The sequence below is a fragment of the Leopardus geoffroyi genome, chromosome C2, assembly GCF_018350155.1.
Source record: "Leopardus geoffroyi isolate Oge1 chromosome C2, O.geoffroyi_Oge1_pat1.0, whole genome shotgun sequence".
Taxonomy (NCBI): domain Eukaryota; kingdom Metazoa; phylum Chordata; class Mammalia; order Carnivora; family Felidae; genus Leopardus; species Leopardus geoffroyi.
The window spans coordinates 76966271-77089940 of NC_059333.1; the positions used below are offsets into that span (position 1 = coordinate 76966271).

Here is a 123670-nt window from a genome sequence, read left to right on the forward strand (position 1 = left end):
CGGGTAATTCTAATGCATGCTGAAATTCCAGAACCTCAGAGCTAATGGCAGAATTAAATTTAAGGCCAAATTTGACCTTGTAAACAGATTCAGCTGTCCACTGTGTAGACACAGTATTTTCCAACAAATTCCTAAGTGTATTTTCCAACAAAATGAAACTATTGCCTCCTTGCTGTGAAATAATCATAAGTCAGTGCTCTCATGCTGAAAAATCAGCCTTGACAAACCCTAATAAGAGAATAGAACCAAACAACCATTCCACAAGGAAGTTACTACTAAAATAAAATTCCATGGACACCTGCTTCACCTTGAGCAATGCTTGGATCATTAAAATTTTAAAAACCACAGAGGTTGCCACAGACTCCACATGGAGAAGACCATTCTGTAAGAATGCTGAGCATGGTTTATGCATTGAGGCAGAACTCAGTCCTCATCCATATTGCATTACCCCTTGGAAAGGTGAATGTACCATATTTCAGGCCATAAATAATTTACCTAAATACCCACAGATCTTCCAAGTATTAGGGTTGTCCTCTTAAACGGGCCAAACCCTGTGATAATTTGCCAAAGAAAAACAGCCATGCCCAGCAGCAAAAGCTGTTCTCTAGTGAGAACCAGTAATGGAATGGCAGACATTCCAGGACTAATCTCATCCCTGGAAATGGGAGATTTTCTTATTCTCTTCCCACTGCATCTGGAGGACCTTGGAACTTCACCATGGGTCTTCCGAATTGCTTCCAGAACAGATCTAATCTAGACAGTGTCTAGCTTTACAAATCTAACTTTTCAGAACCTCATGATACAAGTTCAACTGGTCACCCTGATCCTACAGGGTTGGGATTACGTTTTTTTTTTTTTTTCTTATCACAGTGGGGATAGGGAACACAGATACTTTTTCTAGACTAGGGACCTCCTGGCTTGATGCCTCCCAAGAGAAGGGATCTTGTCCTCTTCTAAGAAGATTCCAGTGAGTTTCTCAATTATAAACACTCTTTCATTGAGAGATTTCTAAACTTAAGACTGCCCTCTCTAACCCTTAAAGGACTTGGGGCTACAGAACCTAGCTGTAGTATTCCCAAAACCTCCAGAATCTGGATATCTACTTGGTAGCTTCTCAGACCATCTCTGAAAAGCTCCAAAGTATGGAATTCCAGATAATGTGTAACCCTGAGAGAAACAAGAACTGTTTTTGTAGCTCACAGGAGGTGTACGAACACCCAATGATTACCCTAGACACTTCTGTGGAAGCCAGGTTAGCCAAGAACCCTAGGAATTCCCTCCATGATTCCACAATATTGTATGTTCCTCTGTACGTGGATCTTAGCACATAAAGACTTCCAGGTTCAGTGGAGATGCCCAGGCTGCCCCTTGAGCTATGTCCCGGTAACCCCCAGAAATGTTTTCCTGACCTTCTCATGAAGCAAACTCCCAGTAAGTACATGGCCCTAAAGGCCACTGGGAGTTTTGGAATCCAAGATAAAGAGCTCAAAGACTCTCCTAGATTTTCTAGAGCATGCTGGGGATGTCACTTATCCTCTCAGAGCAAAAGCCAGCACTCATTAGTGAGTATTCCCATAGAAGTTCTAGATGCAGCCTGTCGAAAACCCACCAGAGCTGACTGTGAAGGTCTCAAAGTGAGCATCAGGAACCACCAGTCAACTCTGATGAGACTGATGTCATCAAGAACTGGGATTAAATCTACCATTAGAGATCAGCTGTGGCTACAGCCGAAGGACCTCAATTCTGAGATCCCTGAAACTTATCCTAAGTTTGGACAGGTGAACTTGACCAGATCCTTGGGGAATGTCAACTTGGTGTTGAAGAGACACGCTATGACTGTATTTATTCAGAAGTTTTTACTACTAAAAAAAAATCTCAGGCTAATCCAAGTGTTTAGGGGTTTTAGTTGCTGGGGAAGTATGACAGTTACTGGGAAATCTCATTCTCCTGGAAGTGGGACACCCATTGAAGAAATAATTCTGCAAGGCACAGAAAACTCATAATAGTACCAATGGCTTCATTAAGTGAGACCCAAATGTCCTCTAATAACTTGGGACTCTGCTGAGCCATCCTGTGGTCAGTTTCACAGATCATTACCTTTGGGTCAGATTTAGCATTAACTGATACTGTTATTTCTTTAACAAAGTTCCTGAAACCAACTACTTTTTAAAATAAAACTCAAAAGTAATACATGTTTGCTATAACAATATAAAGGAAATTACAAGAGCTTATAAAGCAAAATTAAGTTTTTTCCCCTTCCAGTTTTTCCAGAACCATCTGGTATATATATATATATATATATATATAGAGAGAGAGAGAGAGAGAGAGAGAGTAGCTATATAAATATATATATAGTAGCTATATATATATATATATATATATATATATATATATAGTTAAATCCTTCTTGTGAAACTAACAACTTGAATTATAGTTATAACAGATCCAAGATAAATAATAAGTAGCCAGAGGACTTTGTACTGGGCCATGCACCTGACATTATCATCAAGTTGATTTTCCAAGTATTAAGTAAATGATATTGATGAGATGCTGCTGTACCAGAGGTACAAATAGCAAGGTATGTGGAACTGTGGAGAATCCAAGGCTGATGCTTCCAATAGCTCAGCTTTGTTCATTGTTACCACGTGTCTTGAGTATGTAATGACTTGGGGACTTCACAAGGTGTGCCTAATTGTCAAAAGACTCTACTATATTGGTGTTATGCAAGATTTGTGCTTGTCTTTAATTTAAACTGTCATTAAGTGAAATGAACATGGTGCTGAGTAAAGCCTATTCTTTCCCTCATGAGTTTACCAAGCCAAACCTAAGATTCATGCCACTGGTCAAGCAAAGTGGACACTGCAGTATTAATCTGCATTTTCCTGATCACCATTAGGTTCCCCATCTGCATATTTAAACATTGTTCAATGTTTAAATTTTTTACCCTTTTTCTATGGGTTGTGTTTTCTTTATTACTTTTTTGGAAGACTTTATATATTAACTTTATATCTAATTTATACAAAAACAAGTTTAATTTCTTCTCACAATTATATTTTACATTTATTACAAATGTATTTGTTTTTATTTTTCATTTAGACTGCAATGTACCATTGTATCCTGTATACCTATCTTGATTTCTTTCAAAGCAAAGTCAGTTACCCCATTACCATTTAATATATAATCCATGCTTTGCCTTTTCTCCCTGAACTAAAATGTCTATTCAGATACTAAGAAATTATACATTTACATTCACATTTAATTCTATTCCCACTCTTTAGGCTGATCTACTGATATATTTGTTCCCGTTGTTTCTTTTTAAAATAATAATAGCATTATAGTAACTTTTACTATCTGGTATGCAGGTTTTCCTCCATTTTTGTCAAACCCGTCTTCAGTCTATTTTGGATAACACAGGGTTTACAAGAATATTATTTTGAGCACATCATTTTCCCTCTCTGGAACTCAGAAAATCAGACGCGTAGTTCTCCACGTTCTATGGCAGTTCATGTCCTTACATTCTCGTTTCCAGTTCTCTCCTTAGTGTTCCTGGAGATTTCCTGCTCCATAATTGGTGTCATCTAGAAACCTCAGCTGTGCTTTCTATACAGTATCTATTATATGGCATCCAGTATTCCAGGTAGCTGTGCGCATGCATGTGTGAGCGTGCATGCGTGAATGCGTGCCAGCGCATGCGGGTGAGTGCGTGCTTGCGTGCGTGCTGTGGGCGGAGGTTTCTGGTCATGCTGGTAAGTGGAACAGAAGGTCCCATACCACTAAGTTTCTAATAAGTACAGAAGTTGAGCCAGATTTTGCTTTTTAGTGTGCTCCCTCGAGCAGCATCAGGGGCATCCCTTGGGAGAGTATTGTAAGCGCAGAACCTAGGTCCTCACCGGAGACCTGCATTTTTTACCAGACCTTTATGTGATTCATTTGCACATAGGAGTTTGAAAAGCACTGAACTAGGTGTTGTCTTATATCCCCGCAACTCGAGCATTACAGAAGTCAATGATTAAGTGGTAATCCTGGTTTTCCTGATTCTTCCTATGTATCTGACTGAATTAAATCTGGGAGCATTCTCCAAGGTTTAAGACCTTTCTAAAGAAATTAGTAAGAGGGAAGGAGAAAAACAGTGAACAGTTTGTCTTATAATTTTCCTAGTCCATGATAAATATAGATAGCCTGCCTCAGTTGCATGATTATATATCTTCTTCCTGGTCTTCCTGCTTCCAGTCCTTTTCCTTTCTACTATTTCTGCAAATTTCTACTCCCCCATTCAGAAATCTTTAGCTGCTTCTTGTCATACTGCTCCCACAGCCTTGCTGGAACCTGTATACCCACACTGTATCTATTTTATATAGCCTTTGCTTCTAAGACTTTATTTGAAGATGGGTTCCCTGTTTAAAAAAGAAAAAGAACGGGGCACCTGGGTGGCTCAGTAGGTTAAGCATCTGACTCTGGATTTTGGCTCAGATCATGATCTTACAGTAGAGGGATGTAGAACCGTAAGGAACCCAACTTGGGGCTCCATGCTGGGTATGGAGCCTGCTTAAGAGTCTCTCTCTCCCTCCGCCCCTCCCCCGATTTCAGGAAAGCACGCGCGCGCTCGCTCTCTCTCTCTCTCTCTCTCTCTAAAACAACAACAATAACAAAGAAAACAAGAGCTCATTCATCTGTGGCATTTTCCTATTTTAGTATTAGTTAGAAAATGTAAGTTGGTTTACAGCATAAACATAAATAAGCATAGGAAAAAGGGTTACTGTTTCTAGTAAGGAATTGTGACTTAGAACTGATAGTATTTTTCAGCTATCAAGTTAACAAGATTCAAAATAATGTCCAGAGTTATGCAGGATAAAGGTGTCTCTAAAGTGGGAGTGTACAGCATTGTCCCATTCAGAAGGAAGAAATATTTATCAAAATTGTTTTTAAAATGCACAGTAATTATATTTCCTGGAGTTTGTCCTAAGAAAATATTTAATAATGTACACAGAGATTTAGCTACAGGGATAGTCATCAAAGTGTTGTTTCTGATTAGGAGAGAGGGAAAAACAAAAAAAAAAACCCTTGAAATGACATAAATATGAACTAGCTTAAATTGTTTATGGCAAAATCATATAAAGGGAACATTTACATGGAGAGATATTCACAAAATTTAATTTTAAAGGATGTGTTAGAAAATAATATCACATTTTAGTGAAATAAATATGTGCATTTAGGTGTGTATTTGGTTTGAGAAGAATGTAGATGACTTTTCATGTTTTACTCTGGAATTACAAGACATTTTCCCCCTCTTTTGTTTTCTTTCCTGTATTTCTAATTTATATTTTTGTGGCTTTTAACTAGAAGAATTAAAAAGTGGTATCTTTCAAAAAGACAGGGTCTTTCTCCTAAGGTGGATGATGGAAGAGATAGAGGTAAAGCCTAAAGAAAAAGTCACCTTGCCTCTTTCAGTTCTATATTTTCTGTTGTTTTTAGATGAAAACTCCAAGTTAGCAAATTGCCATTTCATGCATAATGACTGCCCTGTTGTGGGCAAGCTCAGTTATTTGGGAACTGATTATTCATTAAACAAATATGTAACTACTCATGTCCCTTATATAAAGACAGAATATAGGGCCTTTGTTTCCTTAGAGTTTCCCTGTGCCTCACTTGTTCTTTCTGGCACTTTATAGACCCTTCATCAATGGGTTTAAGGCAACTGTATATATAATTTATCCATACCACTCAGTTTGTCCATTTTTAACAACTACAGTTAAAATTCAAGTGTTAAAGTAGTTAAGAACTATTGGCCACAGTTTGAAAAAAGAACAGGTTTTTTTTTTCCCCTTTTTTCCCCCATGTCAACAACTAAGGAAAACCAAGTATAAGGAAAACCACTTGAATTTGCAAGTATAATAATCTTTGTTTTCTCATTTTAATAAATAATACATTTGAACAAATTAAGAAAAAATAGACCAGCAAAAGGAAAATATATTAAAATTACCTATAATCCCATTGCTAGGGAATAACTATCCTTAACATTCATAAGCTTATTGTTCCAGGCTATTTTTATTCTAAAATATGCATGTATACATAGCTTATATAACTTGAATCACAGTGTGCCTGTTTTTTGATGAGCCTTCATCTCGTTCAAAAGTGAGTCACAAAGACCTTTCATGGATTACTATCGTATAGCATAAATATAATGGCAGCAGGATGATCAATGTGCCAAGCTGACAAAATTTATTGTTTTTATTTTTTATTTTGAAAATTTAGACTCACAGAATGGTTGCAGTAATAGTACAAAGAAAGCCTAAAATCCTTTCACCTAAATTCTGTAAATGTTAACTTTTTACTGCGCATGTCTCTCTGTTTGTGTATGTTTCTCTTTTAGCCATTCTCTGTTTATGTGTGTGTATTATACTTTTATTTTTTAAACCATTTAAAAGTAGGCTGCAGACAATACAGTGCCCCCTTTACCTCTAAATTGACTGCAACTTTCTAAAACAAAGGACGTTTTTACATAAAGACAGTACAATTACTAAAATCATGAAATTAACATTGATGGGCTATGTCTCCTGATACAGACTGTATACTTTCTCAAATTTTTCTAATTATACCATTAATTTTCTTTATAGGAATATTCTTTTTCTATCCAGGACCCAATCAAGGATCACACATTGCATTGGTGAATTGGGGAAGAGTCAGATCACAGTGGACATTCAAATGTAGGTTTATTCTCCCTCCAGAAATTTTAAAGTCCTTTTCTATTCATTTTTAAGGGCAGTGAGGAGGTCTGGTAAACTGCATTTCAGAAATGCTGTCATAATGGGTTTTAACACCTTTTACTGTTCTTACTGGTGCTATTTTGTAGAATAAGGAACAATATTGACAGGGCTTATGGGAGGTATTTTCATACACTTTTTTAAAAAAATCTCAGACTTCCATTTTTATATTCTAACGTTTTCATAATTTTTTCTTTTTTTTTTTTTTTTTGTAACTGGAGCCGTGTAATATGTATAAGGGAAATGTTTGCTTTGTTTCAAGAGTTTTGCTAATTTTTAGGCAGAAAGATAACAGTTGCCTAGAGTTTACCTTATGTTGAACTAAAATCAGTATTTCTTGGGGCACCTGGGTGGCTTAGTTGGCTGGACATCCAACTCTTGATTTCGGCTCAAGTCATGATCCCAGGGTTGTGGGATCAAGCCCCGTATAAGGTTCTGTGCTGAGCATGAAGCCTGCTTAAGATTCTTTCTCTTTCTTCCTCTGCCCCACTCACGCTTTCTCTCTCTCTAAAATAAGTAAATAAATATCAGTATTTCTCTTTAAAAAAAAAGGGTGTCAGTCAATTAATAATTTCTTACCTAATCCTTAAAAAAAAAAGACATTGGGGGTTTTAAGCAGGAGGTAAGATTCTCAGATTTTGTTTTGTTTGTTTTAAAAGTCATTTCCCTGGCATTACGGAAAATGGTTTTGAAGAAGCTGTTTTAATAAATTCTTAGAATAGTGGAAGATGAGAGGACAAGGCAGAGACTGGTGATGGGGAGGAGAGAAAATAACATAGATCAAAGCCCAGTATGCAAAGTCGCCCCTGCTCCAATACTCCACTGTAGGAATAGAATGGTTTAAATTTGTGATGCCAGACCTCTTACCACTAATATGAAAATTCACATATAAGAAAGAGGACACGAAACGTTCCCCATCTTCAACTTATGTTTGCGAAGAATGTTTTAATTGAGTCTTATTTCTTAGTGAAAGATGATAGCTCAGTCTCATGTCTTCCGCTTTCATTTCTAAAAGTCTTTTTATACCGCCACAGTCCCCTAGTGCTATACATCAAATTAAGGCAGGCCTTGAGTGTCAGCCCAAAAGGCTTTACTTTAATATTTAGTGTAATGTTAGAGATCATTCCTAGTCTTGTACATGATTCAAATAACTATTTCTTTAGTCACCTACAGTGCTAAACTTTTGTCATCTAACAAGATAAATTAAAGAATAAGCAACAGCCTATTGAGTTGAAAAAAAAACATATGCACAATGTATTATTTTACAATCCCATGAAGGCTAAAGCGCTTACCCTAACAAAATATATCCATCAATTAAATTTTAAAGTCTTGCCTGAAAACTTACTATGCTACACATTTCAATTTGCACCTGAATCTTCTGGAACTAATTTAAAATGCAGATTCTGATTCCATGGGTTTGGGATAATGTCTAAGATTCTTATCTTTAACATTCTGCCCAGGGTATCCATTCTGCTCATTCTTAGACCACATTCTAAAGAAGAATATAGAAATCATCTATTACTTCTTACTGTATTGTAGGTTTTTACTTGAAAACAGAGGTTGGAACTGTAAGTTAGAAAGAACACACACAGGGCTGGAGTCAAGACAAGGAGTCTAAGACCTGTTTGCCATCAACAAACCAGGTGACTCAGGGTAGATCCTGTGATCGTTGTAGGCCTCAGTTTCCACAATGTGGGCATCTGCAACAGAAAAGAGAGCTGTTTTTCTATGACATAAGGTATGTTTTTAATAAAAATTTAACAAAAATCCAACCTTCAGAATGAACAAGCTTGAGTTGGTTTAATTGCAGTAAACATATTTATTTAAAAATGTTAAATGTTTTCCTTCTGAGAGTGCAATGCCAAATAGCTACCATATGATTATAAAGAAAATGAAAAACAAAATTACCTTCCTGAGAAAGTGACCCTTTCTCTTTATGAAGTCACAGGCCGAATGAGACACTAAACAGAGAATGTGGCCAAAGAGTCATGATTCAGGAGATTAAAATATCCCTTCTCAGAAATGGATACACTACTTTTCTGCCTCAGGCACAACTTTCAGAAAAATATATTCTTTGAATTTGGAATGAAGCAATTTTTCATTTCATTTCAACATCTGGCTCTGAAATGAGGGGAGGCAAAGAAACATTGCACCATCTCTTGCTTGAAGAATCATTCAGATTCATAGTGGCAGAGTTCCCCAAGAAATAAATGGGATCCAACTGGAACGTCCCAAATCCAATATATATAGACACTGTACAGAAGATTATATCTTAAAAATCTGTAAGTGGTAAGCTGAAAAAGATGAATGTTTAAAAATGAGAGAGAGAGAGAGAGAGAGAGAGAGGTGACAGGGCATTTAACTCTCCAGAGCCTCATCCGTTCACTCTCAGTCTTTGGGGTCAGCTGTGCTTTTGGAGAAGCCGCGTTTCCAGGGGTCCTTTTGCAAGCTGCCTGAGTCCTGTTGCTTTTGATCACTCTCTCTGACGGATGTGATGTGATTCCTTTTGCTAGCTCGTTCCTCTGAGTCTGCTAACTCGGCACACGCTGCTCTCACCTCAGTAGCAGGACTGCCTCTCTCTCAGCAAGAGCTCTTAGTCCTGCCAAAGGCCAACACCCCTTGGTGGCCCCCGCACCTCCTGACAGCCCAGCTCCCTGGCAGATGAAGCTCTCCCTCTGGTCCCCGTGTCAGATTCAAAGTCCTGACCAGCTTCCATCAGCAGAAGCTGCCTCTTAATTGCTGTAGATCAAAAAGCATTGAACATGTCAATTAAAATAGAGTGGAAGAGGGCAGACAAAGATAGGGAAGATCTGGCATTTACCAAAATAACCCATTTCCTGCTGGGCTGATGGCTTTCTTTATGCCTCATGGTTCTACTTGATTAATGGGCAGGTCGTTTCTCCAGCAACACCACAAACACAGCAATCGATTTCAGGGTCTGTCTGATTTACCTGACTCTCTGGCTTTTTTCTTTCCTATAATCCATTCCATTCTATAGCAAAAGGGTTTGTCCCTAGAACTACACATATTTCCATTAGAAGAGAACCCCCTCAAGCCACATGCAGATGTGAAGGAAGTAGCCTCATTGCTTTTGACTCACCTCTTATCAGTCCCTTGTACTTTCCTATTATATTCCATCAACATGGCTAAAATATAATTTTCAGAGCTAGAACAGGGCTTCACTACATAGTCTAACAGATGAGTAAAGTGAGGCTCAGAGAGGTGAACTGACTTGCCCAAGGCTACACAGAAACTGTACTTACTAACTCACTTTCTAGTCGGTGCCTGCTTCCATTTCACAGCTATGTTGCTACCCTAGCCATATTTCAAGAACCCGATCTAAGACCTAGAGAAGCAATCGCCAGGAAACGTGCTGGTTAGAAGCCAAGCCTACTACGCCACATTGCCCCTGCCAATTACTGGCTTCCTCCTCTGCAGAGTGGGTAGTTCATAGTCATCATGGAATTGCTGCAAACATTAAGATTGTTAGTGTTGGCAAATCTCTCTTGTCCTCACAATAGCAAGTCTAGTTTATGGACTGCTTCTTAAGTGTTCAAAGAAAGTTGATGGGTTCAGGAAACACTACCCCCAAATATGGCACCTTGGCACATTGAATGTCTTAAGCTGCAGGAGTTTGAGAAAATGGCAGGATTGGGAAGTTCTCTCTGACCTCCCTCTTGCCTTTCTTCCCTGAGACAGGGACCTCTGAAAGGTACTGTCCCTACGTCAGGAGGAACGGGGAGTCTCTTATGCATGATGGGAGTTTGGGATCAAGAAATCTTTACCAACAAACCTTGTTAAACTAACCCTTATGTTCCTAGTTACCTCTTGCCATTTATTATTCCTAACCCAGCCTCCTCTGCTTCATCAGTTCTTCACAGATCTATTCTTTCTTTGTCTAAAAGGTATAAAGGCCCCTGCTCTGGTCATTTCTTAAGGTCTTTATACTTTTGTGGGGGCTCCCAGGTACATGTAAAAATTCAGTAAAATTTGTATGCTTTTCTCCCGCTAAATCTATCATTTCAGACCCAGCAAGGGATCCTAAGAAGGTCAAAGATAACTTTTCCTTCCTTAAAAAGTAAAATATGTATTGTTCATTAGATTTATGTAATGTAGCTATAGAAGTTACAGAACAATGGTCCCTAATTTGGTAGATCAGCAGATTGCCAAGTTTTATTTTCCAAGTAAGCAAATAAAAAAAAAATCCACTTACTAGCACATCTATCTTGTAAACTAGAGAACACTAAAATTCACAGTAGAAAAGATATAATTTGAAAAGTAAAAATCCTCCTCAAAAAGTAATCATACTTTTGCTTCTTATGAAAAAAGTGTTGTCATGGGCCAGTGTCAGTACAAACACTGCAGTTTAGTTTGCAAGCCCACTGTCTCCCACTCATCTTCAAGGAGGAAGCACGCTGCCAGAGGCTGTGTGGCCCCTTCCCTCCAGCCTTCCCACGTGAGCCGGGAGATGTAAGGCCTCCGGGGCCTTAACTGTGAACATAATTTCCAAGTTCCTAAATGAAGCAGCTGCCAGTCACCCAAGCCTTAGCCAGTGTTCTTCAAATCTGCACATAAATCCAATTTTCCAGAGTCAGGATCTCCCCAAATCATCAAAGGTAGACCATGGACAAATATACAAAATGAATGTAACCTGGAAAAAGAGCAAGCCCTGACCTTTGTTGCAAAATTCATCCACATTTCTGGGGAAGTTCATAAGAGTGGTGCACGAGAAAGCAGATGGAAGGCTTAACAGAAGGTCTGTGGGTTCTAATTGCATGAAGTAAACGCCCGAAACTTGTATGGCGATGGCCCTACTCAGTTTTGTGGAATTCAGACCATGCCTGGAGGTGAGGTACCAGTAGTGACAGAGACAGATGAAAATAGGCAAAGAGGCAATAAGAAGTGCAAAGGCCCTGGGGCATGTTGTAAAAGGACACTGTCAGACTAGGGGTGTCTTAGAGGAGTGGGACATCAGGGGAGACAGTCACTGTCTTTAAATGTGTGAAGAGCTGTCAGGTAGAAGAGAAAATAGAATTGCCAGAGGGCATAAGAAAGTCAAATGATTGGAAACAAAGAAAAACAGACTTATGCTACATAAAGGAAAACCTTTTAACTCTTAAAGGTGCCAAAAGGAAAAAAAAAAAAAAAAACAGGAAAAAAAAAGAGGAAAGGGAAGAAAAGAGCAGTTCTTTTTTGTTTTGATTTTTTGTTTTTCGTGGGTTTTTTTACTTTTTTTTTTAACGTTTATTTATTTTTGAGACAGAGAGAGAGCATGAACAGGGGAGGGTCAGAGAAAGAGGGAGACACAGAATCTGAAACAGGCTCCAGGCTCTGAGCTGTCAGCACAGAGCCCGATGCAGGGCTCGAACCCACGGACCTCAAGATCGTGACCTGAGCTGAAGTCGGCCGCTTAACCGACTGAGCCACGGAGGCGCCCCTGTTTTTTTGTTTGTTTGTTTGTTTGTTTTGTTTTTCATGAACAGTGGTGATTTCCGCATACTGAGAAATATTCAAGAGAAACCAGGTAAAGGGTCTTCAGTAAGTGAGAAGGACTTAGGCGAGATATCTGACAAAAGGAAAGGAGATGATACTATAGATTCTGGCTAGGAATTGAAGATCCTGATAACCCTACCAAGTGATCTTGACCATCCCCTGGTTTCTTTCTCTGTTTCTTTGCCCACAATTGAAGCTTGATACATGGTATGTATTATAAATTCGGAGCATCCTTCTAGTTTGAGTACATTCTGGGTTCTATCAAAAAAACCTGGTTTTTCTTAGGTTTGATTATGGTAACTGTCATTTATTGAATATTTTCTATGAAAAAGGCACTATAAAATTTTGAAGTAGATTATATCATTATCCCCATTTTATAAATAGGGAAATTAAGTTTCAGAGCTGGTATGTACTTTGACCAAGCCACACATCTAGGAAGAGTCAAAAACCTATTTCTAACCACCATCATCTGCTGCTGTTAAGCCCCACAGTGCATGGCCTGAAAACGTCCAAATTTACTCTCTCAAAAGTATTTGCATTTTGCTCCAGCAGCCTCTGCTTCATCGCCAAGTCCCATGCCTAGAAACTGACACAAATTCCTGGTTACCCAAGGATTACCTTGGAGATCAGCATCATGAGATTGTTGTCCTTCTCAACTCTATTTTTTTGTTTTGTTTTTTGTTTTGTTTGTTTTGCTATTAAAGTAAGCCTCCATGACAGCTCCTACTTTCACATTCTGGGACTCAGTACCTATGTAAATAACACTTTAGACAACCTAGGCTCCCGTGTCCTTGACCCCAAACTACAGTCCTCTTTCTCTGTAGCCCACTTCAATCAATTACCCCTTGGGCTTACGTCCTTTACTATATCTAAGGTATCCTCCGTTTTTAAAATTTATTTTTAAGAGACAGAGAAGGGGAAGGGGCAGAGAGAGAGGGAAAGAGAGAGAATCTCAAGCAGGCTACCCACTGTCAGTGTGGAGCCCGTCAGGGGCTCAAACCCAGACTGCGAGATCATGACCTGAGCAGAAATCAAGAGTCACTTGCTTAACCATCTGAGCCACCCAGGTGCCCCTAAGCTATCCTCCTTCTGACCAAAACAGTTCATCCTTTACACTCCTTCATTTTCTGACCCCAACTCTATGATCCTCATAGTCTCTTGGAGCACTCTTCCCTCTTCTCACAGACTCACTTCCCTACTCCAGGCTCATCCCAAGATCTCAGGCTGCCCTCACCTCAAGCCCTTTCTTTCCTTCCAGTCCTTTGACACTGCTGCACATGAGCACCTACACCTCCAACCAGCCCCGTCTTCTGCTTCCACATGTGGGCCACTGATGCAGCCGCCACAAACCAAGAGGCCATGAAGACTGACACCATCATGAGCGTGTAGAACTCAGTCACAGCTGCTGCTCAGTCTACACTGCTCAGTGATTCCTAGTCAGTCCCTCCATACTGTCTCAGGCATTTTTCCAGACCCTCACATTTTCCATAAGCTTCTAAATCCCACTCTCTGGTGTAGACTAGATCTTACATCTTATTTCACATGCTCAAGCTTCCAACCTTGCTTCCTCATTCTCAGCACAGAGAATCAGTTCCCTTCTACTACACGGAAGGTAGAGATTACAGAAACCCTATCCACTTCACACCTCTAGATCTAGGTTATCTGTCCACACTTTCCTCCTGCCATCGTGTCATACGTGGCCACGTATGAATAGGTCATGTAGAATAGGCTATCCTATGATGTGATCTATAAGGCCAACTCCTTCTCTAGGTACGCCTGTTACACAAATAGCACATGTGTGACCATGTCTCTGGTTCCTGTCTTCCTCAGGAACTTTATCAGTAGTCAATTTCTCTCCATGTTCTTCAAGCTCTTCTCTATAATTTATCATTCCCATCAGCTTTTAAACATGCTCAAAGATCCCTGAATCCTTTCATATGACTGCAATTACATGGAATTAAATCCTATGTACAGTGAAGGGCTTGGAACAGAATATGGTGGAAAGGGTTTGTAATTGGGTTTCAGTGGGTCTACGGGTGATGCATTAACTGATTTAGATTGTACATATCAATTTTTAAAAGTTTCTATAATTATAATCTAATACCTTTATAGGTAAAGTGTTATTTTGTAAAAGTACGATTTTTCCTAACTGAAACAATGTGTTGGTTTTTATATCCAGCCAGTCTAGTTGAAAGAGTGCCAAGTCTGTGAGTACAGCGAAGTCTAGGCTGTCTTGCCAGCTCTGAGCGCCCTCTGCTGGCGAAAGTGGGTACAACAGTCAAAGAAACCATTCAGTTTGGTGACCGTTAAAAAACACTTCGTATTTATCACAATGCAGTTTATGTTTTCTTTCATTTCCAATATTGTGTAAGGGCTAGTTAACATGTTACAAGTAGGACTCTTGCTGACTCCATTTGAGCTCTGTATAATAATTCTGTGATGCCTAAAACAGCAGCCATTAGCCACAGGTGACTCCTGGGCACTTTAAATATATGTCGTTTGAAATGACAGGCCTTGTAAGTGTAAAATACATACCATAGTTCAAGAGTTATTACAGGAAAAATTATTTAAAACATCTAATTAAAAATTATATTGATTACATGTTGAAACGATAATATTTTGGATATAATGGGTTAAAATATCTTACAAAAACTGATTTCACCTCTTCATTTTTCACCTTTTTATATATGGTTACTAGAAATTTTAAAATTATGTATTTGGTTTGCATTGCATTTCTACTTTACAACATGCCATAGATGCTTCATTCCAAAGTTAAAATACCATGCATAAACATCAAAGTAGGTCCCTAAAACATGGTTCGTGACTCATGAAATCCTCACACATATATATTGAGGGCATAAAAAGACTTGGAAAATAAAGATGGGAAAACGGGTTGCTGAGTTTTCTATCAATTTTGGAGAGAGCTATTGGTGTGTTAAGTACTGAGGACCGCCAGCCAGCTCTCCTCCTTCAGACAGGGGAGACAGTGGGACGTACTGATGTCCCATTTCAAGCCTATTGAGAGGTGTCCATGGCACCACTGAGAGCTTACCTAGATGCTGGCCACGGGCTGGCACGGGAAGCAGAGTAAGAAGTCTGTGATTAGGAAAGCAGCCACACTTCCAGACTTGGTCAGAGTTAAAAATGCCTCTTTCCCCAGGTCAGGTGTGGATGAGTGTGTCACAGCCAGAGTGTGTGATTTAAACCTCTCCAAGAGGGCCTCAGGGCAGTGAGAGAGTTGGAGGTGGGCTTCTGAATAGGAATTCAGTTTGAGTGGAGGGCAGTGATGGGGTGAAGGAAGAGGGGAGCACACATGCTGTGTGACCCTCACTCCCCTTCAGAGAGGGCCCGACTCGCTGCCTTAGCAAAAACTGCAAAAAGATCTGAGGCTTCTTTCACACATGTCTGAACCTGAGCTGTGTGGCACTGATTTGAAGTATTAATTTCTGCAAACATAATCTATAAACAACTGGTAAGTCAAAAACACACCACCTGTTTCCAGGTGGCCTCTCTGATCCTTAATGCTAGAACCTTCCTAACATTAGCTCATTCATTAGATCTTGAGTAAAACACTTGCTGAAATAACTTTCTAGACCCCAAATGGAGCTGCTCCTGCCTGGGGTGCCACATCAGCAAACCAAGATGTAGAGGACTTTCACATCCCTGTACATGCTCCACTTGACCAGAAACACAGTATATCCACTCAGCCAATCCCCAAACGCCGAGCCAACTATGCACACACGCTATACTCATTTACTTGTTCTTTCTCACCACAAATAATGTTGACTATGTGGCCCCAGCCAGTCAGGTATTTCCTATTTTTCGTTTCCTCATTCTTTATTCTTAATCCTATAAAGCTCCCTGCCTTCCTCCCCATTTTGTACTTTTCCAAAAGAAGGCTCTCTGCTTCACGAAGTGTTCAGGTTTGTTTGTACTACCTGAACTGTCTTCATTAATCGTTTTTTAAACACTTTGCATAGTAGATGGGGATCCAAGATGTCAAGGTTAGAGAAGGCTTTAGGAGCCCTCTTTTCTTGCCATCCATTAATTTATTCAATGTAAAAATGTCTACATTCGGGGCACCTGGGTGGCTCAGTTGAGGATCCGACTATGGCTCAGGTCATGATCTCACACTCCGTGGGTTCGAGCCCTGCGTCAGGCTCTGTGCTGACAGCTCAGAGCCTGGAGCCTGCTTCCGATTCTGTGTCTCCCTCTCTCTCTGCCCCTCTCCAACTCGTGCGCTGCCTCTCTCTGTCTCAAAAATAAAAAAAAAATTTTTTTTAATTAAAAAAAAAGTCTATACTCAACTCCTATTATGTGTCAGGCACTATGCTAGTCAGTAACAATATGATACAGTCTTAGCCAAGGCTGAATTCGGTGGGAAATCACCATTTCCCAGTGCAGCCAACTCCACTTTGAGAAAATTCTCGTATTAGAAAGATTTTGTGTCTATGCATAGAATTATAGAAGAGCCTAATATTTGGAGAAGGTGGGTTTCGAGTTGTTGGCGCCCCGTGTGGTGGATAACTTGCTAACACTCCCTGAGGTAGTCCAGCCTAGATAGCTTCGGCTGGTAGAAAACTTCATTTGTCTACTTTGTGTAAATCATCCTGGTGACATCAAGTGTTGACATTTACAAAGCGCTTCTCCTTTTTCTCTGGCAATGTTTTTTATTACAGTTTGCCTTTCCTGATTTTTATCACTTTTTTTCTTTATTTTTTCTTTATTTTTATTCTGTTGGTCACTATTTCCATGGAACATTTTTCTCATCCTTCTACTTTCAATCTTTCTGTATCATAGGTTTTAAGTATTTCTCTTTAAAAGCGTATCGTTGAGGGGGCACCTGGGTTTGTTGATCATCCGACTTCAGCTCAGGTCATTTCACAGTTCATGAGTTCAAGCCCCACATCTGGCTCTGTGTTGACAGCTCAGAGCCTGGAGCCTGCTTCAAATTCTGTCTCCCTCTCTCTCTGCCCCTCCCCCGCTCACTTTCACTGTGTCTCTCTCAAAAATAAACATTTAAAAAAAAATTTTTTTTAAAAAAGGGTGTCATTGGGATTCATCAGTCTGACAGTCTATTGATGACAAAAGGTGTCATTTAATTGGAACATTTAACCTACAAACATTTAATATAACGACTGAAATATTTAGGTTTGAATTTACCATCTATGTACTGGCGTGTACATGCTCTACCTTGTCTGTGCTCCTTTCACATTGATTATATTTTATTATTCTGTTTCCCTCATATTATCTTGGCAGTTTCACATTTTACTACTCTTTTTTGTTCTTATAATGAAGATTACATCAAGCATATTCGACATATCAAGGTCTAATAAAAGTCTTTTTACCTCTTCCAAGATACTGGAGAAACTTAACTTTGCTTCTTAATGGGTTCTAGACCAGCAGCATAAAAATCACCTAGGTGATTGTTAAACATGACAAATCTCCAGCACCATGCCAGACCTTTTGATCAAAATCTACAATTTAACGAGATGATTCATATGTTAAAAGTTTAAGGAATACTGCTGTACAACATTGTTAGTTCCACTTAAATTTTTATAATTTATATACCATTTTGTGCATTTACATCTTAAACCCCTATCATGTTTTGCACAATGCTCATTTATTCGTTTATATTTACCAACAAATATATATTTTTTTAATTTTCTAAAAATGTTTATTTTTGAGAGAAAGATACAGACTGCAAGTGGGGGAGGGGTAGAGAGAGAGAGACACAGAATCCGAAGCAGGCTCCAGGCTCTGAGATGTCAGCACAGAGCCCAACGTGGGGCTTGAACCCATGAACAGTGAGATCATGACCTGAGCCAAAGTTGGACACTTAACTGACCAAGCCACCCAAGTACCCCCATACTTTTCATTTATATTCATTCTTTTTTGTATTTCTGACCTTTCATCCAAGATCATTTTTCTTTGGCCTAAAGCACACATACATATTTACTTTAGACTGTGACTATCCATACTTTTAGTTTGAAGGTTTATTTCCCAATCATTTAAAAAACCTTTATTATGGACATTTTCAAACATATGTGAGTAGAGAGAACAGTGTAATAAACCTGATTTACCCATTGCCAATTATTGATATATGGCTAATCTTTCCTTTCTTATACCTTATTCACTTTCTACTCCCTGACATCAGATCATTTCATCAGTGTTTATCTCTGAAGCATAGGGACTCTTTTTGTTTACAACCTGATCCCAGCATCATCAGGTGATGATCAACACCAAATACTCAATATCATCACATGTCTAGCCAGTCTTCATATCTCCCCATCACCTTATGAATTGTATTTTCAGTCTATTTGCAACCAGTTAAAATGTCACTTGCGTCTTATATCCCTCCCTCTGTCCAGTTTCCTCACAAATATATTTCATTTTGAAGAATTTTTTTTTGTTTTATAAAGTTTCTCACAGTCTGCTTTTGTAGATTTCAGCCTTATTTGATATTTAAAATGTTCCTTAATGCCCTATGCTTCCTACAGATTAGTAGATAAATCCAGAAACTTGGTAATTTTGTTGTATTGTTTCTTCCATTTAAAGGCATATATCAAATTCTTCCTCCTTTTATGGTACCAAATGTTGGTGATCATTACCTCGATCTGTTAATTCTTTGAGGGTTGCAAAATGATCAAAATCTCATTCTATCATTTTTTTTATTTGACTACCAGTTAAAATGTTCTGTAAAGGGAAATGTATTCTCATCCACTATTCATTTATTCACCAATAAGGTATAGATCTTATTAAAATAACAGGCAGGGGCGCCTGGGTGGCGCAGTCGGTTAAGCGTCCGACTTCAGCCAGGTCACGATCTCGCGGTCCGTGAGTTTGAGCCCCGCGTCAGGCTCTGGGCTGATGGCTCAGAGCCTGGAGCCTGTTTCCGATTCTGTGTCTCCCTCTCTCTCTGCCCCTCCCCCGTTCATGCTCTGTCTCTCTCTGTCCCAAAAATAAATAAACGTTGAAAAAAAAAAATTAAAAAAAAAAAAAAAATAACAGGCAGGATAAATGCTCAATTATTCCCCTTATTCACCAGTTTTCAAAGACCATGGGTTGGTCCATAGCATCTGCCATAGGTAAGCAGTAAGGGTTACTTTAAGAGGATAAAGATGCTTATAAAGATGTGGATTTAAACATATTTGATGTGTTTCTATTTATTTCCATTACTATTTTTATTGATGCACAGCCTCCTATCTCTGGTTGGTTGGAAGCAGTTGACATAACTCCGGTAGTCTTTGATAGCTTCTTTGCTATCTAGTAATATAAAGACGTTCCAGGTTTATATTGTAAATTTAAACCATACCTAAAAATAACCATATCTCTATGCAAGTCTGTTTTCTTTGGGTAGGAAATATTATTTCAAAGACCACAATTTGAGTATGAAAAATGTTGCTTCTTGCCCATAGTTTCTAGGTCTTTTCAGTCAACAAAAATGGTAGAAAATACTTCTAAAAATATGTAGGTGTTGGGGTGCCTGGGTGGCGCAGTCGGTTAAGCGTCCGACTTCAGCCAGGTCACGATCTCGCGGTCGGTGAGTTCAAGCCCTGCGTCAGGCTCTGGGCTGATGGCTCAGAGCCTGGAGCCTGTTTCCGATTCTGTGTCTCCCTCTCTCTCTGCCCCTCCCCCGTTCATGCTCTGTCTCTCTCTGTCCCAAAAATAAATAAACGTTGAAAAAAAAATTTTTTTAAATATGGGGCACCTGGGTGGCTCAGTTAATTAAGCATCTGACTCCTGCTCAGCCAATGATCTCACAGTTCATGGGTTCAAGCCCCACCTCGGGCTCTGTGCTGACTGCTCAGAACCTGGAGCCTGCTTGGATTCTGTGTCTTTCTCTTTCTGTCCCTCCCCTGCTTGTGCTGTTTCTGTCTCTCAAAAATAAATAAATGTTGAAAAAAATTATAAAATGAATGATCTTGGAGAAGTATATTCATGATGTAGAAAAATATTCATAGTATATTCATGACGTAGAAATATGTTCATGAGATTTTGCTGAGTTCTTAAAAGGCAAATAAAAAAATGCACTGTATTTAATTTTTTTTTTAAATAAATAAAAATATATCCTGGAGGGTGCCTGGGTGGTTCAGTCGGTTAAGTGTCCAACTTCAGTTCAGGTCATGATCTTGCAGTTCGTGGGTTTGAGCCCTGGAGCCTGCTTCAGATTCTGTATCTCCCTTTCTCTCTGTCCCTCTGTTGCTTGTGCTTTGTCTCTCTCTCAAAGATAAATAAACACTATATCTGTATTATATATAGATAGATAGATCTATCTATATTATAGATATATATATGGCTGAGATTTCCCTTATTCCTTTTGACAGCTAACTAGTACTGCATAGTTCACTAGTCCCTAGTACTTAGGAAAAGTAAAATGAGATAAACTTTTCGAACATTAATCAATAAAATGACTCAGTTTGTTTTTTAAGAAATTTGCCAAGAGTGACATCAGCAAGGTAACCAAGTAGACAGCTCCAACCTCCCATACCCCCACAGAAATCTCACAAACAAGCAGAAACTTTCAGAAGCAACATTGCCAGAACTCTGGAAATTAGTCACAGGTTTATAGTAACCAAGTGAACATAGATTCAAGAAAATTTAACTTACAAACAGGAGAAAAGTGTTCTACTCTGGCATCCTTGAAGGCAACAGTCTTGAAGACAGCAGCCTGCATTCCCAGATGGGAGACTCTATTCCAAATTATTGGGTATGTCTGTTCTAATCTGACTGGGCTAGCTGAAGGAGTGGTGCAAAGTGCTCATCTCTGTTTTCCCTAACAATTCACTGAGGCCAGAAAGGCAGGGAGTATTATTTGAAAATATCACAAAAGTAGATGGACTGTTTGCAGACACCCGAGGTAAGAGTTTACAGTTGAGACATACAACAGACAGCTTAAGCCTTAGGAGGAAACGCTGGAGAAAGTTTCTTTGTGAAATGGGAGCAGTCACCCTTATTTATGGGGGAATTTAGAAAGCCATACTCATGTCCACAGCAAAATGAATGCTCAGAAAAGACCTCAGAAGACCTGAAGTTTTGAACTCAGAGGGAACTTAGGCTCAGTGAAAATCCAGCTAAGTGTGAAAGGAAAGCTTCAGGACAGAGCCAATCTGTAAACACTTTTAAAAGAGATTTTTCTTTTTTTCTTACCTCTAGAGTTCAAGAAAATCTACATCAAATATAAGATAAACAAAAGCTAAGAAACAGACACTGTAGAGATCACAAATGAAAGGAATACAATCTCTGCAAAAAAAACAATTTGGAAAAGTCACTAGACAAATTAACTACTGCAACCTTCACCAATCAAAATGAAGAATAAAAACAAAAACACTGGGGAAAAGGAAGAACTTGATACCCAGGGCTATCATGTTATAAAATTCAAATGTCCAGTTTTCATAAGACAAACAAAGAAACTATATGCTATCTACAGGAAACTCTATGCAAATATAATGGCATAAATAGGTAAAAGTGAAAGTATGGGGAAAAGTGAGCTGAGTGGCTACACTAATACCAGAAAAAAAATACTTTAAGTCAAAACTGTTACAAGAGACAAAAAGGACATTATATAAGAGGGTCAATTTCATCAAGAAAACATTACAGTTATAAACACGTGCACCAAACAGTGCCTCAGAATAAATACAGAAACATTAAGAGAATTGAAAGAGAAACAGTTGTACAATTGTAGTTGGGAAACTTAAATTCACCACTTTTAATGATGAATACAACACCTAGATGGGAGATCAATAAGGAAATAGTACACTTGCACAATGCTGTAAACCAATCAGACCTAACAAACATATAGAGTACTCAATCCAACAACAACCAAATACATGTTCTCAAGTATATATGGAATGTTGTCCAAGAGACTATATGTTAGACCATCACAGTCAAAATAAATTTTAAAAGATTGAAATCATACAAAGTATTTCTCTGATCACAATGTAATAAAGCTGAAAATCAAGAGAAGTGAAAATGTTTACAAATATGTGAAAACTAAACACATTTTTAGATAACCAATAATCAATAGGTCAAAAAACAAAAATCAAAAAAGAAATTAGAATATACTTAGAAAAGAAAAAAACAGCAAAAACACAACATATCAAAACTTATGATATGCAACAAAGGTGATACTCAGAGGGAAATTTCTAACTGTACTTGCACTATTAAAAAGATCTCAAATCAATAACCTAACTTTACATCTTATGGAGCTAGAAAAAAAAGAAGACACTACACTGAAAATTATTAGAAAGAAGAAAATAAAATAATAAAGATTAGAATGATGATAAATGAACCAGAGAATAGAAAGACAATAGAATCAACAAAACCAAAATTGGTTTTTGGAAAAGATCAACAAAATTGACAAAAGACTGGCAAAGAAATAAAGAAAAGAAGCAAATAACTAAAATCAGAAATAAAAGTGTGGAGGGGTGCCTAGGTGGCTCAGTCGGTTGAGCATCTGACTTCAGCCCAGGTCATGATCTTGAGGTTCACCAGTTCAAGCCCCACATCAAGCTTTGTGCTGACAGCTCAGAACCTGAAGCCTGTTTTGGATTCTGTGTCTCCCTCTCTCTCTGTCCCTCCCTTGCTCACACTCTGTCTCTCTCTCTCAAAAATAAATAAAAACATTAAAATGAGTGTGAACATTACTACCAACCTTATAGAAATAAAAAGGAGCATTATAGAATACCATGAACTACATGAAAAAATTAGGTAGCCTAAATGAAAAGAACAAATTCTTGGAAACACACAAATTACCTAATCAAGAAGAAATTGATCATCTCAACAGACCTATAAGTAAAGACTGAATCAGTAAATAGACTCCCAAAAAAGAAAAGCCCAGGACCAGATGGCATCACTATTAAATTCTACCAAATATTTAAAGAATGAACACTAATTGTTCTCAACTTTTCCAAAAAACAAAAGAGGAGGTAACAATTTCTAACTCCTTATATGAAGCCAGTTTACTCTGATACCAAAGCTAGATAAAGATATCACAAGAAAATAAAATTACAGACCAATATTCCTTATGAATCAAAGTCATCAATCAACAAAATACTAGAAAAAAGAACCCCCCCCAAAAAAAAAGAAAAAAAGAAAAAAGAACCCAGCAGCATGTTATAAGGATTGTACCATAACCAAATGGAACTTATCCCAGGAATGTAAGGATAGTTCAACTTAAGAAAATCAATCAGTGTTATATGCCACATTAATAAAGGAAACACACATAAGCAGATACCCAACTATACCCGCACACAATCATCTCAACTGACAAAGAAAAGGTATCTGACAAAGTCCAATACCCTTTTATGATAAACACTAAAAACTGTAGGAATATAAAAGAATTTCCATGACAGGATAAAAGGTATTTATAAAAACCCAATAGCAAACATATACTCAATGGTAAAAGACTGAATGCTTTTCACCTAAGATAAAAATAAAACAAGAATTCCCACTTTCACTGCTGTCATTCAACATTGTGCTATTAGTTCTAGCCAGAGCAATTAGACATGAAAACAAATAAAAAGAACCTAAGTTGGAACAAAGTAAAACTATCTTTGTTTTCTTATGACATGATCCTATGTATCAAAAATCCCAGAGAATCCACAAGACAACTACTAGAGTTTAAAAATGAAGTCAGAAAAATTGCAGATCAACACATGAAAATCAACTGTGTTTCTATACACCAGCAAAAAAAAAAAAAAAAAAAAAATCTGCCCCCCCCACCACCAAGCCTCTGTCTTAATTGACCTAAATACACCAATTAGAAGATAAATATGGCAGAATGAATTTAAAAATATCCAACTATATACTTTCTACAGGAGATTCACTTCAAATGTAATGGAATAGGTAGGTTGAAATTTAAAAATCCTAAAAAGGACATATTGTGTAAACATTTATCAAAGAGGCACAAGTGGCTACATCAACATCAGAGAAAGTATATTTCAAAGCAAAGAAAATTACCAGAGACAGAGAGGGGCATTATATAATGATAAAATGGTCACTCCATGAAGAAGACACAGCAATCCTAAATGTGTATGCATCAAACAAGACCGCAAAACACATGAAGCAACAATATTAATAGAACTGAAATGAAAAACAGACAAATTACAATTACAGTTGGAGACATTACACCCCTCTTTTGACAAATGGTAAAACAACTAGACAGAAAATCAGTCTAGATGTAGAACTTAACACCATTAACCAACAGGATCTAATCAACATTTATAGAAGTCTCCACTCAAAATCAAAATACACATTCTTTTCATGGAACATATACTCAGAAAATATCCAGGGACCTAAAACAAACCTCAACAAATTTAACAGAAATGAAATCACGCACTGTGTGTCCTCTAACCACAAGAGAACCAAACTAGAAATGAAACAAATATACAAGGAAAATCTCCAAAAACATGGACAAAAATCAGACATAACATTTCTAAATAATGCATGCATCAAGGAACAAGTCTCCAGGGAGATTTTTTTAAAATACATTGAACAAAACAAGTGAAAACACAACATATAATAATTTGTGGCAGAGCTAAAACAACGCAATTTAACAAAATAGAATTTATATCACTAAATGTTTTACTTAGGAATACTTTTTTTTAGGAATGAAATAGAGCTACAAACCCAGCAGTCATCAATGAGACAAGGGAATACAACAAAAATTCTACACACATGAATTTCAGTATCTTGAATGAAATGGCCAATTCCTTAAAAAACACTAACTCAATAGGAAATGCATAATTTGAATAGGCCTGTAACTATTAATGGAACTGAATTTTTAATTTAAAATTGCCTCTCAAAAAGGATACATCCAGGCACACATGGTTTTTTCAACTGGAGAATTTTTTATAAAACTTTTATTAAAAAGAGTAGCAATTCTATACAATCTTATTGAGAAAACAGAAAAGACAAAAACCTGTATGTTTAGCAATGCACTAATATAAAATCCGATCAAAGACAGTATAGTTACAGATCAATATTCCTCACAATGCAAAACTCCTTTAAAAATATTAGCAATTCATCAATATATGAAAAGGATTATACAAATCAATGTATTTCCATATACTAGCAAGGAATATGTAGAAACAAAAATATCAATAATTGCACAAAAATAAATACTTTGGAGTAAATCTAACAAAACATACACACAGCACATATGGTGAAATTCTGGTTAAAGAAATCAAATATTTAAATAACTGGAGAGACATACTTGTAGTCTTTTTTTGAAAGACTCAACACAGTAAAGATGTCATTTTTCCCCAGAAGTTTCATGCAATTCCTTTCAAAATCCCAGCAATATTTCTCATAGATATAAACAAGACTATTCTAAAATTTATATGCTAAGGCAAAAGAACTAGAATAGCTAAAAGAATTTGGAAAAATAGGGTGCAAAAAATCAGTCTACCCAATTTCAAGGCTTACTGTGTAGCTATAGTTATCAACACTTGGAATACTAGCAAAGGGAGGGGCACAGATCAATGCACAGAATAGAGAACTCCAAAATAGACATACACAAAATATACTCAACTGATTATTGAAAAAATTGTAAAAGCAACTCAATGGAGGATAGATGGCCTCCAGCAAACGGTGCTGGAGCATTTGGATATCTACACAAAAATAAGTAATAAACCTTGACCTAAACTTCACACTTTATGTAAAAAGTAACTAAAGGGTCACCTGGGTGGCTCAAGTTGGTTGAGCATCCGAATCTAGCACTGGTCATGATCTGGCTCGTGAGTTCGAGCCCCACATCAGGCTCGCTGCTGTCAGCCTGTCAACACAGAACCCTCTTTGGATCCTCTGCCCCCCTCTCTCTCTGCCCTTTCCCCACTTGTGCACTGCCTCTCAAAATATAAATAAAACATTTAAAAAAACTAACTCAAAAATGAGTAAAGGACTCTACTGTAAAACTTAAAACTATGAAACAGAAATATACATACATATGCATACACACACACACACACACACACACACACACACACACACACACATCAGAAAATCTTGAGGATGAGACAGAGTTGTAAAGACATGACCCCAAAGCATGATCCATAAAAGGAAAAATTTATATACACCACTTGGTACTCACCTCTCCAGACCAGAGAAGTTCATTGTCATTTATACATATGCTGTTTAGAGCTACTGTCAGCTATACCTGCAGACACACATACTCACATACAAACACATGCCTCTAGTTCTGTGTGAGAGCCCGAAGCCGGGTGAAGGGTATGAGGGCAGAGGTTGGCAGGTGAGTTGAAGAGGCTTCCCGAGGTCAGGCAGGCAGTGACTGCACTGCTCATGAGGGCCCAGATTAGGTCAGTAATGACACCAGACAATTAAGTGTGGCAGGTGTAATTAAGGGTATGTCATGATTAACATGACCAAAACCAAATCTGTGTAGTTAAGTTCAGGAATTGGTAACAAAAGTGTGTTTTGAGAGTATGAAATGCAAGTTATGACAATGGGATGTACAAAAGCTCACAAGAACATCCAAAGACTATTTGGTAAAGGAGGCTCATGAAGCTTGGGAGTAATAAAAATAGAGATAGACAGATTTTGGTTAGCAGTAGGAGAGTACAACCAAGAACACATGATCAGCAAAAGGGCATAAACTTTCAGTTGCAAGTTTTGGGGATCTAATATACAGCATGATGACTATGATTAATAATAATATACTGTATATTTGCAATTTGCTGAGCGTTCTCAAGCATTATCTCTCTCTCTCTCTCTCTCTCTCTCTCTCTCTCTCTCTCACACACACACACACACACACACACATACACACACATACAAAAGCTAACTGTGGGAGATGACAGCTGTGTTAGTTTCATTGTGGTAATCATTTCACAAGGTATACATATCAAAACATCACATTGTTCACAATACAAATTTTGTCAAAAATAAAAAAATTTAAAAAGAACACATGATCAGGAATAAGGCCTTTCAGCTGAGTGTCTGGAAGTCTTTGTGACTTTCCAGGCCCCCAGTACTATGAGGCTACTCGTTTCCTAGGGCATCTTAAAGGAACCTAGCAGCCACTGACAGCAGGAATTCCAGAATGCTAGACCCAAAGGAGCAATTAGAGATCACCAACTCTCATTGTAATGTGCTTATTAGTGTATGTAAAAGAACTGAGTTACAGAGACTACGTGGTGACCCAAGGTCCTGAAGCAAGTTCAAAGCCAGGACTAGCACTCAGGTCTCTTTTTCCTGTTGATTTATTGTACACTATGTTGGAGGTTTTGTTTAAGCACGTAACGCAAATATAATGGGGAGCTAATAAAGTTTTCAAACCCCTGCCCCTGCCCTGTGACTTGTAGTAATCCAAAGCTTTCTTAAAGGTTTCACCCAATTTCCAAGGTGTAGGAGGTGAACGTTCTCCTGGCTGTCTTTAAAGGGCTTTGTAGTGTGCTGCACCCTACCACACTACATGGCCACAGCTTAACACTCACTCAGCCACAGTACACAAAATCCACCCAATCATACCAGGTACCTCCTACCACAAATTAAAGGGGGCTACTTTAATCACATATTTAATTTTTTTTAATTGGCCTCTAGATATGTCAACTTTTTTCACTGTCAACTTTGATTAATTCTTCAGAAAAGGACGATTGAAATCAACCAACTTTCTTTAACAACACCTGCACATCACTGGTGTTCCTTATGCATATGGTCGTGATATGCAGCCCAGATATATTACAGAGAGCATGTAGATTTCCTGTATTTGCCAAAGAAGAAACTAAGGCCTAGGGAATGCATTTCAGGGAAGCTAGATACCTCTTTACAAATCCTTTAGTAGTCATGAAAAATAGTATCTTATTTTTAAGTTACCTCCTAATTTCTGCAGCACCGGTTTCCATGGCATGTATATTCCATGGCGTGGTTTACTCTATCACACCAAAGAAGAAACAAACCTTATAAAATGTTAAATCGTAGTTGTTACTATATCTGTTTTCTCAAAATCCATGGAATACCAGGTATAGTGCAGACAGAGCTGTTGCATTCATGGAGTCTTGCAGCATTCAGATTATTATGTGAACACCCACTTACCTGTTTTTCTCCCAGAGACATCAAACTAAGCCACCAACCACCACACACAGAACAAAGCCACTTCTCTAACCAAATTTAGATGTGGGAGTATTTGTTGAGGCCTTCAATGTACTAGGTATCAGTATGAGATTTGGGAGCATTTGTTGACAGTTTTGATGTACTGGATATCATCATCAGTGCTATTCACAGCTATAGTGGATGGAACTGGAATAATGGAAGACCCTGTTCTTAAACAAAGATATATTAGGGTTACTTCGTAAAGAAAAAAAAATAATACTCCTTACCCCAAAACTTCCCAAGTCCTTGATTGCAGTAAAGAAAACATGAGACCATTGACTTAACAAATGGATGATTTTATTAAGAGAGGAGGACAAGATTGGTGTTTGCCTCAAACATCCAGGAAAACAAGCACACAGACATATACATACTTTGGTTTAAAAATTATTCATAATATTAATGTTAAACCTGATATTTAAAGAATCAAATGGGACAGAAGTATAGAAAATAAACCATAAAAACACAAGCTTGCATAGATGAATTAATGTAGATGTACAACTGGCATTTAAGGGAGGCCTGAGCACTGGAGAGTGCTGAATGACATTACCACCTCAACCTCCCAAGACACTTCAAAGTCACCAGCACCATGTTTCTCATTGTCCTCAATGAGGTCATGAGCAGGAGCAACTTGTGCTGTACGAAGGTGAACTGAAATAGACTGTTTCCATCAGCCTAGTCCAGATGGGTATGTACATACCCACCCAGTACTCAACACCAGTCACCTTTAAGGCATCCACAGAGTGTCCCTCACAGTTTCATTTAATCTCTAAATAGGCATGTGGTTTGAGGTGGCCTCTTTGCTTTCTGTCCTCAGACAGACAACTATTTTCCATTAAGGTTCTGCTCATTTCCATGAAGTAGCTATTTCAAAACTGCCTTTCCTTCTGGGCGTGGCTACAAATTGGTAAGCCCTTGGGTTAAGATCTCACTCAGTTTTTAAACATATCTACATTCCAGATGCCAAAGGGCTTACTAAAAACTCTGAGACTGTCTGGGCATTGTGCAGTATCTCCCTCGGGAAAGCACTTTTCCAAATTATATGACAAATGACAGCACCACCTGTAATTTCCTGAGCAACTTGATTTATATGAGCATACTCTTGTACTTTATAATTCAGCACCTTTTCAAAATATAATATTGTGCTGGGATGGATTCTTTTTAAGGGAAACCCCATTACAGAGAATTCTCATTGTGGAACACCATTTTTATATGCTATCTTCCCACTCTATCTCCTCATTATTTATAACACTTCATGAAATAAATAGTGGGCTGCCTTTAAGAGGCAGGTGAAAAATATAGTTATTTCTGAAAAAAGGGCATTTGGCTTTCGGTTTATAGCAAGAGCTCAAGTTATAGCCTACGGTGATTTTAAGGGCTAATTCAATCAGAAATTTAAAAAAAAAATTCTGACATCAAAAACCCTCTCACTATATTTAATAGCTAGAAACTATTTTACCAATTATGATCTGAAATTTAGTGCAACAAAAACATACCCTAAGTATGCAATGTGTAATAGTATATTTCTTAACTGTCTTTTTACTGCTCTTAATCCTTGCTTTTTGGTAAAGGACATGTCACTCAAAAACCCTGTCTTTCAATTCTATTCTTTGTATGTGAACCTCAACAATGAACAATGGAGCACTAACTAAGATGCACAATTAATTCCGTCCTCATCTGAAATGTGGAAACCAGCACAGTGCTGGCTCACTAGGCTATGAAGTTATTCAAAAAGAAAAAAAATATTTTCTAGCTTGCTGAGAACACACCACAGCATATTAAATGTATTAGGAATATGTTCCTAGGCAGTATTCACAAATATGTAAGGGAAGATGGTTTTCAGGACTAGATATTTCCACAAATCAACATGATTGCTTAGATGATTCTGTTAGTCTATGGCATCAAATACAACTTTATAAAAACACTCTGGTGTCTTCCTTACCATAGTAAAAGTTTTCCTGGTTAATTTTCTCCTAAAAGTAATAAAATAGAAACACTCTTCACATCAACAGTTCTCTCATTTCAACTAAATGTCTCTGTTTTGTTTGGTTTTCTCCCTTTTTTTGTCAATGGTATTAAAAACATAAGAGTGTTGGGTTTAATTTTTACAAAACAATAATAAGTGACTTGACTACATAATACAACCTTTGGAAATATCTTCTACGTAGTCACTATAGAAAAAAGACAGTCAACTCTCAGTTACTCAGGAAGTGATAACCTGAAGAATCTGGCCAAGAAATTCTCACTCTCCTTCCACCAGCCTTTTTGGTCATGCCACTGCTCATTCACAGATTGAGAGGCAACTCAATGAAGTGATAGATCTACCAGTGTATATACATCAGCCATAGCTCAGTGGGAGGAAGTCCAAAGTTTCTGACAGCAAGGATGTTTTGGGATCATCTGTGAATTTTATATCTCAGTGGAGAGTTGATAGTCATTCACATATAGGAAATACAGTACACTGACCTCAGTCAGAATCAAACTAATTTAAGGCAATACAGCTCCCCAAGACATTGCTGGCAAAAAGTGCAAGTCTCATCAGCAAAGTGACTCTGTAAGACCTGAAATCTGCCAGTTTGCCCCTTCCTTTTTGACTTCTCTGGAATTAAATTTCAGCATTTCTAACCACAATTAAAGGGCAGGAGCAACAACAGCCTGAACTCTTCCCTTTCATAATCCTAAGTGTCATCAGGGACAAAGGAAATTCTCTGAGGAGGAATTTGGATGACATCTTGTCCCATACAGCACTATCAGGACAGTCTCCAGTTTGTTCCTTGCTGATCATATTACCTGTTATAAGCTAAGGAGAAAAACAGGATTCTATCAAAGGTAAGATAAGCAGCTATGGCTTTAAGAGGCACCGGCACCACCAGATAGGAGGAGAAAATGGGAGGGACCACTTTATCTAGTCTCTTCTCGGACTATGGGCAGTAAGTAAAGGACAACGTACTTTGAAAATCTGTTTTTTCCTCTTGGCTGAAAAAACAGGTTTTGGTTATTTTATGATTGTTTCTAAAAAGCCAGTGTTCTAAGAATATAGCACAATATATCGAGTGAAATCTAACTGAACCGTGTTCCCTTTCACATTAACATTCCCTACACAAATACTGTTTTCCCAAGAGGGAAAAAAAGTCTTTCAGTGCAAGTTCTATTCTGTTCTCAGTCCCTCAGAAAGCTGATCACACAAGGGTCTCATTCCTTTATTTACAGGGAAGATCTTACAGCCAGTCATCATAATTATCTTTCAAGAAAATCATCACTGAATAAATGAATAATCTTGATATTCCCCAAAGTGATTTTTATACAAGGCAACACTCGTTAAAAATCAAGGCCCTAAAACGTTAACCACTGATGTGGTAAACTGAATGCACCATATTATATAGCAGGTGTTCCCAAAGAACAATTTGGCACAAGACAAAAACTAGAGAATATTTGACAGTATTGAAGAAAAATAATTCTCCGTTAAAAGTTAATTATTTTTATACCGAAAAGTCCTGACATGGATGGAAAAGTGTGGACAAGGTTAGCAATGAATTTATTCATCATCCAGTTCAGCTGCAGACCACAGAAGAGAAGAAAAGGGGAAAATTAGTCCGGTTCACAATTTTCTAGAGTTCAGTGGACCACAAGGCCCAAGGTCACACACCTTGGCATATGCTGATCTACATCCAAGTGGCCATTGAAAATCTGAAAAGGTTTTCCTCCTGGGAAACATCTATCCATATCATTCTTTTCTAATTTAGATGTTTCTCTATGATCAAAACCTGTAAGTCTTTTTGGTCGTCCATTAGTCTGTTGCTGCTTGTTGTAAAGTCACTTGAGAAAAAGTAGCACAAAGTTATGCAAAGTCTCTTTCTAAAAATCTCGATGTTCTTTTAAAGCATATGTAGCAACTGTCCAGTCCCCCATAAAGTAATCATGTCTAACAATGGTTTCACACTACAAACTTTTTCAGCTCTGAACATTTAATCTGACCCTTACCTGACCTTGCTTCCAGGCAATGAGTTACAAAAAGCTAGTTGGGGGGCAGAAGGTATACACATTCAGTAGCCTTATGATAAGGCTCCATACTGTGCTCATTCAGCAGTACTAGTGTTAATGGTGCCTCCAGAGAAAGGTATAGAAACAAAGATTTTCCAAGGCCAGAGCATTAGTTTACATCATAACATTAGAGCATAATACATTGTGGGCCTAAAAATTCAATTGTCTGTCTTCCAGCAGTAGAAAGAGGAACAAAAGAAATGTTTCCACATTTTTATAAAAATAACAACGTGAAAAGCAGAGAACACAGTGAGGAATGTTTGGCAGTTCCTTTAAACAGAGTTGTTAGTTAACTTCTATAGTCTTAAAAATAATTATCATCTTTGAATGACAGTAAGAGAATTAAAACAATAAAGGGAACGGAATTACTCTGATACTCTTTAAAAAGTGTTTGCTTTACAAAAAAAATAAAATTAAAATATTTTAAAATTCTTAATTTTTAAAAACCTAGAAAAAAAAGGAACACATTTTCAATACAGATGTTGAATTGGGTGTCACAGGGATCTATGACCTCTGGCCACTCACTAAGACAGCTAAAACACTAATATCCAGGGGTTAAATGGCCTGACATTTTTTGAATGAAAATATCTCCAGACAGCATTTTACAATAATAAATATGACTGGATAAAGTACATGAGAGGTAAGATAAATGCAGAATTTTTAAAGTAAAACTGGTCATTGTATGAGATAGAAAAATAAACATTTATGAAATAAAAATAATTTGTTTAACTATCAAATAAAAATACATTGTGTTTTTTTTTCTTTAAAGTTACCAGAGAAAACTTTTTAAAACATGAAGCAAAATCACAGGGCAGACAAAGAAAAATACAGCATTACTTTAAGCCAACAAGGCCTCAGCTTTGGATACTGAAACCGCCCTCTAGAATTTGGCTAAGGCTCAGTCCTCCATTTTGTCTGCCCTTGCCTATTTCAATGAAGATTCTGCCTCATTAATTTCATCATGGTCATTCAAAGTCCTGTTTTTTTCTCTTTCCCCATTTCTCGAAAATGACTACATCTCTTAGGGTTTGTTTCTTCCTAGATCATCATTTTCCTAAAAGTTGGCTCTTTTACCCAAGTTTCTACAATCAAAAACTTTATGAACTAATAAAGATCTTTCTCAAAACAGAAGGACCCAAATCCACTCTGAGAAACTATCCTAAACAGCTTCCTAAATTCTGCCTGACTTGAAAGACTATCTGGAAAGATAAGGCAAAAAAGGCAGTTCCAAGTGGGAAAAGAATGGATTAACAGCCTTTCCTCTAGTCACCTAGGTATCTCTTTCCTAAGCAAACACCATACTTGAATGTCAAAACGTCAGATTCATACAATGAAAAATAACACAAAGTCAAGCTGAAAGGAAATTATTTATATATGTCACATGATTGCCATTTATGTGAACTAGAATGGGAAAGTAAGTATTTCCACAAGGTTAGAAGCTAGACAGAGACTAAATTTCTCAAAGAGGGCTTTAAAGGTCCTGTACAATGGAATCTGATGCCATGTATCACTGACAAATGTGTCGAACCAAATACCTGAATAAAGAACCATTTTATCTACTTCAACTTCATGTCGAATTAATCTGATTATTGACAGATACACAAAATATTTTTTGAGTGGCTGCCAACAAAACCTGCTGTTTTTTAAGCAGGAGGAAACTTCAATCTGTGTCCAGAAAGAAAGATGGCATCATCGCTCATATGAATGAACATCTTCCCAACTCCAGCCACTGCCCTTGGCTCTCTACGTACAATGTAAAACAAGAGAAGGGATACAAAAGTTTTTCACTTTTTCATGTTCAATGGACTTTGCATAGCCCTGAGTTAAAATTTCATAGAATTAAACTTTTGCCAATAAATACTAATAAATAGCCCAATACCACGAGGCCTCAGAAAGCCTTGCTATAGAAAGCAACAGCATAGAGAGTGTCTGGGAATGCCATCTGAGCCAATTCTCCCAAGAGGGCTTAGAAGGATATGGAAAACTGCTAGAGTCCTGGTGGCCAAAATAACATGTTTCAACTGTTCCAGATTTGTTTGTTATTTTTTAACACTTTATGGTTCTGATTTTTAATATTTCCCTGGAGAATACAAAAACCAAAAGATTCTTTTTTCAATATACCATACACTAATGCACGAAAAAAGCTATTTGTTATATTCTTTTATTCTGCATTGCACCCAAACATTGTGTTTTACTCTGATCATTATCTCCACAAAATTCTAACTGCTAGCTAAATAAAGCCTAGTCTCTAGATACCAGTACTCCATACGTAACAAAAATGGCATTTTACAGAGCTTTTAGATACTATATCCCACGAAGCATTTGCAGCATAGAGGTGGCCAACATTCAGAAGCTAGATTTTCTTATACTGCCCAAGTGATCAGGAATAACCAAAACATTCTGAATGAATTAAGATTATTTATGGTCTGAAAAACACTTGAAGGTAAATCCCAGGAATACAAACAGAGGAAGGAAGAAAAAAATGAGCGTGGAATGCATTCTGTATCATCCAGTAATATTTGCTACACTGAGTCCGTTTTCAAGGCAGATTCCTAGGTTTTTACTGCTTATAATGGAAACCTTGGAAAGAAGAAAAAGAGAAGAAACACCATTAAGAAAAAACCTTTAAAACTCTGTTTTCTCCCTGCTCGGGCAAAATAATTTATCTTTATCTCTATGCATTTCAAATGGTTCATGTTTTCTTTGTTCCTGATTATAAAATATATACAGAATCAATGTGTTATTTTCAATTATGTATCAAATGTATGTCAAAGACAGGAAGGCATCCCCTAAGAAGTAATGCATGTATATAAACTGAGAAAAAAAATCATGAGCTACTTTCAGTTAATCCAGTGATGATAAAAAAGCCAACAACTGATAGAAATTGTAGTGTACAGGGTTGTTTTGATAACGTCCAAACAATTCCATCTTTTTAAAAAAAGTGTTTATTTATTTATCTTGAGAGAGAAAGTACAAGCAAGGAGGGGCAGAGAGAGAGGAAGAGGGAGAGAATCCCAAGCAGGCTCCCCGCTGTCAGTGCAAAGCCTGACACTGAGCTTGATCTCACAAACCGTGAAATCGTGACCTGACCTGAAACCAAGAGTCAGATGCTTAAATGACTGAGCCACCCAGGTGCCCCCAATTCCATCTTTTAAATAATGTCTTTTGTGTTACTATCAACTCTGGATGCCAGAGTGGAAAGGGATGGGGTAAGGAGAGCTGTTTAAAAAATACAAAACTTTTTTAAAAACTAAAGATTTGGTCCAAAAAAAATAAATAAAATAAAGATTTGGTCTAACTTAGACCTTATATTCTTTCTTCATTTCCTTTGTCTCCATTTTCTTTTGTGTGACAGAAGTTTTCTGTGATGTATATGTGTGTACTTTATTTTTTAAATTTTATTTCTCTTTTTTAAGTTTTTATTTTAATTCCAGTTAGTTAACATACAGTGTAATATTAGCTTCAGGTATACAATACAGTGATTCAACATTTCCCTATATCTCCAGGGTTCATCACAAGTGCACTCCTTAATCGCCATCATCTATTTAACCCACCCCCGTCATCTCCCTTCTGGTAACCATCAGTGCGTTCTCTATAGTTACCAGTCTGTTTTCTTGGCTTGTCTGTCTGTTTCTCGCTCTCTTTTCTTTTGCCCTTGCTCATTTGTTTTGTTTACAGGCACCCTTTAACAACATGATGAAAGCTATAAATTCTCTCTGGAGGAAAATGCACATACATTGACAATCTTGTACTCACTTTAAGGTGTTATGTTTTCTGTTTTACCTTTTTGGTTTTTTAACAAATGAAGAATACTATAATGAGCTTCGAAAAAGGAAGGATAATTTATTTTACCACTCCAGTGACATATAAGACACAATTTGATTTTTCCACCATGGCATGAGCATTATAAAAAAAAAAAAAAAATCCTAACCTTGACCACATCTATTTTTCGTACCTTTATGAGAGGATTCTGATTTTGAGAAATGACGTGTGGAATTATGCTGGTTTGTAACATGAGTGTAATCCAAATCCTCAGGTTCTGTCATGGTAGGCGGTGGTGGCCTGAAGGGAAGTCAGAATTTAAAGAGACAGTCTAAGTCGTGGTGACTACAGAGCCACCTCCCAATGGACTGCAAGATAAAAACTTTTTTTTTTTTTTTGGTAGAAATGCAAAGCCACAGGGTAGCAGAATTCTCATCTTAGTTCCTGGCCTGTTGCATAACCTTGGGAGTAAATTATTTTAGCTTACTGTAACCTTTGCTTTGATGCACATAACTCAATAAAAACAAATATTTACTGAACACCTAATATGTGTGGGGCACTGTGCTAAGGGCTAGGGAAGCAAAGATTATCGAGATGTGTGACTGCTGCTGTTAATGAGAAATTTACTTTGTTTTGGCAAGCTTTATGAAGAAAAAGAGGACGAAAGGAAAGAACAGAAGGGAAGTAATAAAGAAAGTTAAGGAAAGAAAAAAAAAAGGGAGGACAGGTGTCACGTAAGGAGGGAGGAGAGGGAAGTAGGAGTGGGCAGGGAGAGGACAAGGGTCAGCATATAAAATTTAGAGCAAAGTTCCTAATTCCACTAGGTGGCAAAGCAGAGCTTACAGAAGGAAAAGACAGTCACACATTGGCAATTTTTCATGTCAAAAGAAGACAAAATATAAAAAAACAAACATTGGGAAATTTTTCCTACTCTAAAATTTTTATTATTCTAAAACTATGTTACATAGATTTTTTGCAAAAACTTGACATTGATGAAGATGAAGAACAAAATCTCTCCTTTTTTTTTTTTGTTGTTGCTTCTCAAAGGTACACTTAAATGTTATGTTAAAGCATGGAACCAGATAGGTAACATAATGTGTCAAATATCTAACCATGTTGTAAGATGCTTTTTGTAGCTGGAAGGCATAAGTATACTGCAATTCAGAAAGTTATGGTAACCTTGGTACAAAGTCTCTTTCATAGAAGAATATAGACACGTGATTTCAAATTTCTCACTCTGTCCCTAAGCAATAAGTCTCTCCTTGGGTATTCAGTGTCTGCAACAGGTCACCACAGGATACAAACTTGTGTATATACTGAGGACTGTGGTATGGGTTCTACTCAGATGATGTCAATCAACTTTCAGGACAAGCTGCATGGTAACTGTCATACACATATTTTAGAGTTAAATTAGGTGAGATGAAGTAAATTATCTGTCCAAGCACACACCGTTGTTAAGTGGCAGGGCTGGGACTCAAACTCACCTGGACTTCAAAATTTGTGCTATTTACTATGCTATGGTCTGCTACATAGATGTGTATTTTTATCAGCAGTAGTATCTGCATCCAAGACTATACACACATATGCATATGTGTGTACATGTGTGTGTGGATATATATATATATATATCCATATATATACACACATATATGTATATATGTATATATATGTGTGTATATATATATGCACTTATATTTGTGTATATATACATTTATGTGCATATATACACATATACATATACACAGATGCACATATATGTACACATATACACACATACATATGTATATATATACATATATATATAGTCTGTATATTATACTTTTAAATGGTATTTGGCTTATATTTTAATACTTTCATGCATTTGTTATACACATATAATTAATGTAAGCATAACAAATGATATGGTATTTTTCATTTTTCTTATTTTTCACTTTGAACTATGTGTTTAACAAATATTAAATATTAAATATTAAATAGTGTTTTTCTTTTGTTATCGACTGACATAACATTTACCTTAAAAAGCAGTGTTATGAGTTGGCAGGAAGAGTTGAGACAAACAATCTGAACTAGAATTAAGAAACTCAACTTCAAAAAACAGGTGGTTAAAGAAGTAACTTAGACCCAAGAAAAAGGGATTGGGAATCAGGGAGCAGAGCCTCATCTCTACATTTTTGCAAACTCTTATATCAAATGATCAAAACCCAGAAAAACAAAAGCCAAATGGGACTCCTAAAAATAAACAAACAAACAATATTACTACCTCACGATCAATTCCTCATCAAGGAAAAGGATGTCAGCATGTGCAACACTGCACAGAACTCCCACACATCCACTAGGGTAAAACAAGTCAATCTAGAATGCGCTCAGTTCTCTTTGCATGCTGTTCTCCTTAGTTTCTGATTATACAGAGGACAAATCTTGGCTTATGGCGTTCAGTGATCCCTAGCAAACAGATTCACTGTACTGGAGATAGTTGTTTTAAAGTGAAGGGTATTCACATCCAAAATTAGAAAAATCCTGTTAACCAACAGTTTGTTTTATAGTTTTGGATGTATTGGGAATACCTGTTTCCTGTTGTTCTCATGAAATGACTTACATGTTTCAGTTAGCAATACAGGCAAAATACCTTTCAGAATTTACTCAGAAGTCACTGAAGAGGCCCTCCTAGATACCCAGACTAGGCTGTCTCCTTTTCTTATAATACCATGCACTTTTCATCCAAAGCATTCAACATAATGGTTATTTGTATAATTGCTTAGATGATAAATTTCATGAGAACAGGAAGCAGTTCTTTCTTGGTAACTGCTGCTTACTCTAAGATAAAGTTTTCTCTTTTCTAAGAGAAAAATGTAAATAAAACACCAGGTAGTAGTATCAGTATAAAATACTATACTTAAAAGATTTTGGAACTTGGTTGAAACTTTTTCCAGTTACAAAGAGTTGAAGTTAATTCAGATTGCCAGCTGATACTCCATTTCCTTAGATAGAGTAATGGACAAAGAAACTGATTCTTGACCATGAATGTTATAAGCTCCTCCCAATAACTTGTCTTCCCTCTACTACTATTATCACTACACTGAAGTAAACTTCTAGACCTAGGAAGCTCCATGTTTTTCAATCCCTGAAACCATCTCTTTCTGTACAAATAGCTAACTAAATCTAATATAATTAAATGTGAGGGAGAAAAAAAAAGGGGGGGAAATGTTAAAGAGGAAACCATAGACTCTCATCAGAAAGCATATATTCCAGTATTAGTTGTATAAGGCAACTATAATACTAGGCTTAATTTCTAACTATGAAAATAGAGATTTTGTAAAATTCTAATTTTTTTTTGTTACCTGTATCTATATCTGTATCTACACAAAAAATCTTTCTGTAACCGATACTTAAAGACAAATGTTTCTCTCCAGTCAGTTCTACCAGTCATAGGTGACTTTCATTCATTTATAATAGCCATTTTTAATACAGGATCATTTGATTATTCATTCTTTCAATATGCCAAATATTTTTAAAAGTACGTATTATATTTCAAAAACTTATTTTCAACTTTAATACATCTTTTTAAATAGCCATTACAGATTGTTCTATCATATCTGATATGAAAATTATTAGTGTTCTAAAGAGCCCACAAGTTTTGAAGATTGCAGAGTAAGCCTAAAGATTTTAATTCAGCTGACTAAAGAAAGCATAATAAACCACACCTATTAACCTACTGAGAACAGATGAGTTACTCCTTTTTTAACTTGGATATTGCAGGGATGAAAATAAAAGTACATAATTATAAAGTATGCCATAAAGAAACCTCTGGCATGTGCTTAACTAAAAGATACAAGAAGAACCAAGTTTATACAATTGACAGAATATACTAGTGTTGCCCTAAGAGCTTTACAAACCTGATGTAGTTTTCCGAAGGATATTTACTTTCTGAAAGCCCGTGAGTTTAAAAATAGACTATGGCTTTTTAAAGACACTAAATATATTCACTTTAAGAAAACAAGTCTAGCAGCTTAAGTGTGGGCAATGAGTGGCAACAACATTATATGTTTTTCAGTGTGATAAGATTTATGTTTTAGAATTAAAACAGATATTAATAATTAGGATGAAAATTCAAGGTTTTAACAGAGTTTTCAAAGTGTTAGACTCAGTGTTACTTTTGTCTTTTTGTATATAATATTCTCTCTTTCTAGTCCAATTATGTTGTTTTGTTTTGAAAAGCAACAAAAATCAATAAAGGACCAAAAAAAAAAAAAAAAAAAAAAAAAGGTTGCTTTCTGCTTCCCCAGAGACTTAAATGTTGTCTACACTTAGGTAGAAAGATAGCAACTGGTCCATTAACTGAAACCCAAGGCTGTTTGAGAGAAGTCAGAAAGTACATACACCACAGCCACAGCTACTTGATCTAGTGGAATTTAGAATAGACTGCCATGACTCAAACTAAGTGTCCCAAGGCTTTGAGACTCATGCAGAAATGAATTTAAGCACGTGTAAATATCATGCACATACCAATGTGACCATAAAACTTAGTAAAACTTAAAACCTGGGATTTTACTGGGAAAAACATCAATCTCATCCCTTCTTAGCCAAGGGCATCAGTTCAGTGAATCCAAAGACAGGAACTGGTCCTACCAAAAAACATATCATTCTTTATAAACCCTAGTTTCCAGTAAAATGATCATTTTCCTGATTTGACTTGTTCAACCCAATTTAAGAACAAACTGAGGGTTACTGGAGGGGTTGTGGGGGGGATGGGCTAAATGGGTAAGGGGCACTAAGGAATCTACTCCTGAAATCATTGTTGCACTATATACTAACTAATTTGGATGTAAATTTTAACAAATAAAAAATAAAATTGAAAAGAAAAAAAAAGAATGCAAACAAAATTTGAGAATACTCCCACAAGACTTGATACCATCTCACAGCTGCCGATTTCTGGATCTCCTCTCCAGAGAATACTCTTCTCAGACAATCCACAACTCCTTACTCACCCCAAAGTCAAGTTCCTCACTCCCCTCTTCAAGTGTCATCTTACCTTGCTGGCCTGTCATTCTTAGAACGGTGAGGGTCATCACTTTCTTTTGACTTTGAGTGTGCCGATTTAGTTGTTTTTGGCTATGGACAGAAAAAGAAGGAAAAAAAAATGAAAGAAAAGAAAAGCACACATATAGAAAACAAAAGTAAGATTATTAGGTTTAGAAAATATCTAAATCATGCCAAACTCTAGTAATTTCAAGTTACTTACATTCAGTCGAACAACATGAAATATTTTTACATATGGCCACTCAGAGATTTAAAAAAAATTACAGTCACAAAAGTATGCTGGAAGCTGTCAATGCAGCCAGATGAATGGGCGACATACACATGAACATGCTCCCCCACAGGAATACACCTGGACACCCATTATTAACATAATAGCTGCACAGCAGCTGACCAGAACTTCCAGTCTGTGGAATGTTGGTCTGTGCCCTTAAACCTATTTCTGAAAATCTGACTTGGGGATGGTGATTTTCAAGCTAGGAAACTAAGGAACATTCAGTCCAACCTTTCTAAGAGAAGAACTCTACCAGCACCAATTATAGAATCTAGAAATCAGACTCTAATTTGCTAGAACACTTGCTAGACATGCGACCTTTCCCCTTTTACCTGCCTGATGTGCAATCCTCAGAAATACCTACTCCTTCATAGCTGGGTTAACAAAGAATCTGAGTAACTTCTGGGCAATTATTTGTAGCTTAAATTTGTATAAGCAGAAGCATTTGGGAGCCCTTCTTCTAAAATAAAATACATCAGGAAAAATCCTGAATTACTAGGAGGGTGAAAGAAGGAGATACCTATAAATAATTAACATGGAAAAAATACTTTCATTTGTTTTTCGACCGACAACTGAATAACTGAGCAATAGGAAATAGCAGAGCAATACGATTATCATGGTTTCTATGTCTTCTTTTTCCTCCTAATCAATGCTGAGACTCAGACCGAACCAGAGATCCAAGGCAGGAATTTGTTTGAGAGAGAAGAGAAAGAGAGAACAGCGCTAAACATCAACTATGCGTGGGTACACACCCTAGCTGCGACCTCCCAGGCCTAGTACAAACTCCCTCTGAAAAGCCTCTACTATAGGAATTCTTGGCCCCAGCAACTCCTCTGTTCTTCTACTATGCTTTCTTCAGCCAATTCAACCCTGTATTTGTTACCTGTCTAGTTTGTCTTCCTCCTACGTTACATATTATTATGAGGAAAATATATCTTTTTCTTTCCCTGCAAGTCCACAGTGGTGCAGTGCACACAGTAACTAATGAGTGCAGTCTGTTAAACTGAACTTGCACCCACCTCGTACAAAAATTAGACTATAGAAGAATAAACTGTGGTCAGTAACCATTTTGTCTAGTGTTCCTGATTAATGAGTGGAAGACAACAGTCCCAGCTCATGCTAGGCAGTTCCTATACTCTGACAGGAGATGGCTGCTGGTGGTATGTGTCAGCCTGCCATGGATCTAGCTATGTCAGAGGAAAGAGAAACAGTGGGTACATGATCACGGATGGACAGAGAGAAAGTAGAGAAAGAGAGAAAAGGCCACTGGGGAAACATGAAAGCATGTGAAAATACTACATTCTCCTGTAAGGTAATAATATTTACCTATTTTACTAATATGTAAAACTTAGATTACTCATGACCAGTGGCATGTGCAACTTAATTGGTATTAAAATGAATGGAATGAGTTTTTCAATCTTAGCGGTTACTTTCTCATGGTTACTTTGAAGAATTATGATTTTTTGTAATGAAATAACATTTACGAGTCAGATTTGCATATGCAATACAAGTAATTTGTGTATGCCAAATACACTGGTAGAACTTACCCTAAAAGCAGAGTCCCCTTTATAATTAATTAATAAATAAAATAAGATAAGATAAAAACAATAAACAGAACTTACCTTCCAATCAGGGTCATGCTTTCTTTTGTCCAAAGATGATTTCTCCCTCTCCTTGGCTTTCTTGTAAGCTTTCTTTTCTTCAGCCATGAGGAGTCTAGCAATTTCCTAAACAAAATCCAGTCAGTACCACTGATTGCAGAGTTATGGGCAGAAAATTACTGGGTTACTTCTGACGAGTATTAGTTCAAAAACTTATTAACTAATAAGAACTCACCTCATCCTGGGCTACTTGAGCTGCTCTCATGTCTACCTGGGTAGCCTATGGTACAAAAAAATACAAAAAAAAAAAAAAAAAAAAAAGGTAATTTAATTAGAATCTGTGTTGTCCATTTTTAAAAATCTTACATAGAAATACACGAGTATTTCAAACCAGCTGTAAGTAACATCCTTGAAGTTTAACTGGTATACTTTCACCAGCCACCAGCCAGAGCAGGACTGTTTTATCATGTTCCACAGCAGATAGGGATATGGAATTATGATGGTAATGCTTACTCAGTAAGTAAAACTGGACACTCTATTCCCGTTATCTTGCTTTTCCACCCATACTCAACTCATAGAGGATCACAATGCCTATCACATAATCTCAAATTTTATTCAAGAAAACTTAGTGATTATCACCTAAACTTTTGCATGAAAATTTGCTCACCAAAATTTCTTCTTCTTGCAGTTTTCTGGCAATTTCAGCATCATACCACTCCTGATCCCTGTGAGCCACTCGTGACGGGGTAGACACAGCCTCTTTCATTCCTCTTGGCTTCATTCCTAGAAAACTCAATATAATAAGGCAACTGCATTTGCTTTCTGAAAAGTTGCAAAGTTTAAGAAGTTATTTTTTGTATCTAATATTGACAATATTGGCACCACTACAGAATTCAGAGTAGAGTGCACCAGAAATAATTTTTTCCCAGAGGCACAGAAGTCGTAGTGCAAATTATCCACACATTTAAACAGTTACCCACCCAAAAGTGCCCAGGAAAAACTCCCCTTTCACATACTTTCTTCAACAGCAGGAAATCATACAGTGAACTGTAAGTGAGGCTTTTGCGAAATATCAAGTGAAAAAAAAAGAAAAGGTTAAGATACTAAAATAAAAAAAAAAAATCAAGAAAGTTACAGAGTCAGAGTTATAAAGAGGCTGTCAAGACTGGAAGAAGTAAGAGTCTTCCTTATATTTAACTCAGCCTTGTGTACTTTACTTCAGAAACAGCATCACCTCAGAGTTACATGACAGTCCCTGTTAGCCAACCAGTGGCCCTACTGTGGCTTCTGCTCTGATGGTGAACAAACCCACCTGCTCTGGATCTTTCCTGTAGTTTCCATCAGCTCAATGCTGTTGCTAAATTTTAGGGAAGATGTAACATAAGGGAAATACCAGAGAACATAATGACCTTAGATGTCTACTCCTCTGAGAAAAAAGGAACATGGGGTATGGGTGGGGAATTTTTCCCCTACTTTGAAGTTTTATAAGCAGCATATATTCTTTTTATAACTTTTAGTCAAGTGGTAATTGCTGATGTTTATTTCAACACTGCAGATATTCCCCTCTGTGTATCCTTTATAAATTATAATTATTGGGGCACCTGGGTGGCTCAGTCAGTTAAGCATCCGACTTCAGCTCAGGTCATGATCTCAAGGCTCGTGAGTTCAAGCCCCGTGTTGGGCTCTGTGCTGACAGCTCAGAGACTGGAGCCTGCTTAGGATTCTGTGTCTCTGTCTCTCTCTGCCCCTCCTCTGCTCATGCTCTGTCTGTCTCTCTCTCAAAAATAAATAAACATTAAAAATAAATAAATAAATTATAATTACTCAACAATGTGAATGTATTATATTGAGAAGTAATATTTTTAATGCCACAAACAAGAGTGACCATCTGGAATAGTGACTTTCAGTAAATGGATTATTGAAGGTAAAAAGAAAATTTACTCCTAATTACCTATTTCTTTGCATCAGTGATTCTCAGCCTTACTTATATATTAAAACCACTTGAGGTGCTTTACATAAACATACAAATCTTTGACTCAAACCTGAAGGACTAATTTAAATAACCTGAATGAGATCTGGCCTTTGATAGTTCGGGTTGATTGTTTTAAATCTTAACAGTTGATTCTTACTTGAAAATGGCATTAAAGCTATTAGTTTACTGTATTATGTCCATCAAAATAACCATACATTAAAATAATTTTTATCAAAATACTTCAATACACTTGATTCACTTGCTTTAAACAAAAAAGAAAAAGAATACAACTAAATTATGGGCACATGAAGAAATTTAAATTATCTGGTGAAGCCTTTGTAGAGCTTTGAACTTAGCTCTGTGGTAAATCCAAAAGCCATGGACTCATCTCTCTTTCCCACATAGACTATTAAACCTGGCTCTCTTAGCTTCAGGCCTTTAGCGTCTGTGTACCTAGAATCCAAATCCACTTCAACTTCCCATCATCTCTAGAACTACTGAATCTTATATTGCTGGGCTGGGCAGGGCTAGCTTTAGTCAGATTTCTGAGTGGTTTGTGACAGTCAGGAAACAGAGGGATACTCATAAGAGTGGATCATATTTAAATGAAATATAAACCTCCCTAAGTTATGATTAGTTTGTTCATAACTAGAAAACAGTATTTCAGGGAAAAGACATGAAATTAGGGAAGCTGACATTGGACAAAGTTGGTGGAAAAGAGGTTGTAATACTATACTCCTACCTACAGGAAAAGGACACTTCAACAAATGCTCAACGCCTTGTTGAGTCTGACAGGGAAGATCACACTTATGCCTTACTCCTTCCATTTTGCCACCAGTGAAAGAAACAACAGAGTGGGATGTGTTCAGATTTGAACACACTAAACCTTCTCCCTTCTTATGCCTCCGCCTGTGCACCAAATTCACTGAGAAAATATTTTAATATATATCAAAGACATTTGGAGGACATTCAAATGAAATAGTCAAATAAACAGACTTATTTGATTTGACAGAGTGATAAGACTGTCACCTCCAGTCAGTTTAAAAGAGAATGACACAGGGGCACCTGGGTGGCTCGGTCAGTTAAGCGTCCGACTTCAGCTCAGGTCATGATCTCACAGTCCGGGAGTTGGAGCCCCACCTTGGGCCCTGGGCTGACAGCTCAGAGCCTGGAGCCTGCTTCAGATTCTGCGTCTCCCTCTCTCTCTGCCCCTCCCCTGCTCATGCTCTGTCTCTGTCTCAAAAATAAACAAAAACATTAAAAAAAAAATTTAAGAGAATAACACATAAATCAATGGAATAAAATAGAGTCCAGGAATAAATCTGTGCATATATGTTCAATTAATCTATGACAAAGAAGCCAAGAATATATAGTGGGGAAAAGATAGTCTCTTCAGAAATGGTATTGGAAAACTAGACAGCTACATGCAAAAGAAAGAAACGAAACCATTTTCATATACCATATACGAAAATTAACTCAAATGGATTATAGACTTGAACATAAGACCTGAAACCATAAAACTCCTAGAAGAAAACATAAGCTCTTAGAAATGTTTTTTTTTTTTTTTTATTTGACATAAAAGTAAAGGTGACAAAAGCAAAAATAAACAAGTGGGACTACATCAAACTAAAATGCTTCTGCACAGCAAAGGAAACCATTAACAAAATGAAAAAGTAACCTACGGAATGGGAGAAAATATTTGCAAATCTGATATGAGGTGACTACCCAAAATACATAAAAAACCCATACAACACAGCAGCAAAATACAATCGGATTTAAAAATGGGCAGAGTGGGGCACCTGGGTGGCTCAGTCAGTTAAGTGTCTGACTTCGGCTCAGGTCATGATCTCACTGTTCGTGAGTTTGAGCCCCACGTCAGGCTCTGTGCTGACAGTTCAGAGCCTGGAGCCTGCTTCGGATTCTGTGTCTCCCTCTCCCTCTGTCCTTTTCTCGCTCATACTGTCTCTCTCTGCCTCTCAAAAAACAAATAAATGCTAAAAAAAAATTTTTTTTAAATAAAAAAAAAAATAAAAATGGGCAGAGTGCCTGGGTGGCTCAGTTAGTTAAACGTCTGACTTTGGTTCAGGTCATATCTCATGGTTTGTGAGTTCGAGACCCGCATCAGGCTCACTGCTCTCAGCACAGAGCCCACTTTGGATCCTCCTTCCCCCGTTTCTCTGCCCCTCCGCCACTCATTCTCTCATTCTCTCCCTCTCTCTCAAAAATAAATAAACTTTTTTTTTTTTTTTTTTTTTTCAACGTTTATTTATTTTTGGGACAGAGAGAGACAGAGCATGAATGGGGGAGGGGCAGAGAGAGAGGGAGACACAGAATCGGAAACAGGTTCCAGGCTCTGAGCCATCAGCCCAGAGCCCGACGCGGGGCTCGAACTCACGGACCGCGAGATCGTGACCTGGCTGAAGTCAGACGCTTAACCGACTGCGCCACCCAGGCGCCCCAAAAATAAATAAACTTTAAAAAAATGGGCAGAGGAACTGAATACACATTTTTCTAAAGAAGACATACAAATGGCTAACAGGTACCTGAAAAGGTGTTCAACATCACTAGTCATGAGAAAAATGCAAATCAAAACCACAACAAAATATCACTTCACACCTGTTAGAATGACTATTATCAAAAAGACAAGAAATAATAACTGTTGGTGAAGATGTGGAGAAAAGGGAATGAACCCTCATGCACTGTTAGTGAGAACATAAACTGGAAACAGCCACTATGGAAAACAGTATGGAGGTTCCTCAAAAAATAAAAAAATTAGACTACCATGTGACCCAGCAATTCCACTTTTGGGTATTTATCTGAAAGAAGCAAAAAGCACTAACTCAAGAAGATATCTGCATCCCCATGTTCACTGCAGCATTATTTACAGAAGCTAAGACATGGAAACGACCTAAGTGTCATTCAACACATGAATGGATAGAGAAAACTGTGGTGTATATACAATTAATATTATCCAGCCATAAAAAATAAGGACATCTTGCCACCTGCAACAACATGGACAGACCTTGATGGCATTATGCAAGTGAAATGAGTCAGAGAAAGACAAATACCATATGATCTCAATTATACAGAGAATCATTAAAAAAAAAAAAAAAAAGCGCTCACAGATACAGAGAACTGACTGGGAGTTGCCAGAGGCAGAGGGTAAGGAGTGAGTAAAATGGGTGAAAGGGATCAAAAGGTACACACTTCCAGTTATAAAATAAATAAGCCTGATGACTACAGTTAGTAATATTGTATTACATATCTGAAAGTTGCTAAGACAGTACATCTTAAAAGTTCTCATCATAAGAAAAAAAAAAAAACCTTGTGCCTATATATGGTGATGAACGTTAACTAGACTTATTGTGAACATTTTGTAATATGCACAAATATGGAATCATTACGTTGTACACCTTCAACTAATATAATGTTATACATTAACTATATCTCAATATAAATGAATGAATGAATGAATAAATGGTTAACTAATAAGTATCTGAAATAATATCTAAGTCCCAAATATCTAGTGGGTAAAGAGTTTATTTGAACTACTGATATATCACCGTAATTCACATGTCTCATAAGCAGAAAATCTCCATCATAAAATACTAGATTTCTGGACTGGCAGGACTGCCCACTAAATAGTAGTATGCTGTGTACCAGAGGTAAAAAGAGCTTATGTGAGTATGTAAGAAGGAACTTCAGATACTACAATGTAAGACTGTACATTTCATTATAGAAAACAGAGATGCCTTAAAAATTTTTTTTAATGCAGTTAGTTGAAAGAAATTGAAGGAATGGCTGCTCTCATCTTGGTAGCCTCAACAATCCAAACACCAGCTTTCAAAAGATCAGGTGAGCCATACTTAACAGTTCAATTCTTAATCTAATCCTTGTCTCCTGTTCATCATTCTCCAGTTTAAGGACACAAGGACCTCCGCCAACAAACACAAATACAGCTTACCTTTAAATTCTCACAGAATAAAACTGTTAAAAGTTTGCTTTTAAACTGTAGAAAAATTAATATGCTGTTATGATTTAATAGCTCATTAGAGAAGTTACCCTCAAAGATGTTACAGTTTTACTGTCCTTTAGAAAGTTAACCAATCTTATATTTAATTTTAACAATTGTATTTTCCATTCCTTTTTCAACTAACTATAAAAAAGCCTGCCCTCGGGGCGCCTGGGTGGCGCAGTCGGTTAGGCGTCCGACTTCAGCCAGGTCACGATCTCACGGTCCGTGAGTTCGAGCCCCGCGTCAGGCTCTGGGCTGATGGCTCAGAGCCTGGAGCCTGTTTCCGATTCTGTGTCTCCCTCTCTCTCTGCCCCTCCCCCGTTCATGCTCTGTCTCTCTCTGTCCCAAAAATGAATAAACGTTGAAAAAAAAAAAAAAAAAAAAGCCTGCCCTCAAATTCTCTCATTAGCTCTTTGTCACTCTGCTAGTTTCTTTTTTTTTTTTTTTTTTTTTTTTTAATTTTTTTTTTCAACGTTTATTCATTTTTGGGACAGAGAGAGACAGAGCATGAACGGGGGAGGGGCAGAGAGAGAGGGAGACACAGAATCGGAAACAGGCTCCAGGCTCTGAGCCATCAGCCCAGAGCCTGACGCGGGGCTCGAACTCACGGACCGTGAGATCGTGACCTGGCTGAAGTCGGACGCCTAACCAACTGCGCCACCCAGGCGCCCCTGCTAGTTTCTTAATTAATAAGTTAAATAAAATTTTGGCCTATGCCAACAACATTAAGAACTATGCTTTTACAAAAACAAGAATAGACACCAGTATTTAGTAATTGCATTTTAATGTAACCTTCTATTCGTGGGGTCACAAAATCAAATGCCTGCAGTAGCTAGGAAGATAGAATTTCTAACGTTGAATATCAAGACCAGCAGCTCTGTTGTAGCCATTTGAGTACCTGCCTAGCCACCTTTTTTTTAAACCATTGTGTTGGGTCCTTGGGTGAGTTTACCTGCAATTCCAGTAACAGAGTTGTGAGTTAGTATTTCATTTCATATTAGTTTTACCCTTCCTAAGCCTTTTTAAGAAAACCTCAAGAATAACTAAAAGCCGTAAAGATTAACCGGTCCTCAGAGCACTCTTAAAGGATCAGAATCACAGAATCAGAAATGCAGAGGTGGGGCAACTCTCTCCCATATTAGGACTCCAAGTCTTTCTACATCTGGATATAGTATAACTCACTATAGACAGATGATATCAGTTCTCCTCTACTCCTCCAGAGCTCTTTGTTCAAAATATACCTAATTTATGACTGTTTACTTTCACTCCATCTTTTTGGCTTGACTTATTAAAACCCTCTGAGGCTCAGATCCAAGCATATATCCCCAAACATAAAGCCTGAGGCGAGAATATTTCCAGTAGGTACTTAATATGGTTGCTGAACTGAATTTTCATTTTCTTTATGACCAAGTCTTTTAATAACTTAAATGACTAACATGATAGGAAGAGATAACACAATAGGAGAAACAAACTAAATCAACCTGAATCTGCAACCTAACCAGTTTCCAGACCCAAAAGTAGAGGTTGACTGGGCAACAGTTAGGAAGAAAATAAGTAGAGATGCCTCGTTGGTACTCTCCAATAACCCTTGCATTGCTGCAAAACTTCAATAAGACTACAATAGAACCAGGGAGAGGACTATGGTCTAATTATGACTTACAGTGGTAGAACCACAAGGAAAACATCACCACACAGCAGTTTCCAGATAAGAAGAGAGAACCATTACTGGGTCAATGAAGGACTTCAGAGGTAAACTTCAGACATGCCAGGACATTCACCTTATTCCTAAACAAATGCCAAGAACTTACCGGATACCGGCATTTCAGAACACCAACTGTAGCATTAGAGTCGTTGATGGTTAGAGCCTAGAAAGTAACTTAAGGAAATGATCTTCAAACTTTAAGTGCAGAAAAATTACCTCAGGTCTAAAGTGAGTCCAAACCGCCAGGAGAAACTATAGAAATTATAATACGTGTGAGATCCAGAAAGCTGCTTCTTTAGGAAGCAGCACAGCTGATTCTGACAAAAATAGACCAAGGCCCACAATTTGAAATATGCTGTTATAAAAGAATGCCTATCTGATCTCTCACTTTACACATGGCAAAGATGAGACCAAGAGAAGCTAGTAATTCCAGCCTTGATTTTCTAGTTAGGCAAATAATACAAAGACAGTGTCACAAGATCTGACTTACACCCAGAAATTCAGGAGCTATGATTTGGTATCTGATTCTCTGGTATATGGTCTTGACAAATGAAGAACTGTGTCTGGGATGGGCACGTCCACTGCAATCTGGGGCTGGAAGAACTTTGTAAGGAATTGGTGAATTTTCTTGGAAGGTAGTAGTAGAAATGTAGAAATGTTTCTTCTTCCTATATACTTGGTATTAAGTAGATACCTTTTATAATATTTGGCTCCAGGATTTATTTCAAAGCCATGAGTACAAACTACAGAGAAAGAATACGTTGCTGAAGATGCTTATTAAATACATTTGCTTGTATGTATATACATGATACCAGGATTTTCAACATGACTGTCCTTTATTACCTGTGTCATGGAGTTGGAGCCATTTCTCACTCTCTGAGAAGGGAGGAGTCCTGGGCCTGTGTTTCCTTTCTCTGTGCTCACCTTGCCCACGGTCCCTCCCATACACAGCTTCCTTGTAATGAAGCCCTGATTTCTGTGAAGACTTGGGTGAAAGTCGGTCTTGGTGTCTGGACTTTTTTTCCCAATTCTGAGTTCGATGGCTACTGTTAGCCTTCCAGTCATCAAATCCGGTACTCAAAAACACCTCACCACTGATCTTGGGAAGTGGAGGTCTCCGAAGTCTCTCATGATCAGACCGCTTCCTTTCACGCTGCTCAGAGTCAATTTGGGGACTGCCCCTCACTTTGCTTGAGCTACAGGATGACAGAAGTTTCCCTGATGAACAGTAATCTTCTAGCTCTTCCAAGTTCTCCATCGGATGTTTGGGTTTCTCTTTCCTTTGCTTCACAGTGTTTCCATCACTTTGGAGTCTACAAGACCTTGAGACTCCAGAACCCAATTCCCTTGCCCTCCTCGACTGTGGCTGGTCTGAGTGGAAGTGGAGGGATGTGAAAAATAGAAATGTAGGTTAACTTAATGAGCATATGAACTCACCAAACAGGAAAGACAGGGCCCATATTTTAAAATGGAGAAGACTAGTGTTTCAACAAACTGCAAAGAGGGGATGGGCATTTATTGGATTGGCCCAGGCATAGATGAAGGATTCTGGGTACATGGTCAAAAATTTAAAAGACTAAAATTATGTGAAATAACTTAAATCTGAAAGAAGAGCTTGATTATGATTATGGAGACTTAATATAGTACTTTAATATTTGCCAATAACAAAAGCCATGGCCATTAAATGTTAAATTCTATTTATAAAACTAATTTGGAAGTATTATGGGGGGAAAGTAGGGGTTGAGGGAGTCTCATAAAACAGAAAACAACCAAGCTTTGTGATAATTAAGGTTCCCAGGAAGAGGCTTTCAAATATTCTTATTGGCAATGATAATAAATCTCTATCAGAATGTTGCTAGTTTCCATTAGAGTCTGAGAAATGACCCAGTTTTTAGTATTCCCCTACTCTCTCTCCTTAGGTGGCCAAAACAAGTATTCCCAGCCATGCAGTTCAATGTGGAAGAAGATGGGGTAGAGAATTTTAAGTGAGTAAATGACCCTGTTATCTTTGGGTAACTCTGCTCCCAAACTTAACTTAAATTTTACAGAGGAAAAAATTAAAAATGGATGCCATAATAGAATACAGGAAAAGGAGTCCCTTCCATCCCTACATTCACTTCAAAAAATATGATATTGTATTCTTTCTATAAAAAGACAATATGTGCTAAATATACAAATCCCTGATGTAACACAGGGATTTCAGTAACAAATTTCAGTAACAGCACATAGAGGTGTGCTTTTGTCCAGTCTCATTCGGGCACAAGCCTATTGTGAAAATGAAGGAAGGGAATTACTATGCACTTTGCAGGGCATATTTAACATTGTCTAAGACTCTTAGTACATGTTGTAATAAAAATAAATCATGGGGCACCTGGGTGGCTTAGTTGATTAAAGCATCCAAACTCTTGATTTCTGCTCAGGTCACAATCTCACAGTTTGTGAGTTCGAGCCCTGCACTAAGCTCTGCACTGACAGTGCAGAGACTGCTTGGGATATTCTCTCTCTCTCTCTCTCTCTCTCTCCCTCCCTCCCTCCCACCCCCCTCTCCCTCTTGGGCTTGCTCTCTCTCTCTCTCTCCCCCACTCTGTGCACTTTCTCTCTCTCTCAAAATAAATGAACTTAAAAAAAAAAAAAAAACCAGAAGAAAAGAAACCCTAGTTCCAAGAAAACTACTAAATTATCTAAGATTTGTTTCCTGCTGAAATTACTCACTTGCTGAATTGCATCTGAAACAGCTACCCCAATTTGATGGGATGTAGAGGAAATAAAGGACTATACATTTTCTTAGTGTTTAGGGTTTTTCTTTCATTTTGTTTTTGTTGTCTTAGCTTTGTTATTGTTAATCTAATAAAGGAACTGAGAAAGGGGAAATTTGTGCTAAATATATCACTGACACCATAACGCTTCTCAAAACCTTCAAATTGTTTCCTCTTGAGCTTTCCAGAAGAAAAGGAAATTTGCTTCAAAGATGATATCCAAATTAAAATCAGTCTTCTAAAATCATCTGAAGAATTTTTGATTAAATTTATTTTTTGCATAAAAGCAAAACTGAAACAGAACAATTACTCTCTATGGTAAAAAAGTATCCATAATTTTAGCAAACTATCATTTTAAGCGTGTCTTGACAACTGAGAATCAATTGACTACTGCTATGAATTATTAATATAAATTGACTAGCTACTTAAATGATAACCATATCCAGGGAACAATGGTTCAGTGTTAATACCAATGTTCCCACAAAGGGCTGCATGAATGAAGTCTGCCTTCTAGCTCCCAAAAAACAAGGGTTCTGTTTTTGACATGGATATGTGAGGCTATGATTGTTCTTTTGGTGGTGGTTTTTTTTTCAACGTTTTTTATTTATTTTTGGGACAGAGAGAGACAGAGCATGAACAGGGGAGGGGCAGAGAGAGAGGGAGACACAGAATCGGAAACAGGCTTCAGGCTCCGAGCCATCAGCCCAGAGCCTGACGCGGGGCTCGAACTCACGGACCGCGAGATCGTGACCTGGCTGAAGTCAGATGCTTAACCGACTGCGCCACCCAGGCGCCCCCTTTTGGTGGTGGTTTTAATCCTTTCTGAAAAGTTAACTGATAATCAGTTTTACTTTAGTTGAATGTGTTTCAAGAGTTAGAACAGAGCTGTCACTATATTTTCACAGAGTTGATAGGAAAAAATATCTATCGTCTACTTCACTTGTGTTATCTTCAAACCTGGGAAAGAAAAAAGACTGGGGTGGGGACTGGGACTTGTATTTTTCTTGTGACCAAGTTATTTGGCAAATATAATTAAGTTCCTTAGAGCCAACACGTATGCATTTATATATACACATACACATGTATATGTATATACACACACACTTTATTTGTGTGCTTCCATGTTTGTCTTTCAAAATAAGATGATTTTTGTTTAGAAATGGAAGATACTGTCATACACACATAACACTGATACATGTATGAACAACAGTACTTTGGAGTTTAAGTCCTCACCAAAATTACATTATTTGATCTTCTCAACACCCATGTGAAGGATGTATTTTTAAACTCTCCATCTTACAGATGAGAGAAAGGCTTAATGTGATTATAGTAGATAACTTCTCAACATTACAAATGCTCTAAGGAAGGAATGAAACTTGAACCAAGGTCTTATGACTCCAAAGACCATGACTTAAAAGAGACTAATATGCCTGTAATACAGGTCAGTGGCTTTGAAAGAAAAACATGGATTCACAAATGAATAAGACATGCCATTTTAGTTGATATAAATCTGACAGATGTTTTAGATAATTTCATATTTGTAGAAAATCTATAAGTGATCATTTTTAAGATTTACACTGAAGCAAAATAAAAGCTGAAAAGAGGACCACTTCCATAATGATCTATTATAATTATTATATAAGTATGGCAAAAATCAAAGTACACATAAAGATAGAGAAGTACAATTAAAGAATATCCCTATGTGTTGGGAAAAGACAACTGCAAAGAACCTAAGAATTACTTTGAGCATATGAGCCGAATTATGATGGGGTTTCTGTGGAACTCAACTCGGTCTAACTCAAAGGCAAATGAATGAGGATCACACATGTTCAGCAACATATAAACTCTCAACAACACAACTGAAAAGGAATTCCAATATTCACATACATATGCTCAGGAGGTCAAGACTTCATGATTTTAGTAAATGTTCCTGAAAAACCACTGAATTCTTAACATAGGTAGTCCCCTGCCCTCAAGAATGATAGCACTCTGATCAAAACAACCAGATTTGAGTCCCAATTCAAATTAGTGTAAAGTTTTAACAGAGGGAGGCTAAAATTAATACTTTAGTATACTTACTTGCCATCCTAATGCTTTTCTAGACTTAATAGTTTTATTTTAAATAGTGACTTTTATTTGCAGTGAACATGATTCCAGAGCAGAATTAAAAATAAAAACAAATAAAAAACACAAGAGCACATTTCTAAGGTTATAACTGAATATGAAGAATAAACTCTTCACATTCTGGTTTCCAGCACAAAACTATAAGGCAATACTGTTTGTCTGTTTTTTAATTATGTGATACATGATTTCATTAGAAAAACAAGCATAATGAAAATGGTTATCAAGAAAGAGCTGAGCACTTTACTTATGGAAGGAGAGCACATCAAGCAATAGAGAGAGAATCAACCTGCCTACGAACTATGCCACAGAGCCGAGCTCTACTGGTAACAAATGTAGAACAATGTGGCTGGACAAGATTGTACTCAACAGTAATAATACTAACATCTGCATATGCATTCCTTTCATTCCACTCATCAAACACAAACACCTACTTACCTTTTACAATGAAATCACAGAGAAGTAATTGATAATTAGTTCACAAGAGACTTTAGTAACATGGACCTTAATGTCTTTACTTTCTAGAATCTGCTTTAGGTTTTCCTTACTTGTTATCCTAAGTGTGGTCTCCCAGCTGAACTGCAATCAATACGGACGCTAGAATTGGAGGAAATGTCTTTCCTTTGACAGATCTTTAAAAAGGATGGGACAATACTTGCAAATACTCATTTCCCAACACACTAGTAAGAGAAAGAATCACCAGCACCACAACCGCCACCACAAAGCACCAGCACCACACTGCAAAAGCAGGCACTAGAGAAGAGAAATTCTGAAGGGACTTTTCACCCTCAGGATTTTTTTCTTTATGGTAATCAAACAGCAAGAAAGCAAAATAGCAAGGACAAATAATGAACATGGAATCTTAAATTTTAATTTTGTCATCAACATACATACTCAGTGGCCTATGTTTAAAACACAAGAGCTTTGTTACCCAACTGATGTGTTGTGTATCATCTTCATTATTCATGGCACTTTGCTGCCTCGGACACTGTGCCCAGACTTCCTTGAGAAAGATCAAGCCCAGAGCCTCACCCCCACTTTCCACACCCCAATTTATGTGCTTAGAATGTAGTACAGGGTTCCAAGTGGCTGCAGCACGAAAGAATGCATGCCAAATCTTACAAAATGCCCGTTGTTTTAGCAGCCATGAAAATGGCTCTGGTCATCCAACTAAAGAACAGACAAATTCAGATTCACATAGAATTTGGCCATAAATCCATATGAACCCTGAGGTCACTTTACAGACAAATTTAAAGGAGTGTTCTATGGTTGAGTCTAAGGATAGAGTAAGTCATAATGTAGTCATTGTTACCTCCATTTTCATAGTAGTAATTATCTCCATAAGCACTGGATCCAGAGGACTCTGGAAAGTGTTTCTTTCGCTTTTTCTCTTCCTGTAACTCCTTTTCTTGCAAAAGGCGAGCTATGTCCTGCAAATAAAGAGAGAATGCTAATAAATATTACCAGAGAACAAACAAACCTTTTACAATGAAACAAACTCTATCCAGTGGCCCTAAAGTCAATGGTTTGACACTCCACTGCCAATCTCTTATGGACTCCATCCATAGCTTTCCAGACTTCATGGCATTAAGCTCATGCTATTCAAATACTCAGTGGAGTAGCACATGATCCAGATGAACAAGAAAGACTTTTTGGTTAATTGAAATTTAAACCTAACTCAATCTGGGACATACAAACCTAGTATTCCTAAAGCTGATTAAACAACAGAATTTTTAAAATTCTTATTTGTGGGCCCTTTTTCCAAGACGATGATTCACTAAGCCTGGATGGAAAAGAGTGCAGTAATCTATAAAACATTAAAATTGTATATACAATTTAATTTTGAAACTTTGAAAAAAATTATTTGGCTGATTTAGCTTTGCATTAGAGCACCACTGAAAAAGACAAAATGGTCTTCCTCCTATCTCCCCCTTGCTTCTTCGCCAGGCAAGTTTTTACAGTTACTGAGTGATGAATAACATTCTGACCCTGCCCCCCCCCCAGCCTATGATGGCAAAGGTATATGCAAATAACTAAAATACAATTAAATCATGAATGCCTCAATAAAAGAGTAAAAATGTCAATGTGAGTATAAAAGAGGCAAATCTTATTTCTGCTTACATGAATTAGTACAAGTCTTTGCATTTGGAATTACTGTTTCATAAAACATACTTCGAGAAAACAAACCTAAAAGAACTCATAAGCCCTTCTGAAGTCATTTTCAATTATTTTTTAATTAATCATATTAATCAAGTAGGCTTACTTTGGGTTAATGTGTAAAAAAAAAACACAAAAAACAAAAACAAAAACAAAAAAAACCTCCATAATTAGAAGACCTTCTGGTAAATACATTCATTTGAATGAAAATTCACCATTATATTTCATCTTTCCCTTTTCTGTCATTCAAGCTCACCCACCTCTTGAAAATTTGAAACAATGAGCGTAAGACAGAACACAGTTAAAGATCTCTATGCTAGAAAAAAGTAATTTTAATAAAAACATGTATTTACTGATTGCCTTCAAGGAACCAAACATTCTCCTAGAGTCCTCTGTAGAAAAACAGGATATATGATCAATATCTTCAAAGCCTTACCTATTAAGTTTTAGAAGCAAAACCATTAGCACGATTTAAGACCATTTGAAAGGGGAGTGCTCTAAGAGAGGCATTATCACAAACCAGGTGCAACGGGGCCCAAAGGAGCCTAGCACATCTTCCCCAAGCACATGACAAATTACTAAACTATTGTGTTGAATTCCTTATGCTATTTTTTTGGTTTATATGATTTTATATCAGGGTTACTTCTCCCTGAAAGTTTCCACTTCTATTCCTCAATGGTGGGAAATGAGGAAATTTCAAAATGAGGAAATCTTCAGCACAAAATCAAGGAAATCTAAAAATGTGACCGTCAAATGACTATCAGAAAGGAAAAAAAAAAGAAGGAAAGACATTCCATTAGATTGCTACACTTCTTTATCAACCAGTAATTAATATCTAATTCAGTAGGGAACTCTCAAGAGGTATCATCTCCAGAGGGGTATAAGACCAGAAAACAACATACCAGTTCTATGGATGCAAAAAACATCAATATAACTAAAATAAGAAGAAAGAAGAGTTTTCTCAACCAAGCACCTTCCACTCCCTCCCCCTTTCTGGCCATACATGTATAATCTTATTTTTAAAGTGCCAAAACATAGGAAATTTTTTTAGTAGCTAAAATGTACTGCTATTTGAGCTATGCTCTAAATATTACCAACTTATATAAATACTTTTTTAGAACATGAAATTCTAATCACTTTCACACTAAATTAATTTTTAATGTAAACTGGTTACTAAGTTTATCCCTGAACAGTTCATATTATAAATGGCTTCAAACTGTTGAATTAGTGCCACAGACTTTTCATAAAATGGTCATGCTAATGTTTACTTAAGCAAAGAAAAAAAAAAAAAAAAGGTTTGCCCTAAAATAGTTGCACATTCACATATATTTGGACCTAGGTTCAGAGACACACATATACCTATAGATATTCACACACATACACATACACACACGCTTAAGAATTTCATTTAAAAATAAGTTAAACCAACTAAACACACATTCCTTAGCCTTATTAAATAACACTGACAAATGTTTATGCTATGACTAAAGAAAATGATCCCAATGGAATTAGTCCACTTTAATTACTTACAAACTCACACAGTCCAGTATTCCCAAAGGCTACAACCCTTTCTTCAACAGAGGCTTAGAGAGAAATGCAACTACTATAGTCACACTATGTAAAACAAGTTTTTTTTAAAAAAGGAAGAAAGGAATGAAGGGAGGGAAGGAGGAGGGAGGACAGAAGAATAAAAGAAAAAAGAGAAAGAGAAAGAGGAAGGGAGGGAAGAGGACTGGGGAGAGGAGGAAGGGGAAAGCTACAATGCTGGTAAGACTATCTCTCTCCTTCTGTAAACTTTTTTTTGTTGTTGGTTTAACTTTTCTACATCTGTCTCCCTGAATGGAAATGCTACTTTCCTTACATCTGTGCTCTGTTAAAAAGCACAATAAAATTATACCATAACAAAGTCAGAAATGCTAATTAACCCACACAGAGTTGTGTAACTCTACTCTTCATGTACAATGTTGTTCAGGAAAAATACTCTGTCCCAATAGGAAAGAGGTCTTGGATTCTATATCTGGTTGTTTGGGGAGTTAGAAACAACCAAAGAACTGACCCCAAAAATCTCTTAAAGAGATCTGGGTGAAAATCCAGAGAGGAATTTTCCACAGCCCTGCTGTCCAATAAGAACATACTAGCTAAGCAGACTCCATAAGAAAATAGAAGAGCACAGAGAGAGAGAAGAGAAGGGAAAAAAAAAAAAAAAAAAAAAAGAATTAGGTCAGTTCACGAGTAACAGGCAATGATGTTTTTTTCAAAAGTTGGCCAGAAAAATTCCCACTATTATGTCATCTCAGTGTCCTCTGTGAGGCACCGTGGACTAAAATAAACAAATATGTATTATCATACATTCTTCAATGACAAACTTTACTAATGCAAATTTTGTGCATTTAATATTAATACCATACCAGTCAGCTGAGAGCCCTATCTTCAGGTAAGAAAACATCTCCACACGGTAGGCATATTCTGATCTAAAGCATCAGCTGAAAAGTCAAAGAGTCTGAATGGAGCTTTTAAGGCTAGTCTCACTAAATCTCCACAGCTGCACTTCTCATTCAGTCTCTGACAGCACTGGGGAATAGGACCATTTCTGTAGGTCAAACAACAGAGGAGGGCAAGGTAGCTGGGAGATGTGTAAAAGCAAGAAAACTCTTGGCTCAGATCACACCAGACTGAAATACACTTGAGCCTGTTTATTTTTCCCCCTTTCTAATTTAGCACACATCTCTTTCTGTATAGAAATCAGAGCTGTTATAAGGGGCAGAATGGTGGGGAAACACTAGGCAAGAAAGCAAAAAGAAAAGAAATTGACTTAGTATGTAAGAAGCTAAGTTAATATGCACCAAAGGCATTAAACCTCACAACAGCCCTCTAGTGTATGTGCAATTATCATGACTTCTCCATTTCGGAACCTAAGGTTCTACCTGGGTAAGTAAAATGCTGAAAGCCACAGCTAGACATTAAAGAGCTAAGATTCAAACTCAGAGCAGCCTAACTCGAAAATCTCCATGTTTTCTGTTGTGTCACAGGACATCCGTGTCAGAAGCAGTCAGTCAGGGAACCTGAACTGTACAGATATTTCTCGGTCATCTTTATTATAGCTGGAGACCAGTCACTGACTTCCTTAAGTCTTAATTTCTTCATCTGAAGAACAGAGTCAATCACTACACTGCTTACTTTATACAGTATTACCACGAGACTATTTATTGTGATTGCTGTTTAGATTCTACACGCCTAAATAAAGTGCTTTGGTTTCTCTTTCTATCCTGTTTTTCTTGAATGGTTGGGGGCGGGGGGGGGGGGGGGAGATCACAGGACACCAGTAGCATTTATAAGAAGCCAACTTCATTACTCTGTTATTTTTTTAAAATAGAAGCTTTCCTGTTCAGAAAATATAATCACTTCTTTCAGTTCCCAATTTCATCCCCAAAGCTAAGTCTTGACTACACAGAGTAACACATCCTGCAGGAAGAAAGAGTTCCTGTGTTGATAACAGGAAGGATAAAAAGCAAATCCTAATGCTTACTTGCAGTTCTGATTATCACATGATCATGGTTTGTTTCTTAAAGAAACAGCTAAATACACACATAGCAGATGTCTCCCGCTCACCTGGCACTGAACAAGGAGTCTTAGAGGGACAAGGATGGCTCAGTGGGAGCAGCAGTATATGCAGACTGCTTGACTGATGGTCCTCATCCCAACTATTTAACAGGGTGATTCCGTGTGCTGGTTTACCCAAGGCAGGCCCAGCTTATGTAATTATTAATAGCCCCCCTTGAACCTAGAAGAATATGTGAGTATACATACAATAAATCATATGGCCATCCTCCTATTAAAACTCTAAATCATTTTCTTCAGTCTGTGGCCAAGAACAGCACAGCTGGTTTGAAAGAAGAAAAGAATCAATACATGCTGAAAAGGAATTGTTTGTAAGAAAGGCTAAAAGTGTAAAACAAAGGAAATAGTTAAATGCAAATTCAAGTCTCCTTACCAAAAAACACTGCTGCTACTTGTAGTCATTTTCAAGTTTAAAAACAATACAATTTAAAAATATATACAGAATTAAACTGATTAGTTCCTTGAGGCAGCGCATCACAGGAGAGTGAAGCCATGAACAGCAAAGAGTGAGAGCACTGGTGGCCCCTGGCCTCTCACGATTGACACGCCCTGACTTGTGTTCAGACCACACACAGGTCTGCTCTCCCTCTCTCAAGACTGCACGAATAACCCACAAACAAACACCCTGTATGGTTTGAATAGTGCCCCCAAAAAGTAATTTCTACTAAGAACCTCAGAATATGACCTTATTCAAAAATAGGGTCTTTACAGATGTAATTAGTTAAGAGAAAATCATACTAGATGAGGGTGGGTCCCCAATCCAATGACTGGTTTCCTTTTAAGAAAACAAGAGGACACAAAGACATGGGAAGAAGGCCATCCGACCACAGAGGCAGAGACTGAAGTGATCCAGTGACACTCTAAGAAATGCCAATGATTGTCAGGAGCCAGCAGAAGCTAGGGAGAGGCAAAGAAGCATCTTTCCCAATAGGCAGCTGGGACCCACCAAAACCTTGATTTTGGATTCCTGGCCTCCAGAACTGTGAGAGACTCTATTTCTGCTGTTTTAACCACATCAAGTCTGTGGTGATTGTTAAAGCAGCCCAAGGAATCTAATTCACCTCTTACGTTGAATTAGCATCATCTTTAAGAAGAGTTCACTTAGGTTATCGAGGGGCAATAAACAGTGGTCCATGGAGGGCAACACTTGGACTATGCACCACCAAAGAGGAGAGTTCTGCTGCCCATCCGGCAACCCTGCATTTAGTCCATGAATACAGAAGGCAGCCCTTCCTCAGGGCTGGGGTGGAGGGGCATTATCTTAGTTGTACCTCATCTTTCTTCTCCTGAATGCGTCGTCTCTCGGCCTCAATAGCCAGCTTCTCCTGGATTTCCTGAGCAATTTCACAGTCTTGTTGTTCACTAAAAAACAAAGGTGAAAGTAGTATGAATAAATAATAAATAAATTTTCTTAAAAATACAATTTACTGAATACTATGAACCCGTGCAAATCTTTATCTCACTTAATCCTCACAATAATGATGCAAAGAGGTGGATATTGTCACATGTTACAGATAAAAAAGCTGGGGTCCAGAGTAGTGACAGCATTTCCCTAAGAGCACAGAGAACACAAGTGGCAGAACCAGAATCTGATCCCCAGACACTACAATGGAAAGTCCCAGGCCTTTTCTAAATTCTCTTATCACCTCACCATACTGGGGCCACTCCACAGACAGGCATGCTTTCTCAAGATCTTGCAAAGGAAACATAAACTATCAGATTAATGTCCACAAATATACAAATCACTAGATGTCACTCTGGTCTCCTAGAAGTGATGGTATGACTTTAAAATGATTTTTATAAGAGTTTAAATTAGATGTGTTTTTCAGTTTCACTAATACTTAAAATACCGTGCAGCTTCAGTTCCCAGTAGACACCTCTCTGGCTGCTGCCAATTTTCTTAAAACTCAGATCCCTGAGAAACGTGAATGCTGCAATACTGCTGCTACCATAGTTTGCCTTGTTTTGGCATTCATGTACTGAACAGGGACTTAAATTTAACACCTGCTATAGTACAGACACCATGCTCAGACACTGAGGATACAAACATGAGTAAATCTTCACTTTGCAGTCAAGGCTCACAATCCTTTTTGGAAGAAGAACCAAGAGGATGATTTTGGTGGGCAAAATAGATCACCTCTAAAACAGCAATGCAAACAAAAAAGAACTGGATATCTCAGAGATGGGTACAAGTGCATGTCTTCTAGATTCAGGTCAAGAAAAGTCAATAGGCAGCTTCAAACTCCAGAACCTGATACCTCTGGAAAGCCAAACTTTACACACAACTGTTAGCTAGGAAGGATGACCGTAAACATGCTTAGGGTTTACGACTTAAGAAGAGGTTGGAATGAAATTACAGTTGTGACTTACAGAGGGAGTTTTCTTGCTAAACAAACATTCTCATTCTCCCTCTCATTCTCTCTCTCATTCTCCCTCTCATTCTCTCTCTACCGAGTGAACTTAAAACTCTCAATGAATCTCATTCTTGGTTGGCTATTCCATGTTTAACAAACAGCATTTTGTAAACTGGAAAGTGTTGGGGAGGGAGGGCAATAATCTGAACTGTGATTAAGGAATTAAAGCCCATACTCTCTCTTCCAACGAAACTGAGAGGCAGAAATTATCCTCATTTGTATACAGAAACGGTCACTTCCAACATGCTTGGAGACAGGCAGGTACAGGTGGACAGAGACGTGGCCGTGTACGCACGTGTTATGCCGATACAAAACAGAAAGGAAGGAAGAGGAAGTAAGAGAGCACAGGTAAGGGATGGCAAGACTCTCCTAGAATCAGTAGGAAAAACACTGGACAAGGTAGCTGCAGACCTGATTTCTGGTCCTGCCACTGAGAGTCAGTGAGCCATGCCCTCTCTTGTCAATTTATCAGCTATAAAAGTATTTGGACTTAATGACTTAATCTTATAGGTCTAATATTTTAGAACTCTTAACCACTCAAACCAAAGAATTGAAAAGAAACAAAATCTACTCAAAATAATTTTTATTTATATATCCTCTTTTCATTCACTTACTTCTAATAATTAAGAATCATACGTTTCTCTCTGTCTCAAAAATAAATAAACGTTAAAAAAAATACTTAAAAAAAAAAGTCTTAAAAAAAAAAAAGAATCATACACAAAATCATGTTCCTAATTTTCAAAGACTTCTCTAGTTGGATCTCTCAAACTCAGGTAAAATCTGTACAGGAGTTAGGAAATATTAATTACATGCAAGATAATAATAGATGGGAAAAAGAAGAAGCCCAGCAGAGAAGGCAAATCTAAATGAAATGTTAAAGGTTACAAGTGACACAGATGTCCTCCCTAGTACAGAAAATAAAGAAGTGAGGTTTAAGCTGAGGATAATCACTTCCAATCATATTTCCATGAAGGACAAGATCGAGTTCACGCAGACAATTACACAAAATCCTGAGGAAGCAAAATCATGTGAGAAAGGGGTAGTCAACAATGGGCAAGCCTGATAGTGGACGGGGGCCCCAGGATGCAGAGTGAGTAAGAGCTTCCAGTTCATTAATATTCACAGCATTTCATCCAGCCAGTGAGGTGCAACTGTCAAAACTGCTAGCGTGTGACAATCAGAAAAACTTCCTTTCTAACCACTTATTTCAGCTAGGAGTACCTCCAAAAGCCTGAAGTCCCAGGCAGAAAGAGAATATCTGGCTCTCTTCTAATTTAAGACCTATAATCCATTACTCTCTGAATCCTCATTTATATTTAGAGTTTTATCTCAATAATCTCTGAATAATCTCATTATACTATCATTACCCTAATTCAGGGTCTTAAACTTCTGCACCAGCCTCAGAACTGCCCTTGATAGCAAAGCACTGTGAATAATGTAAAAGGCAATGATTTAGAACTCTAGAATACTCTAGCTCTGGCTCTTATCTTTTTGTTTTGTTTCTGGGGGTATTTTGTTTTGTTTATTTATTTTGAGAGAGACAGAGAGAACAGAGGAGGGACAGAGAGGGGGGGGGAAGAGAGAATCCCAAGCAGGCTCCACACTGTCAGTGCAGAGGCTGACGTGGGGCTCGAATTTACAAACCTGTGAGATCATGACCTACCTGAAATGAAATCAAGAGCTGGAGGGTTGAGCCACCCAGGCGCCCCTCTGGCTCTCATCTTAACTCTGGTTATGACCCCAAACCTCCACACCTCTCAAATCTCTCTCTTCTTATTCCATGAGCATTACCCTCCAATCAAGCCTTGTCATCTCTTAATTTGACCACTTCAAAGCTGTCTTCAATCTTGTCCCCTACAATCCTTTATCTACCCATCCCCCAGAGTAGATCCCAAAATGAAAATCTAAAACTCTTTCAATGGTTCTCTGTTGTTTATAACATAACATCTACAAAATCTAAATTCCTAAAAGCATAACTTTTGGTCCAGTTTTTGACTACTTTTCTGGCCTCATGCCCTAACCCATGCCCTTAATCACACACTACACTCCAGCAATACTGAACATCTTGTAGCTACCATGAGATTCCAGGTTCTTTAACCTCTTCCCTTCCCTATTACTCCCTCTGGCTAGAATGGTTTCCTTCAGCTAGCACTATGAACTTCTAATTTAACCATCAAGGCTCAGATTAAATACATCACCTGTGTTAGAATGGTTTTCCCAGTCTCTCCTTTCTTCATTGGCCAAATTATTTAATTCTCTGTGGCTTACACCAGTCTCTGTAGATTTCAAAAGCCTCAGAGTTTTATTCTGAGGCTCTTAAAGGCAACAGCTATATTTTATTCCTACCTGTGGTCTCCAGCGCCTTTCATGGTGACAGGTATAGCAAGAGTCAGTAAGAGTGTTTATTTACAAAATAAGGAAGCTGAACAAAAGGATGACTAAAGTTCTCTCTACAAATAATAAACCAGAAAGGAAAACCCTTCCTCAAAGACAGCAAAAATGATAGGCTTTCCTGTTTATTTGAACATGAACTACAGTAAACTGTGGGGGCCCTTTACTTCTCCCTCTACCCTTTCCCCTCAAAACAATACCTTGTGGTTAAATCCACCATTTAGATATAGGGGATTACACAGAGATTTAGATACAGGGGTCACTCTCAAATAAGAAATGCACCCTCTGAGCTTTTAAAACAGTGGAAGAAAAGTAAGTCATCGTGCTGGAAGAGACCTTGGATATGATCTTTCCATTTACCGAACTATTACAGGAGGAGACTGAGGAAAGAATGTCTGTCAGATGCTGAAGTTATAAAGAGAACTGAGTGTGTATTTCAGAGCTTTCCAGAAGATCCTGCCTCTCCCTGAAAAGCAAAAGAGTTTCAAGGAAAATAAGAGCAGCAAACATCAACCACGCAAGAGTAAAGGAATCCAATACAACTCATAAAGTTCTTTGATATCCAGTATTTCACTGGATCCCCCAACCAACCTATGAGGCAAAGGGAACAGAGATTATTTTCCACGTGCTATAGGGAAGGAATACAGACTCAGAGAGGTGGATCGAAATGCTCAAAGTCCAACAGTTAAATGTGCTGAGAGTCATACCAGAATCCACTTGTCCCCAAACCTATGAAGTATTCCAACAACAACAAAAAATTCAGACCAAAGAAAACTGTGGGCTAGCCACTATAGGATTTGTAATCTAACAGTGACAGGCATGAGAGGGACAGACACACAGTCTTCTTCCCTGCCCTGGTTGCTGGCTCCACAGAGAAAACCAGTCCCAGCCTGCCTCCCGCCCGCCCCCAAATCCTCACAGGTCTTTGTAGCGCTTCTGGAGCTGAGCCTGAGCTTTCAGATCTTCCTCCTGAAGCTGCTTAGCCACCTGGAGATCATGCTGGACCAAACGGTTCCGCTGAATATTCGAGGCCAAATGATGTTCAACTGGACGGAGAGATTGAAGAGAGGAATCACAATGTTTCGTCTGGTTAATAATACGCCTCAGGATAACTTAAGAAGGGTTTTTCCATTAAAAAGAGCTTCACATCCATGACTTCATTTTATGCTTTCAAAAATGCTATATAACAGGCGGCAAAGGAATTATTCCTCTTCTCTTTCCATTAAGTAAAATGAGAATCAGAAAGGTTAAGTAACTTGCCCCTGGTCACATGGCAAAACAGCGGCAGTGACAGGATTTCCACACCAATACTCTAAAACCAAGGCCAGGGCTCCTTCTGCTCCACAAACTGTCACTCTACTTATAAACATTTTCAATACTTACTTTTTATATTGACACATGAATTAATGATTCCCAAATTACATATTTGCAAATACGTACTTCTGTGTAACACACATAACTTAGGTTTAGTTTCCATAATTACCTACATAAATATTGAGAAAAGGCTACAACCTAGATACTTCCAATGTCTGCAAAGATGTTCAGGCCCCTCTTCTAGGGGAAGAACAGATGCCAGATAGTATCTCCCTCCTAACAATACTAAGGCAAGGGAAAGGTTCACGCCCCACTTTTCCTCCCATATACCCAAAGTCTCCTAATCCCTGGCAGCTGTCACATCTTAAAATACCCAGAACTTCATTTTCCACCCAGGTGGCACTTGCCTAGATAAATCCCTCAGGACTGATGGAAAGTAGGCCTGGTGACTCTGTTCTCTCTCCCTGCCTCACCCAAAGAAACCTGCCTCAAGCTACTACTAAAAAAGAAAACAGAAGGAACATAATGAGGGCCATTACTTACTCTCTTGTTCTTGCAGGCTGTGGGCCAGGGTGTGGTCCTCTAAGACAGCAAAATCTCGGCACACTGCAGAGGATGAAGGAGGAAAAGCAGACAAGAAAGTTCAATGGTAGTATTTTAATATGTTTAAAAAAAAGAATTTTGTTTACTTCAAAAATCAATTCTACTATTTTAGGATTATCAGCTTTATAACATGCAGTGCAAAATAGTGACTAGTTAATACAAAGTCTTCATTCACAATCATCCACAGTACCTGCTCAGTGCCAAGCACAGGGTATCACAAAGTAATGGTTAGCTCTGGTCTCTGGCCTAAGGATATTAACCACAGAATCAGAACCCATAAGTCCAGAAATTTTTTTTTTATTTATTTATTTATGGGAGAGTGCAAGCAGGGGAGGGGAGGCAGAGGATTCAAAGCAGGCTCTGTGCTGACAGGCTGACGGCATCAAGCCCAATGTGGGGTTCGAACTCATGAACCACAAGATCATGACCTGAGCCAAAGTCAGACATTCAAACAACTGAGCCACCCAGGTGCCCCATAGGTCCAGAAATTCTAATCCACATCTGAAAAGAGAGGGCAAGTATTGTGGCCATAATACAAGAGACAAGAACTTTCTGCATACTGTTAGCTAAGAGAAAGCTGAGTTCTTGCATAGTCAGAGGAGTTAAAAGAAATCTAGCCTTTGCCTCAACCATCTAGGGTTGAGGGAATCCTCTCCCAGAGACTTACATCTATCCTGCTGCCCCTAAGGAAAAACACACCTTTATTAGTCCCTCGGGTAGGAACAGATTTCTATTTCAGGATAATCACTTCTTTAATGGGACCACACCCTCAGACAGGAGTTAGAACTAGCTCCCCTAGGTCTCAGTAAATGTAGAGCTTCCTAAAAATAATCTGCATACCAAAAGGATATGGGAAGCTTAGAGGATACAGGAACCTGCCCCTACTGTCACCTCGATTTGGAGATTCAGGCAAGAACATTCTCTGGCCCATCTTTTTAGGAGCAAATGGGAAGAGATGGTCTCCAAGGTCCACCCCAAACTGCAATTTAAACTCCTGTTTCTTAAAACAAACATACACAAAACAATACTCATAAAGAACTCTTACCATGAAATGTGCCTTTTGTTTGTATGAAGGACATGTAATTTAGGTGATATGTTCTTACTCTATTCCAAACATGTAACTCACATGAAAAAGGAAAATTCCCTAAAGCCACAAACTACTACAACATGTAGGACTCATGAAACTGTCCTGTAAAGTTACCAGAGTTTATAGATTTCTTTCTGCAGCTTTGAATTTGCCTATGAAGACATTTAACTGAAATGGAATAAAGAAACAAGCTTTTGCCATTCTTAGCACTTATATATGCTCACATACATATACATTGACATAGCCAGCCCTGTCCCTGAGAAATAACACAATAAAAAAGTAGGTAGATCTTAGAGACATTAAGCTTACTCTGAAATGGTTTTACAATTGGGGAATCATTTCTGCCCAAGAACCATTTAAACAACATATGGCCTGCTTACTTCTTGCAACTGCAAAACTTATAATTCCAGGAGAAAGTCCTGTTCTTTTACATCTGATATATTCTCAGCAAATTCTAACAACTTTGTGGCCCAGGTCCTAGCTACCCTATGTTTCACAGAATGAAAGTGCTTTCAAGATGAGCTAATTAACTCATTCGATTAATAGGTGAGGAAAATGAGGGCCAGACGGAAGAAAAGAGTTATCAAGACTATATACAGTTTGTTGGTGACAAGGTTAGAAGTCAGTATCTGAGCCAGCAAGAGCGCCTTCCTTTCCTGACACCATGACAGCCCTCTGGGATTCCAGGCAAACCAAGAGGTCACAACAGACTGAAAGGAGATATTCTATACTGACTAACATGCACTCCCTAACATGCCTAGTGAATTAATATTAATTGGTCAAATGGCTAAGACATGTATGGATTTAGTTCACAGAAAACAAATATTCAGAATGAATTAGACAAAATGAATGTAATCAAATCTTGTGCAGAAGAATGCTATTTTATTAGCATTTATTATTTGAAGCACTTTTACTATACTGCAAAGGCTTATGTCTGTATACTAATGTCCCGTATTAATTTTAGATAAGATTAGATTAATTGTTGAGATTAATATTTTTCCAATCATGGATGTCAACCTATTGTTAGGTCATAAAATCAATTTACTAAGTCTAGAAATGAATAGGCTAGAAAACAGAGTAAAACACACAGTCGAGGAAACCATGGAATGGAGAAACTTTTTCAGTTTTACTCACACAAAACTCACACATACGTGTACACACACACACACACACACACACACACACAGCTGTATATATGTATTAGGTTACACTGTAAAACATACAACACCCTGCAGATTATGGTCAAAAAAACTTAAAAGCCACTTCAATTTATGTTACCAAGGCAGAAAGTTATGACAAACAATATATTTTATACATGTTTAAGGTCATACTGAATAAAAGATTATAAAATTATTGCAGGTTTCCATGTGGATAACCATGTGAAGAACTGCAATAATTTTATATTTTTGTTTTAGTCAGTGCAACATTAAAACATAATGTTTATGGATGCATACACCTGTAATAAAAATATGTTTTTAATATACAGCACTGACACAAACTGAATTTAGAATTGAATCGTGCTCATCTACAAAGAGAGTCAAAGAGCAGGAGTGCCTTCACTATATCAGATGTTCTATTGATTTACAAACAAAACAGAGAAGACTAAAGCAAATAAGGCAAATATTAACATCTATTAAATTTGGGTGGCAGGATCATGGGTTTATGTATTTCTTTTTTTTTTTTTTTTTTTTACATTTTTTTAATGTTTATTTATTTTTGAGACAGAAAGAGACAGAGCATGAGCAGGAGAGGGGCAGAGAGAGGGAGACACAGAATCCGAAGCAGGCTCCAGGCTCTGAGCTGTCAGCACAGGGCCCGATGCAGGGCTCGAAATCAGGAGCTGTGAGATCATGACCTGAGCCAAAGTCAGACGCTCAACTGACTGAGCCACCCAGGCACCCTGGGTTTTCTGTATTTCTTTTGTTTTTTTGTAATTTTTTACACACTGCATTTTAAAATTCTACAACACAAACTTTTTCTTTTTAAATCCACATCTTTAATTCCATCAATAGCATATGCTGCTGAACCATAAACATAAAGATCATAGCAGGTGCAAGGAGTTTATGAATTACTGGTTACCATAACAATGACTCTTCTCAGTGACTTCTTAGTATTTAACCAGCAAGAATGAAGTATCATTGTTATTTGATCCTAAATCTTCTTACAGCACATATGGGTTAGGGTTTGAGTGAGAAGAGAATCTAGAAGATCTTCAATGACTAAAGGAAGTGCACACACTCATACACAGAATTGTATTGTCAATACACCGAGTTAGCATTTCAGAGTTTACTGAGAACTTCCAAATGCATGATCTCATTTATGCCAAGTATTACGTGTTCACTCCAGTTTCTTCTGCATCCACTCTAGTTCCTTTCTAGATGTGCCTCTGTACACTCTGCATCATGACTCTTAACACAAGCTGGAAAACAACCACACATCCAGCCACCTTTGTAAATCAGTAACCAGACTGGGAATTACAGAAAACATTTCACAGCCAGGCCAAATTCAGAGCCTGGATCTTTGCTCCTTCCCTAATCTACTCTACTTTGAAGTAAACAGTATAAGCAGTATACGAGGATAAACAGCATCAATTCATATCACCACCTTTCCCTGCAGGCACACTTAAGCTGTATCATTGGACCCTGAATGCCTACCCTCCCACTTCTCAGACTTCGTCCCTCCCATGTTCACTTTCACTCACTCAAATTTCAAGCTGATCTTGCCATTAGAGCCATTCCATCATTCCTCTCCATTCCCATCCAAACTTCAATGGTCCTGTAAGCCTCCTCCCTCTGACCCCAAACATTTTCCCCAAAATTAAGGCATGGTAGCTAAGTCTGTTTTGAAAACTAATCATGCAACTCTACCTCCTTGCTTTTGAAGAGCATCAACAGAAAGAAACACATTTTATCCTTCAACGCAAATAGACAGCTGTCTCCGTGACCAGTTGCAAACTCTTCAGGGCAGGGACCTTGTGGGACTAATCTCTGTACCTTCCACACAATTCTATATGCACTGGATGTAGCATGTAATGAGACTTCAATAGATATTCATTAATTGAAAAAGAAATGAAGAAACACTGGCCAATAAAGTCAAAAAACAGTGAAAGTTCCATAGCCAAAAGAAGAAAACAATTTTATAAATAGAATTAAGCTCTGTTGTTACAACAGCATTACAGAGACTTGTAAAACTTTCAGATATCATTTAAATAAAAACTAGAAACCTTCTCCATTCCCACTAAATGAAATAGTTTTAGTGTTTTTTAATCCATATATATACATATAAGTATACAATGATTTAGTTTACATTAAACCAAGCAAATTTCAGAAATAGGAAGTAGGATATATATTTGAAAAATATATATATGTGTGTGTGTGTGTACACACACACACACACACACACACACACACACACATTCTCCCCCCATCCATTTTCCTTGAAGAAAAAGGTGATTTTCATTCATTTGTGGATCCCCCTAAATACACAAATGACATAGTATGTACCTAGTAAACGCATTCATTCAACAAACATTTGCTGAGCTCTCTTGCGATAAATAAGTCATTTCCAAGCCATCACGAAAGTAGAGATGACAGAAAGGTACATAAACGTAATATAATTTGATAAATGCTATAAAGAGCTACAGAAAACTCTTTGAAGGCATAAATAATGGAGGAAATGTGCTTGCTATGAACTGGAGGTAGTTGTAAGTAATAGCAGTGACTCAGAGATATCAAGAAACCTTAAAGTAGCTAACATACAGAATGAATTTCAAAAGAAGGTTAAAATTCCTATGGGCAGAGGTAGTAGGCATTCTAGATGGGGAGGCAATTAACTCTCCCAAACCAGAAGAGTGAAGAAGTCATTCCCCTTCTGTCCTTGTACTCACACCCCAAACTTTCTGAAAATACAATTCCTATGACTCAGTCTTTATAAGCTTCCACCCACATACAAATGCCTGGATTAATAATACATTCACTAGCAACTATTTCTTTCAACCTGTGTCTGTACTGCCTTTTATGTCCTGGTATAATTTGTGAATTATCCTACTTTTGTGTGAATGCTATTAGCAACAGATGGAATACATATTCATTGATTTGAGAACAGGGATGATACTTGTTTTCCTTTGTTCTGTACACACGAAAACAGCCTCTATGAATGAGGATGATGTTCCAGACACATATTCTATGTTGAAAAGTTTGGTAATGACAGGCAGCCACAGTTGACATTGATACAGCACTTTATTGATTACAATGCACTTTCATATACAATCCTCCTAATTACCTGAAGGTAAAGGTTTTACCAATATTCTCATTTTATTTATGAGAAAACTAAGGCTCAGAGAAATAAAGTGACTTGACCAAGATTGCCCAACAAATGAACAAATGAATTGGAAACCAAACCTGGAAGAAGTAATGAGTCTATATTTCACTACCTAAGAAAAGAGTTGATATTATTAAATAGTAAATAAAATAAAACAAATATGCATTAGGTTGTTTGAAATTGTGGATACAACAGAATTTAGGGTAAGGATGGCACATGTGCTCAGAAGGTGGGTTCCAGGGCCCCAAATAGAGCAATAAAATGGGGGATATTGTTTATTTCGTCTCACTGTCTCCCAAGAATAAGTCTCTGGCAATCACAGTCAGCCTGTATTCAATTCTGAAAAACAAGGGCAATAAAAAGTTCTTTTCATTTCACAGTGTTTCCTGGGTGATGTGCAAGAAAAACCTTAAGCTGTGTGTGACAATGGTGGAAAATTCCAAGGAAAATTTCCCTTTGGGATCTAACCAGCTTGCCCCATCTCCCCTACTCTCCATCCAGTATCAATGAGATTTTCTCCATTTGCAAAGAGAGTATTAATAAATTTCAGAATAATGTGTCCAAGAGATGTTAAAGACAATTTGTACAAAGAAATAACATGTGTAAACCCCTATGCCTTTGTTTGTTGCCCCTCAAAAGGAATGTCTCCCTAATTTATTAAAGAAGGGTCTCTTTTCTTTATTTAAAGCTCTAATAAAACTGCCTGAGTAAAAGAGAACAGAATGCAGGAAAAACTATGAACAGCTATCATCCTAATGCCAAGTCCTGGACATTTTCATCCCCAACAAATTTTACGTATATAGGGACCAAGAGGATATCAATATCACCATCACTAATAACAACACCAAAACCAACCCTCACCCCCCATTACTACCACCGTCAGCTCGGGAGCTTCTTAGGTATGCTCAGTTATGGACTATGGACACTCTCGTAACCATCTGCCCCAATTATGAGTCCTAAAATAGCATACATAGCTTTGAATCACTGACCACTCTGACAACTGAAACTTCCCAATCAGGCAGGAAATTGAAACAATGGGAATAAGATCTCAGTAATGTCTGAACAATTAATTTACTAGGGAATAAAGGGTAACTGAAACTTTTGCTCCTTCTCTGACTTTTAATGTCCTAGATGTCCATCCTGTTGAAATTAACAAAATCCAAGTACAGTATGACAGAAGAAGGAGAGTGGCACCTAATTTGGGCTCACAAAACACTAGTAAATGACACAGGCCTTCCATCCTCATTTACTTTGTTCCTAGTCGAAGTAGTCAATGGCAGGGCTATTATTCTGATCAAGTCTCCAAATCCCCCGTTCTATCCCATATACTATGGTTATTCCATCTGTCTGGAAGATAGAGGATCCTTCTGATAAGAGACGCATAATATCATTAAATCAGATCCACGTTTCTGGAATATTTATCTTTAGTAGAATTATTACCACCCCCCCCTTACTAAACTACCTGAAAAATGCACACAGGCTTCTACAATTCCTTTCTGAAAGACAAACACTTTCATCCACACTTTGTACAAGTGATTAAGTCAAATACCATTAACCAATGTTTCAACTATTTGGGGATTTTTATGGTTACTGGGTTTTGTTTATGTTTTAGTTGGTTGGTGTGGGGATGGGACACAGAGAATGGGAGCATCCTGCAAGTTGAAGGAAGCTTAGTCACCATTACACACACTGGGGGCAGGGCACAAACCTGTTCTATCTACCTGAGGCACCTCTCCACTATCTAAAAAAATCATAATCAGTCTTCAAACCCTCATTCTAATGTCATTTCTCTACTAATCCAATCTTATAGAATAAAACCAAAATCATCACAATGGACTCTCACACACCCAGCAGATTTACCTATGCTATATTTCCCCCAGTGATTTCACAGCATATAGTAAATATAGTACAGTAGCACTAATCATATTATAATTAATTTACCCATCTGTTTCCCCAGCATACATTCAAGATCCTTGAAAGGCAGGAAAAATATTATGGATCATTTTCTCTCCAACATTTATCCCAGTGCCTGAGATAATGATTTTCAAATAAATGTGGAAATGAGGGCTCCTAAGAAAAATGGTGATTAATACAAATGACATACCGTGAAAAATTGCATTTTTTGCAGGTGTGAGCCATCCTCACCTTCCAGCACACCTGAAAAAGGCTAAGGAGCTGCATGTCTACCGACATTACCTAAAATGACAGTAAAGGGTTTCTGCTTCCATCCCCCAAATTTTGGATATATTATAATATATGTATAGTAATAGATAGAAGCTGAAAGAATCCTAGAATATCTATAAAGGTGGTCCATTCAGGCAGGTGGTCAACTGTTGGTCGCTTTACACCACAATTAAACATTATCATTCAATTTCTGAAGAAATGATGGCTTGGAGAGTTGGAATAACAATGCCAAGGATCACATAGTCAAAGAAGTGGTATTTCCAAGATGAGACCCCAAGGCTATGAAAAATGACAATATAGATGAGGTTATACATGTTAAGCTAAATAACCCAGCAGGATGCATAAGATGAATGTGGCATTTGGAAGCATAGAATGCAATGTATGCTAAGGTGCCGATAGGAATTTTCAGAATCTTGGAGTTAGTGTCCTGAGTCATTTGAGAATGAAAGTTTTTTGTTATTGTTATTAAGGGAAAAAGTATGCTAGCAAAAATAAAGTCCATATAAGTCCCCAAATTTGTATCTGATCTTCCTGAAAACCAAAGCAAGCAGGGAAATATGAAAAGTTGCTCAGTTTTCATGACCTAAAAAAAGAAATAACACCAGTTCGTCACTGGATAGAAATGTTTTACTAGCAGCAAATATGCAACTAAACTGTTGTCATGCTGGAACTTAAATAGGAAGCACTAAGTTACATAATGGACATCATCAATAGTTCAAGTATGAGTTTTAAACGTGTGCCTACACGCACACACATCTTCAACAAAAGCACAAGACTGAGCACAGTAAGGAGACATTTTAAAAAACAAAACAATTAATATAATTCCAACATTTCACTCTGATGCAATTTATTAAAATAGGTTCCTGAGTTATTTTTTTTTTCTAATCCCCCAAATTCGAAGTTAAATGAAAAGCCCAGTAACCCAAACCACTAGTTTGGCAAGTAGGTATATTATAGCTAACCACAGACACACTAGATTGCAGGCAAGTGGGTTCTGAAAATGCTGAGATAATGTAAGTCACCAAATCAGAAGTACTACTTTAATATCACACACCATCTACATCATTATCAGAGACCACAGAGTAACTGGGTAACTTCTTGGAAAAGTGAAAATGGCTGAGTCAGGAATTTCCATTTGACAGAGCAAAAGATTGAGGGTGAGAGGAATAGTGAAAACATGGGTGGGGGGAGGGAGGAGGTGGCAGGGCGGAAACAGGGCAGTATTGACTCATCCTGGTAGAACTGTCACATAAAGCTTTCCATAAGGAAGTATCTGACTCAAGTTACCATAAAGGATAAAAACCCCACAAACACAATCTCACAAGCTTTCTGGGTTTGCAGGCATCAACTTTGTGGATTGGTACTCTGAAGCCAAACTTTTCTGTGTTGGCAATAACAAAAAAAGTTGCTCTAGAAAAGTGACAACTCAGACTTTATCTATTTTCAGAAAATGCAGATCTAGATACCAACACAAATCCCTGAAACTGAGCTTCCTTTCTTCTCAAGAAGCATCCCTTAATCTCAAAATGAGCTCAACCTAGAGGTCACTTCATCTGAGTTCCCAACAAACTGGCGCTTGGGTTCTTTCTGTCCTTGCAGTCCTACCAAGTGACCACGAGTAAGACCCTTCAAAACTCCATATGATGTACATCTACAACATCCAATATTGGAACAGATGTTAGAAAAGATTGCCTTAGGGGCGCCTGGGTGGCGCAGTCGGTTAAGCGTCCGACTTCAGCCAGGTCACGATCTCACGGTCCGTGAGTTCGAGCCCCGCGTCAGGTTCTGGGCCGCTGGCTCAGAGCCTGGAGCCTGTTTCCAATTCTGTGTCTCCCTCTCTCTCTGCCCCTCCCCCGTTCATGCTCTGTCTCTCTCTGTCCCAAAAATAAATAAACGTTGAAAAAAAAAAAAAAAAAAGAAAAGATTGCCTTAAACTAGACCAAATTTGTATGTTCTATTGATTCATCATTATTATTCCATCCACCAGGGTCACAATTTGTTTTTCCCCACAATATAAATGGTAGCCATTACTCATATGTAGCAATTTCTTCAAATTAACTAAAATTAAATTTTGAAAATTCAGTTCCTCAGTCTCACAAGCCACATTTTCAGGGCTAAATAGCCATATGGGGTTGATGCCTACCATTTTGGACAGTGTGGAATATAGAACATTTCCACCATCAGACAAGTTCTATTGGACAGCACTGCTCTAAACAATAATCACAGTGTGATAGATACGTTACTGATAATTTAGACAACTAGACTACTCAGTAGCATTTAAAGCCATTTCAATTATTTGTGTATGTGTGTATGAGCACACACAGGCACACACACATAGTATTTTAGGCCAACAGATGTAACTTACTTTACCAGTATGGACAAGAAACGGTTTTGAATATATTATTGGTTTTGTGTTAACCACTGATTTATCTTCAAAATTCCTGTGTGGTATTTCACCTGTTTCTTTTTCTTTAGTCCTAAAGCGATGGTAGTTTTGCTAACTTCACCAGAGTGAAAGAATCAAAAGTTGCTCCACAGCAACTGTGCACATATAGTCACAGAAACAAAGGAGCAAAGCTCCACTTAGAAAGGCAAGTGAACTGATTTTAAATACAGTTAAAGCAATTAAATTCTGGGAAATACACCTGCTACTGAATAAACCCACCAGATCGCTAATACTTACTTACCAAACACTTACTGAAGAACTCTGCATTCTGATTAGCCAATGTGTACCTGTGAATCTCAAATGACCTTGAAAATAAAACTCATCAAAAATGGAGATGATTCTCCTAAGTTTACTATCTTTGGTGAATTCCTTAAAGAACAATTGCATTTTACATGGGTGCTCCACTTCAGAACAATTCAGGAATATATGAATTTACACAGCAGCTAAATAAATAATTACTTTTGATATCATAAAAATGATTTAAAAGAAATAACTCCTGCTTTAAAATGATTCAGTTTACTTTTTAAATGGATTTATAAAATTTCATATTTGACCATAAAAAGACTAGCAAAGTTACACTTAGAAAACGATGAAACTCTTTACACAGTGTTTTCTCCAATACACTACACAGAACACTGGTACTCAGTGAATACTCACTGCATAAGGATACTGTATGGTGTAACCAAGAGTACTCTCACTTTGATTACAGTCCTGGCTCTAACACTCACTAGATGAATAATCCCGAACAAAGTAATATAACTTACGTTTGCTCACCTGAAATGACAGAGTGATAACGACCACTGTTAAGGACTTGAGTACTGCAGGAAATGTATATATTTAAAAATACATATTCACAAATTATTTTGATGGAGATAGTCAGACTTTCTATGCAGAAAACAAAAGAACCTTGATAACCACAAACAGTCCTCAAAATACCCAAAATACTTAAATACCCTTAGATAAACAGTAGCAGACAGGGTTTTTTTTTTTTTTTTTTCAAAGCCAATTTCCAGTAAGAATATCTAGACTGTAAGAATTTATTGCTTTTATTTTGATTGCACGTATCCCTAAAGAAACTCCGACCTTCTCTTGTTCCAATATTTGAATGGCACTTTTCCTGGCACTTAAACAAGCCCTCAGATGGTTTGGCAGCCCTCAAATGGTGTTGGTTTCTCTGTTTGCCTTAGCCTAGAAAGAAAAGCCACCCATCTCCTTAAACCCCTGTAGGATAAACCCAGTCATGCCCATTAAAACCCAAAAGATCACATCCAACCCAGCTTAAGTACAAGTTTACACCAAGGACAGAAAACCATTTTGGTTTATTGGCTTCATATGACAAGAAGAGTTTCCTTAAGTACTAGCTACTGCACATTCTGTTTACCCTTGAGTCAGATATTTCCACTTTCAACTTCTCTTCTGCAAGTAGATACTTTAGCATTTTTTTCCTATTAGGATTAGTAAACACATTTCAATTTCAAGAAATCAAGAGTAATACTCAAAATTGCCCCCCAAAACTTTATTTCAAGTAGTGGTCATGGGATTAAGTAGACATGGTAAAAAGATTCTCTTAGAATCTTGCTCCTTTAAAGCAAATTGTACTACTCACACTTTCACTCTGGTAACCATCTGCCAGAAGTCTACAACATTTCCAGTAATCTTGAATTATATAAATCTAAAAGTATGAATAAAAAACAAATGGGTAAATCTTGAGATTTTTGGAATTCTACTCTGATATGCTGCCATATGCTCAATTATTGGTCATGTTTACCCACTAGAAATGTGTTTTTCTATAAGATATCTTGAGATCATGGGTACTTTCTTAGAATCTAGGAGAATGCCTCCCCAGAAGTTGAGGAGATTTATCTTCCTGATTATAAGTAAGCTTACATTAAAATCAGATTTCCTAGAAATACAGTCTACACAGAAGAAGGAAGCAATCCACCAGTAAACTAGAAGAAGTCAGCCTATATTTCAAAGCACACATGGAGAACTCCTATGTTGACACCAGGGAGTTGTGCAAGGAGTTTAAGAAGTGACTCTGTCAATCACTTTGGCTCTCTATGAAGTTCATCATACAGGTTATTTTTTTTGTTTGTTTTATTTTTGTTATTATTTTAATCTTTTTTTAATGTTTATTTGTTTTTGAGAGAAAGAGACAGAGACAGAGACAGAGCACGAGTGAGTGAGGGGCAGAGAGAGGCGGGGAGACACAGAATCTGAAGCAGGCTCCAGGCTCTGACCTGTCAGCACAGAGCCCAATATGGGGCTGGAACCCACGAACCATGAGATCATGACCTGAGCTGAGCCTGGCGCTTAATTGACTGAGCCACCCAAACGCCCCTATTTTTTTCTTTTTTTTTTGAGAAAAATTTCTATTCACTTTAGTGGTATTTAAGTTAGATGTGAACTTTGGATGGTTCTCTATTCCAAAGAAAGCTGGAAACTCAGCTAGTGGCACAGGACGAAAGAAGCACAAACCAAAGCTTGGAGGCAAATTCCAATAAGGAGGAAGCTGAGATGTCTTCAATAATTACAAAAATAAACCGGGTATATGAAGTGACAACATTATCCGGCTTTGGATTTGTCCTACTATTTAAAAAGTGTTTCAGAAAGAGAAAAAAAACAAACAAACAGGAGCTATATACATCAGGATTCAAATACTGCTTAACAGCTACAAGACTTTGGGCAAGTTATTTAATCTCTGAGCTTCAGGTTCCTCCCTGTAAAATGAGAATGGATTTCTTGAGAAATAAATTAGATAAGTGAAGGGTCAAGGAATACATCTGTCACTCAATAAAAGGAAATTCAAGAAGTGGAACCTATTATTATTGGCATCATCAGAATTAATGAATTATTACAATTAGTTATGTTCTACTAAGTATTTCTTCTAGTCAGGCCCCCTAACTAAGTCACTGATTAACACAGATCTAGTCACTTGTCTAGTATAGAATCCATAACAGAATATGCAAACACTACTTCCTCTTCTTCTACCAAAGAATTAAAATAGTCAACAGTTACTACATTTCTTTTTTGTTAACAGTTACTACATTTCTATAGCTCTTTCTAACCTCTTATGTCCAACTGTGGGAGAATATGTTTCCTATACACATTGTGGACCTAAGTTAAAGGAAAATCAGTATGTCTGAAATGTTTAATAAGCTCCATCACTTCAAACTTTTCTTTTCAACTGAATGTCCAGAGTTAGAAAGAAAAGTAGAATTATATGAGAAAGTCATGTAATTACAGTTTAATCAACATCAAGAATGATAGGAGGGTAGACCACTGAATAGAAGTATAGCCAGTCAAAATATAAACACCTTCACACGTAGATTAAAAACAGTGAATGCCTAAAACTAGACGGATTTTCCTAATTTCTATTCTTTGAGTTGCTCTAGTGAAAGCTTTCTGCCAAATCCACATGCCATTTTGGTATCTTTCCTATAAGAAATGTGGATATTTCTTGCCCAATTTATAGAAATATGGCTTTACTGTAGCATATAAGGAACACGCAAATTAAAGTACAAAGAGCTCTGTTCTTAATTCCAGATATCTGTCAGAATTTTAGTTCTGGTTCTGTCACCCACTCACCAAGTGACCTCTGACAAGTCACTTTCCCAATCAGAACCTCAGTGTCCTGACCTGTAAGGAAACAGTACAAATTATCTCTAAGAATTCATCCAACTTAAGACATAGGGTTGCATAAAATATAGTTGATTCAGGGTAACTCATATACATTTGTATCTTGGACACCAACACATCATCTAAAATGTGAAAATCACAGCCTGTAAAAAAGACTACCCTATAGGATGACTGTTGTGTTCTCTCCTGCACCAAATACTGCGTTCTTCAACGTTGTTGATTGTTTAACTATTTCTACCATACAAAATGGCAAACATCTGCTTTTATTCATCTGTATAGTAGCTTAAACCACCAATAAATCTTAAAATAACCTTCCACTCAATCTGGTGCCTTATAAAAAAAAAAAAAGTAGTCTTTTCCTGTTTTAACTAGCAGTTCTCTCAGAGCCTTTAGTATCAGGGTAAAATGAGACCATGTTATCAGTCACTTACTGTCCAATGAATACAAATGTGAACTGTGTCATTTACTAAAAGGCTTAAGTGAGGCCAGATGACCACAGTACAGCCTGGAAAAGTGAGCACGCTCCATATTCAGAAGGCTTCTTAAAGATCACCAAATGTTTCAGGGGCACCTGGGTGGCTCAGTCAGTTAAGCATCCAACTTCGGCTCAGGTCATGAACTCACAGATTGTGAGTTTGAGCCCCACATTGGGCTCTGTATAACAGCTCAGTGCCTGGGGCCTGCTTTGGATCCGATGTCTCCTTCCCTCTCTGTTGCTCCCCCACTTGCTCTCTCTCTCTCTTTCAAAAATAAATCAAGATTATTATTTATTTTTTTTTTTTTAAATCACCAAATGTTAAGTTCAACTAGAATGTGTTCCTAAATGCCTGGGATTTCTCTCAGCAATGCTACTGAAACTAGCTTCAGGACCTTCTACATGCAATTACCCTGCAGAGAACTGAAAGAAAATCAGGGACAGCCTGCACCTGTGAATAGGAAAACAAGTTATCCAAATCCTTTCTATTCTAGAGGATTCACTTGCCTCACAGGGTTTTTAAGAAGTCGAAATTATTTGGGCAATTTTTTAAACATTTGAAAAAATGGCTGCCTACAAGTATAAATTTATTTTTTGCAGCACTGCCCATTTTTAAAGCAGCGTTAACTCCTATGTACCATATGAAACTGAAAGAGACTAAACAGTGTGCCCTAAGTTAGAAAACAATTCCAAAATAAGTACAATAGAGTATATCCATGCCCAAAGCAGAACACTCTTGAGTTGACTCTTGCTCATGCTTTTCCACCCTCTTTTGATCATAAACCATTTCAAGTTTGCAATCTGTACATCCATCTTAGTCTCCAACTCAAAACTTTCAGATTCTTCACAATTATCTCCCCTTATAATCAAGAACTTTAAAAACACATTCTATGTTTGCTCTGTTTAGGTAAAGCTTCATAAGACCCTTGCTCCCTTTATATCAAAATAAATCTAGAGAGAAAATAGTAAACATAAAAATTCTGAACAGAACCCAACACTTCTAGTAACAGTGACAAAATGACACTATATAACATTCCTGGAAAATGTGCACACATTAGCATAGTCTTACATAACTAAAATTAATTCATAAATAGGTAAGATCACTGCCTCCAAAGGAGACTGTTGTATGTTCAGGCCTTGACTTAACCTTAACGCCAATCAACCTACAAAAATTTGAGAAATGGGGGAAAAAATCATACAACAAAAAGTAAAACTGACTTATTCCTAGTCCTCTATTCCTACCTCAGTGAATGAATGCAAATAATCATAGCTCTTACTCTAGTGTCATTAGTCCAGTTAACTCAGGTCAGTTTGCCCCCTGGGCACAAGCTGTCAGATAGTCTGACAAGTTTTCTGGAGTATCTCCTATGTGTAAGGATCCCCCCAAAATACTGAGATCAGCCAGCCACCAGTCTTTTCCTGAGAGAAAATGAGTAAATTAACACAAAGAATGAAACATTTTGCTTAAGGAAATAAGTAGTTCAAAGTGGGTTGAAGAAATCACAGAAATGAAGTAGGGTAGACTCAAGAGAGAATGAGTACTTGACCTAGGCCTGGTGGGGGTGGGGGGTGTAAAAACCACACTATATTTGGATAGCGTAGAAGGAAACTCTAGGCAGAGGGATAAGGACTCACAGGAACAACGGTCTGGAAGAAGGTTAAAAGTAAAAGTATTACAGGGCAACTTGAACAATAATATTATCAAGAGCTTGAATGTATAGCACCGCATTTCACAGAATGTTTTCATATCCATTTCTTCAGTTAACCGTAATCACAAACCCAGTAAATATTTTCTCCAAAAAACAGATAAGGCAACTAAAACTTTGAGACACAATGTTATCTCTGAGTCCTTACACCTAATGGGTGGTAAACAGGAGATGTGAAACCAGGTCTTACAAGTCTAGGTTCAAGGTATTTTCCTTTAGAAAGAAGACAGTCCGATTAAGATTAAATTAAATTGTATACTACAAGTCTGATTTCAATTGGGATGAATTATTTAATGTATCAGTAAACTAGATCAAATGCTACAAAATAATTCTAGGAGGAGCTCAACAACTAAAAAGATGCATAGCAGAAGTATATAGAGTAAAAATGTCACCTTGCCCACTCCATTTAAAAGAAAGAAGAAAATGATAAGTATATTACATATTGCCAAGTAAAAAGGAATCAAATGTCTGTATTTCTTACCTCCTCTGAATTGGCACAAATCTTTCCAATATCTGTTCCACATTTTGGGAGGAATATACAGACAGAACCCATAAACAGGGAACAGAAAGAAAACTAACTAAATAAAAATAAAATTTCAATAAACCCAAATATGAACAGCTAAATGACACCCTCATGATTTCTATTCTATAATCTATAGAGCTGATTTCATGTTTTACTTAGTAATCAATTAGAAAACAGAAAACAAATTAAGAGTAAGACAGTCTACGACAGACAGGTACCCTTCAGGTTTTAAGTGCCAATGAAAACTTCACACACTCAGAAGAGGTCTTGTGACAAGGACCTCACTCAGTAATCACATCCAACTGCTCAGGGCATTTCAGCAATGTCTCCTTTAGTTATGTGATCACCAGTATATATCTATTCTGTAAAATTAACAGAATTGCACTTTTTAATCACAAAGTATCTGGGTTAGGCCTACAAATTATTTGGCTATCCTGTCTTTAAGTCTAGTAATTATCCTAGTTTGGGGAGCTCGAGAAACCACTGAAACCATGTTCCGGAACTTCAGGGGTGTCCACAGTAAAAGCATGGTAAACTGGCATCTATCCGTAGCTCCCTAACCATTTTCTAAACCTCTAGTTTCTCCCCTCCAACATACACATAGCTAAAATGACCTTGGAAGATAAGCTCTGTGAGGCTTTAATCGGGTAACTATAAAAATTTTAGAAAAGAAGAAATGCTCTGCTGGTACACTAAAGCCCAATCTGAAATAATAACGTGGGACCATGGAAACCTGAGAAAACAACAGAAGCGATCATGTCAAGTTAGAATCCAGCAATCAAAGATAGGAAAATGGAACTTTTGTAGGCAAAGCCAGAAAGTGATCTGTAAATACAAACACCGAGAATGAACAGTTCTTTTCAAATGGCTGTTGGCCCAAATGTTAGAGCAAATTCAACAAGTGCAGATGGGGGGGGGGGGGGGGACAAAGACCTTAATCAAGTCTCTTTCTTCTCTTTATCTACTTCAGGTCTCCCATCTAGACAATAAGGACTTTTTGACAGTATTTGCCAATCCGAGCATTCTATATTGTAAAGACGTAAAGAAAAACAACTAACATTTTAAAGCATTTGATGTAAAGGTGCTACTCAAATGCTGGCAAATGTAATAAAGTAAATCATGGACTTCTCTATATAGCCCAGTTTAAAAAAAAAAAAAAAAAGTCATTGATGGGGAGGCAGTGAGGAGGGAAAGACAGACACCCTTATAAACCACTCACACTTTTACTACATACAGTTAAAAGTCCTGGAGTAAAGTTAATGGAAAGTGACTCAGCCTTTATGACTCATTAGAAAAATGAAAGCCAAAAAAGTCCAGTGGAGACTCCCCTAGTATTTGGTAACTGAGAAGCAGTATCAAGACTAGAAATGTTCATCACACATTAAGCCTTCAAAGCTTAGTGGTAAATCAACCTAGGTACTTCTGATACAAGTTTCTAAGAAGACAAAGTAACACTTCCTTCATGCAAATGTCAGTTAACACATTTTGAAGAAAGCCAGTATAAGTAAAAAGCTAAAAATCATAAGCCAACTTTTTTAAAAAGTTCAATCTGTTTACTCATGTCCTCTACTCATGAAAGCTCACAGATCCTCCTTCAGAGCCGGCATACGACATACTCTTATTTTACATAAGGCTTCTATCTATACAATCAATTTTGAAATACCCAGAAGTATATATGGAGTGTAAATTTTTTCTTCCTAAAAGAATAAAGAAAAAATCAGGATAAGTTTTTAAAAGTCACTACAAACATAAAATACACTATCCTAAGAGTTCCATCAGCCACAGTCCCCAACAGCACCAACATAATAAAGTTATAATTGATGCTCATGGTGATAACTGAAGTATCAAGAAAAGGTTAAATAAGGAAGTTTTTTAAATTTTCATCAAAAACGGTTCAAAAGAAACCACTATTTTTTCCTATACAGTACCTGACAGTAAAAATTTTAAGCTTTGCTGTAATACGGTCTCTGCCACGATTACTCATCTCACCTTTAAAGTGTGAAAGCAGCCACAGACAATATGTAAACAATGAATACGACTTTGTTCCAACAAAACTTTACCTATAGGAACTGAAGTATGAACTTCATATCATTTTCATATTTCACCAATCTTTCTTCCTCTTTTTTTTTCAATCGTTAAAAAATATAAAACCTATTCTCAGCTTACCTATTGTATGAAATCAAGCGGTGGGTAGGCTGGATTGGCCCACGGGCCACAGTGTGCAGATCCCTACCTTAGAGGAACAAATTTCAATTACTAGAGAGGGAAAAGATGATGCTCATTCTTGAACACTGTCAGAGAAATGTGCTGCCAATACAAAAATGTGAGAGGTTGGAGCAGGGAGGATTTCTTCAGTAGGGTGGCCAGAGAATTCTCAGTATATTACAAATGTCCATTATGTAAATCCAAGAGTATAATATAATCTGGGTATAAGAACTACAGATTCCTGGAACTGTCTCCAAGAAACTCAGTTGATATCTAGGAGGACCAGGAATGTGTTTATGGTAAAACTCCCAACATGAACATCTTATGTTGCACCAATGTTTAAAAACCATCGACATTTACAAAATATCTGACATTAAGACATGAAGCTACAATATATAAAGAATTCTCAAAATTCAATTACAAGACAACAGTCTGATTTTTTCTAAAGGGGCAAAAGCTTAGAACACATACTTCAACAAACATGTAAGAATAGCAAATAAGACTAAAGAGATTTAACATTATTAGTCATTAGAGAAATGCAAACTAAAAACCACATGTGGTATTATACAGTTATTAAAATAGTTAAAAGTTAGAAAAAAAAAAAAAAAAAAAAAGACCCTGACAGTACAAACTGTGGGGAAAGGTGCAGAGTTACTGGGGCTCACATTCACTGCTGGTGGGAATGCAAAATGGTACAGCCACTTCGAAGAATAGTTTGGCAGTTTCTTATAAAACTAAACATACACTCACCATATGACCCAGCAATCCCATCATAGGTGCTTTCCCAAAGAAATCCTATATGCAAATATTTATGGTGTCTTTATTTATAACCACCAAAAGTGGTTAACAACTCAAACGTTCAACAAGTCAATGGATAAGCATGCGGTGGTACAGCCAAACACTGGAACTCAGCAATAAAAAGAAACAGAATTACTAATACATACAATACGGTATCAGATATATTATGCCAAGTGAAAGAAGCCAAACTCAAAAGACTACTTACTGTATGATCTAAATTATACAATATTTTTGAAAAGGCAAAACTATAGTGGCAGAAAATAAATCAACGGCTAGTGGGAGACAGGTAAAAGGGTAGAGAAGTTTGGGGGTTATGTAACTGTTCTGATCTTAATTGTTCCAATAATTATAAGACCATATTTGTCAAAACTCAGAACTGTAAATTAAGGATGAATTTTTACTGTATATAAATTATACCTCAATGAATTTGACTAAAAAGAAAAAAATACTCATATATAAATAGCAGATTACACCTAGTTGTGGTTTATAAGAAACTTTTCACTGTTTTTATATCAGTGTATGGTTACCAACTACCATACGTATACATACATACATGAATGTATGTGGGGGTTTTTTGTAAATGAAATGATAGGAAAATAAATGGTTGTTTTTGTGTGTGTGCATTTGTCCTTTTTCTTTTTATTCTTAAGTTTACTTATTTATTTTGAGAGAGACAGAGTGCAAGCAGGGGAGGGACAGAGAGGGAGAGAGAATTCCAAGCAGGCTCCACACCGTTAGTGCAGAGCCTGATGAGGGGCTCAAACTCACAAACCGTGAGCTCATGACCTGAGCAGAAATCAAGAGTCAGACACTTAACCGACTGAGCCACCCAGGCACCCATCCGTCATGTCTTCTAAACATAATATCTGGGAACCCTTATGCACTGGTTTCTAAATTCAAACATCTGGGAATAAATGGTGTAACTAATCCCTCAAGGTCCTCCTGAATATAAAAACCAATTATCCTTTGTAGGTCTTATGCAAGATCTAGGGTATCCTAATTTTACATTTTGAAGCACAGGACACCTTTAACTCGGTCATCAGTTAAAAATATTAATTCAATTGACCGTCCACTAGCTACTTCTGAAACTGCAAATACAGCTGTGACAGGTTTGTTTTTCCCCCCAAAGGTCACAGTGGTTCATTTTAGAAATATGCTCCTGTACTTAGAAAACTGGGATTTCAAACAGAGGTTAATAAGGTTTTGTGGTATCTATAAATGCTTTCTTTATGAACAGAATATCACATAGCTTTTTGTCACAGAGGAAAATTCATTTATCTCAATAAAAACTCCTGAACCCCTGACAAGGACTGTGGAAACAACGTGGCCTATGGCTTTCTTTGAGTTTATTTCCCTAATAAGTTTAAAGTGTCCAAGCCTCTCAATGTTATAGCCCTGTTGGGCTGATGATAGCAGAGAAGACATGCAATTTTTTGATAGAATATTGAGGCAGGACTGTGACCTCCTACAGTTCCCTCAGTAATTCATTTAACAAATAAAAAATAAAACCAAAAAAAAGTTTTAATTAAAAAAATAAAGCCTATGTTAACTCATTAACATTCATATCAAACATTATCCCTAAAATAATTTCAAAACATCTCTGAAATTTTTGTCATTGTTTTCATTCTGTTTTAAATATAAGATAGTGTTAAGGAACACATTAGAAAATAATCTTATGTATCTACAGAATAAAAGAAAAGATGCCAATGGGGAGGGGAAAACAAAGAGAAAGTCAGGGGGAAAATGGGAGAGGAAGGAGAGGGTGGGAAAGGAGAAAATATTCAGTTTTAAATGTTTCAAATTCTAGTCCCCAGTGTGCCAATTCCTACCTAACCTCAGCACTTTGGTACAATTCACTTCCCTGTCCTGGCCCTCAGATTTTCATCTGGAAAATGAGAAGGCTGGCTTAGATCAGTGGTTTTTAATGCTTTCTACTCTGAGATCCTTTGATTAAATATCAATTAACTTTACAGTGTCACACACGGAAGAAGCTGTCCTTTAAGAACCGATACTTTAAAAAAAAAAAGTTAGTGCTTAAAAACTGCTTATGAAAAAACTCTTTATTTTACAAATGACAGCTATATCCATTTTAAAAAAATCATTCATTTAAGAAAGGATTGCATTTTTGCATACAGCAACTAACTGGAAGATTCTTTTTTTCCCTTTATGTGAGAGGCATTTTGGGTGCAATATGCATTTAGAGGGTTCTTTACAACAACAACACCGTAAACTCTACACAACTGCTTGTTCACCACAGTGAAGACGACGTGCATCACTACAGGGCATGTTTTATTGTGAAACTACCCTTGCACAATAGGTAGTACATAGTAGATAAACATTTTTTTTAAATATGTGTCAAAGATTCTTTCCAGCTTACAAATTGTGAAATGTTGCTTTGCACTTAAGGAAAAAATTAAAACTATTACTCAAATAAAAATCAAACAAAAGAGCATTTGTAAGAGGTGTTTTCACTGAAATTTTATTCTTAATAATGATTATCTCCAAGGATAGAAGAGCACAGAATTCCTTTTTTCTTTTTTTTTTTTTCTTTTTAGGTTATACATATCTTTGGGGGATGAATTCTATTTTTAAGATGCACCTATGAAAAAATAAACATTACAAAAATAAAGATTAGGGGTACCTGGGTGGCTCAGTAGATTAAGTGTTCAACTCCTGATTTCACCTTAGGTCACGGTCTCGTAATTGGTGAGTTCAAGCCCCTCACTGGGCTCTGTGCTGACAGCAAACAGCCTGCTGGGGATTCTCAGTCTCCCCCTCTCTCTGCCCCTACCCCGTGTGTGTGTGTGTGTGTGTGTGTGTGTGTGTGTGTGTGTGTGTGTGCGCAAGCGCGCGCGCGTGCTCGCGCTCTCTCTCTCTCTCTCAAAATAAATAAACTTAAAAAAGAGGAGCACCTGGGTGGCTCAGTCAGTTGAGCATCTGACTTCGGCCCAGGTCATGATCTCATGGTCTGTGGGTTCGAGCTCTGTGCTGACCGCTTGCTCAGAGCCTGGAGCCTGCTTTGGATTGTGTATGTCCCTCTCTCTCTGCCCCTCCCCCACTCACGCTCTGTCTCTCAAAAATGAATAAATGTTAAAAAATAAAATGAAAAAAGATTAAAAATTTTTATAAATTTAATTCTGGCATTGTAATCTGTGATCCTCGTTGTTAAAAGGCATGATCCCTGCCCTTTCAGTGCTTATACTATGGGAAGGAATATGAAAGAATTACTATGCCAGAGATATGACTCCTGAACCAACAGGGAGCATTTAATAATACATGCACTCATTCACTCACATATGCAAATACGTGCTGCATATTTGCTGGCTATGCCAAAGACCGGAAACCAAAAAAGGGGAAAAAAAGATAAATACCACACAAACCTCCCAACTCAAGGAGATCCAGCCATTGTCTCATTAAAAAAACAGTAACAAAAAAATGTGCTGTAGCATTTTGAAGAAAAGAGAAAATCAGTTTGCCCTGAAGCCATATGCTGTACATCTCACAGACACTGCCTTCACGTTATTGCCTAGTGTGCATGTGATATGCTTTAGATCCCGGAGAAAATTTGGCTAACTTATTGCACCAGACCTAATTTTGTGTTTTTCCCCTTAAAACTCTGGATTTGTGCCATTTATCTAATTCACCTCATTATGCCACCTGGATGTCCTGGACCTAAAATGAATCAGTGCTTTCCAGACATATTTCTGAAAATGTATTAAATTTTATCTTTCACAAAAGAAGATTTTTCTCTCAGAACAGGCAGCTACCTTACTTCAAGGAGTAATTCGCTAGGTGCACTGATTTCAGATGTGCACGCACACACAGTTAACCAACTTTGGAGATGGTACAACTTTCCATTTCCATCTGAAGACTAGTACAAACACATAACACATAATACATTTCTTACTGCTGTAAGAGAAGAAAAAAGAAGGTTGGCACTGGGAATTGATAGGAAGTTGGTGTATAGTGCTAAATGGCTAAAAATGGGAAAACTCTAAAGGCTATAAAATTACAAAGGAGTTGGTAAAAGTTTAAAAGGGACTAGAAATGGTTTTGAATATTAGCTCTTAAACCAACACTTTATGTGTCAAAAGTTTGTTAGATAGGAGAAAGGACAAGATTATGATGGTAAATGAGCAATTCCAATTAAGTAGTGGTATGGGAAACTAACTGGAGAGAGAAAAAAGAAAGTGAGGGGTCTGGACTGTTGTTTCAGAAAGAAAATTCAGCAAAGAAGCTAAAATTGACCAAAAAATCAAAAGTCTGTCAACTGATGAACAACTTTCCTTTTCAGAAAAACAAACTCCCAGCTGTGATCTAAACTAAGAGACTTACAGAATACTGTTGGAACCTGACTAAACCTATGTCTAATATCCACAAATTGCATGATGGATTTGAGTTACACATCTGATTTAAAAAATAATGGCTGGGAATTATTTCCAAATATAGTTGGGTAGAAGTTCAAATATTTCAGAAGAAATAAAGGACTATTCCTAAACACTGGCAACAGTATTTCCATTACAAAAAGTGTACATATGTTACAAATATGCTTTTAAGCCAGAAACAATGGGTGTTGACATTTAGCTAGACTTAATTCTTTTCCCCTATATATGAACTCAAATGTGTCCCTTTGTCCCTATTTTAAGAGATTCCCAAGGTAAAAACACTGCTGTAGTCTTGTTTTTTTATTTTTTTAATTTTTTTAAAGGTCTGTCCAATGATGGATATCTTTAGCAAGCATTGGATTTTAACCTAGAAAAGAAAAAATTTTAATATTAAAATATTCCTTGATGTCAGCTGTTACCCATGACCTCTGTTGAGATGTTCAGGACAAAGGTCACAGGGTTCCCCAACCCCTCCAAAAGAAAAGGCAGTGGGAAGCAACAGGCACCCACAACATTGGAAATCAACTCCATGACCCAAATTGTAATTGCATATAAACCTACCAGAATTTAGAATGAGAAGTGGAAGAGACAGGTTTTTAAAAACAAAGGTTAAAAACCTATGCCAGAGTATTAAACAATTTACCTAAATTTAGTTTTCAAACTGAGTTGGAAGTTTCAGTACTAAGAACAATCTCAATGTGTATGTTTTACCAAAACATGGGCACCAGCTTTATTCTCTTTAAATTAGGGTTCAAAGACATTGTTAAGGAGTTATTAGGCCATAATGAAGAGTTACATTAGAGAAAGATATACTTTATTATATTTGAATACTTCCCAGAGCAAAAAGTACAGCACTATTTAGGACGCTCCTAGCCTAATACATCATTTCCTTTGAGAATCTTGGAACCAGAAAAGTCAGATGCTTACAAAGACAATGATCTTCTCAACAATTTCTAACCACCTTCAAAATCAATCAATATTTAATTCTAACTTAATCAAAGAGCCGCACCAAATTTCTTTACCACTTTCCCATGAAATGTAAACTGGATTGCCAAACACCACACTATGCAAAATGAAAGTCAATTCAAATGTGTTAAAATTCCAGGGGGTACGAATGGAAACCTCTTGCATTTTTAGATGGAAAGTGTTTGTTGAACCCCCTGAGAAAGAATGTATTAAAATAAATCATTCATGTCTTGGTTAGAAACCAGAAGACCTAAGAGTCATACAAATGCATATACAGAAAGTGAGTTTCAAGTTTGTCCCAGGTCATCAACATATACAAGGGGCTGGGTAAAATCACAGCACGGTAGGATTAACACTTTACATGGAGTTGTGTTTGAACTCCAATGCTCACTCTACTCATCACCCACCCCAAGCAAGCACTATACACTACACAGGGTCACTTTTTCTTTAGAAACATCCAACACACAGACATATATACACATACACACCCACAAAACTCATACTCAAAAGACTAAAGACAACCAGACAATCTCAGAGACTAGGACTTTCAAAGCATAGCTCTGCCTTTCCTATCACTCAGGCACCAGTCGGGACAGTGCAGTGAAAATTACATTTACATGTGAATGCCTAAATCTTTACCAAAGCTTTGCAGGAAACTGAAAGGTTGAAAAATCTCCAGCCTAAACTCTAATACCCTTCAGGAACAATAGGACAGGCTAGGCCTCATTAAAAATTCTTTATAAAACCAGCGACTCTCTCTGTGTTTGGAACTCTCCGGGAAAGAAAGCAGTCAAGCTTACTTGGTGGGCCTGGGCAATCACAAGACCATCAGAGTCAAATCAAGTTGTCAATGAAACATGCAGTTCCAAGAAAACAAAAATTCTTATTTTCAATTCCACATTCCCAAGACACCACAAGTCACAATGCTCAGATAAGATGACATTCACAACAAAGATAACCTTTGCAAGCTCGGAGAACACTCTGGGATTTCCACGCTTCCTAGGGCCAAAGAATAGCCAAAGATAACTAAAGGTTAAGGTGATCCAGCACCCAAAATTTCAACAAAAAAATGCTAGATCTTGGATCAGCCGATCAAGAGCAGGGAAGGGAAGTCAAAGGGCTACCTACTGCTAACCAAACCAGTCCAGTACTAATCAGCCATAATTTTTCAGGGCATCAGTATAAAGAGCCTTTAAAAATCAAGGTCACCAGTTGGTCCCCTATTCCTCCTCGTCCCCTGCTTTTTGTAAGAAAATGCTTATAGGACCTTCCGATCCGATCCGTCCGCCTGCGCAGGGCAGTGCCAAGACTAAACTTTCAAACCTTGAGGGAGGTGGGAAAGTCAGCCAGCCAGACGCTGGACTAGGAAAAGTGGAGAGAGAGAAGGAGGGAAAGACTCAAGTTACAAAACAAAGGCTCCACAAGGAACTGAATGTCAACCCCTCCCCACTTCCTAGCCTTCACGCCAGCTAGGCTGGGCCTTGATTTTTAAGGACACAAATAAGTCAGATTTACCCAGCTCTTGAGCGTTCACCAATTTGCACAACCACTTGCTGAGGGTGGTGCTATCCTCTTTCCCCCCGTCTCTCAGAGGAGAAAGAGGGCTCAGAACGTAAGGACTTGCCCAAGGTACCACAGTAGAGCCTCAACTCAATTCTGTCCCCGACCAGGACACCAGGGCCAGGGCACCGCGGTGGGAGGAGGGACGAGGGCCGCGGGGACCGAAAGGACGACGTCCCCGCCCGGAGAGAGCGGGGCTGGGAGAGGGGAGGGGCCCCACGCGACTCGCACCCCGGCCCCTACCTTCCTTGACTCCCGGCAGCTTGGACTGGTCGATGCCAACTTCAGCCATGTTGGGCCGGGGTCCCGGCCGCCCCTCGCCGCCCGCTTCCCCGCCCGCTTCCCCGCCGCCGCCGCCGCAGCCGGCCCCGAGCGCGGCCCCGCGCGCAGCAGCAGCGCCCGACGCGGCGCAAAGTCCGGCCGGCAGCGCGCGCCGACCTGGGGGAGGAGCGGCCGCCTCGAAAGGGCTGGCGACAAAGGCGGCGGGAGACCGGTCCCGGCGCCCCAGGCTGGCGGCCCAGTTGCCCCGCCGCAGCCACCTGCTCCCGCGCCCCCGGCCCCGATCAATACCAAATATCCGGAGCCCGGAAATGGACCCGGGCCGTCCAGTACGGAGGGAGAGAGGAGACAGAAAGGCCGGCGGGCCTGGGTGGGGAGGGGGTGGGGGAGGGGGAGCGGCAGGTCTGTAACCGCAACTGCTAGTGGCTGGCGAGCGAAGATAGGAGCCCGCGGCCGCCTCCCTGCTGTCTCCTTTGTGCCTTGTGACGCCCCCGAGGCTGGGGCCCCCGCTGTGCCCCCGCCCCCGGGGCCCTGCCTCCCTCCCCACGGAGGGTCGCGTCTGTCGGTGGGGCCTTTGTGTCCTTCTGAAGGCCTCAACAAAAAGGCCACATGGGTCATCCAGAACGTAATCGGTATTGTCACCGGCATATACAGCATTCTGTGCTCTGGTTCCTGGGCTGAGATTTCCTGTTGCCTGGCTCTGTCTCAGTCATGCTTTGCCTCCGGATTAGAGGAAAAATAACATACGGAGACGGAAAACCTCTAATACAACCTACAGAACTAGACAACAGCTGATATCTAGGCCAGTTTAGAGACGAGGGCGTTCACAACCAGCTGGGGGAACTGAGTCATCCATTCATCAAAAACGCATGAATGTCTACCAAATGTGATGTTAGGTACTGGGGGTGATGAAGTGTGTTTCAAACATTATCTCTCTTATGGCATGTCACATATTGTACTATAATTGTGGCATTTTTATCTCCCAAAAATAGAAATCTGTATCTCCTGGCAACAGAATTCTCCCTCCCTTTGGGAAACCCTCCTCCGCAGTGGGCTCCTCTCCTGAGCTTGTGCAATCATAGAACCTCTCTACCACCACCACCCTTCCCACCCCACCCACCCACACACGTTCTTCTAAGGATGGGTGTGTGACCAATACAGGTCAAGAAAGTTGCCTGGGATTATTGCCTGAAGAGGGACAGGTACTTTCCGTTTCCTATGGGGAAGACTTGCCCTCACTAATAAACAATGAAACCAAACTGTAGACTGAGCAAAGATAAAAGAGAGATAAAAAGGGCTTGTTCTGATAACTACAATAGCAAACCAGGTCCCTGGAGTAGCTGGGGTTCAGGCAGTTCCTGGATTCTGGGATCTACCTCCAGCATCCTCTCAAATTTAAGCTAGTAATTTTACTCTCTTCAGCTTGTAAAAATTGACTTCCTGTCATTCATAACTCAAAGAGTCCCAGTATTACAGGCCATATGGAGGTTTTATTTGGAATCGACATTTAAAAAATAGGCAGATTTAGGCTAGCAAAAATTTAGGAGACTTTTTAGGTCAGAGGGTGGGAAACTATGGCTTACAAGCGAAATCCAGCCCACTGGATTTTAATGACTGCATTTTAGATCCGTAAATGATTATATTTTAAGTGGTTACATAAATACAATGTAATACTTTAAATTTTGCCCCTTAAGTCTCAAAGTCTAAAATATTTACTATTATTGGACCCTTTCCAGAAAACGTTTGCTGATCGGGGTACTAGGCAGAAAGAACACTTAGTAAGTTAAATTTTGAATAGGAAGGAGATGATATTAGAAAGTTACTTTTATGGTGATTTTTAAGTTTCCTGCCACCTACTGACTTTTTTTAATTCTTGTGGTCATAGAAAATATTTATAGTAGATATTTTTGGTTTCCCTCTCCAAATCCATTGTCTCTACTTCTTTGATATGCTCTGCCCTGGGAGCTGACATTTTTGAATACCTTACCAGGACCTCCTTGCCTTGTGCTTCCTGTTGAGTTGGACCAATGGGAGAAGCACTGGCAGAAGATCAAAAGAAGGGAAGAGAAAAATACCAGCGTATGAATTACACACCCCTCCCCTTGTACTAGGCCAAAGTTTTGACCATACCCTGGCCTTCTGTCTACAATGCCTGTCTCCAAGCCTCTTTTCCATGGCTCCAGGTCTCATGGGTCTCTAATAATACCATTTTCTTCAACTGCCTAGGGTTGTAAAGGCTTCCCATATTAGTAGTCCTCTTAACCATACCCACAACTCTGTCATAGTCCCTTCATTATATTCTTTTCAGTTAAACCATTTTGAGTGGGGCTTCTGCTTTCTGCCTAAACTCCATATAATATGGTAAGATATGCCAAAGGGGTCACTGCTTTGTTTTCCTTGAAAACATCCATATTTCTGCCATAGAGAAAAACATATACATATATACAAAGTCATGCCTATTGTTTAGGAAATCAGCTGCCTGATTTTTCAACAAAGAAATGGACCAGAAACCCCTTTTAGGTGCTGGACCGGATGACCTTGCAAATCCCCCAAGAGTTAGGCTATCCTTCCCCAGCTCCACCCTTATTCTGTATCTACCCCCAACCTGAGCAGTTAGAGCTCAGGGTTACAGGATCAGCACCTTCCAACACAGGACTGAAATGTCTAAATATCTTTTAACTATTTAAAATGAAATGAATGTATAGTGAGTTTGTGTAGCTAGTTGATGTATTTTAATGTTCTGAAATGTCAAATTTGCAGTAAAAAGAACCAAAAGATAGGCTTCCCAGAGGAGGTACAAATCCCTGATTTTAAGAATATCTCAAACAAGCAACTCAGGGCTGAATTGCAACTCAAATGCCGCAAGGAGAAATAAGGATTTACTTATAAGATAGTATCAAACCACAAATTGATTAGATTGTTGTAAATGGAGAGTTATATGATACATTTTCTATGTGAAGAGCATTGACTTGGGAATAACAGAACAGGTGGATTGGACTGGAGAGTTTGGTTGTGTCAGAAAACTAAAACATTCAAAAGACAACCTCAAGTGGTACTAGTTGGTGAACTTTACAAGAGCAGGGATTTTTCACCTGTTTTATTCACTACTTTCCCTAATGCCTAGAATAGTGCCTGGAACATAAGAGGCACTCGATAGATATTTGTTAAAAAAAATAATGAATATAGTTATCAAATTGTATTGTCAATAAGAATCCTAAGTTAAAGGAAGGCTAGAGGAAGGGTGCCTGGGTGGCTCAGTTATATGTCCAACTCTTGATTTCGGCTCAGGTCGTGATCTCATAGTTCCTGGGTTCAAGCCCCATGTCCGGCTCTGTGCTGACCGTGCAGAGCCTATTTGGGATTCTCTCTCTCTCTCTCTCTCTCTCTCTCTCTGCCCCTCCCTCGCTCACACACACTCTCTCTCTCTCAAAATAAATAACAATTTTTTTAAAAGATGGAATTTATCAAAAGATGGACATTATCAAAACAACCCCATACACTTTGACCTAAAATTCCATCTATTATATACTGTTTTCCCTTACCTGTTCACAACAAACCTCTTTGAAATACTTATCTACTCCAATGATCTCCTCTTGCTGCTTCGCATACTTTCTTGAACCCATTCCAACCATACTTTTTAGGCCCGTCACTCCAAAAAAAAAAACAAATTTTTTTTATCACATTAACAATGACATTCATGTTGCCAAATCCTGAATTCAGTTTTCAGCCCTTCACAATAAACCAGTTGTTACTGTTTAATAGATATGATTGTACCTTCCTTCTTGAAATGTTTTTGTTCTGTTTTGTTTTGGGGGTTGTTTTTTTGTTTTGTTGTTCTTTTTGTTTTTGTTTTTTGCTTATTTCATTATCTCCCACGGGCCTTTTCACTTAACTGATCTCTTTTCCTGGAAAGCCCCCTACCCTTGCCCCACCCCCTGACAAATAACTGCATGATGTGCTCCTCCATTTTTATTCAGGTATCTGCTCAAGTGCCATTTTCTCAGAGAGACTTCCCTGACTTTATCTAAAATAGTCATCTAATCCCTGCCATTCCATATGTTGCCCACTCTTTTCTTTTTCTCTCTCCAAGTCAGTAATTTCTGCAGATATTATATGTTTAAATGTTTGTTTATTTTGTCAGTCCAATCTACCAAGAGAATTGGAACTTTGTCTATATAAATCATTACTATATCCTTCGTACATAGAACAGTGTTTATGAGCACACAGTGTCTGCTCATAAAATGTGTATTGAATAAATTTTTGGATAAAGCAATTGGTAAAGAATTATTAATGCAGATCATGACTATGCTGATCAAGCAATATCTTTTAAAAAGTAAAATTTTTAAGAAAAAAAATGTGTTTTTCAGAAATGAACTTTAAGAAAAAACCTAGACCTTAATACATTGTAGACATAATTAAAAATTTGTCAGAGAAACAACCAGGACTAATCTCGCTTTGCCAAGAGGAAGCTTTAGCTTATACTATCAGGTCCTGAAGCTTATTTTTTAAAGGTCATTTATTTATTAAAGATAAATATATTTCTAAGATGGAAAAAAAAGAAAAAAAAACAATTATGGACTGTCATTTAGGAGATGTTTCCATGACTTCCATGAGAGTGCAGGCAAGCAACAATGATGACAGTGAGTCTATATGGAGCCAGGGCAACAGAATCTCACCCAGAAGACTTGGCAGGGACTAGGGTAGGATGTTGACAGTTTTCACATGCAGGGATATTAAGCATATTGGCCCAAGTACTGATGAATGCGTAGCATAAGGAGAAGCATGAGCCAACAGCAAGAAAGCAAAATTCAGTAGTATGGGCTGTGGTAAAAGGTACCTAACCTCTGGGCTTAGTATACTGAAGTACAAATTCATATACATCATCAATTAAGTACAAACTGCATAAACTATAACTCTCTCATAAAGTATATTTCTAGTTTTTTAATGAACACAAGTACAGTTGTGTAAATGCATTTACAAATTGTGAAAATTAATAAAGAGAAACCTCACTAAAATGCAGTGGGAAGGTCAGAAGGGGGAACACAAAAAGGGGAGCCCCATCATTCAAATGTCAATTATAGGAAGAATTGTCAATTACAGACCCCAACAGAATCATAGTAAACAAGAAAGAATCATCGGTTACAGGCCTGACAGAGAAAGCTGTGCATTGCATTTCCCACAAGAAATTAACTACCCTTGGAACTCAGCCAATGAGAAACCATCATAACCCTAAACTCTTTTGCTTTTCTGCAATAGGCTTTCATTTAAAACAACCCCTCCCAATTTCTTGCTTCTCCATAAAACAACGTCCCTCTTTTGTATGTGGGATTTGCCTATGGTTTTACCATAGCTTGCGTGTCCTAAGTTGTAATTCTCTGCATTCCTGAGTAAACCCATTTTGCTGATAAAATAACTGGCTATTTTATTTTTAAGGTTAACAAAGTAATCACTAATATAACTTTTTTTGACTGGGTATTTTTTTTTTTAACCAAAGGTTAACAACAACAACAAAGATTACGTATGGAAAAAAGTCTTAATTAAAAGGAGAGCTGCAACCTGGAAAGAACTGGAATCTACCTTAATAGGATGACCCATACTGTCAGTTTTTCTGTAGGAGACCCAAAATTTAGGAAACTTTTTCTACATGTGATTTTTCCTATGATACCTGTAACCAGAGGGGCAGGACCATAAATTCTAATTGGGAGAAGGAAAAAAAAAAAAATATGTCCAGCTCAAGCTGTCGACAATGTGATGGCCTTAGTAGATTCTTAGGTAAAGAAATCTAGGGAATCCCTGGCCTATAACACATTTGTGAAAATTCCTCAATATTTTGCTTGGCTCTATGTGGAGAATGCTTGATGTATGAAAGGCATTCAGTGCTTCAGAGAGCTGTACAAACAGTATAAAAATACGAATGAGAAGAATACATATCAATTACAGTGACTACCCCTGAGGGAAAGAACTAGGGGATGTCAGGAAAATGTGCTATATGTTATATCTGCAAGACTGACCACAACATCCTTTCCTACCGCATACACCTTCCTGCAAAATGACATTGTAATCCACCATCATAGTGTGGAGTCTAATTCTCCTCCTATTGAATCTGGGCTGGACTTGTCATGACATTGATCAGTAAAATGCAACAGAAGTAACATTCTGAGACTTGTAAGCCCTGGCACTAAATAGACTAGGCAACTTCTGCTTTTATTCTCTGAAAGAGGCCAGCAGACTTGTAAGAAATCTGACTGTCTTAATATCTCCATGTTGTGAGAAGCTCACTAGTTACTATGTGAAAGGGAACAGAGACTCTCAGCCAACATCTCAAGTGGAGCTCCCAACTGACAGCCAACACCAAGATGATAGCCAAGCATCTTCTCCAAAACCCAGTTGAGACATTTGAGTTAAAGGCATGTGGACCACGTCCTCACTGATCTTGCCCAGTTTTTAGAATATTAAACAAACGTGGGGCAGCTGGGTGGCTCAGTCAGTTAAGTATCTGACTTCGGCTCAGGTCATGATCTCACAGTTCAGGAGTTTGAGCCCTGCGTCGGGCTCTGTGCTGACAGCTCAGCTCTCTCTGTCTCTGCCCATCCCCCACTCATTCTCTGCCTCTCTCCCTCAAAATAAACATTAAAAAAAAGGATATTAAAAAAATGAATGTTCTTGGTTAAAGCTAATAAGCTATAGTGTGGTATATTATGTATTCAAAGATAGCCAAAAGAGTGTGCTTCAACTATATCTGTGAAGATTCAATACTTTGAGAAAAGGCCATATATCTGAGACAAATATGGAAAATTTTGACCTTGGATCTGGGTATGGTACATTGGTGACTGTATTCTTATTTCCCCCTTTTTTTCTTTATATAAGAAATATGTATTTCATAACTCAAAATTTAAAAACCTATTTAGGCTTGCATTTCTGGTTAGGATAGAATGAACAGTTCTAAACACATCTCCTTCCATAAACAACTATACAGCTAAAGAAAACATATGTGGCAACTTGTCAAATACTGGGCAGTAGGTAGTATGATCCCTAAGGAAAGATAGACACATGAAGTGAGGCTCCCAGTCTCTAGCCAACTCTGTATTTTGGTACAATTTTCTAACATTTATAAAGGAGATATAATCCAAGCAGAGTCTCTCTGGGGAGGCACGGAATTGAGCACAGGGCTGCTGACATAGTTAAAACGTGTGGGGGAGGGTACTGAAGAGGTCGCTTCACATAGGAGTCCCAAGCGCTTGGCTGAAGCCCGCACATATGCAAGATGAAACTCTATGAGACCTAACAGAGAGCAGCATTCATAGAATAGAGAATGGAATGGCAAGTCAAGAGGTCACTAGATCCTGGAAATGTCTGATTAAGGACCCACTTAGCTTGAGACCTCATTAACACCTCTACTGTTCAGATAAGATACTGAAGAAGCCATAAGTTAAAAGGATAGCCTACTTGGAAAGGCTACTCTTTAGCTTATCTAACAAAGTCTGAAACCAACCCTTGACAGAAGGAAACAGAGTTTCTAGTAAATAACTGTCTGCCACGGCAAAAGTTAACAATTGATAGAAAAAAAAAAAAAAAAGCAATCTAACAAAATTAGATTTAAAATATGTCTTTAGGGGTACCTTGGTGGCTCAGTCGGTTGAGCATCTGACTTCGGCTCAGGTCATGATCCCACCATTGGTGAGTTCGAGCTCCACGTCGGGCTTTGTGCTGACAGCTCATAGCCTGGAGCCTGCTTCAGATTCTGTGTCTCCCTCTCTCTCTGTTCTTTCCCCGCTTGCACTCTGTCTCTCAAAAATAAACATTAAAAAAATAAACATTTTTTAAATTACTAGACCTGAAAAAGAGTAGGAAAATGTGGTGAATAATTAAGAACAAAAGCCATCAGTGGTCACAGACACCAAGATGGCCCAGATATTGGAATAGGCCAGGATACAATGAAGCTCTTAGTATCACTTATTATAAATGCTTTCAAGGATTTAAAGCAAAATGTGTGGTCATAAGGAATGAATAGCTGAGGAATCTCAGGAGATAGTAGAAACTGTACAAAAATCAGTGAAAAAATGTAGAAATTTAGCAGGTAAGGCCTGAAAATAAGTCAAAATTCTAAAAGTAAAATACATAATATCTGAAGTGAAAAAGAAAACACTGGATAGGCTTACTAATAGAATGAAGATGGTAGAATAAAGACTCTGAACTTGAGGACCGATGAATAGAAATGATTTAATCTGAAAAAAAAAAACAGAAAATAGATTTTTTTTAAGTTTATGTATTTATTTTGAGAGCCAGAGAGAGCACGGACTGGGGAGGGGCAGAGAGAGAGGGACAATTCCAAGCGAGCTCCATGCTGCCAGTGCAGAGACCCATTTGGGGCTCCATCTCACAGTTCATGAGACCATGACCTGAGCTGATATCAAGAGTCGGATGGTTAATTGAGCTTAATTTTAATGATGCTTAATTGCCCCCAGAAAATAGATTTTTATTTAAAAAAAATGTTTTTAAATATTTATTTTTGAGAGAGAGAGACAGAGACAGAGACAGAGTACAAGATGGAGAGGGGGCAGAGAGAGAGGGAGACACAGAATCCGAAGCAGGCTCTAGACGCTGAGTTGTCAGCACAGAGCCCGACAAGGGGCTTGAACTCATGAACCGTGAACTGTGAGATCATGATAAGCCAAAGTCAGACGCTCAACTGACTGACCCACCCAGGTGCCCCAAAAAATAGATTTTTAAAAGAAGGTCCTCAGGTACTTTGGGTATATCATTCTGTTTATAATACATGGACTTAGAGATGCAGCAGAGGGAGAATGAGAAGGAAATACTTGAGAGAATAATCAATCAAATCAGTATTCAATATGTAACAAAATAGTCCTTCAAAAATAAAAATAAAACAAAGTTATTTTCTAATAAATGAACACTCAGAAAATTTGTAACCACCAAACCTAAATTATGAGAAACACGAAAGGAAGTTCAAGAGGCTGAAGGAAAGGATAGCAAATGGAATTTCAGACTTAAAGACAGAAAAGTCTAAATATAAGGATAAGTTTTCAAATGTCTAGCTTTTTATCTTTTCACTTTATTTTCCTAAAAGATAATTTGTTTAAAACAAAAAATAAAATTGTAAGTTAGTGTTTAGGAAGTATGCAGAAGTAAAATTCATGACAACAAAAGTACAAATGGGTAGATAAATGAAATTAAATCGCTGTAAAGTTGACGTGTGAAAGACACAGATAAATTAGGAAAGAACATGACCCAATTTATTTATGTGTACAGTACAGCCCCAAATACAAAACCTGACAGAGATATGAAAAGAACAGTATAGACCAACATCCCTTATGAAAATGGATGCAAAAATCCTCCACAAGATATTAGTAAATCAAAATCAGAAATATACAAAAGGAATAACACATGAACACCAATTGAAGTTATTCCTAGGACTGTGAATGCAAAATCAATTTAGCATTCAACAGTCAATGGATTCAACATCTTAATCATCGCAATAGATATCAAAAAGAGTTTTGACAAAATGCAGCATTGATTTATAATTAAAAAAAAAAAAACTCTCAGAAGACCAGAAATTGAAGGAATATTCCTCAATATCATAAAATGTATCACAAAAAACACGCAGATTGGTGAAATATTGTACTGTTTCCTTCCAAGATTGGGAACAATGATACGATATGAGCTCTCTTTACTTTTATTCAACATCTTACTGTGCAATATTCCACAAGGCAGTAAGAAGGAAAGAAAATAAAGTACACTTAGGCTGGAAAAGAAGTAATTGTATATGTTATATGATTGTCTAAATAGAAAACCCTAAGATATTCAAAGCAACTATTTGAAATTATAAAATTAGCAAAGGTACAGAGTATAAGGTCAATACATAAAAATCTATTGCATTTCTATATATTAGCAACAATTGGAGAATACAAATTTTTAAAATCCATTTACTATAGCATCAAGATATATAAAATTCTTAGAAATGAGTTTAACAACTATATGTGAGACTTATAGCAGAAACCATTGCTCATAGAAATTGAGGATGATCTATAGTAGAGAATGGTTCTGTGTTCATGGATTAGAAGAATTAATATATTAAGAGGCCATTTTTCTCAAAATGGATGTACAGATGTCATGAAATTCTATCTGAAATCCTAACACTTTTTTTCGTAGAAATTGACAAGCTGTGTTTCTAAATCTCATATAGAAATGAAAATGGTTACACTAGTCAAAACAGTTTTGAAACTGAGCAACATTTGTGGACTCACACTTTCAAACTCTTAGTATAAAACTACAGTAATCAAGACAGTGTGGTATTGGCATAAGGAAATAATTCAATGGAATAAAGACTACAGGAAGAAACATATATACTGTATATGCATTTAATTGATTTTTCTATAAAAATAGTTCAGTCTTCTCAACAACTGAAGGATCTGGAACTCATACATTAGTTCTGTATGAAATTTTATAAGCATTTTAGAATACTGACAGTTTTCAATGTTAAATACACAGGTAACCTATGACCCTTCACTTTCTGTTAAAATGTGACATGCAAAGAAAACACCTTGTATTTCTTTTATCTTATTTCTGCTTCATTTTCCTTTTCTCTTTACTCTTGATGCCCTCATACTTCCTGAAAAAGTGTTGTATAGTAAGTTTTGTCAAAAGTTCTGTTTCCTAATGGCCCCAGGCAAACATAATGGATACAAAAAGTGGCCTTCAAAAGCCAATCCTCTGGGATACCTCAGTGGCTCAGTCAGTTGAGCATCAGACTTGATTTCAGCTCAGGTCATGATCTCACCGTTCCTGAGATAAGGCCCGGCATCAGGCTCTATGATGACAGTGTTGAACCTGCTTGGGATTCTCTCTCTCCCTCTCTCTTTCTAAACAAACAAACAAACAAACAAACAATAAAAGAAAAGCCAATCCCCAAGATGAGATTTTGGGGTTAGATAACTCATGTTCTGGAACCAAAGCAACATATTCCCTTGCTATTGTTGTTAAGTGGAGTGGCAAAACTTTCTGGCCTACAATGGAATTACAATTATTCAAGCTTTCACCTTTGGTTAAGTGGAATGAAGTGTAGTTATAAGAAAAGGCATTAAGAGGTCAAGTGGCTATTACACTTCCTTGGTACAGAGGCATTTCTAATTATAAAGTTGCAAGAACTGCAAAAAAAGAAGTAAATGCAGACTTGATAGGTCTCTTAAGACAAATGTAAGAAATGGGGATCCCTGAGGCCAGAAATTAGGATATTTGGGACTCTGAACCTCCTAAATTCTCTAATCTCTCAGGGCTAGCAGAATCAGTCCTTTCTACTTGCCAGAAGAAAACAGCATTACCTAAAGACCATGTAATAAACTATGCAAAACAGTGACTGGGTAATATGACCACTGGTGTCCTCAGAATTCATGCCTTACCATTCCTCATGGTCTCCAGGAATGAAACCCAGAATCAGCCTTTAGTACAACCTGAGTAGGGAAGTAAAAGCATGAGAGTTTGCTGGTGTGGCCTGCCAATGATAATGCCTATGTTAAATGAAGTCAAGATGCCAAAACGTCCATGCTTTATTACTGAGGAATTTCTCAGAAAGCTCAGGGAAGTGGAGATATTGGAATGACAACACTTGAGAATTACCACCTAAAGCCCAAAGAATGCTACCTTTGCTAAGGTAATATTAAATGCACAGTTGAGAAAGGTATTGGCATCTTTGAAAAGCTCAGTGGTAACTTCCTTTGTCAGTAGGAGAGGATGCTATGAAATTAGTCTAATTAAATACACATGAAGAGAATGGGATTCTGGAATGGCCAAATGCAAAGTAAATATGCAGAAATTCTGGAGTGGTGGTAAGAGGAGCTTGACCATCAAAGAAGGATGGTGATGACTAATAGTTTATGGTTTTCCTAGGGTTAACAAAGATGGACAGTTGTTTTGTATACATAATGGAGAGATATAAAGTGGGTGGGGGATGTCTGACATCCAGTGCCACATTGGAAAATTACAGTCCTTCTTTCAGTTTCCATATCTAAGTCTACTCACAGAGCTAGGTCCTATTGAGTGAAAGAGAGGCTGGAACCCTGTAACCATACATGGTAAATGTCCTCTGATCTTCTCCATAGGGACTTGCAGCTATTTGACAAGACAACTTGTCATGGGTGATTTTTTTTAGTGTTTATTTATTTATTTTTAGAGAGAGAGAGAGAGAGATAGAGAGAAGCAGAGAGAGGGAGAGAATTCCAAGCAAGCTCCACACTGTCAGCACAGAGCCCAATGTAGAGCTCGATCTCACAAACCATGAGATCATGACCTGAATGGAAATCAAGAGTCCGATGCTTCCCTGACTGAGCCACCCAGGCACTTTGTCCTGGGTGATTTTTAAAAGACATATATGCAATTTGAACTGACTGGTAGGAAGCCTGAAATGCCATATTAGACCCCTAATGAGAGAGGGATCTTCTAGAAGACAGGTGTTAAGTGCAGCTTTTTGTTTTTTTAACTTTACTTAAACATATTTAATTTTAAGTACAGTTCTGATACAAGTCTGTCTCTCAGCTGACCAACTGGGTCTATAGGCTAACCCTACGGTTATTTCCAGAGTCAACAAATGTATACTAAGGATGGATACACTTAACAGGTGACAGAACCCTTACATTGATTCTCTGACCTTTGGAATAAGAGCCAACTGGAGGTGCCAACTGGAAGCGTTTGCAACTGCCCTCCCCCTACCTCAAAATGGAAAATAAGAAGCAATAGAACATTCAAAAGTAATTGAAGGGATTGGAGCCACCATCAAAGACTTAAGCCGCAAAGTTAGTTACCAGAATGTTCCTCATCAATTTATCTCTGACCTCTGTAAAACCCACTTGGATCATAGTGGATGACGGAGACTCCTGTAACCTTAACCAAATTGTAACTCCAAACACTACTTTTCTCTGGGTGTCAATAACTGGGAAAAAGTCTGAGATTTTACTCCACTAGCAAGCTAATAAGTTAGCCTGCCACAGTTTCATGGATTGTGGCAGAAAACATGAGATTCCTGAGTTGGAGACAAATGAAGTTTATTACTCACAGAAAGAGCAGTAGGCTGAACATCAGCACTTAACATCAGTTCCTTAGGCCCTAACTTACATAAGGTGGTGCACAGAGGGCCGTGGTTTTTTCACACTCAGTGGGGTGTGTTACAAGAGAGGAATCTCAAGCTTTCTGATCTTGAATCTTTTATTTTTTTTAAAAAAAAATTTTATTAATGTTTTTACTTATTTTTGAAGGAGAGAATGAGCAGGGGAGGAGCAGAGAGGAAGACATAGAATTTGAAGCAGGCTCCAGGCTCTAAGCTTCTAGCACAGAGCCCAGTGCGGGGCTCGAACTCACAAACTCTGAGATCATGACCTGAGCCGAAGTCCGACGCCTAACAGACTGAGCCACCCAGGCACCCTAGTAATCTTGAACCTTTTATAGTGGGAAGTGAGACTATCCTTTATTTGCCTTGATGGAAAATATTATTTTTCTTATACTAGAACCTACCATTTGCTCTGAAAGGAGATGCTTTTTCTGTCCTCCTCGTCCAAAGCTATTTGGTATAAAACATACCTTGAAAGGTAGTCTAGAATGAAGAAAATCAGTGCCTCTGCTCACACAATATGCAAAAATGTGGGATGCCCACTGAGAATTGACTCTCAATAGCAGATGCATTATCTTTATTGAAGCACATTAACCAGCCTCTGACATTTGGTGTGTTATTAAAAATTAGTGATCCATTTACCAGAGAGGATCAAATACAGCTTGCCTTTTCATGGCTATGTTTACTGTCCTACTTTTTTTTTTGCAATATCGCCCTCGGCTGTACCTCAATTCTCAGGTATCCTGACCATGGTGATCATTCTCACATTCTGCAGAATATCCCGGTGGTCAAGTCTATAGATGGCATCATTCTGATTGGTTTGATAAGCAAGAGGTGATGAGTGTGCTCAATACTCTGGTAAGACATATATGTCAGAGAATGGAAAGAAAACCCACAAACATTTAGGGGTAATATTCTTAGGGTCTGGTGATCTGGGGCATACTAAGTCATGCCTAAAAGCAATGAGTATTAACTGGGAATGATTTTGCCTTCAAAAAACATTTGGCAATGTCTGGAGACATTTTTTGGTATTCAAAAATCGGTGGGAGAGGGTTGCATTAAATGGGCCATAAACCAGGGTTGAAGCCAGGGTGACAACAGATGTGGGTAGAGGCAAAGGAAGCAACTAAACATCCTACCAAGCACAGGAAAGCCCCCTTACAATTAGGGAATTCTCTAACCCCAAATCTTAGTAATACCAAGATTGAGAAACTCTGGTTTAAAGTAATAAATCTGATATTGCCCTTTGCAACTTCTACATAAGAGAAAACAATATTGTACATGTTGGTCCCCCCGAATTTTAGAGCCAACATTTACAGCAACTGGGAATACTATTGAGAGCCTTTAATTAAGTGACTTAGAGGCTTCACATTTTTAGTGTAGCCCTGTACAAGAGGGGGTTCCACAGTTAGGTCCGTATTGTATTGCCAGCTGCCCTGCCACTTGGAACACACCCACGTGGCTCAGCTCTGCTTCTATCCCTGGCCTAGCACTTGCTTTCCTTCTAAGCCATAGACATTTTAGCAATAGCTCTTGATATTACCATGGTGATGAGGCCCCAACTCTTTCTGTTCATCCAACCACAACACAAACAAAAGAAGAGCCTACATAATATACTGATGGGCAAGGATAGACCAGTGCAATGGCTTATTGGTGCAATGAAGTTGAGGAGGTTCTAGCATCCCGACTGGATGCCTTGGGGAAGAGAGGGAAATAATAGAAACTGCGAGGGAGTGCAGGGGCGTTAGCCCTCTATGGGGTAGACCAAAGATGCAAGAGATGAGATGGAGGCAACAGAGAATCTCCTTGCCCTTCCAATTCACTATGGACTGTTTTAAGTTGCAGTGACTCCCCAATGTCAGTCTAGTTTTATCCGGCAGGGCTCAGCAATTAAACACATGTTTTCAGGTGAAACTATAGCAAGCACAGAAACACATCACCCTGTGTTTGGTTTCCTTCTTTCCGTGCCTTGCTTTTCTTTTTCATCTTGTGATTCTTTGTGCTGTAGGGGAGGCAAAATGGTACCTCTAACCCTCTCAGGGTTTTTGACTGTGACTGAGATGTAATCAGCATAGACTGATTAATAGGAGAAAAGCAAAAAATGTATTTGACATAAGTTTTGCATGACAGACAGCCCTCATAAGTAAATGAAGACTCAAAGAAGCAGTTAGATTTGAGTGCTTATCTACACTGAATTGGGCAAAGAGTGGTAAGTTGTGAAAATATGACAACACAGATGGGCTTGGGCTTAGGGTAGTTAGTTGGGTAGAGAAGTGATTAGAAAGATAAGTGTTAGTTTAACAAGGTTTGTTTTTATAGATTTATCTCAGTGATGAGAATGTTTGTTTTCTCCTGATATCCAAAGGATATCTTCCATTCAGGGCTTTGTCTCCTGCTTTCAGGTAGGAGGAGGAGTCACAGCATCCCTCTTGCACCTGTTGTTTTTCAAGTGTCTTTTAGCTCTAAATAATCCTTATGTCAAAATGGAATATCATGAAGTGGCATATTCTGCCACCCTTTAGTAACCTCCAGTAAAGCATCAGCATGTAATTTTGTCTCAGGGTTTCTTTTTGAAAACTTGAGCTAAAACACAGTGTATTAGAAATATGGATGGCATGTGGAACCTGGGTGGCTTTGTCTTTTGAGCGTTTGACCTTTGATCTCAGCTCAGGTCATGATCTCACAGTTCATGAGATCAAGCCTGAATCGAGCTCTGTGCTAAGCATGGAGCCTGGTTGTGATTCTCTCTCTCCCTCTCTCTCTGCCCCTCCCCTGCTCATGCTCACTCACTCTCTCTCCAAATAAAGAAATAAACTTAAAAAAAAAGCATGGAGGGCATATGGAACTGTAGTCAGTGAGGGGACTGTAGAAGTAGGTTGAGGCCAGTCCATGGAGCACCTTCAAAGTCAAGCGAAGGATTCAAAGGAAGCTGAGGTTCCAAGAATTTAATTCTGTATTCACACAGAGTAGTAGGAACAGAATTCTGCATCAGTAAAGTGACTTAGTGCCTGTCCAGGCATTCATTAGCTAATTAAACTGAGGAGCAGAGATAGCTGATTCTTTCTAGTCACGTAATTCCTAGGAATCTCTCCTTCGTTTAATTATGTGGGGTGCACTCTGCTTCCTGTCAGCAGCCCATCCCTCATGTGCTGAGGAGGAAAGGTCTTCCAGAGGTGAACCAGAGCTTCTTTAGGGAATTAGTTAATAGGAAATCTGCAGCAACCTCAAGCATGAAAATTTCCCCTCCTTACCAGAGGAGACCAGTGCTCAAGAAGCTGAAGAACCCCCAGGCACACCTTCTGCATTATTATCAATATCTCTATGATGCTTTGGGCAATTTCTGAAGCTAATATGGAAACTGGTTGCTGTTGATATTTCTGACTTAAGTTTTTGGGGGGTAAAACAAGAATAGATATAAACTAACAAAATACATGACAAATAGATGGTTTGCAAAATGTAAAATGTGCTAGGGTTCCATCATCATTACGTCTAATTTACAAACAGTGAAATCAGTGAGTAGGTTAATTTTATCTCTGAAGTTAACTTGTACTCTTTATGTTTGGAAAGCATTGTAGTTCTTTTTCTTACAAGGTAAGTGAGGGAAAAGATAAATGAGATAAACATACCTTATGTTTGGCAAATTTCTATATTGAGGTTAAAATGAAGTGTGAAATATTATATTCACATTGTGTCAGTGGTTTTCTTAACTTTATTTTTTGCTGAGGTATACCTTGAGACAAGGTTTCAAATGCAAGTAGTTTATTGGGGCAGATTTATCAGAAGATATCTGGTGAGGATACCATACCCAGTGAGGCTGGGAAAGAAAGAAAACCAAAACAGTATGGTATCAAACAAGTTACCACTGTGGGCAACTAGAGAATAATAATGGGAGAAGGGCAGAGAGAGAGGGAGACACAGAATCCAAAGCAGGCTCCAGGTTCTGAACTGTCAGCACAGAGCCCAACATGGGGCTCAAACCCATGAGCCGTGAGATCATGATGTGAGCTGAAGTTGGATGTTTAACCAACTGAGCCACCCAGGCACCCCTAGATTTCCTTTTAAAGCCATCAGTCATGTCTTTCTTCTTCAATACATCCTTTTCCAGTGAAGGATCTGGTACCAGCCTGCATCTAAACAAGTGTGTGCATCCTAGTCTATGTCTTGCTACAGTGAAAATTAGAACTATAATGGCTTGGGTGTGAGTCTAGGTCATGTACATAATACTCCATAGGCAACTGCTCACTGTAGTACTGATAGGTATCATCAGCCTGAAGTACTAAAAAGAATGCTGGTTGTGGAAAAAGAAAAAGAAATTGGGACTCGCCAATTGTCATGACATTCATGAGTAGTGCATCATAGATTGAATTTAGGTATTATGAATCTTATTGATGGGCCCTTTCCATTATGGAACACAGCTTCTTGAATGACTGTAGCCCTCATGTCACGTAGCTCACTGACAGTAATAATATTTGGGATAAACAGGTACTTGGTTATTAACTGTGAGGTTTGTTTGTTTGCTTGTTTATTTTTAAGGAATGTGTTCCTAGATACTACTGTCCAAATCTTGTCTTAAATTTTCCCTCTTAAATTCCAGGGAATGGATATCTGTTCAAGGGATGTAAGTTGTGCCTGATGGAGGTATCTTATACTAAAACTATCTATGGAGCTGAATCTCAGCAGCCAACAAAATTGATTGTTTCTGTGTCCTCTGATTTCCAAGGACTCTTTTTTCCTCTCAACCCACACCTCTTCGCAAAGCTCCTAGTAGTGGCAATAAATATGAGTTCATCCTGTTATAGTAGTTAATGGACTTAAGAACAACTGAGCTGAAAAGTCATACCCAGGCAGGAGTTACAAATTACACAAGTCAGGATAAAAGCTTCATAAATATTGACTCCACCTAATGGTTTGTGTCAGAGGAAGAAATCTCATTATGATAATAGCATCTTCTCCCTAAAGCACTGCTCTATGGACTGAAGTTCTGTAAATGTATTAATATCACCAAGAATTTAGTTAATAAAACTGAATTGTTCAATATCTATTTCATTCATTATTTAATGTATTAATAACATTGAAGGTTTCTCAGAGTGAAATCTTGAAATATATTGTGGTGAGAAATGAAAGGAAATTTGTGGAGGGTAAGGTAGCATTGTGAATCATCTAGGACTGAGCAAAATGGATTATGCAAAGCCAAGGATGTTTGAATTACTTTGTTGTTTTCCATTCAAATGTTCAGGCCATCAGCTAGAATGAGACAAATTCTCCTGCTGGTTTGACTAAGGCTTATGTAAATTCATAAATATGTTTGGCCACCCAAAATGACTTGCTGGAATTCACCTAAAAAAAGAGGAGATGGCTCAATCCAGGAGAGAAAGGTTATATATTGTGGGTAAGCAGGAAGTCACTACTATAAATGAAAGAAAAGGAAGTGATACACTCGAATGCACACAAAAAATAGATTTACTGAGGAAAAAGAGTAGTCATTCTGAGTTAAAGCAGTGACTTTTTCATAATTCATCAATGGATTTTTTTGTGAGATCTATTATCATGCTAGATACTATGTTGGGTGTGCAAATATACAAAACTCATCTTGAATTACCTTTTTTTTCTTAAAAAAATAATGATGGTTATACATGCTATAAATAGAGAACTATAGGTTATGAGAAAGTGTTCAGCAGAATATTGCCACAGAATATTAAAAGGGAAGAGATCACAGATGTAATTAACCTCAACATTTTACATGAGAGCCTGAAGCCCAGAGCTTGGAAGTAGCAATGTTACATTGAAGGCAGAAGGTGTCAACTTTTTTTTTTTAACTAGGTGACCAAAGAACATTTTGCCTGGCTAGATGTCAATGTAAATATTTCCTTATGTGCATTATCATGATAATGCTTTCTTAAAATTAATTTTCTTGGTAGAGACTATTTAAATTAGGATAATCAATGGTGGAATTACTATTCCCTTTAATCAGCATTTGCAATGCATTTGCATTTGCAATTGCAAACTGTGTTCCAGGACCCATGCTAAATATTTCCATCTATTTTTTTCATTTAACCCCTACCACAAGCTAGAAGGTATATGTTACAAGGAGCAATAAAGAAATTATTATCCCTATGCTCAAGCAACTCAGATTTAGAGAGAGACTAGACACACAGACCTACTTAGTAACAAACAGAATGCAATAAGTGACATAATGCAAGTTATATTATGCTTTCAGTATACAGAAGAAGAAGCAATTAATTCTGCCCTAAGAAGATGGAGGAATTCTTAATTGGAAAATATAATCTTGGGCCTCAGACTTTTTCTTTTTTAATGAGTTTCCCAAGTAGAATAATGAAGGATAAGTATCTTCTAGACAATGGGAATTGTGTGAACAAAAGAATGGTCTCTTGAAAGTATTCTCCTATCTCCACTACATAGTGAGGCAAGCTCTAACCAGCTCTCAGAGTACGAGAAAGGAGAAAGCTGAAATCAGGGACAGCGAGGAGCGAACAGGAAACCCAAGATTAGTTCCTAACAAGAGTAAAGTCAGGAACGTGGCCAAACACAGATGTATACCTTTATGAGTTAGATGCTACTAAGGGACAAACCTTCAATCTGCAGTTCAAATCCAAGAGTCACACACAAGGAGAAAAGGCACAGAAGTTACATTTGAAGAGATTCTCCTAGAAAAATGTTCTTTTCTCCCATCCTCCTCTGGAAGAGCCTTGATTCAGATCTTAAATGAATCTGCAGGATGCCTGACAGTTTCCTTTTCTGACATCTCTTGGCTTCAACACTGTTCTTTCTCATAGATATTGACTTTCTTTCTCAAGCATAGCTAGCATCATTACTTCATTGCATGACCTATACAAACATTGAGGTGTTCACATATGAGTTAACTTGCCTATTAAATCAAAGTCATGTTTGGTTCCCCTTCACCTCACTTGCTCAATGCCACCTACTTCCTCTATTTGGGAGAAAAACAACAACAACAAAAGTATGACAGTCTTTGCCCTCTTTTGCCCTCTTTTCCTCTGAGCACTGAGACTCTGATTTTGGAAATCTCAGCCCTGCCTTGTTTTGGAAACATTTTGTCCTTCCATCTTCCTTGAAATATTCTGTGTCTAGAATAGTCAGGAGCCTTCTTTCCTTTAGTAGGTTGATTTGAAGTAGTCAAACTAATGGGAGGCACCCAAGCACAAACAGAACTACAAACGGACTCTTATTCTACTTACTTATTCATTTGTTTAATCATTAGATATTTTGCTGGGGATTTTTATGTACCCAGACCTCTTGTGGTTGCTGAAGATATGGTTATGAACATGGCAATAAGGACAGATTGCACAAAAACATACATAGTAATTTCTTTAGAGTTGAAACATGGGCTAGTCAGGAAATATACAGTGAAAGGCTATGACAGGCAGAACTACCTAGTGGGGAAAAATCAGAGAGATTTTTCTGAGGAAGTGACAATTTTAACTGAGGCTTAAAATGGAGTGTGTGTGTATGTAAGTGGGGAGAAGGAAGTGTGCCTCCCTGAAGGTACAAAGTCCTTGTAGCAAAAGTAGCTTGACATTTCTGAAGAACTAAAAGATCATAGTGGCTGAACTATGGTAAGGGAAAGATGAGTCTGGACAAATTGAAGGTGTAAGTAAAGGCAGATAATGCAGGACTTTATAGACTATGTCATGACATTCAATTTTTATTCTAAGTGTAACAAAAAAGGGTTGAAAGGTTTTAAGTATGAATATTACAGACTGGTATTTGCATTTCCAAAAATTAAAAGCTTTGTGGGAAATGGATTAAAGGGGAGCAAGAGTGGTACAAGGAGACTTAGTATTAATGGTATTTTAGTAGTGTAGGAATGAGATGATAGCTTCCTAGTCTAGGGAGTTGCCAACAAAGACAGATATGGAAAGATATGAAAAATACTTAAGTGGTTTAATGACAGAACTTTGCAATTTGCTGAAAAAGATGGGGAGGAAGGGAGAGCAATGGGGTTCTTGAATGAATAACTGGGTAAACGCCATGCTGCTTAGTTAGTGAACATTAGAAGAGACATGAAACATTGGAGTGAAAATGAGGGGTTTGCTTTTGGACATGGTTGAGAACCTTGTAAAAAATCCAGGTATGGTACTCAAAAGAGAGGTAAGGAGAGAGGTATACATTTGGAGTCACGGGCATGTAGGTAGTGATTAAAGTTATGCATTTCATAGAAGAGATTGAAGCATGATAAAGAAAGAGAATCTAGAACAAAACCCTGACAAAGTTCATCTTTCAAAAGTCACAGGAGGAGGAAATGTTAAAAGAAACTGAAAAGGAATGACTAGCAAAGTAGGAGAAAACCAGGGAGTTTTTCAATGAGAAGGCTGTGGTCAACCAAGAAGATTCTGAAAAAGATACATAGGGAGAGGAGATCCAGAAACGGCTCTTGGGTTTGGCAGCAATGATGTTCTTGGAAAGGGTGATTTCGTGGAGCTGGGAACAGGAAGGTAGAAGCAAGATTGAAACAGGCTGAAGTAAATATGTGGGAAAGAACAAGAGGAAGGAAATTATTTCCAGAAGTTTGGCCTTGATGGAGAGAGACACTAGGGATTACTAGGGAAGTAGTTGGAAGTTGTGAATAGTCTAGTAAAGTTTATTTGTTGTTAAGATAAGAGAGAGAAAGGTTTGTTTAAATGATAGTGGCCAATGGACCACTTTACAACTGATAAACCATCTTTACAACTACCATCTCCATGGTAGCTGAAGGAAGAAGGTGAAGTTAGAGACATTTGTCATAGCCCAGGACCCCTGATGGCCAAGGAGTCTACCTTTTATTTATTTTTTTATTTTTTATTTATTTATTTTTTAATTTTTTTTTCAACTTTTATTTATTTTTGGGACAGAGAGAGACAGAGCATGAACGGGGGAGGGGCAGAGAGAGAGGGAGACACAGAATCGGAAACAGGCTCCAGGCTCTGAGCCATCAGCCCAGAGCCCGACGCGGGGCTCGAACTCACGGACCGCGAGATCGTGACCTGGCTGAAGTCGGACGCTTAACCGACTGCGCCACCCAGGCGCCCCAGGAGTCTACCTTTTAAACTGAGGCCCAAACCCTTTTCTTGACAGTTGCTTCCTCTGGTCTCAATTCTAAGAGTCTGGTTTCCTACTGCTTTCATTTATAGGGTTAGAGAATCTTTTTTCTTACACTGAATTTTTTAATCCAGTTTTTTCTCTTTCTATTTCCGTAGACTGTTTTTTATATGATTTCTTGCCCAGTGATTTATCTCACTTACATTTTTGAATGATGTTTTGTTTTGCATCATGTGCTACAAGGAAAGAACCATATATTTGACCCTTGATTTTAAGTCCTCAGTCTGACCAGAATCTAGTCCCCTATTTACTTCTACTCAGACACCTTCCATGCTTTTCAACAGTTATCAAAAGTGCTACTTAAAAACATTAAGCTCCCATATTACAGTGTATCTATGTCTGGAAATTTCTGCTGCCTTGCCTGTCTATTGGTTTAAAGCCCTTTCTGGATGTTACTTCTTGCTGGTGTTCAATGTTAGGTGTGTATGTTTTATTACTATTACTTTCCCCTGGATTCTGCCAGAGATGTCTCTATATCTCATGGTTCTTCTTAATAAAGAAGTGACAAAATCTCAATGTTTTATTTCTATATTAAAAGATAAATAATCACATTTAACAGCTTGGCGATATTACTGCAAACCTATGGAAATAAAATGGTGTATATGGGGCGCCTGAGGGGTTCAGTCAGTTGGGCGTCTGACTTTGGCTCAGGTCATGATCTCATGGCTCATGGGTTTGAGCCCCACGTTGGGCTCTGTGCTGGCAGCTTGGAGCCTGGAACCTGCTTTAGATTCTGTGTCTCCTTCTCTCTCTGCCCCTCTCCTGCTTGTACTCTGTCTTTCTATCTCTCTCAAAAATAAATAATAAACATTAAAAAATTTTAAAAGGTGTATAAAGGAATACTATGAACAATTATATGCCAAAAATTAGATTATCTACATGAAATGGACAAATTCCTAGGAAGACACAAACTACCAAAATAAAATCAAGAAGTAGAATAGACCTATACAAATAGGATTGAATTAGTACTTCAATAACTTCCCACAAATAAAAGGCAAAAACCAAATGATTTCACTGTTAAATTCTACAAAACATTTAAAGGAGAATAAATACCAATCCTTACAAACTCTTCAAAAAATAAAAGAGGAGAGAATCAGTTCATTCTATGATGCCAGTATTATCCTGATACCAAAGCTAGACAATGAAATAACAAGAAAATTACAGAAAAATATCCCTTATAAATACAGATGCTAAAACTTTCAATAAAATACTAGCAAACTGAATCTAGTAACATTTACTAAGGATCATACACCAAATGGGATTTATCCCAGAAATACAAGGTTTATTTAACTTATAAGTCAATCAGTGCAATACATCATGCATAAAGGACAAAATCACATGATCATCTCAATAAATGAGGAAAAAAAATTGACAAAATCCAATACCCTTTTATAATAAAAATATTCAACAAGCTAGGAATTGAAGGAATTTCCTTAATCTTGCATCCTCCCTCAGATCAGGAACAAGGTAAGTAGGTCTACTCTCACCATTTCTACTAAACATTGCTCTGGAGGCTATAGCCAGAACGATTGACAAAAAAGAAATAAAAGCAACCTAGAGTGGACAGGAGAGAATAAAACTATATTTATGGATGACATGATCTTCTATATAGAAAATGCTAAGGAATCTTAAAAAAAAAACAAAAACAAACAAAAGGTCAGAGCTAATAAATGAAGTCAGGAAGGTTTCAAGAAACAAGATCAACGTACAAAAATCAATTGTATTTTCATACCCTGGCAATGAACAATGTGAAAGTTAAATTAAGAAAACAATTCCATTTATTATAGCATCAAGAAGAGAAAACATTTAGGAGTAAATTGAACAAAATTAGTGTAAGACGTGTTCCCTGAAAACTACAAGACAGCTTTGAAAGACATGAAAGACCTCAACAGAGAGACCATATGGAAGACTTAATATTTTAAAAATGGTGAAATTTCTCAAATTGATCCACCAATTCAATGTAATTCTTATCAAAATCCCAATTACCCTTTTTACAGAAATTGGCAAGCTAATTCTAAAATTTATGTGAAAATGAAAGAGATCCAGAAAAAGGACACAGTTGGAAATCTCACACTACTTCATTTCAAAACTTACTACAAAGCTACATTAAACAAGCTAATATGTGGGGGCACCTGGCTGACTCAGTTGGTTAAAGCATGCAACTCTTGATCTCAGGGTTGTAAGTTTGAGCCCCACGTTGGGTGTAGAGATTATTTAAAAATAAAATCTAACCAAAAAAAAAAAGATAGTATGGTGGTGATTTAAGGTTAGAAAAAACGATCAATAGAATAGAATTGAGAGACGATAAATAAAACCACATATCAACAAATGGTGCTGGGACAACTAGGTATCTATATATAAAAGAATAAAGTTGAACCCCTACCTCATCCCATATACAAAATTTAAAGCAAAATGGGGTCAAAGGCCTACATTTTAGAGCTAAAACCTTAAAACTCTAAAAGAAAACATGGGCATGAGTCTTCATGACTTTGGATTAGGCCACATTTTCTTAAATATACTAAAAATACACACATGCGCACACACACACACACACACATACACACAGAAAAAATAAACAAACTGGGCTTTATCCAAATAAAAACTGTGCTTCAAAGGACATTATCAAGAAAGTGAAAAAACAATCCACAGAAAGAGGAAATATATTTGCAAATTATATATTGGATAAGGGACTGACATCCACAACATAAAGAACTCTTAATATATAATCCTAAATAATTTATTATAATAAGAATAATAAATTAATAATGGTAATAAGTTAATAATAATATTGTAATAAAAAGACAACCCAATTTTAAAAGTTGCCATGGTATTTGAATAAACATTTCTACTTTATTCTGAAAAAATAAAGACTTTCTGAACTCTTTTAAATGAAAAAAAAAAATCCATGCACACTCTTGCCAGAATGTCAGAGCCTCTACTTTTGCCTTCTCCTTTTTGTCTGCTGCTTTTTTTCCCACTCATTTAACTTCGTGTTAAAAATTCTACTAAGAGGGGCTCCTGGGTGGCATAGTCAGTTAAGCATATGACTTTGGCTCAGGTCATGATCTACAGTTCATGGGTTCGAGTTCTGTGTCAGTCTCTGTGCTGACAGCTCGGAGCCTGGAGCCTTCTTCAGATTCTGTGTCTCCCTCACTTTCTGCCCCTCCCTTGCTTGAGCTCTGTCTCTCTCTGTTTCTCAAAAATAAATAAAAGTTAAAAAAAAAAGAAAACATTAAAAAAATTCTACTAAGAAATCACAGGGTCAGAAGGAAGTCCAAATAAAATTGCTTAAATTTTTTACTTACTGGAAAAAAAGCCCAATTGTTTTTAATAGAGTCAGAAAGTAATTATTCAAATGTGTTTGAGTCACCATATGGACCTTGATTATCTGTGCTTTTCCTGTCACTCATTATGAGAAATAGTTAAGATGTAAATGATTCTTAGAGTTATCTATAGATTATAATATAATTAGACAATGTCTTCACTGACAGAATTGAAATGTTATTTAGAAGCTATAATTGAAATACAGACTAATTGATCAAAATAAAATTGCTCTTGAAAATTTGAAGCAAAATGCTATAAGTGTCCCTTAAAATTGGGATCTCTCTTATTGGAACAACCGATCATTTTACATTTCTGTTTTCCTAATTGAGGACAAGAGACAATGTGGGTTAAGAGTGGGGCTCTGCAGTGGATTTAGGTTTCCTTTTGGCTCCATAACTTTTCCTTTGTTGTAAAAGGTGAAAAATCAAAAAAAACTTATAATTTTCGAGGGACTGATATAGGAATTAAATAATATACTATATGTGAAATGTTTAGAATAGGGCCTGTCATGGGGTGATTACTCAGTAAGTGGCAACAATAACCTTGTTATGTATTATTATTGTGTATATACTAACAGCTCCAGAAACAAATAATCTAACTTCATTTATTTGTTTAATACAATCACTAGTGAAAATTTGTTTTTATTTGAACAATTAATTAGATTATACACTATATATATATATATATATATATATATATATACACACACATATATATATATAATCACGAAAAGAATTTAGTAAAATATTTTGGTCTTTGTGAGCTTTTTCCCCAAAGTAGATGGAAGGGTCATGGATAAGGCACTTATTTTTCATCACTTTGCCAACATCAGCTAAAATATGATAGAAGATTCAGGAGATTGCCTCGGATTTCCCGAAACAAATGTTTGTAGAACAAAAGTAATGCATAACATTTTGTTTAGAAATGAGTCATCAGTACCCAACCTTATCAGAGAAGGCAGTTAATTTGCCTCTTTTAAGTAGGCAAACCCCATAGGAATTGGGGTTCCTTGACCTGCTGTTTAACACCAAAATTTTTAAAAATCCAAAAATTTTATTTACATTTAAAAACATTTTTTTAAATTAAGGAACCATGAACTGAACATGTCTTTAATATTGACCATATTTAACTTGCCATTTCATTTGTTATTTATTGTCAGGTCTTCATTTTGGATTATGAAATTTATTATCAATATATTATATAGGAATGATCAGGTTTATTATCAGTATATTGTATATTTTTTTACTCTTTTCTTTTTTAAAAAAAATATTTTTTTTATTTATTTTTGGAGAGAGAGAGAGAGAGAGGCAGGGAGAGGAGGAAACAGAGAATCCCAAGCAGGCTCCACACTGTCAGCACAGAGCTTGATGGGCTTGAACCCACGAACCATGAGATCATGACCTGAACTGAAACCAAGAGTCGGATGCTTAACTGAGCCTCGCAGGTGCCTCTTTATTCTTTTCTGTAATAATTTCTTGCAATTGTACTATTTTTTATCATAGTTCTATATTTTTTTGTCCATTAAGTAATACTGATTTTACGTTTTCTTTTTTTTTTCAACGTTTTATTTATTTTTGGGACAGAGAGAGACAGAACATGAACGGGGGAGGGGCAGAGAGAGAGGGAGACACAGAATCGGAAACAGGCTCCAGGCTCTGAGCCATCAGCCCAGAGCCCGACGCGGGGCTCGAACTCACGGACCGCGAGATCGTGACCTGGCTTAAGTCGGACGCTTAACCGACTGCGCCACCCAGGCGCCCCTGATTTTACGTTTTCTATACTGATGTACTTTTTTTTTTTAAAATTAGAGCTTAAAAAGCTAATCCAAATAACCTAGTAAATAAATAATGGTAAATGGTATCAAGGTATATTTGAATGACAGGTTTTGAAACACAATGGTATGGGGGCGCCTGGGTGGCGCAGTCGGCTAAGCCTCCGACTTCAGCCAGGTCAAGATCTCGCGGTCTGCGAGTTCGAGCGCGGTGTCAGGCTCTGGGCTGACGGCTCAGAGCCTGGAGCCTGTTTCTGATTCTGTGTCTCCCTCTCTCTCTGCCCCTCCCCCGTTCATGCTCTGTCTCTCTCTGTCCCAAAAATAAATAAAATAAACGTTGAAAAAAAAAAAAGAAACACTATGGTATGAAAAACTTTAAGGATCAAGTTTCAAAGACATTGTTCTTTAATTTTTAGGCTAAAGAGAGAACAGAAACTTAAGGAGCTGCAAGTATTGTATTCTGTCAGTTAGCTTTATACCTAGATATAAAGTTTAAGAGCATTATCCAATTTTGCCTTTAAATTTCCATATATTTCAGTTGCTCTTTACTCACAAATGAAATATGTTTTCACTTATTTTTCCTTTGAATCACTCCAATATTTGCAAATCAGGACAGAAACATCTATGACCATAACTGCTCTCAAAGTAGTCACAATTTAATAGTGGAGGCAGACACAAAACATGTAACTGTAATGAAATGAAGAATGGAATTGGAGTGATGATAGATATCTAAGCAGTCTTATGAAAATCCAAAGGAGGTAAAAACAAAACAAAACAAACAAAACAAACAAAAAACCAAAATCTATGTCTGAAAGCAAAAGAGACAGACCCAAAAGACTGAATAGAGCTGGTGGCATTTGATCGGATACTTAAGGAATGAACAGGTAAAATGGCAGTGGAATGAAGGAGTCCAGGTAGATAGAAATTTGTCAGCAAACTCTGAAGTGAGGAAGTGCGAGGTGTGTTCAGGGATTGAAAACTTACTGTGACTGGTGTCCAGACATATAGTGGAAATGAGCCTGTGAAAGAAAAACAAGGCTGAATATCAATCTAAGTAGTTGAGACTTTATTTAGGGAATTTATTAAGGCAATGGGTTAGTGAAAAGATGGGCCATTGCCCTTCTTTCACATCATCTCATCTGCCATTTGTGCACAGGGAACAGAGTCAGTTTTAGAGCTAATGCATCTAGAGTTCTCCTGACAGAAGAAGTAAGTGTCAAGGCCAGAGGTCATTAGCACATCTTTGGAGCCATAAAACTGGAATTGTGGATGTACTGAAAGACTTCGACTTAAAAAGAAAACCATTACAATTAAAGCAAGTATTAAAGAGTGTAATTGACGGGACATTTGCCAACTTTGAATTAATTAGATCTAGCTTTAATCTTTAGAAGTGCTGGTTGCAGCAAAATGAAACCATCCTTCTTTAGTGCAGTAAGACATTAATGTTCCCATTATGATTCATTTCCAATTTGAGCTCTTCCCAACTCAAATCTATTTGGTTGGTTAAAAATGAAGTGATGGTTGCAAATAACATGGGCTATCAGGGAGACCTGGGGTGGGGGGGGGGGAGGAGGGGTGGGGGGGCTCTAATTTGGTCAAATGAAAGGCATTGTTCCCATTTGATTGTTATGA

At 37.7% G+C, this 123670-nt stretch overlaps 1 protein-coding gene across 2 annotated transcripts; it reads right to left on the bottom strand.

Annotated features, from left to right (window-relative positions):
- Nucleotides 1–28639: 28639 nt before the first annotated feature.
- CCDC50 (coiled-coil domain containing 50) lies at nt 28640–95418 on the bottom strand. 2 transcript variants are annotated; one of them, XM_045502589.1, is made up of 12 exons: nt 94674–95418; nt 68077–68139; nt 67139–67265; nt 62686–62776; nt 56952–57069; nt 51606–52133; nt 43741–43856; nt 43309–43353; nt 43095–43199; nt 41194–41273; nt 36358–36464; nt 28640–34982 (listed from the first exon to the last, which is right to left on the bottom strand). In XM_045502589.1, exons 1-12 carry the CDS (start codon nt 94720–94722, stop codon nt 34963–34965), a joined length of 1449 nt encoding a protein of 482 aa, XP_045358545.1. In that variant the 5' UTR covers nt 94723–95418; the 3' UTR covers nt 28640–34962. The 2 variants fall into 2 exon arrangements, with proteins under 2 accessions (XP_045358545.1, XP_045358546.1); XM_045502590.1 differs by lacking the exon at nt 51606–52133.
- Between the last annotated feature and the right edge of the window lie 28252 nt (nt 95419–123670).

Bases quoted from the DNA above. Each gene is read 5' to 3' on its own strand.
- CCDC50 (XM_045502589.1), bottom strand. From the start codon at position 94,722: ATGGCTGAAGTTGGCATCGACCAGTCCAAGCTGCCGGGAGTCAAGGAA. The intron at 68,140-94,673 runs GTAGGGGCCGGG...CATCCTCTGCAG, and splicing joins GCTGCCGGGAGTCAAGGAAG to TGTGCCGAGATTTTGCTGTC. The intron at 43,200-43,308 runs GTGAGTTCTTAT...GATTTTGTTTAG, and splicing joins CTCAAGTAGCCCAGGATGAG to GAAATTGCTAGACTCCTCAT.